We start from the raw sequence: 144,179 nt of genomic DNA, 5'->3' as shown, positions 1-144,179 counted from the left end.
TGCAAAAAAAAAAAAAAAAAAAAAATGACCGTAGCGAAAGGGCGTGAACCTTCTTTAGGCGATTAATCGGGTCCAATATTTCAATAAGTATCTGCACACAAATATTTCAGTAAAAGAGGAAAATTTATTCAAACTTTCTGAATACCTATTTATGGGCGAAATTTGGTTCCCTTGGAACTTTTTAAGAGTTTGAAGGGCCACCATTTTGAACATTTTCATCTGATTATTCTGGTTAACGAACTCATCAAGATATTTCAACAATTAATGTTTGTGCCAAGTTTCGTCTCAATCCGCTGAAAATTAGGGTGGTTATGGCATTCAAAAATGGCGTTATATATATACAAATAGATAGATAAGTAGACACACAGAGGGAGAGAGAAAAAGTGTTTTTCTCCCTTCTCGCACCTGTGGTGCGTCAGAGCTAAACCGGGCCCCTTTGCAAAACGTATTGACGAGCCTAACCTAAACACAAGCCTCTTACTTGCTAACGTAGAAACGTGGTCGGGAGGTGTAAGGCATGTAGAAATTGTATTTTTAATAACCATGAGTATGGTCGACTTCCATGTTTTTCCTTTTACTTTTTGCAGCTACTTCGGAACGTTCAATTTTTACTAATTGCAAATGGCGTTTACATTCAAAATATGAGGAATTTTGGTGGCATTTGTTCGGATATTCTTCTCTTTCGAAATGAAGACAAGAACAAAAGCAATACGCAAAGACAAAATGTATTATTAGTACTAAACATTACCAATAATAATTGCTACGAAAAACTAAATACGACCTCTTTTACCATCTCTCATGAGTTGTATGTATTATAACAAAAATTTTTAAAAATGTCCTTGCCGAGGATTCGAACTTGCGTCCTTTGCATTTGTAAGCCAGCACCTTAACCACTACACCAAGATCATGGCATGGTGACCTTTTAGTTGTCGGCGTATTTGTTGTATTTGTGTTTTATGTTCCCACTTCGACAATTTTTACTCTTTTTTTTTGTAAGTTTAACAGCTGTTTCTGGCTTTCTCTTTCGGTGTCGTCCTTTATTTACACAATGCACTATTCGTATTCACAGCTTGTGCCCCTCTGCAATGTCTTATTCAGATTAAGCTTTTCTTTTTGCCCCTCAGTAAACATTTGTTTGATTTAATTCTCATACTCTCCACGGATGGAGCGCAGGAATGCCAGACTCGAAAAATAGATGTACATTTACTTTCCTGACAGATCATACCAATGCATGCAGAACTCTCTTGCCCTCTGTTTGTTCTATTTTCAACACATGCGTTAGTCTTAGTTTCTTAATAACACATTAATTTCCAAAAGACCACTCACATAGAAGGTTCTTTAATAGGAATCATATTACGTATATTCATATTCCCCACATACGGACATTTTCTCTCATTCACTTTTGCAAACGTAAGAAAAAACATCACTCAAATTTCAAAAACACACACTCTTTCTAATGAACTCAACGAGTCTGATTTCGTACAGGTTTGCGCCAACGCAACGGAATAAAGGGGCATTAGTTTGCGATAATAGGCGGGGCGCCTTTAGAATTTCTTGTTCCAGTTTTCGCGTTGCGTTTGAGTCCGCAAAATTAAGCAAAGTTGGAACGAAATGGAAGCCACGTTATCTTGCTCTTTATTTGTTTGATATATCGAATGAAATCGAAGGTCTCGAGAGAAAGTAGTAGGTAGAAACGAAAGTCGATAAGCGCTGAGGCCGGTCTCTTTCGCAGGTTATACGCTGGTGAAGAAAACGTCATTTCCAACACATTCTCTCGTGGTATTTTCTGAGTAGCTTGGCGGTAGTTCTACTGCACCTGAGACACTGCTTGGTAAGCCTCCTAGCAGTGGTGCAAACCACGATTTCTTTATCGAACATTTTTTTTTCAACTTAGAAAATATCATACATTATGTGCAAGGAAAATAAATTAATTATAAATTATAATTTCTGAAAGTAAATGGGTAGGCCGGGCCTCTTACCACCCTTCACCACTGATAATGACACAAACACAAAGGTACAGGGCGAACTGGCACCAGTGCCTCAAACACACATTTCAGAACTCTGGAAACAACTCTGTGTGGACCTACATCACTCCGAAATTGAGGGCACTTTCACTCTTTTTAATCAATTACATCACCCATGTTTTGTTGCACGCTCTGAGAAAAAAATGTAGGTGGCGTACTTAAAAAGATAGGTTACATGCTTAATTCCTGTAGTTTTTTGACTTAACGTACAGCAGACGTATCACTGAAAACGCATGTTCTATAATACCATCCGTATAAGTGTTCTATCTATACGTACTTTCCGTAAAAAACAATATAGGCGGTCAGTATCTCACATACAAATGGACGTATATAGCATATAGCTGACGAATATAACATAAACATATGCATGTAATATACGGAAAACTGTTAGATGTCAGGCATCCTACAACGGCATGATGTAACATCTAAGGGCAGTACGTATATAGCACACGGATAACGCACACTCTAAAAACGGGTAGGGTTAGGAGAACCACAAAAATATAGTTAAACATAGTGTGGCCGTTGGAACCATATTTCTTGTTACATAAACAGTATTAATATTACCTCCTATGTTACCAGAATCATGTGAGGAAATTATTCTGTGGTACATAAAACATTGCTACCATATTTTTGTTTTTTTATAGTTGCACGCATAATACACATAGTTGCACGCATAATACACATTGTTACGTGAACAATATATATGATTGTATGTGTCATTCCGTGTCGCGCATGCGCTGACCAACGCGAAACGCGAACAAAGACGCCATTTGCAATTTCAAGAACGAAGAGTCTTACCAATTATGTAAGTGGGTAACCAGGGCGAGTGAACACTTTTTGCAAATCAAAGAATTGCGGTGGAATGGTAAAAAAGAAAAACGCAATATGTTCTCTATGTGAAAGCCTGTTATCTCTCATAACATACACAGTTTAATTGCGGCAAATCAAGCAAAGGATACAGAGGAAAAACATAGTTTTGACGAAGGAAAAAAAAATGTTGTCTTGCCCCATATGGTGGGGTAAGAGTAAACAATGGTTGGGGCAACGATGTACTGTCGAATCAAAACATCGAAAGTAGGCATAAACACCAAAAATACATTGAATTATTGATATATATGTACTGATTACATGGAACTAAGGAAGTTATAAAATACCATACAGATCAGTGTCAAATGAAACGGCCAACAAATGTTACAGTACTATATATCATACATACTATAATTACAAAATAGGAGAAATCAGTTCAACATTCATCACAACGCACAAAAATGTTACTTGCGGTGCACACAGTGGTCACACACGTACACAGACTTCCTTTGATTAAAATTGGAACATTATTCGTTCGACCACTTGCATATGATACAGGGAATCCTCATTTCACCGTTTGGTGTATCTGAAAACAATTTACAACTGAATTGGGTAGGCGTACCCATGAGTGTGGATGACTTTGATGCGAATTTCTAGCTTCTTTTGTGTTCCCGTGCTACATGACATATGCTCAAGAAGTCGGGCTGCGAAATTATAAACGATAATGCAAACGTTTTGTTTGTAGTCTATAGCCGCCAACTTCTGTCTTACCTCTGCAAATGTTTTTTTACTCAATGTTACGTGTTGGCTCCTACATTTTCTTTACCCAACTTTAAAACAAGCGGCAAGTCTGAACGTTTGCTCTTGCCCCGTACACTCTTCCGCCGCTTCAGGTATCTTCCAATAATTGCCTGCCATCTCCCGCCAGAACACTTTTTTCTTTTGCGTACAACTGATAAGAAATACGAACTTATACAGCTTTTCCAGGAAATATTTCCGATCCTGCACCTTCAGCTGAAACTACGTTATAAACTGTGACACTTACCTACGAATCTTTTACTTCTTTCCTTTTGTAACAAACTTTCTACTCTGCTGCTCTTCACATTGCATGCACACGGCTCCTCTACTCTTCCGTTCCTACATGTGTCATGCCGAACTAATTTTCAACATTCGTTTGTTTACCGACGTTGCCACTTCTTCGTCAATAGCATTTTCACTCTTGTACCAGCGTTCACTCTTGCCCTGGTTACCCATATGTCCAAAGAAATAGCAAGCATTTATTAAGAACACTGACTCTTCATGAACTAATAGAGAAATGTGAAGGAAAGTTTATTTAGGGAAGTTCTGGCATGTAAATAACTATAACATAATGAGCCATGTTTCTTGTACAAATATGCAAGTTGCTGCTCAAAAGTTTACTTCATAACATTTCTTTCAAAATGATTACAAGAAATATAACACATTTTGTCTTCCGTTGTACATTTTTTTTAAAGATATATCTCATAAAGCTTTGCTTATAAGAAAAAGGTACGACCAACTTAGATTATCACTGTTACACTGAAATATTTCTTGTATGAATACAAGGATTTTTGCAAATTTATATATAATGATAACAGAAGTGTTGTCGTGGTATCTATTTTGTTTGCTCTTGTAGTATTATAGTGTGTTTAAAGAGACAATACCGTTCAAATCTTATGATAAACGCAGCACCAAATAGATTGTTACAATGGGAAGTGTATACGTTGCAGCAGCCATTTTAAGTATGGTTAAAGCAACATGTCTTATATTGTTTGGGCAGTCATAATAAATCTTGTGATTGTCTCGACAACCATTCTATATGGTATTTCCGACTATATAGCGGTTGTATAGTTGCAAGTATAATAATTGGCATAGTTATTAATATCATAAATATGTCTAGGACAACCATAATTTTTGTTGGCCCAGCAAGAGCTTTTTAACAATATAATATTGTACTCCGAGTCATAATTCTTACTGACGCTATATTAACAATATTGCATAGTTACATTCAACCATAATTATGGTTGAATATAACAATAGAGTTTCTAGAGTGTATGCTCCATACTGATTTCTGTAGTAAGCAAGAGGATACCGCATATTTGCACAATATACCGAAGCCGGAGAACGGATTTTTCTCAGTGTGTGTTTTTTGATACAGGAATAAGTGGGAGCAGGGTAAACTTTACACATGGTTTCTACTCCTTACCGCTACAAAGCTTTCCTTCATTATTTGTAAATTCATGGTACCCAAAATCTGACGTGTCTGATACTTCAATTCATTGCTTAAAATGTCATATAAATTTTATAGTTCTGCTCTAAGGGGACTCAGGGCTTAGGTTGGACATAACTTGATTGAAGAAAATCTTGTCCTCAGGGGTTCCAGTGGTTCCACTTTGACAGATAAGTATAATCCTGAGTCCCAACCTGTTGAGTTGCTTCATATGGACAATGTCCCAATAAGAAGTGTATGAGTCTATGATTTGGTTAAAAATGTTTTAGTTCAAAACTTTCTTTGATGTAAGGAATGAATTCATACGCCCTTCTTCCTCTATCTTTAGTTTCCCTTTTATTCTGGCTATTTTCTAACGGTAAGCGCCTACATATTGCCTTCTCGAATTCATCTCCCATTATTTCGGTTGTTAGGATTCGTTCGTTTTTCTTTTTCAAGTATTTAACTCCTTTTGGCTTAATTTGAAAACTGCCAGGAGTAATACCCACTATATAGTGACTGCTGGTGCAAATATTGTTTTATAAGCGCCGGCGAGTTTTAATAAAATTGTGATTTTGTTGCATCAATCACCTTCTGTAGTTGTTTTTCTTTATTATTATTCTTTAAACGCTGTGTGCGTACACTTGCTCCATAGCTTCATATTGAGTCAAATCTGGTTATTTTTCTTTTTTAAAAAAATCAACGCATTAGTTTAGCAACACAGGGAGGTAATGCAGTTGCCATTTTAAGGTCCTTGCCTTCTTCTAAAATGGACGAAATCTTTTACTTTGAATGAACCAGAATTTATGAGAACTCTGGATCCAAAAGTTTGTAAATTATTTATGTTTTGTCAACTCCTGATATTTATTACCCTCTTTACAAAGATATGGAAGATGGCTATTCGCTATTCTCAGTTATGAAGTTAAATTACTCTACACAAGTTAAATATCAATTTTTATTTATTAAGAATATTAACTCAACATAAATAGATTTAACTAAAAATTATAACATCAACTGGAAACATATTCATTTGTTTTTTCTTCTTTTCTGGGTTGAAGTTCTGTACTCTATGTTTTGTATATAGTAAGAGTTAAGACATTTGCTATATCTACATTTTTACTCATAGATGCTTCACTCTATAGATTTATGAAACATTGCCTACGTATCACCATCGCTAGTTTTAGAAAATGGAGAAACTATTTTTCATAGAGTACAAACGATACTTTTCTCACTACATTTTGACTTATCTCAGTCATCGCCTATTTATTTGACATGCTTCGAAGTACACCCGAGAACATCCATTATTCCTTTGCTTTAGGTTTGGAGTTATAAATACATCAGTGACATCTGTACGTTCCAAGAGGAAATTTCGCCCCTGTTCCGTATAAAAATTATAGCGAGAAGTTATTTTCCATCGTATCTACTTCATATATTGATATACGTTTAAAAGTTGGGAAAATACACTCTTAAAGTGAAAACAAACAAACAAAAAAAAAAAAAAAAAAAAAAAAAGAAAGAGAAAGAAAATTTTATGATTATACGACGATCATTTGTAAACACCCATTAAGCCACCAGGGAAGAATCATGTGCAGTGGCGTATTTAATAGGTGCCTTCCGGGCTTAAGCTCCCCCGAAATTGTATTTATTATATTAAAGTAAATCGTTGACCTCTAGTGCTTGGGGTCCCGGGTTCGATCCCAGCCCCCGCCAAGTGAACTTTGTGGTGGACAAACACCGTGTGCGTGGGTTTTCTCGGGGTTCTTCCGTTTCCTCCCACTTTCTTCATTCTACTATTTCATTCATTACTCATCATCACCGTCTCCTTTAGCCTAACCGGCATAACCGTGGGACGTAAAACTCAAAGATTTCATTTCATTTTTTAAAGTAAATCAAATATCTTGCAGAATTTTCACATTTACATGAACGAAGTTAGCTAAGCCCCCCGAAACAAAATCGTAAATACACCACTGAGCATGTGAGATAGCGAATCGCGATTAGAAAAATCTGTTTCGTTGAAGTTCGCACATCCGTCATACCAAGCAACAAACTCTGGTGTTTAATCTTTGTGGTGTAGTGAATGTGAAACCGTATCAACAGGCGCAATCAATGCTCCCACCAAGGGACACTCTTTGGTCTAATCCGATTCGTCGAATCGTTAAGGATTGTGGCGGGTTAATTGCTATAGAATAGAAACTGCAATGGATAGGGAAGAATAGTCCTCTGTGATCAACTGAGCGTATCAAGAATATATTCCATCTATACTCTAATATCTCAGTTAAAACCAGAAGTGGCATATTTTATTACCACTTCCGGTTTAAGTGATAATAGAGAAAATATCACACAACAGAAACCAGACTTCTTCACATTGCAAAGAGAGAAGAGGCTACTTGCTACGTTTGGAAATTTTTTCTTCCAAATTTTTCGAAAAGTGCAAATAAGATTTTACAATCATGTATATTATTTCCTACATATTAAGAGGGGGCAGGGATCCCTGACCAAGTAAGATTGTGGAGGAAAGCGTTGCTTTCATCGTTTTTCTCGAGAAACGGTCACTAAAATATTGTGAATTTCTTAGTTAAATAACACGTCTAGCTAATTGTGTGATTTGGATACGCTGGGGTTACTTCCATCTATCTTCTGCAAAATAATAATAATAATAATAATAATAATAATAATAATAATAATAATAATAATAATAATAATAATAATCTACAACAACAAGCTATCGTAAATTATTTTGAGGATAATTCAATTATGCCATATTCCCAGGTTATTAATGAAATATTCATCATTAAATATAATCAAAATTGACTGAGCCGTTCAAAAGATATCTCACCCCAAGGATGAACTATCACTTCTAGATTTTTTTCCCAGAGAAATGACTTATATCACTGTGTAGATTTACATTCGAAATATTGGTGAACTAAATCATTTGAAGAAAGTAGTTTTCTTTAATTTTCACCCTTTAGTGAACTATCTTTATTTTTAGGGGTAGAAAGAACTTTAAAAATAGGAGAATTACATAAAAGGTGGTGTCGCGGTGGCTCAGTGGTAGAGGGTTCACTTCCGGTGCATGGGGTCCCTGGTTCGATACCTGCTCGCGCCGTGTAGACTTTGTGGTCGACAAACACCGTGCTCGTGGGTTTTCTCGGGGTTCTCCCGTTTCCTCCTACTTTCCTCATTCCACCATTTCACTCATCTCTCATCATCACCGTCTCCTTTAGCCTAACCGGGATAAGCGTGGGACCTAAAACTTAAAGATTTCATTTCATTTCATAAATGGTTTAAGTTTAAATTTTGGTTGAGATACTTTTAAACGTATACACGTATATCCCGTTTACGATCTTGGGTTTTTGGGGTCAAGCAGTGCATCGTCACTATTATTCTAGGATCATGGTTCATACCTCACTCTCTTCAGAATAGAGCGGGCTATCAAATGGTACCACTTACATGTCAATACAATATACCAGGAGAGAGAAAAATTGAGGGGAATGGGGAAATTTGAGGGGAAGTGTCACACTTTCGGCCCCTCTGGAACGGGACTGTCTGAACGTAGGGGTCTAAGGAAAATATGATAAGTTGTAGTCGGCAGGCTGATTTGTGTACCAAATTTCAAGCTTCTATCTTGAATAGTAAGGGCGGGAAAATATTTATTAATAATCCCCACAATGCCCCGGATTACCCTAAAGACCCTGATCTCCGGTACAAAAAATCCTGAGACATCCATATTCTTCCTAGAATCATGATTTGTTCATCATTCTCTTCAGAATAGAACTGCCATACCAACGGTACGATTCACATGTCTCTAGCATGTATCTGAGGCGGAAAAATCTCATAGAAAGGGATTTTTTCGTTAAAATGTCCTTTTTTATATTTTTTTTCCTTTCTGTATCCTACTTGTGTTAATCCAGAGATCTGAAAAACATCTGAATAAGTACTACTCGGTAAAGTGAATGATTGTGCAAAATTTCAGTCTTCTAAGTGCAAAAGTAAGCCTGTCATAAAATAATGAAAATAGGCCTAACCAAATATTTTTAGGATCTCAGGTAAAGAATTTCCTGAGACATACATATTCATCCCAGAATAATGGTTCGCCTATCATTCTCTTAAGAATAGAACTGCTTTTCAAACGATACCACTCACATGTCTCTATCATATATCTGAGGCAGGAAAATTTTAAAAAAAGTATTTTCGTAAAAAATATCCCTTTTTAAATTTTCGTTCCTCTGGAACCTCTCTGTTTTAACGCAGAGATCTGATAAATACTAATTTGCGGCCTGAATGTTTGTGCAAAATTTCAATCTTCTAGGTGCAAACGTAAGCCGGCAAAAAAAAAAAAAAAAGAAAAGAAAAGAAAAGAAAATAGGGCTAACAAAATATATATGTTTTAAAGTTATGACATCACCACCTCCTCTGTCTCGACGCAAGAAGGCATGAAACCATACGTAACGTGTTCTGCAATGCCTCTACACTAAAAAAAAAAAAAAAAAAAAAAAAAAGCTCAAATACCAAAGATCGTAAAAGGGATATACGGTACATCAGGTCCGTAAAGCTGTAATTCGTCGAAATTTCGAATTTGCTTTTATTTTCACGATCACCATCTCTCCTTCCTTCGTTCTAAGGTAATAATTTCAGAAAACGATGGCACCAATATTAAAATTATAAATATTATTATTAGATACTTTTTTTGTTCCTCGCATTCTAGATGGCATCCGTGGAGTTGGAATTTCATACAGGACAATGTCACAATTTAAACATGTCTGGTCCCGTTACGAGGAAAGAAAATAAGACTTCAATTTTGCTTGCACTAAAACGTAAGTTTTCTTTAACACAGATACATTTCATTAAATTATTTTACCATAATATCCTTTACTCTTACTTAAATATGTTCTTGTTAATTTGGTTAGACGAATCAGCATAATGAATTTCCCTGCACATCTTACATTGAAGAGTATATATACTTTTTGGAAGTGCAGACTGGATCTTGTAGATCTAAATGTCTGCACCGCGAAATTAAATGTCAATTATGAGTTGGCTTTATTTCAAACGCGTGTTGAGCCTCACATCTTTCCCACATATTTAGTTTCATCCTAATGGAAAAGGTGTGTCTTATTTCGTGTCTCATTACGAAAATCATATCTCATCTCGTCTCGTAGACAAATTTAAGCACTGAGAGAGATAATGAATTTTGTATTAACTATTTGGAATTCCTTTCTATTTTGTATTTCTAGAAGCACCCGGTTTCACATGGAAGAGTAATGTTTATTCACATTACAGGTGTCCCAAAAGTAAGTATATATAACTTTTGAAATTGGACACATTTTAAAAACACTCAAATATTCAAGTCTACTAGTATATAGCATGTTTAAAACGTGCTTAAAATGTAAGCAAATTTTACTTTTTCGAGTACAGGGTGTTCAAAAATGTTTATTTTGCGTTTCAGAATTAGCTACTTATTTTGGTATATTATTATTAAAAAATATACATCTTTTTCTGTTTGCTTCTGCAACTCTATTATGCCAGTAACATATAAATTTTAAGTCAAAACTTTCTTGAAAACTTTCAATATTTGCTCCATCGAAATTTGAAATCTGTATTTAGCATTGCGAAACACATTATGAAACATTTCGGAAGTTACGTACTATTACATATGCTTCCTGAAAGAAGAAAAAACATACATATTTATGGTAATTTCAAGCCACACATTAATTTTGAGCACTGGCGTCTCTGGCATGTAAAATTGGGGAGGGGGGCATCAAAGAAAGTGATTTAAATGGTACTACCTAGCCCAACCTGCTTACTATCTTCGATTGCGTTTGTGACCTTTCTGCTTACCTTCACGGACCCCCTGAATTATATCAAGAACTCTGTTATAATCGTTTCACAGTCTGAATATTATATTCCAAATAAATATAATTATTATTATTAACTATTCTGTTGTTAGTAAATAAATTAAATTGTCCTAAATTGTACTAAATAAATTAAAGTAAATAAATTAATATCGAATATTTTGTACTTCAAAATATTGGGGGGATGCGTCCCCCTCGCCCCCCGCCAGAGACGCCCGTGAATTTGAGAGTATCTTTTCCAATCCAAGACTTCAGTTTTTCTTTTCTTTTCGCGGGAGAATCAAATGGAAACCACAGAGTTGCCATTAACATTTTTCTAGGCATTTGAAAGTTTGCAGATAGTATTTGGCGTCTTTCCTAACTGATAGTACGAAGCAGTGCTGTAGATGGAATTGGAGCTGACTAACAATTGATTCAAGATTCAACATAGCGGCACTACTACGAAATTGCACCAAGGTTGAGCAGCGTCAAGTTATTTGATTTGAATCCGGTTGATATCCATGGGAAAATTGGGACGCTTATCTGTCACAGCGGCAAGACTATGAGTGGTGCAAGAAATTTACAGAAAGTATAAGTTTGTTGACTGATGCTCTCTATTGGCGTTAGATTCATCGGTATCTGACAGAGATATCTATAACCGCAGGAGATCAACTAATCGAAGAAAACCGGACGGGGATGCCTTCTTTGTTTTGTAGAAGGTATTAATATATGTTAAAAAGAATAGAAAAAAGAGCGAAATAAAGCATATATACACTCGTGTCCAAAATGATTGTCGCATATCTATAACTGTCTTCTTGTAAGAATATAATTTGATAATGATTTTGGAGGGTACTTTTAATACTGATACTGTATGTATATAATCGGGAAATGTATATTTGTGGTAAATTTCATAGAAAAAAATAATAAATACGAAAATTAGAGTGAGTAAAACAAAATGTTGCTAAATGAACTAGAAAGTTTTATTTTCGATTTATTGTTCTTATTTACTGTTCTTTTGACATGAAATTTGCCACACACATGTCTTTGGCGATTATACACATACTACCATTGCAAGAAATTCCGGGCGAATTCGTGATCAAATTATATTCCTACGACAACATATTTATAGACATGCGAGAATAGTTTTGGATATGAGTGTACATAACCAGAAATGTGACACACAAAATTTTAGAAATTACAGCAACTAATAAATCTACATTATAGATCTTCGAAACTGTAATATCTTTGATATTAAATTATACAGAGTGTTTCAAAGCAACACCGTCAACGTTTGGGAGATGATTCCTGACACCAAGATAAGACAAAAGTATAGACCAACCTAAGTTCACAAGTGCTTATTTTCGGAATCATAGGCTGCCGAAAGTATGACAAAATGAACTTTAAAGGTCCATAGCTCTAATATTATGGGACTACCGTAGTCGAGTCAAGACTTTACTTAGAAACTAGTATATGCCCTATCTAAATATCCAAGTTTCAGAATCCTGTGGTACTTTCGCATAATTTTTATAGGGATAGTTCGTGAGTACTTCAATTTATGTGCCCGTAGCCAAACTCTCTCTGCAAAAGATGTTGCGTTAGTACCTTAGGATTCTGAAATATGTATTTTTGAATAGCGCAAATACTAGTTCCTAAGTGAAATCTTGACTCGACTACTGTATTATAGTATTAGAGTAGTATACTATAGTATTAGAGCTGAGCTGTGAACCTTTAAAGTTCACTTTTTCATGTTTTCGGCAGCCTATAAATCTGAAAGTGAGTATTTGTGCACCGAGGTTGGTCTATACGTTTTGTCTTATCTTGGTATCAGGAATCACCTTCCAAACGTTGTCGGTGTTGTTTTGAAACACTCTGTATAACTCAATATCAAATATATTACAGTTCCGAAGATCTATATGAACTTCCACTCCGAATCAAAGAGGAAAGTAATTTCAAAGTAAATAAAAGTTAATTTTACAGTAGTTAAAAGAATTAAAAAAGTATTGAAAAAGTATTGTTAAACTAAACGTATGAATTACAAATCTTATATGTTATGGTAATAAAACAAAAATTATAATAATAAATAAATAAAACACGAGAATCAGGCTCACACACAAGCATTTGCTTATGTGAGTCATTTTCTATTTTTTTTATTCTTTGCAAAAGAAATACCAAAATCGTCGCAATATAGAAATAAGTGCATTGAGTTGATCTGTCCGACAACGGAAGATAGACATGACTTCTAAAGGTCCGAAGCCCTGTCATCCTGTACGTTAAAATCTATTCATAAAGGGAATATTGGAAGTCCGGTTTCCTTTAGAGACGGAATAGCACATAAAATACTAGTAGGAAATTCAATTTTCAATTTCTGTAGCAGTTAACTTTTCTTTATTTTTTTATTTCATTAATATTTTTACATTGTTATTTTGTAATTTATTATTTTTAATTTGGTATTTATATGCTTCAATTTATTGTACACACCCAATATATTAAATTTTCTTCTTTCTTTAAATAAATAAAATAAAATAAATGAGCTTCGGTTCAGTACATAACGCATTACAAACTCCGTTACAGAAAACAAAATCCGTTAGGTGGTTCTCCGAGAGCTGAAGCAGGAACTGAAAGATCATCGGGTTGATATATGTTATGAGATGCTGTGCCGTTATGAAGAGGTTGGAAAGAATTTTCTAGTTCACATTGTCGCAGGGAATGAAATTTGGTTGGGTCATTTTTAACAGCAGACGAAACGTTCAAGCAAAGAATGATGATTTTTCCCCCGAAACCAAAGAAGTTTTGCAGTGGAAAGTCACGTTAACTTTATTCTGGGATAAGAAGGTCATATTCTCAAAAAAAAAAAAGTACCACAATGACTTGCGCCATCTTCACCGACATTTTCAAGTACGATTTGAAGAAAGTAATACTCACATAGCAACGCACTGAGTGCAGACGTTTTGCTTCAACAACGTTATCAATGTTTTGATAACGCGTGTCCTCATTCTGCACGTGAAACCATGAAAACTATCAACGGCCCATTCTATCACTCGTAGTTCTGGAGTTAATATTTCCTACAAATTTCCTTTAACAAATGCTATATACTTTTCACAGGGTATACACTATTTTGTGAATACCTAATAAGTGATGTGTTTCGGTTCAAACGCGAGGATCAACATAAAGCTTGGTAGACATATACAGGACTATGTACTGACCAATGTAGGGTGAATCATTCCTGTGAAAAACTCGTTTTCCTCCGACAGCGCCACCTATCCTTAGAAAAACATTAGCAATTAGTTTCCGCTTTGTAGGAGTTGAGTGAAGATAGTCAGGTACATCAGTGTGTGATAGTAAGCTTCAATTAGTTTTAGGTGTGTTAGTCAGTGTGAAAAAAATGGGCGGACTATTGGCATAAACCCCCTTTATGCAGTTGAACTGTTAAAAGGAAAACTAAGGTGCAGATTTAAGGATCAAACGTCAGTTGGAGCGGAAGATGAGTAATTTGCGATATTTTTGTGCAATGTAATTATCAGTGAGTACGAAAATGAATTAGAAATTATATACACATCGACATTCGACAGAGATGAAAAAAATGGCACGGCACAGTAATACATCTATGATAGCATATCAGAGCGAGAACAAGACAGCAGTCAAGAGCGGGAACAAGGCAGGAATCAAAGCAAATATGACACATCTCTAGCATGAAAACGGAAAAGAACAAATGTTTTATTGCAGTTTACAGACGAGGAAATCCAGAGTTTATACAAAAATTATCATGAAGGAGGATACAATTATTATAGGAAGCTTCGGCACGACACAAGAAAATTATTTTGTTACGTAACTGCAAACCTATTTTGAATTATGGGCACGCGACGTCTACGAACTCCGCTTTATTCAAAGGGAATCGGAAAATTAGACTGCAAACAGGGAAATGTGAAGTTATCAGATTATTTGGCGAAGCGCAAAAGCATGGATCATCAATGCATTACTGGCATTTACAGTGCAGGGCTCTCCAAGCGGCAGAAGAAGTTGGCTTATCAGAGTTCGAAGCATTGATGACTTTCATTGACAATCTTAAGAAACAAGCAAGAACTATTTGACGAACGATTTCAATCTTTTCAACAAAAAGAGACATTGCAGAAGATGCAAGTATTCGTGAAAGTAGTGGTAATCTATTACTTTGTTATTCGTGTTCTGTCCATAAGGATGTCACTTTGCTCGCAGAGGCTATTCCCAAGAAGCATATTGATTGGAAAATTATTACTCACAAGACCATCAAATATGTTCAAACACTGGATTTCATTTTTCAGCAATACAACATTTACGCCAGAAGAATCACAGACTATGTTCGCTTACGCTTTGATAAGCCCTGCTGAAGTTACATGATAAATGTTTCATAATGAACATTCATTCTGTAATCTTTAATCAACTGTCAGCTCCAGTTTATCAACTGATGCTTCCTTATTCCTGGCAAAAATCGGGTTATCAGGTTGAATCTCCAGTTGGTAAGTTCCTAAACGTGATTGGCGTAGCCTTAAACTTTGGACTTGATCTTTGTGGTCATTAAAGTGAAGAAGACATGCAGTGCACAGATTTGTCTTTATTGAGTTGTTCTTATTTCAAAGATACGTTGTGTTTCAATCATTTCATTGTAGACTCGCATGTACACTTTCGTTGATTCCCATTTGCTTTCTTACCAACATAAAGAATACATGTAGTTAGTCGTCTTGTGCAGTTACTATACTGGTCATCATGTGCACACATACTTCATGTTCTTTTCCTGCCTCAAAACTGAATTAATGTTATTTGTTTATAGATGGCGCTGTTTGCTCAAAACAAATTTTACACGGAAAGGACTCATCCTATAGTGATCGGTGCGTAACCCTGTATATATATGTCAAGTTTTATGTTGATCCTTGGAACGAAACATGTCCTTTGTAAGATCGCCATAGAAATATATGAATGACAAGAGAGAGAGTGTTTTCTGAAAGTGAACAATGTAATACGCATGCAATAATAATTCTATTAAAATATGTACTCTGGTAGAGAATAAGGACCATTTTCTAAAAGTTTTTATTTCTTCCGGTAGATGCCAACCACCGGCTGATATTTGCTGCCATGTAACGGTGAAATGTGTAGCTTCTGATATGAATCTACCTTTAATGCACCGTTACCCATTAAGATATTATCTAATTCGCTTAATTAACTAACTTGACCGAGATAATTGCTCTAGCTATCTACTGCAAAAATAATAATAAAAAATATGCCTCTGTTTAAGAGTTATCCTGCGGACTAACGTACGGACGGATAGACGCATTACTTGTTTGATTTATCTATGTATGCGTCAAAATTGCGAACGAAGTTCCTTATTTACGAGCTACGCCTCCACGTGCCAGGATTGCAAGATGTACTAGTTTTACGTGAGATTTCTTATATATACTGTTTCTCAAGTAAATCAAAAGAATATGCTGAACCCAAATCAAATTCAATGAAAGCAGTCTTGTACATACTTGAAATCGTTTCGTGCTGAACACGTATCGTCCTTGTTGTCACGAGCTGGCAAATTTAGTTGTACGAAGATATCGCGAACTGGCGAATGCATCCTTATCGCCAAAAGGGGATTTACATCGCCGTGACGGGTATATGACCGAGCAGTACTCCAAGGAAGAGATAGTTTCATCAGAATTTGTGATTAATTTTGAAGAGCTTTTATTTTGACTTGGGAATTAACGTAGGTAGTAGGGATGGGTATGAGTCGAGCTGAAACTCGACTCGACTCGAAACTTGACTCGAATTCGAGTCGAGTTTCGAGCCGAGTCAAAGGTAGTTTTCTCGATTCGAGTTCCGAGCCGAGTTACTGTTTTTGAGATCGAGTTTCGAGTCGAGTCGAGTTTGATACATGGCTCGCTCGTTTAGCTCGTTTTAGCTCGTTTTGAAATCATGGCCTGATTAAACGGGAAAGCGAAAGCCATGAGAAATGTAAGCCGTAATGTGGAAAACTTTCAGTGTTGACCACGAGAGGGGACACCGCTTGCATCTCATCTCGTCTCCATAACGAAACCACAATATATTAAAAAAAAAATAAAAGGACAGCCTCAAATGTCGTGACCACCAATATATGTATATACTGTAGTTTTTACCATCATGGATGAGATCTGCACGGTCGTATTTCTGAACCTAAGCAGGAGCCCAATCGGGGTAGTGATGTCAACGCCCTCTGCTCGGTTCAACTGAGCGAACATCTCGAGCCAGCTCGGTTGGGATGAGCTATCGGCTCGGCTCAATTGAGCCGATGGTCTGAACCGGCTCCGTCGGGATGAGCCACCGAATCGGTTCGGTTCGGCTCAGGTGAGCCATCGGTTTTTGCCGGCCCGGTTAGGTGAGGTGTTGACTCGGCTTACTTCTCGGTTCGGCTCGATAGTAGATGAGTTGTGAGCCGAACCAGTCGATACGTTGACAACCCTAAACCCGGGCCAAGCACCGCGGTGATTCAGATAACTGCTAACTACAGTCCAGAAAAATAACAGTGTTGCCGGGGTATTCTAAGATGGATATAGGCCTATACATGATGTGTCTCATGTAACCCCTATTTAATCAAATTGATGTCGGTATCAATTTATCTCCTAGTATACACCGTTATGCTATAGCCGTGTTGAAGCAGCTCTCATGTTATGAATACTCGTAATTAATTAATTAATACGTAACATTTACCATATTTTCCATAATTTATCATATATATCTCGAATTACCCCCTCCAACCATAATTATTAACATTAAATCTCCTTGTCTTTATATATGTGACTGTATATAGCTGTGTTGAAATAGCTCCCATTATGAATGATTAATAAAAGGGATAATTCAAAATTGATCACTTTTCTGAATATCTTATCATAGGCTATAGGAGAAATTACTAATTTTTCAGTATTAACATATTCTTTATCAGTCTGTTTTTCTGTTAGTATCAATCATTATAAAGAATTCTAGTAACAAAATAAATCATACTTAACTTTAAATTTTCATAATTCTCTTTCCTAATATTCCTATATTGTCTTTAGCTGTATAATTTTCCTATGGTATTTTTAAATTCCTCATATTTAGAATTTCTTGCGAGAAGAATAATCGTCATCTAGTTTCTATATTATTATTATTATTATTATTATTATTATTATTATTATTATTATTATTATTATTATTATTATTATTATTATTATTATTATTATTACCAATATTTGCAAAAAGCCTATTCCGGATAACAATGTTGTTATTAGTATAATCTGGGCAGCTCGTGGAAACATTGCCACATTTTCTGACTTTCGAGTAAGTATGAAAAGAAAGTTAATCATTTCTATGCGAAAAATGAAATGAAATCTTTAAGTTTTACGTCCCACGGTTATGCCGGTTAGGCTAAAGGAGACGGTGATGATGAGAGATGAGTGAAATGGTGGAATGAAGAAAGTAGGAGGAAACGGGAGAACCCCGAGAAAACCCACGAGCACGGTGTTTGTCCACCACAAAGTTCACTTGGCGGGGGCTGGGATCGAACCCGGGACCCCAAGCACCAGAGGTGAACGCTCTACCACTGAGCCACCGCGCCCCCCTCATTTCTATGCAATTCGATAAAATGACACATACCAAACAATTTTCCCTTGTGGTTTAATACCAATCCAGTCCACCTAATAACTTAATTTTACCAGAATTGACAATTATCATGAGGTTCGCTAAATCCTCTCATATCATGGTAAAAATTAAAAGAAATCTTTAAGTTTTACGTCCCACGATTATGCCGGTTAGGCTAAAGGAGACGGTGATGATGAGAGATGAGTGAAAGGGTGGAATGAAGAAAGTGGGAGAAAACGGGAAAACCCCGAGAAAACCCACGAGCACGGTGTTTGTCCACCACAAAGTCCACACTGTGAGAGCTGGTATCGAACCAGGGACCCCAAGCACCGTAGGTGAGCGCTCTACCACAGAGCTACCGCGCCCTCCACATATCATGGTAAATAAAGTGCTGACTTCGCTTCTTCATATTTTGAATGGACGGAAATTACAGTAACTGAACACGTGTAGTTTATTGCTCAACAGCCCTGCAAATTTGCAAGTAAACAAGTTACCACCAAACGGAATCTGTAATCAGAGGTCCCTCCCTACAGAGGTTCAAACTTTTCTTTACTGAATAGGTTTAAGCTCTTTCCTTTTTTATAGTAGTCAATAAAAATAGGAGAAGAATAATATTACTTTTCTGCGGCAGTGTTTCATTTATCTGAGCAAAGCTATGGTAGTCAAAATTTGCAGACACTCCTCAAATAACAGGGAGAATCCCACAGCTATTTACAAAGGCAATCGGAAAAGCAAGTTCATTTATCTGCTTTCACGAAATATTTACATGCGTGACACTTTGCGTGCTGAAGTTAATAATAATAATAATAATAATAATAATAATAATAATAATAATAATAATAATAATAATAATAATAATAATAATAATATAGTGAATATCTACAATATATTATCATTATTCATACTTAATCTTATTTCTGACAGCAGTGTTACATACATAATTTTGTCTTCTTCAATCACAAGCCACTGTTGTGCTTACCCGATTCAAATCTCTCCTCCATATCGTTCTGCCTATTTACTCAGCAAAGTACTACTAAACTATTATTCATTCTTAACAATTCTTTGATCCAATTAGGGATGGTCCAGTTCCATCTAAAGAAACTAGTGTAAAACAATTTTGTTCCCGAGCGTTATAGTAGTGTATGATTGAATTCCGGATATATGAAGGCCCATAAATATGCAAATTACATATGGGCCGTTAAAATTAGTGCAATATGCATTGGGCCGCGAAGAACTTTGCATTTGAATCCCGAGAGAACACTTCGCGAATGTAGCATAGATTGTGTCTTAACACATTGACTGCCATGTGTATGCTATTTCATACACATGGCGTCTTGCTTCTGCGCCGCGTGTATGCTATTCCATACACAAGGAATATCTTCATTCTAGGCCTTGTGTATAAAAATGTATACACAGTTCAAGCAAAACTATATGATCGTTAAACATTTATGGCATACAGCTAAGACGGGGCAGTAAGAATTTTAAGTTCTTTCATTTCGCAACAGAGAAAAAATGTTGAAAACTTTATTTACTATTACGAATTTTTGTATTTACTATTGACAATTGAAAGAGATAGTTTGGTCGCAAAATACAGTGTGTTTCATGTTCAATTTCACAAGTTTACACATTATGAACCTCATCAATCATACACCTAAACTATTAGAAAACTCTTCAATATATAATAATTTTGGTATATTTTTTTAGTCTTAGGTTTTTGTCTAAATAACCTATAAAGATTTATGATTTATTGGCTGAGTACTTTTGAAACTTCAATGATTTTTATTAAAACACTCTCGGCAAATAAAAGGATTCTTTGGGCACTTGTCACATACTGTCTTCACCCACTTAGCAAATTTTCTCCCTGTCGAGTTAGATTTTCCACGTCTTCCATATATTTTGTAGCAATGAACACAGCGTCCTTGCTTCTTTTTTCCATTATCCCCTACTTTGTCTACCAAATAATGAGTTGAAGTTTTTCTTCCTTGTTGCAAAGGTGAAGAAAAGCCTTGTGCTGGAGGTAGTTGTCCTGATAATAGACTTAGAATTATACGTTCCCGGAACTCGTTTATATGTACGTTATTGAGATGGATACACTCAGTATAGAGAATATAGGCATTCACGAGCGACGTTCCCCATATCAATTCTAGAATCACTTTCTTATACCCTTTTGTAGTCTTTCGTAGAGATTTGCCATACGCAGCTAACCTGATCACTTACATCAATAAAGGACTTGTCATTATTGTAATCAACAATTGCAGTAGGCTTTCTAATTTCTAATCCACGTTTTCCCTTCACAGTTACTTCTTCAGCAGAATGAGCTGTAGATAACACTAATACATCTCTATTGTCTTTCTACTTCAAAACCATCACACCTTCCTGGGTTTCCTTACCCACAATATCACCCTTTTTCAGTTTCTCTTGAACAACATCGGGTGGCAAATATTTACGGTTGGACCTAATTGTACCGATTAGGTGTGTATTATTGTCAATTGCAAGGTAAGCAAGAGGAACACTAGTGTAATAATTGTCGGTGTATAGTCGCCGTCCTTCACCAAAAAGATCTTTTACAAAATCGAAAACAATTGTTTCAGGAACTGACATGTTATTGGACGTATTTATATTTCCAACATACAGGAAAATGTTCCACGTATAGCCCTTGCTGGCACACACTTTGAAAAGTTTCACACCATATTTATTCTTCTTTGAAGGAATGTACTGCCTAAACGAAAGTCTTCCTAGCCATGGTATCATCGTTTCGTCAACACAAATTTTTCTCCTGGTGTATATATTTCCTGAAATCGTGAACTTTGTTTTTCACTGATGTCCCTAATTTTGTGTAACCTATCATTTGGAACAGCACGTGAATTGTCTGCGAACTGCTACAGTCGTACGAGTAATTCGAATCTGTTTCTACTCGTTACTCGTCGAGGAAGAGGAAAATCGTACAAAGCACTAGTGCTCCAGTAGTCGGACAATTTTGGTACTTGTACCAAGCCCACCCACCCTAACAGACCAAGGAATTTTTTAATTTCTTCACTGGTGGTAGTCTCCCAATTGTGAAGTCTAGAATTCAGTCTCACATCACTCAACAACATAACTTGTGTTGCATAAAGGTTTGTTTGATCGACCATTACTTGTATTATGTCATCATTTATGAAGAACTGAAAAAAATCTTGAGGTTCACCTAATGATAACGTTGCAGCCAAATCTGGATCTATTCCCGCTCTTCCATTGAATTGAATATTGGGTTGCTTACCCCTTGGAATATCCCAGAATAAGTTATTGAAATCACGGCGAGTGTTGTGAGAAGTATCCGCTTGCTGGACTGTAGCTTCTTCCTCATTATTATCACTGTCTTGATGATCACCACAAAGCGATTGACTCGAAGATGATGTGATTTCTAGTCTCTGGTTGTAGGAAGTTGAACAGTCCTCACAACCCTCGCTTGGAATATATTCAGGGTCCTGTTCAGAATCGTAATTTAGATCCTCACCACTCATATCACTCAATTCTTCATCGCAGTGAACGTAAAGTCTAATCTGATCCTCATCCATTTCTCACAGGGAATATAGAACAATAATATTCACGACTCACAACAAAATTGCAGCATACACATAGCATTCAGTTGTTTTTATCACTGTTGCAAAGCCATGTCATAAATAGTTTTCATTGTTGGAAAATAATAAATCTTTCTATAATAGCCTAATTGTCAGAGTTGGATTTTTTAAAACTTTTTTTGTGACAAAGCACAGGGATTGAGTGCAGACAACATTTATTTCACCACAATTTGAAATTAATTTGATACTTACAAACAAAACAGGCAAAATATGCTAAAAATAATACAAACTTTTGCGTGTATGAAATCGAATACACATGGCGTACAACGTAAAATTTCAACCCTGCGCCGCGTGTATAAGAATGCATACACATACAAAAAACGTCAACAATGAGCTTACCGTTCATTGTTTTGAAATGTTATGTATATATAATTACTTTACATTTGGTCTGAAAGAAGAAAATCGTATTGGCCCAGAAGAGGTATATTTTCAGTAACACAGTGGCAGTCAATTTAAAGTTACTCATATACAGACCATGACAATAGTCTATGAGACAAAGTTTGTGTCTGTCTCGTAAAGTGGTGGTCTCTTAGGAAGTGTATATGTACCTGCAAACGTATGGCTTCATGCCCACCATCAGACATGTTTTGCAGAATTAAGTGAATGATATATATATATATATATATATATATATATATATATATATATATATATATATATATATATTACTAAGCTACCAGATACAATCTCAGAGGCCATTTTATACTCAACAAATCAACAATAATAACATTGGGAAATGAAGTGGAAGGATGGCGGCCAGGGTCTGTATTTTAAGGTACCATCTCAACATTGACCTGGTGTAACTAAGGAAAACCCTGGAAAACCTCAGTCAGGATACTGAACTCTGGATTCGATCATGGGACCTTCCGATTGCGAAGCAAAAACGCTGTAATAATAATAATAAATCTTTGAGTTTTCGTCCCGTTATGTCGGCTAGGCTAAAGGAGATGGGGATGATGAGAAACGAATGAAATGGTGGAATGAAGAAAGTGGGAGGAAATGGGCGAGCCCCGAGGAAACCCATGCACACGGTGTTCGTCCACCACAAGGTTCACTTGGCGGTAGCAGAAATGGAACCCGGGACCCCATGCACCAGACGTGAACGCTCTACCAATGAGCTAAGGCGGCCCTTATAATAATAATAATAATAATAATAATAATAATAATAATAATAATAATAATAATAATAATAATAATAATAATAATAATAATAATAATAAGTTGTAGTAGTAGCAGTAGTGTCATTGATAATAATTGTATTGTGTGTGTATGATACTTGAAGAGTGTACTTGAACTGCACACACGATTCGGCTCGATTTGGCTCCTTTTGGCTCGACTCGAGTCGAAAATCGAAACAAATTCGAGTCGAGTTGGAGGAAATTTTTCGAGCCGAGTTCTCGAGTCGTGTTCAAAGATGTCTGTTTCGAGTCGAGTCGAGTTTCAAAGAAAACTCGCTCGAACTCGCTCGTGCCCATTCCTAGTAGGTAGAGGGAGTAAAGACACAGATTTGAAGCATCAGTGCACTGTCGTCTCTGGAACGATTCGTATTCTCAGTTTTTCGATTTATTGTTTCATATATTAAATTAAACAATGCAACATGTGTCACTGACAGGGTTATTTTGTTTGAAACAAAATGTTTAAAACAAATGATTAAAGCTTGTTTTAAACAATTGATTTTGTTAGAACAAATTATGTATACGTTGTACGTGCATTTTAAAGCCTTGTTTTAAACTAATGTTTTATTTTATTTTATTTTATTTTTTGTGAAAAAATCTGCCAGAGAAAGAAAATGGTCAAAAAGCGCTCCCATTCAGAAGACTATTTTCTTCCCATATCAATGTTTTGATTTTTCATGGCTACAGCAAGCTAATGTGGTGATCTGCAATTTATTTTGTCTCTTTTCCCCTTATTTTTAACGAACATTGTATTGTTTAAATGCGTCTCAGTTAACTTGCGAGAAAGTGTAATAGTCTAAGGTTGGACTACTTGTAGAACTTATATAAAAAAAGTAATTAAAATAATTATCATGTAAACATTCTTTTGTTTTGTATTCAGAAAGCAAACGAAAGCTTACTTGCTTAATCGCTGTTCTGAAATTAAAATAGCACAGACATTCGTTGATACAGTACATGTTGGTTCTCAGTTTCCGTACAACTTGGAATCGTTTAACATAAGTTTTACAGGAAGAAAAAAAGTACATAATTTGGAGGAAATCTGTTTAAGTAACTCAAACTCCATCACATTAGAAAATGACCATACCAGATCGTTGCGAAACGTTTAAGAAAGAAATGGTTGGTTTAGTTCAAAGAATGATGAATCATTATGAAAAATGCAATACTGTGAAAAAAACTGGAAACTCAAACAAATGGTTATAGTGTTGATTCGAAAATTGCTTCTGATAATTCTAAAGTCAGTGAATTGGTTGAGATGGAACTGGAAACTTCAGGTAAGAATGAATTTTGTACCATCAACTTTTTCCTTATATTATGAAAATTTTATTTCGTCCCTCTTCCCTACCTCAGTCCTAAATTTTCTTAAAAAATTACACCTTGGCATAGCTTGTATGAAGGGACCACGCGAGAATGAGCAAGAAATGGCAGTCTCCCGCGTAACTAACCATACTTATTGTAACATCAAGGCCGAATATCAGTGTCTGGGTCAATTTGATCTCAATTTGTTCGTCTGTTTGGATGATGCATCATGCTATAGGGCGAATTATCGGTCTTTTAACATTAAAATTTGAGGATAGAGGCACGAAACGTCGGAATTTGCTGTATAGATTTTGACTGTGATCCGACGTAAAATTTCAAAGTTATTGGTTCGTATCCCACTTTAAAAAAAAGCTCTGTCTCATATAGCCTTGCTACTGATCCAAGACTGTAATCAATCATACTAAACAAACTAATTATATGCGTTTCGAACAAACTTGGATCGCAAGATAAATTTGGTTCCAATTCAGTTTTTATAAAACATTTTTAGAGCACTCCAAGTCCATTCTCAGAAAGGTTCAGTTTTGCTCAGCAAACGTAGTGTCTTCGTAGCCACGAGTCCAAAATAATTGAAACAAAAACAACGTGAAAGGATGTGCACTAGAGTTTCGTAGGACAACCGCTATACAAAGGCGTTGATGGAATCGGGTAGAAGGGCTAATTTCCCCCTGTATTGTCTTAAATTTAAGATATTAACATTATATAGTATACGATGCAGAGTAGAAATGATTAACAAGTGAAGATCCGAATGTCATAGTCAATGATGCATAATGACGTTACTAAATGCATGGTGTGTCAAAAAGAATACACTGACAGAAAACGTTATATATTCGCAACCACGAATCCGAAATGAAAGAAAGAACTACGTGACAAGGTACAATCTAGAGCTTTATATGATTGCCCCTAGAGGGGCGTCTGTTTAGAATTCATACGCTTCTACCTTGAATTTCACATTTTGAGGGCAGTAGTGCAGATTTAGAAAACTATTGATTAGTAAAGTTCAACAGAAAAAATGAAAGTCCTTACAACGAATAAATACGGATTTTGATCAGTTATAATCCATCAGCATTGGCCGTAAAGGGCTATAGGCCTATATTGCTCTCTTATATATTTTTTGGCCCAAGGAGTTTCGGGCCTCTTTAAAATTCTGGAAATTGGGGCTAAGCATCTTTTCAGTTTTAATCATTTGTATGTTCTCCATATTTATTCGGTGTAAGGACCTCGAGCTTGTTCTTTTGGACTTCGCTTATCAAAAGATTTCTAAAACTACCTTACTGCCTCCAAAATCTGAAATTCAGGGTGGGAATGGGAGCGGTTGCCCTCCAGTCCCACTGACGTCACTGTCTAGCGGTTGTCCTATGAAAATATCAGATGCATTTTCGCATTGTTTTAATTAAATTTGTTTTTAACTCTTTACTGCGAAAATATTACGTTTTGAAATAGAATCCGTTTACTGAGCAAAACTGAACTTTATTAAAAATGAATTTGGATCTATTGTGCTCTCAATGATGCCCCAAATATTACCTTTCTCCAATAAAGTATTGATTTAAAAAACAACCAATTACATGGGCTTGCAGAAAATATTTTAAAGTTAGCACAACGTGAAGTGTGCTTCAAACATTACTTTTCGAAAATTTATTATTTTAAAATAATTTTATTAGCATCGTGGTCTGAAATAGTAATCAAATTTTGCAATAAAAGTCTCACCCGCCTCCACGAAACGCAAGCTTAGTCCCTATAGGCATAACTAGAAAACTTTCAGAAGCGTAAGTTTCGGAAGGAACTCTGAAATGACTTGCTTTTGGGGCTAAAATAACCGCAAAATCTTATTTCTGGTAAAATGCTAACCTTAAACCATGTAACACGTCTCCCTTTGCATTTGAAATTTCGAATAACAAGCGAAGATGCTTGATAGCACCATCTGATGCGTCAGACCACTTTCAAGTTTCATCATCCTGCATCAACCCGTTCCCAAACACAAGAATGGTGAGGACTTTTGTTTTACGATGTATATTGATAGATTGTGTGAAATCTCTATAGTAGGTAGACTTTAAAATCTACGTAAAAAGCTCATTATAACTAAGAAGGTACTTACGAGAGTCACTGGCAAGAGGATATAATAAAAGGGAGTCGTGATATGAAATAAGTTGAGAATTATTAATTAATCTACACTGAAATATTCTGTACCCAACAGAGTATAGCCTTAACGGGAGTAAAATAAATGAAAACATCGCTTGCAAGAGCAAATAAAGTCTTAATAAATTTGTCATTGCACTATTTTAAAACATGTTCAAAATCATGTTTTAAACTGTTCAAAATGTTTAAAACGTGCTTTTTTTCGTGCGTGTTTTAAAACATGTTTAAAATAATTTGAACAGCTTTTTCATGTTTCAAACATGTTTTGTTCTTTTTTTTCAACCCTGATCACTGACAGCGTGTATCGTCTTATTTTTTTAAAATCGTCTCTGTAACCTATTGTCAAAATATTCATCTCCAGACATGATGCAGAGAGAAGAGAAAGAGATACGACATCTGTAATATATTTATATGTGTTTCAATAAGTAACTGTAGGAATTAGTTAAAGAACACGTAAGAAAGCGAAAAGTAGATCTAGAAGTCTGAACTTTTAGAAACGTCCTAGAAGGGTGATAATATTGTTAAAAATTGCAAAAGGTATCACGTGATTTTTCTTTCTTTTCTTATATTCTAGTATACTTTTTCTTCACATCGGAACATCTCTATCAAGAATTACGAGATAAAGTGAAGAGAGAAACATTATCATTTCAAGAATTAAATTGGAAAAAAATACTTTGACAGCCTAGATCCGAACTCTCAACTTTTGAATCCATGAGCCAGTTCTCTACCGATTGAGCTAACAACTTATGTTGTTGTTGGCTCATTTCTACTACTACAGGTAGATGAATGGTGTGTATTAACGAAGTTGGCTGAGATAATTGTTTTATTTAGCTATTGTAATAATAATAATAATAATAATAATAATAATAATAATAATAATAATAATAATAATAATAATAATAATAATACGAAGAACATAAATTTAAAAAATCACATTCGTTGAAAGTTTGTCGTGCTGAGTAAGTCTAATATGAAATTCTAATAAATATATATACTAAATGTAAGAGTGGTTTATCCATGCATACTGCTCAAACTCCGAAACTCACCACCGTAGTCCCATAAGAGTTGTATGGTATGAAGAAAGTTTCGGTTTGAACCTATGCGTGTCCTAAGGGGGAGGAGAGGATTCAAAGAGAGAAAACTGCTTTAGAAATTATAGAAAAGTAGAATATCTCACAAGGTGAGGTGATATAGAGTTTAGCGTCCCTTTCAGCTGCGAGTCTATATAAGACATGGTTCTACAACTTAACGTATAATCCGAACTACACGACTACCGCCGGGAATCGAAACCCGTATCACCTCTAGCTGTATCATGGGGAACACGCTGACATGTAAAAATAATCGAAAATGAACGAATTTAATGTCAAATGTATAGCTTTTGAGGTTACTGACATGAATTGTGATATCGTTCGCATCAAAGTTTAACCCTATTGGCATGGAGGTTTAAAGGGAGGGGTGAAAATTAAAAATTCCTAATTGAAGAGTATCTATTCAATAGTTTTTGGGGTCGCTGAAATGAATAATGCCACCTCCGATACCATTAAAGTCCAAGGCTTTATTCTTCGTTAGCGGCAACTTTATTTATTTACTTAACTCAGGAGACCTTAAAGTTAATGAATTGAAACTCGATGCATACATATGTTTCTAATTTAAAATTAGTAGATACGTATTGTAGCTTCCACATGTATGGAGTGGAACGGACCATTTATACAATGATTTCTTTCACAATCGAACAAAATACTGTCCCATCATATTGCGAAAACACATTTCTAGCAGTGTAATTGCTAGTAGTGTTCCTCATTTTTGTTTAGGCCCCTACTCTTTTATAACTGTATCTTACATTTCTGTGACGAAAGCAACACCTAAGCGAGCATTCAGTAAACTAAATGACATTTAAATCTATATTCATAGCACAATGGTGCAGAAGAAGTTGAGCTCTTTGGTAATCTTTAGCATGGAAAGCAAAGAAAGCCACCACATTGATATTGAGAAGGTAGTTAACGAATTCCTCTCCGAAAAAGATCACCTGCACAGTTGTTTTACAGATGGTGATTTATAACTATATTTAAATTTGTTGAAATTCCTCCATAGTTGTATAAGCGACACACTGAAGCCATCCCTAATAAGGGGGAAGTGACGTAAAAGTAGTCAAATAAGAACAACGTAGTTTTCGTGGTCACAAAATGAATAGTGAAGCCGTCGATGCTGCTCAAGTTCAAGTTGAGCCTTGGTTGGCATGGAGGTCAGAGTGGGAGGGTGACAGGAAAAAAAAAATAAAAAAATGAAAAATCGAAAACATCCTATATTTGTGTCGAATATATAGTTTTCGGGATCACTGACATAAATAGTAATATTTCAGATGTAATATATAACCAAGGTCGGCCACATTGGCATGGGGTTAAGACGAGAGAACAGGTGAAGATTTCCGAACAATTTCTTTGACGTAAGTTTCAATACACTGAGAATGAAAAGTGGTAAGGCACAAGTACTGGTGACACATCCGGATCTATCAGAGACGATTTCCGAAGAACTTTCATTGCTCCAGGGAAGCATTACTCCCCGATCACTCTCTAAAATCGTCACTGTTTTGCAAGAGCGTATTTAGGAATTTATTTCAGTAATCGAAAAATTTTTAAGGGTAAATTGCTCATATGGTAATTTATACGTCTAAAGTCGTTGGAAATTCCTCCAGGAGTCCATGTTGTATCGTACGTTCAACTGTACGTTTTTTGTGAGTCAAACTTTTTATATATATAGGGTGTCTCACCTAAATTTGAGACCTCAAATATATACAAAACAACAAAAAAAAATGACAAATCTGGTTAGGCAACAATATACTCATGCCAGAAACCTATAAAATTATGTAAACAACAAGTGTCTCCAGGGGTCCCATCATAGGGCTCCAGGGGCCAAATCGAAAATTTCAAACGGAAACCCAATATTTTTATTGTACGATCAAAACTAAGCAACTTTTACTTGAAACACTTTTTCGTTATTCTAATAGATGGCGCTGTAATCGCAGAAAATGAATATCATCATAAGTACGTCTCCTAACTTTGCGACCTGTAAGAAATCTAGTTACGTAAGAATGTACACATGTCAAGGGCCTATAAAATTCTGTAAACAGAGAGTGCACACAAGCGTCCCATCATAGGGCCCCAGGGACCAACTCGAAAATTTCAAATAGAAACCCCCTACTTTTATTGCAGATTGTGATTCTATGATCAAAACTAAACAATTTTTACTTGAAGCACGTTTTCGTTATTCTAATAGGTGGCGCTGTAATCGTAAAAAAATGAATATCATCATGCGTACGTCCCTTAACTTTGCAACCTGAAATATTTCCGAAATAAGAAAAAAATGTAACAAATCTAGTTACGTAAGAATGTACATATGTCAGGGGTCTACAAAATTGTGTAAACTATAAGTGCCTCGAGGGGTTCCATCGTAGAGCCTTAGGGGCCAACTCGAAAATTTCAAATGGAACCCCCTATTTTAATTGCCGATTCTGATTTCCCGATCAAAACTAAACAGCTTTTACTTGAAGCATTTTTTCGTTATTCTAATAGATGGCGCTGTAGTCGTAAAAAATGAATATCATCGTAAGGACAACCCCTAACTTTCCGACCTCAAATATTTCCGAAATAACAAAAAAATGTAACAAATCTAGTTACTTAAGAATGTCAGGGGCTTATAAAATTCTGTGAACAACAAGTACCCCCACGAGTCCCATCATAGAGTCCCGGGAGCCATCTTGAAAATTTTAAATGGAAACCTCCTATTTTTAATGCAGATTCTGATTCTGTGATCGAAAATAAAGAACTTTTAGTTGAAGCACATTTGCGTTATTCTACTAGATGGAGCTGGAGCAAAAATAATTGACAATCATCGTACGCTTGTACGTCACTCAAGGCTAGTGGTAATCTAAATACATCGAGAAATACACTTGCAATTTAAGTACGTGTCCAATCATTTTAAAAGATCTATTCAACTAACATGAAATGAAGTTATATTCACCTTCCCAAAATTCCAAATAGAAATCCTCTTCATTAATGCAGATTCAGATACTGCGACCGAAAATACGCAACTTTTCTTTTAATCTTTTTTTCGTTGTCCTCTTAGATAATACGTAAATCGCAAAAATAATATCGATGTACCTGAGGTTGATAAATGAAAAGCTGGTTCAAGAACTATACATGCTGTGTGATGTTGTTGCTAAGACTTGCAAACAATGTTAAAACACAAGTTTGTGATAATAATATTCTTCAATAACTGATATTTTTTTCTGTGATCTTGTGGACACTATGAAAGTTGATTTACTTTAGCCCTCCGTTGGGTCATGAAGATTCAAAAAATAATCGGGCATAGTGTCAAAAGAGAATTAAGTTATTCATTTTTGCCATGTTTATGTAGATATGTATAATGCGATTTGATTTGAATATAGACCATGTGATTTTATCTGAGAGATACAATTGAAAGTGAACACCTAAGGTTGATGGGTGGATCTATTAAAGTTTAAAAGGACATAATCATTTTCTTGTTATGGTTATGTAGATGTGCATAGTTACGATTTGATTTGAAACTGCATATAATTTCATTTGAGAAGTGGAAGTAAATACGCACATCTAAAGTTGATTGGTAGTTCTAAGAGAGCAAATGGGCTCTTATAAATTTAGTGAATCAAATAACATTTGACCAGAAGACCCATGTCACCCCAATGTCCTGTCCTGTAATACTTATGGTTGGTTGTAAATTACGGTCCAGCAACGTAGAAGCCATTAGATATTGGTAGCAGTAAGCATTATTACAGAGAACCTCTCAACACTCAATCTGTATTTCTACTGTATTTCAATTGCTCTCAAAGTAAATTTCTAACGCTCTTGATGATATGAGGATGGGCAATAACCGAAGGTCATGTACTGAAGTAAGGGCAACATTTAAAGAAAAAATTCGCGTTCCACACAATCCCATTTCGAGAACTACTCTCGAGTGTATCGTAAGATGCGTCGAGAAAACTGTAACTATAAAGGATTGTAACATTCCTGGTCGGCCGAAATCGGCGACGAACAGCTTGATGTTGCAGTCATTTGTTGAAAATACTCAACTTAGCATTCATAAAACTTCGGAACAATACGACATTAGTCCATGTCTGCGAGAAGAATGTTAAAGAAAATGAAATTCTACCCTACAAAATTCATGTGATACACCAACTGAATAAAGATACCTTTGATCGCCGTGTAGAATTTTGTGAAGATATGATGAAACAAACCAATGATGATCCTACGTTTTTTTTACCAGCATTGTGTTCTGTGATGAAGGCACGTTCCACCTAACCGGTTACATTAACAGACGTAATAGCAGGTTTTGATTTGCCAACAATCTCATTGGTCTTTTCAAACACACTCTACATCCTGAAAAGTTGAATATCTGGACGGCAATGCTAAATATACAATAATTGGGCTCTTTGTTTATTAATAACAATTTGAATTCTGAACTGGGTGAGGAGATGCTTCGGAATAACATAGTTCGAGCAATGAAAGATACTGCAGAAGACAATTTTGCCCACAGATCGTTTCAGCAAGATGTACAGGACCGCACAACGGTCTAAATATGCGTCAATTTCTTAACACGGAATTTCCTAAATAACGGATTAGCAAAAGGGGTGAGATTTGGTGGCCCGCTCATTCTCTGTTCCCCTGGTTTATCACCACTATATTACTTTTTCTGGGTTTATCTAAAACTCCGAGTAGTTTTTCTATATCAAGCAATACCAACCGAGTAGTTTTTGGATAATTTTCGTCAAAGGGTTGTTGATGAAGTTGCACTTATTAAACTGAATGTCACCAGGAATGCAGTATTTGTGTTTTACCATCGAATTGTTCACTGCCAGACCAAGAAAGGTGTGCAGTTTACGCGTTTGTTGTGAAACATCAGTTACACTTTGTTCCTCTGCCAATTTTAGACAACCAAGTCGAGAGAGGCATGATAATCAAGTTCTTCGAAAAAAGAAAAAACTGGAAAACACTACGTGGCTGGTAAAGCTGATGTGCAGTTACGCATTCCGTAACGAGGGTAACAGTAAGTTTAGATATCAGGAAACGAAGACAGGATAACGTTTTCTTTATTCTCTACTTTCATGTGAAACGGAATTTTCAACGAAGTTAGGGTTATGTTAAATCCAAGTGTATCAGTCACCCCTCCCTAACAATTTAACTGAATTTTAAGAAAGTATTTAAGAAGCAGATGGATTTCCTGCCTCTGTAATGTAAAAAAGTGTGTGCCAAGAATAATACTATCAAACTGATGTATGTTGAAATACAAACTGCACTCATCTTGAGCATCTTTGACAATGAACATAAGAAGCATGTGTTTATAAACAAAAATAATTTTGAGTTTTCTCTAATTTAACATAAGCTGCATGTCATTGTGAGTAAACAAAGTTGAGTCACTAACCTTTGAAATCGTGAAGATCATTTAAATAGCCCTGCATATCAATTAAGGTTCTTTGTGCTTTATCCAGGATTTGTAATTTTTTTCTCCTGTGAAATCTCCTTTGTCATTTGTGTTTTACATGCTAGTATGAAATAATGATTTTATTTAATCTGTCCATGTCATGTGATATTTAATAAAGATATTGGTCTACTTGATCTTTACAATTTCAGGGAAGATGTTTCTTGTTGCAAAACATAAAATCTTTATTTTCCATATCGTAATAATCTACCATGGTCGCATTGAAATGTAAATGAAAGCAATTTTGTTTTATGCTAAGCCTTTTTAAAATATTGGTCACATATTTCATGCTTTTTAACTACATGTGTATTTCTCGAGCTGTTTAGTTTATTATCAATCCCAGGTATCGTAGGATGATATTTCTTTTTTGTGATTACAGCGCCATCTAAGCGGGTAACGAAAAGTACTTCAAGGGAAATTTGGGTATTTTCGATGCCAAATTTGAATCTGGAACAAAATTAGGGAGTTTCGATTTAAAAATTTTAAGTTGTCCCCTGAGGCCTGACGAATAGAATAGAATGGAATAGAATAGAATAGAATATTTTATTGTCATTGAGCTTTACAAGCAATAGACAACGTCCGAATGAGATATGCATATAGATACAGATATAAATATATATATATATATATATATATATATATATATATATATATATATATATATATATATATATATATATAATCATTGCATACAGACAATCAGTTATTGGTTAATTGTATAACGAACAACCCAATAATATTTGAAATAAAGTGCCACTGCAAATTAGGACACAATGTCTTGACATTCACTAAACTCTTGAATCGAGTAAAATAGATTCGTTACTGACCAATCATATAATTTTTTCTTATAGACCTTAAATGGCAGCTGTTGTATGGAGGATGTTAGTTTATTAAACAACTTTGGTCCTATAACTAAATAACTATTTTTGATCTTCGATAATCTAGTTAAGAGTATATCAATTTTCTTACACAATCTAGTATTATATGTATGTACTCATCCCTGAGTGTCATATTTGCGAGGTTTTGCTTAGTGTAAAGTAGCACTTGATAAATATAGTATACATTAACTACTGTCATTATCTTGAGACTGATAAATAGTAGTTTACAGTGTTCTTTATCATGTGTTCCAACAACAATCCTGATAGCTTTCTTTTGCAAAACTAGAACTTCATGTGCTTGGCTACTGTTACCCCAAAGCAAAATCCCATATCCAATTATGCTGTGAAAAAAATGCAAAATATGAATTACTAAGATACTCATAGGGAACTGTATCAATTTTCTTAACAGAAAGAGCACTCGGGAGAGTTTTGTACATACATATTTGACATGTTGCTCCCAGGTTAGTTGGCTGTCTATACGTATACCGAGAAATTTAACCTCAGATACATCATAGTTTCCTCTATCATTGCAGTGATTGCGATTAAAGGTTACTTGTTTTGTTTTATCTTGATTTAGCACAAAACCGTTTCTCTTAAACCAGGTCGCTGCCTCTGTTAATGCAGCTTGAGCTTCTATATACACTTCTTCAAAGCTTGTATTTATGTTAAGTAGGGTAGTGTCATCCGCGTATAGAATTGATTTCGTATTAGTACTTAGAGGCAAATCATTTATCATTATTAAAAATAGTACCGGACCCAGAACAGAACCCTGCTGACCCCATATTTCACTTCTAAGATGTTTGAATGCATGTTGTTAACGCCGAATATCTGTTTACGTTCATTTAAATAGGATTTTACAAAGTTTAAACCGCTACTATGGAATCCGTAATACGCTAACTTATCACATAGAATTTTATGATCTACAAAATCAAATGCTTTACTTAAATCGCAGAATGTTGCTAGAGCAAAACCCTTATTTTCAAAAACTTCATATATTTTTTTCGTTAGTGATTCTACTGCATCAATTGTCGATTTCCCAGATCTGAATCCAAATTGAGCTTCTAGAATTATGTTTTGCTGAGTCATATATTTATATAGCTGATCTTTAACAATAGTTTCCATAATTTTAGAAAAATCCGGAATAAGAGATATTGGACGGTAATTAGACGAACACGATCGATCTCCCGTTTTGTATATAGGAATAACTTTTGCTATTTTAAGCGCTTTAGGAAAAATGCCTTGAGAGAAACATTTATTGAAGCATATTGCAAGGGGTTGCACAACGTGATTAATGATAGGTTTTATAAGGTTGTTCGATATGTCAAATATATCCTTACTGTCAGAAGTTTTCATTTTTTTTGTTTTATAAGGTTGTTCGATATGTCAAATATATCCTTACTGTCAGAAGTTTTCATTTTTTTTACTACTTTTACGACATCATTAGGGCTAACATGGTTAATAACAAAAGAGCTATTAAATGGACTATGTTGACTTAAATACTGATACATATTTACATTAGTATCTGCATTTTTTTTTTCTTGATTTCCTCTACGGAAGTAACAAAATACGTGTTAAGAGTATCAGGCGACAGTGTAACATTATTGTTGTTATTATTATTACTATTGCTTACCTTGTTGAATATCTTCCATGCAGTTTTGCATTTATTTGATGATAATTCAATGCAATTTTCATTGTATGTTGCTTTCGCTACCTTTATTGCAGATTTATATTTACTCCTTTGAGACTTATAAATATCACTGTATTCACTAGTCATTTTATTCTTATATATATTATAATACTGCATTACTTTAGCTTTCATAGCAGAGAGTTCTGGGGTATACCACGTTCTTTTACCTAACTTTGTTTTCTTTGATGAATTATATCGGACCACCCTTTTAGGCACACACATTTCAAAAATATTTAGAAACTTAGTTAAAAAAAAGATCGAATGTATCGCTGGCATTTAAATTATCATACTTAATGTTTACTTCCCAGTTTATACAAGATAATAGTTGAATGAAACTTTGCAAATTAGTTTCTGTGATGGGCCTAGTTGCTATAAGTTCGGTGGTGGGAAAACTAAAATTGCAGGATCCTACTTTTGTTGTACTTAGATTGACTAGCAGGGCATCATGATCTGAGAAAGGAAATTGAGATACATTACTGGTTAAATATTCCGTTTTTACATTGGTAAATGCATTATATAAGCACGCTGTGCCTCTAGTAGGTTTACAGTTAACCACTTGAAGATTATGTTGACTGAGTAGATTAAGTAACTCACGGACAGTTCGTTTGTCAGTAGTCACATCAAAATGTGCATTTATATCGCCCCTATTACTATCTCATAATTATGCCAGTTGCTGAGAAATGTCAATAACTTCTCCAATTTTTCTAAAAATATATTTGGATTACTATCAGGAGTTCTATAAACAGAAACAATTATTAACTTGTACTGATCCAGAAAAATTGCAGTTGATTCAAATTCACGTTCAGTATTAAGAAAAGTTATATCTAATTGACGATATTCTATTTGGCTATTAACATAGATAGCGACCCCAACATGTATGTATATACTCCTACTGTAACTATTTGCCATAGAGAAACCATCTATATTGTTGTATTGGAGTTGAATGCCTGTACTCCAATGTTCACTCACACAGAAAATATGTAAGTCATTTTCGTAGGCAAAATCTGAAATAAGGTGTAATTTGTCCTTCAACCCTTGTACATTAAGAAAGCATAGTTTAAGAGCCTTGCTGGTTACTGAGTGTGTATTGTCAGCTTTATTAGATAGTTTGGCTAAGTTAACAGCATTGACTGAAATCGATTCTACTCCCTGACTCATATTACCTTGTACATTTGATCGTTTATTAACAGTTACATTTCTACTTATATCATTAATTTTAAGCGACTTTGTTAGGTTTGAAGTTTTCACCCGGCTCCACGGAATTTTAAATTTATTCATGGAGTCGGGTGATTTGGGTTTTCCTGAGACCAAGGCATCACTATTGCCTTTTTACTTTCTAATGTAGTGGCTATGCTCTTATGAATTATTTCACAGATCTTTATACTTAATACATCCTTCCCTGCTTGATTCAGATGCATACCATGTTGAGTATACATTTCCCTGTCTAGCTTACTGACATCCACCATATCAACATTCGTGAATTGATTACATACTGCTTTTAGTTTTAAGTTAGTGGCTTGTACAGCTTTATTAACACATGACTCTTTACTAAGGTCGTACCGGTAAGGAATGTTTACTACTATTAACTTACATTTATTCAAAACAGCTAGTTTATTTCTAATCCTACTCACAGCCTCACAACCTTCATTCCTAGCCACATCATTTGTTCCACTTAATATTACTACAAAATTACCTTCTTTATTTACATTGTTCGGATTGATGCCAGATAACACATCAACACTTTTCGCTCCAGGCTTGATGTTCCCTTGTACTGCCAACTTGTGTTTAGATTTATCGTTCACTTTCATAGATAGTCCTCGACCATGACTATAACCATATTTGTACACTTGTAACTCTGTCAGGAGCTTTCTTCTTGTACCAATCTTATTGTTTGAAGCTTTGCGCACTTGAGATTGCATTATAGTGTGTCCCTTATTTATGGGCATTCTTACACTTGTCTTCTTTTGTGAGTTTCCTTCCTGATTTACATTTGACCTCATATCTACTTCACTTTCGACATTTTCTAGCACACTATATCTGTTTTCGCATACAACTGAACTACTTGAAACCACATCAGAGTATTTTCTAGGTCTACTGTAACTTACTTTCTGTCAATGGTTGGAGTTCCTTGAGACCCATGAGGGCACTTGTTGTTTACAGAATTTCATAGGCCCCTGACATGTGTACATTCTTACGTAACTAGATTTGTTACATTTTTTGTTATTTCGGAAATATCTGAGGTTGCAAAGTTAGAGGACTTACGTACAATGATATTCATTGTTTACGATTACAGCGCCATCTATTAGAATAACGAAAATGTGCTTCAAATAAAAGTTGCTTAGTTTTGATCATAGAATCAGAATCTGCAATAAAAATATTGGGTTTCCATGTGAAATTTTCGAGTTGGCCCCCCTGGGGCTCTATGATGGGACCCCTGGAGGCACTGGTTGTTTACAGAATTTTATAGGCCTCTGGCATGAGTACATTCTTGCCTAACCAGATTGGTTACATTTTTTCTTATTTCGGAAATATTTGAGGTCGCAAAGATAGATGAGACACTCTGTCGATAGATAGATAGATAGATAGATAGATAGATAGATAGATAGATAGATAGATAGATAGATAGATAGATAGATAGATAGATAGATAGATAGAAGGATATTAGTTTAATCATAAGTTGATGATGGACTTCTCTTAAGATCAAATATATTAAAAGATTGAATAATATTAATATTTATCAGTCTGGTTGCATTTTACAGACAACAAACATAAAGCACCATATTTTCAGTTACACAAAGTGTTTCTTATTCAATTAACACACATGCTGGAATTTGATAAGTCTATCATATACTGCAATAAATAAATGCATGTTTGAATATGATTTGAGCTTTTTTTTACGTGTAATGTGTAGAAAAATATCCTAGAGTGCACTATCAGTGAGCAAAAAATCATGAAGTAGAAGTGTTAAATAGGAACTGTCCCAAGAGTGTTCAAAATGTACCTAAAAATTTCTTACAATGAATACTATACGGGAAGATAAAATACTTTTAAATAGTGTTGGGACAGCTTATACATTACAATTTACACATTTGCAAGTCGTTTTTGTCGGTTTACTGACTTGAGACACATGAGAAATTCAGGTACTGTCCGGAGAAAAAAAAAACTGCAACATGAGCATGTAGGTTTATTGTGAAACGACGAAGTCTTTTGCTTCAAAATAAGTGTGCAGGGAAGAATGCCGAGGTTTCTCTTGGCGTGATTCGTGTCACTTAGACGTTATGTTGAAGTGGTGCTGTTAGGCGTAGTTTCACAGTAAACTTACATGCTCATGCTGCAGGTTCTTGCTGTAGACTGCACATTTTGAACAATCTTTTGACATTTCCTATTAGCCACTTTCACATCTAGACTTGTTTTTTATTGTTTGAAAACCATGACATTTTTTGGTCTGTTAAAAATGACCAAAAGCCGTTTCTAAAAATGTCCAAACAAGGATTCATGTATTCTGTTGCAAAGGGTCCTCCATTCCACTCCTTTTCATTTTTAACTGTTGCAACGCTGAAAGGTGCTCAAAATACCTCCAGTGCTCAGAAATGTTAACCCTTTGAGCATTAACTATTACACCCAAGCATAAAATTTTGTATGAAGCAGACTCTTTTTTTATTTCAACCTGAATAATTAAAACGAAAGTTTATTCACCTTAAAAACTGTCTTGGAATCGTGAGTCAATTGAACCTTTTAATTTCAAGTTTGTATAATTTTCAAGTGATCGTAGTAAAAAAAAAAAAAAAAATTAGTGTTGGGGACATTGCAAAGAGAAGAATGCACTTTTAACCTTCTTTCATCAATTCAGGAGCAACCTTAGAGAAGGGTAAACCAAAAAACAGAATCATCCGATGATAAAGAAGATGAAGACGAGATACACGATGAAGTAAAGAAGAAACGTGTTCGATATTTATCTGAGTTTCCAAGATTATTTAAAATTTAAGATTTATTAAATGCAAATCGAATGATATTAATGACTTATTTCACGAAAGAAACGAAATTGAAGATTTCTGTTTACCCTGTAAAAACAATTAATTCAAAACAAACTAAGATCATGAACTGTTTTAAGTGATATTATTTAACTAAGGTTGTTACTCATATGAGTAATTTTTTGTGTTCATTTAGTGTATGTGGTACTGTACTTAACTGTGTTTTCTACGGTATGTGTTACTTAATTTATGTGCTAGTCGATAGTTTTTTTCAGTATTGTAAGCACGCAAAATTATGATGTTTGAGAACTAAAATCTACTGCGTACTAATTATTTTTGTATTCAACGCAGTAATTTTTGTGATTTGATTTTATGTATTAATAAATAAATAAATATTTTTGACACGATCGTCGTGTCCCCTGGTACTTCAAATCTTAAAAAAAGACTCCGGGTTGCATGGAGCAGTGATATACCACTTATCTCTGGTTCATGGAGTCCCTAGCTCGATCCCCGACTAAGTAAGCTTGTGGTGGACAACATCGTGTCCGTTTGTTTTGTCGCGGTACTCCTGTTTCCTCCCATATTCTCATTCCACCAATTATTCCACCATCATTCACTTGTTTTATCATCATCTCCTTTAACCTTTCCGGTATAATCTTGAGACGTTAAACTGAAAAAAAATCATTTCACTTTTTAAAAGACTGCAATATTATTTCAGCATTTTCCGGAAATCTTCGATTTTTTGTTCGTATAATTGTTTCTTTACAAATTAATGTAATATTGAGTTAACTTTTTGGCGTACTCCTCTCGTTCCACATAATCTTTCCTTTAAAATAAAACAATTAAAGGCATTAACCCTTCATCGATCAAATCTACATCGGTCGCGTCATCAGTAGACGGGCGAGAGCTGTGCTCACCTGTAGATAACCATATATTTTTGTTTGACAATTTAATTTCTTCTTTATTTCGATTTACCATACTGTGTTTGTGTTTTGTATTATTACATTTTATAGTAATCATGAAAAAATATTCTATTTTTCAACTTATTTGTTCAGGATTCGTGCCTACAACGTCTCTCTCTCTCTCTCTCCTGTATTTAGCTCGCATTGTATGTAGACGATCATTTGTATGCTTCGTTATTTCTTTAATCACAGCACCATAGGAAAAAAGGTTTCCATCATCCAGAACAGGGACTTCGTTTTTTGCAGTAGCTTTCGTGGTGGATGCTTTGCTTTTCGTGGGTGGATGACTATGTCTCTGCGCCCCATACGCTATTGTTTTCATGGCAGCTGAGTATTCCAAATAGTGGTCTGGTTTGTTCCTAAATACTGTTCACGACGAACTACGAGTTCTTCATTTGCATTACCTTCATCTCCAGATAGTTCACTTCCACTGTCATGATCACTGTTCATCATCTGAATCAGCCGATTCTTCTGATAAACCGACATCAATGTCATCATCAGTTTCTTCTAGAAACCATTGGTTAATTTGTATATCTGTGGGATAAATTCTACTGGTTACGTAAGGCTTCAATATACATAATTCAAACTGTAAATACTATACAATATAGAAGTTGAAACTAACTGTGCTGCATTTGACGTAAAGTATCTAATGAAATTTCACTGACACCATCGGTCGAGGTATGAGCGCAGCGCACACTCGTGTGACAGTTCAATACAAAACACAATATTATTCACACTAATTCTTGGTGCCAAACAACATACCTATTAAATTCCGTTCATAACATTACAACTAACAGGTAGATGGCATCACACGTCAGTAGAACATTAAAATTACCAATGACAGCTCCAGAAAATTAAAAGTGAGGGCTGCGCTCACCCCTCGATCGATGGAGGGTTAATTTCCTATTATTTCTCAATAGCAATGATTTATAAACACACTAAGTTAGTTTGGTTACCCACACGTGGGATCTTCTTGTAAAATAGAATATTATGTGATTAATGTTGCTTCCCTTTCGCCCGTTGTACAGTTTCTTCTTGTGGCTTTCGCCCTTTCTGATTTCTACCCGTGGCTATTCCCCAAAAGTTATAACTCAGAGTATGAGGGTTAAAAAATCATTGGCTTTGGTTGAATTGGGAACAAAAACAGAAGTATATCAGTTAAATCTCATTTGAATTTATTTTCCTTCAATCTGAAACTTAAACGAAGCGATAACCGATAGTCGAATAAAAAAAAAAACAATTGTTTAATATATATTAAATATAGAGCTATGTATTTCAGGTATTATGTTTGAAATGAGAAAAACATAACAATTCCTATCGCTCCTGTTGGTATAGGTATTTCCCGATAGTTGTATGTCATAGTTACCTGATTTGGTAAATATTGTTTTATGATGAGCATAATTAGAAAAAATGAAATGAAATTTTTGATATTTATGTCCTACGGTTATGCCGGCTTGGCTTAAGGAGACGGTGAAGAAGAGAAAATGGTGTAATGAAATTGTGGAATGAAGAAAGTGGGAGGAAACGGGAAAACCCCGCGGAAACCCTCGTACACGGTGTTTGTCAGCATAATTAGAGTTTTTTTTTTCAAGTATCTAAATATTATTGATGATATGTTGGTCAGTATTTTAAAAGAAATATACACAAATAATAATAATAATAGTAATATTTGTATGACATCCATATGTGATTTGTTATATGGATGGAAATATAATTTATTTCCTTTCTGTGTTTCTTTCCTGGGTGCATTTCTTATATGAAGTATTTTACAAAATTTCTGCAGTACTTAACTAGAGCGTTAATGATTGTTGTACTACCTTACGCGTGATAAATGTGTTTACTGGTTATGCTGCACAAATAATTTATAATTGTACAGTTGTGTACGTTACGAGTCAAATTGGACACAAAAAGTCCCTAAATTTGCTCTGAGAATTGATTAATGGGAAACTGTTAACAAAACCAAATTGAAATCATTAAGAGTGTGTTCTTGGGAAACCTTTCGACCATTCAGAGATAGAATGTGATTACAATTTTCTGATTTGACCAATCTAAGTGTAAGACAAACAGATTTAGCTATGCTCTCTACCATGTGTTCTAGTAACGTTTGAGTACGATAAGACCACTAGTAATTCTTCCACAGAAAGGTTATTGCTACCTTGTGCAAGGGACAATGCAATACAACATATTCCCAATTTACTTATTTCTATGTTATTGTTATAGCATAGCTTGAAACTTTAACTATGGGTCAATGCGAATAGTAATGATTAATATTTTGTATTAGAAGGTGTGTATATATATTTCATTTTTCAGTGATTAAATTTGTGCCCTTTAGCAAGACCAGATTTTAAGGAGAAAATCTACTTTGATATTCAGGTTGATAGCAAGTCCACGAAATTCATCAGCAGGTTATAGCCACGAAGAGCAATAGCCACGGATGTCTGAGTAAATAAGAATATTCTTTAGAAATTATAAGTATTAGGATAAGGTGGCATTAGTAATCAAAAATATAGGTCTAGTGGGAAGATTGAGTCGACTTAAATGTGTAAATAAGAATTTAACAACAGCACGAGTTGCGCTTATTCTGGAATACAACCTCACTGTTTACGAGAAATATGGATGAAAAAAAACAAAAAAAAAACAGATCTTTGAGTTTTGAGCTCTAATGTTAAAGTCAGATGTATTGGCGATTGCGTAGGCATGTGGAATAAGTGAACGCCGCGACAACGCAAATGATGACTCACAAGTGTCAGATAGAAGCAGAATTTAGGGGCATTTGTAAAGGATACCTGAGTAGTGGACTGGCTAGCATATTCGACTCCAATGTCCCTATTTTGAATCCCGGTACTTCCGCTCATCAGAAAAGAATATGCTAGCCTGTCTCCTATTGGAGCATCCATTATTTCTCCTTTTGTAGATAAAAGAATATTACACCTTTGTCTCACATCTTTGTCAAAATATTTCAGTACTTTGATAACTCACCAGATATATCCGCGATAAAATTTCAAAAGTAGACGTTTTAAATCAGACGAATTAAATAATGAATGCAATTTACAAGCTGTGTGTAGGTCACCATGAGGATTTGTATGTACTACTGACATAAGCATATAGAACATTTGTTAATAGTACGGATATGTGTGTGGAAGATGAGTGTCGCAACTAGTTGAAATCAAATGCTCGATACAATCTGTTACTAAACAGTAAGGTTACTTGCGAGACGAGAAAAATATCTTCTCTTCTCGTCTGGTAAATTTTGTAGTAATCTCGTCTCGTTTCGATTCTCAAGAAATTATTTCTCGTCTTGTCTCGTTCTGTAAATCCATGTATAAAATTTATGTCCTGATTTTCTTTGTCGTTTCATTAGTGCCCAAACACCATATATAAAATAATGCAGTATGCAAAACAGTAAGAAAATACTGGAATGAGAACTATATAAGGGCATAATATCAGAAATTACAGAAAATACAACCATGTCTTAAACAACTAATAGTAGACACAGCAATAACAAACCAGGCTTATGATAAAAATGGAAATAATCTATATATCGTCACATGAGAACCAGAGGAACGTAACTCCAAAAATATTCTTCATATTTGGACTCAATTTTGAAAGCCGCACTTTGTGTAAATGGAACGTAACGCCATCTGTTCTCCTTGTCGATCATCTGTTGTAATGTAGCTCAATTACCATCTTATCAAAAATACATCTTTCTAAGAAAATAATGTTTTTGTTCTCTAGCCTCTAAACCTATGAAGATCGAGTTACGTTCCTCTAGTTCTCATGTTACGATATATAGATTACCACATAGCATAAGACTCATACCGCACTCATTGATCTTGCAGTGATTGAAAATTTATGGGGTAACTAAAAGCTATTGATACACTTCGTACAAAACATCAAGAGCACGTGGAATATAACACCATATTTGAAAGATAACTAGACAGAAGATATACAACAGATGTAAGATGAAGTTTGGAATAGAGAAATGAAAACGAATGCATCAATTGAGGAAAACAAATAACTAAAGAATATAAGTTACTTACGGAATAGAGAATAGAAACAATAAAGCCGAATGAAATATACAAGTATTTAGGATTCAGGCAATCCAGTACAGTAGAACAAAAAAGATAAAAGACAAAACTACCAGCAGACACTGAAAGATGTATGCAAAGCTAACCGCAGCAATAAGAACCTAAGTGAAGCTATTATTACATTTTCGATTATTATTATTATTATTATTATTATTATTATTATTATTATTATTATTATTATTATTATTATTATGTAATCTGCCTTTCGGCAAGTCTTGGGGATAATGATTATTTATTTATTTATTTTTATTTTTTTTTAGATTTGGGCCTGAAAAGGTTTTGTTCCACGTTTATCGATCTTCAACTTCCTCTTTTAACTCCCAATATTTTCTTCTATTTCTCAAATCATCGATCACCTTTATTCTTCTTCTTCCTATTCCTCTCTTCCTTTCCATCTTTTCTTCTATGACGGTGTGAATTTCTTCGTAAGGTGTGTCCAGTCCAATTAACCTTGCTACGAAGGATGCTGGCTGAAAGCTTCCTCTTCTCTCCTATTCTTTTTCAAACATCTTCATTTGTTACTCTGTATGTCCATTTCATCTTCTCCATTTTCCTCCAATACCGCATTTCGAAGCTCTCGAAATATTTTTCTCTAACTTCCGTAATGTCAAGGTCTGTGAACCATACCTGATCTAATATACTCATTTGGAGTAATGACTTGAACAAAGAGCAAACTAGTTGATCTCGAAAGGAAAAAAAAAAAACAATATCTATAAGGAACATAATATTATATCTAAGAGCAGCTAAAGAAACAATGTCATTACCAAGAAACGAAGCAGGATGATAACTAATGATATACACTACAGACAAATTCAAATATTAAGAAATTATTTCTATTGAAAACTACGTGTAGCAGCAGTAGCAGTGGACCACAAATGTACAGCATTTCACTTAAGTCAGACGTAGGAATCGAGAATAATACCAACGTTACAAACGCAGGACATAAGAAAATAATGGAGAGAAAAAGCACTATGTGCGATTTCCAGAACAAGTGAATCAGGCAGATGTACAGTGGGTCAAATAAGTTTCCGTACACCAGAGATTAGTAATTTCAAAATGTTATAATATCTTGAAATAAATAAATAACAAAACGCAATTACGTTAGCTGAATTTGTTCGTGTCTACTTGTAAGGTGTACACATTACAGTAATGGTATTGAATATACTGATAGTATAACTGACAATTTAAGTTGCTGAAAATTGAGGTCAAAAAAGTTTCCGTACAAAACACAAATATACAGTAGAAGGAAGCAAAACACATACTAAATAGCATTTGCAGTGGTTACAGATGACAGAAGCGTGCACTACTAGTGATAAGGTAGTACTGCAGTTAATTTTAGGCAAGAGAGATCTACAGAGTCAGTAAAACGACTTGTCAAAATGGAAGTGCCCATTCAAATATGTGAACTAATAGTAAAATTTAGACAAGAAGGTAAATCTCTTAAAAACATGACAGGGACAGTAAAAATATAACATTCTATAGTACAATACATTCTAAATAGGAATATTGCAACAAATAGTTGCAAAGTTCAACCCCTAAGTGGGCGCCCAACAAAGCTGAAGGATAATCATAACCGTGTTATTTTAAAAACTACCCGAAATGAACCCAAAACAAGTGTTAAACTAACTATGGTGTACAAATGGTTCCTGAAAGTGTTCGCACTATCATCAGAAAAGCGGACTACAACTGTCAGGTAGCAAGTAATAAAACCATTGGTTAGTAAAGCAAATGCCAAGAAATGTGTAGAGTTCCCAAAGGCTCATGCGGACAAGCCAATTAGCTTCTGGAACTTTGTGTTATCTAGTGATAAGAGCAAATTCAACATTCATGGATCCGACGTAAGAGTTATTGTGTGGAGAAACCCAAATACGTACATGGAACTGAAGCATCTGTGTCCTACTGTCAAGCATGAAGGTGGTGGTGTGCTCTTCTCGGGGTGTATGAGTACAGTTGGAGTAGGAAATTTGGATTTTATCGAAGGTACAATGGACCAACATGTTTACCTAAACATTCTAAAACAGAAGCTCCACAAGCGTGCAAAGAAACTGAATATGGAAGCCTCTTTTATATTCCAGCAAGATAACAACCCTAAACATACTGCATGAAAAGTGAAAGAGTGGTTGTTGTATCATGTGCCGAAACAACTACATATTTCTCCATAATACCCTGACTGTAATTCTATTGAGCACCTGAGGGATGAATTAGGGATCTGCATTAGGGAACACAATATTAGAAACAAGGACTAGTTGAAAAATGCATTACGTGAAGAATGGAGGAACATCTCCCCTGTAACTACATCAAATATGGTCACTGCAATGCAGAAACGAATGCGAGAAGTACTTAAGGCCAAAGAGGGCCAAACTGATCACTAACTGCGGTCGAAATGGAAAGTGGTGCCCTTATTTATGTGCATTTCTTTAAGTGTTCTTTTGACTTGTAATATGGTCAGTATTTCATGTATATTTGATTTTCTTCTAAATTATAGATTTCAAATGTTTTATTTCTTATGCATATGCTTATTATTGAGTTTCTTATAGAAAACTCATAGAAATTGTTCTTTTACTTCTGTACTTTGTAAGATATATTACAATACATAACCGGAAAACATCTGTACGGAAACGTTTTTGACCAACTGTAGATAGAGAAACGACATTTCAGTGGATGAAAATGGATTTTTATGTAGAAACAGAAGGCTTGATGAAAGGAATACAACATTAAGAGATCAATGCAAAACACCAAAAAAGTACCTTCTGATAAACATCGCAATACAAGATGACACACTCTTACAAATGTCCATGCTCAGTAATGAGAAAAATTCATGTTCGAAACAAAATAAGTAATTTTTACTCATATTTGAGGAACAATGTCTCATTATTTTCAAACGTGTTTTCATATGTAAGCTCAAGGCAAATTTTCAGGTTCCCATTTATAAGATTTACTCATTTCTTAGAAATGAGAATGATATAGTGCGTCATTTGCAATATCATAGATTAAGAGGTAACTTTAACAACCTTACCGAAATAATATTACTATGTTTTACTAGGGAGTAATATTACTAGGTCTTAAATACTATACAGGAAACGAGATAAAAGATTTCAGTTGTTGCAAACTGCAAATGGATATGAGTACCCAATACGGTGATGTGGCTGTATCCTGGCTCCTTTATGTAATAAAGTTCAATACTCAATTCACATAATAGCAAGTGCAGCAATAACAAGTGAAGGCAGGTTAGAGCTCTTAGTGCACGTTGTTTTCTATATTGCAAATACAATGAGGACACATATTCATGTTTTACACCCTTTGCTTTCGTTATAAGGTACAAAATTGCTTATGTACTGAAACAAAGAACGCATAAGTCATCTGTGTAGTTAGAAACACCGTGTAAAAAGTTATTTATTATTATGGAATTTTAATTTAAATGTACTTTGTACTGATCACCTAGCATAGACAGGCGCCTCCTCTCTTCATCACCAGTAACCGTTTTAATAAAATAACGTACGTTTGCAGGTTGTTTGTGCATAGTGCTGTACGCATTTGTTCTTAATTTAATCTAGGAGTCGGGGTAACTCATTGGTATAGCGTTCAACTCTGGTGCGTGAGACCCTTAGTTCGATCCCAGCCCGCGGCAAAAGGGCTTTGCGGTGGGTAAGCGCAATGTGCGTAGGTTTTCTTGGAGTTCTCCCTTTTCTTCCTATTTTCTTCATGCCACTCTCTAATTTATTCTGATCATCGTTTCCTTTATCCTAACCGACACAACTTTGAGACGTAAACTCAAATATTCCATTTCATTCTTTTTTTTTTAATTTAACGTCCCAAGATTGTGCTCCAAGGCAAATGGAGACAGCGATAGAGATGGATAATAATGATGTAATGAAAATGTACGTGCTTTTCTTGGCAGTTTTTGCATGAATGCCGGTTTGTGCCCTTGTTTTCTATGTGAATTGTGTTCTTAGCAATGGAATTTCAGCATATTTGAGATGGACATACATTCTGCCGTAATGAAGAAGGTGGAAGGTAGATAGTGTGTCCTGGGTCTCCGAACCCTCCTCGAATTAGCTACTTGTATGTAAATTTTTATCTAATTTTAGGGGTAATTTTACAAATTTTAATACAATTTTTCGTCGTACTGAACTTGGACCCCTCCAAAATATATTCCTGCGTACATCCCTTGTGGAAGGAAATTGAAGAATCATGGAAAAGCCCACGCACACAGTGTTTTCTTATCTAGACAACTTGCTTATGGCAGATAAGTAGCCATATTGGACCGTAATGACTCAGTGGTAGAACTCGTCTCCAATACATGGGGTCCCTGTTATGATTTCAGCTCCGCCAAGTGGGTTGTGTGAGTAAACACCATATATGTGTTTTCTCTGTATTCTCTCACTTTCTTCATTACACTATTTTCTCTCATTAACATCATAACGTCTCCTTAGGTTATCCAGATTTAGTAAACGAAAAACCGGGATACTAATCTCAGGCTATATACTTGTATAAGGTTAGGTTTCCTACTCATTTGGTCAGAATCAATTAATTACCTGTCTTTAACAGGTTACCAATCACAATCTTCCAGTTCATGCTACACACAGTTAACACAAATGAAGCCCCACAAGGGATGTATAAAAAAATCTGAAAAGACAACATAAGAAGAGCTGCCTGGCTTTCCTTATTCCAAACTCCAATTTGTTCTGTTTAATATGTCATAAATATTGTGTAAATTTAGACACAGCCTCCCATTTATGAAAGAAATACGAATTTAGCAAAAAGCTAAATTCAAAACGACAAACAAAAAGTAAATATCTTTAAAGATTTACACAGGCACTGCAAAAGTTTGGCAGAAAAAAAGTCCAGCTTCAAAATTAAACAAGAGACATACTGTTATATGTTTAACTGCTACTGCTTATGCTAACTGAGTTGTTACAAGATTTTAACCTCCCCTCATAGGCGCCAACTTTGGGGGGCAAGGCACTTTTGCCCCCCCAATATTTAAAGGTGGGGTCCTCGCCCCCCAATATAATCTAGTTGAGGAAGAATTACCAAAGAGGAGCAAGAATTTCTGTCGTAAATTACGTCGTGCCTTTAATTCAATATTAGGAACAGCCTTCTTATTCGATAAAAAGCACCGTTTTCAAATCGGCGTTTAACCTTTTTAGGATTTCCACTTTTTGAGGTAAATTTTAGACTTTCACTCAAACAGCTACTGCTTCCTTACTATTTATCGTAGGATCGTGGTTCATACCTCGTTTTTCTCAAGGTAGATCACACTCTCCAACGGCACCACTCTCTTGTCCGTATTATACACCAGAAATAAGAAAATTGAAAGAAAAACATTAATTTTTCGAAAAAAATCGAAATTTTTTTGCCCCTCTGGCCCGGGCCTGGGTTCACGTAGGGATCTGAATCTTTAAAAATATCTTGTTATATACATAATACGTGCTCAAAATTCCGTTCTTGTATCTTGAAAACTGAGGTCGGGAGAAATTTTTGAAAGTCTGAAGGTGACCCATCTTTTCATATATGTATATAAATAGAGGAAGTTCGGGTATTATGGAATAGTCGGATAATATGGAATACCTCATTAGCTCGCCTGTGATGTGTTGCTTACAAGCGGAGAGGAAAGAAACTACTACCTCATGTCCCATGATGCTCTACAGTCAGTCTCCATGTGATTGTGACAATCGTTGTGTTGATAGACGTGAAAATCTGATTTCTTATTCAGGAACATTTTTACAGGTAAGTGGTTTACAACCTGTATTTTTCTATTGAAATGTAATAGAACAACAATTCTTTATTTACTATGACGTTGGATATACAAAGTGGTGGTTGGATAAGCGCCATTATCCTATACGCCTTCGAATGCGTTTAACAGCTCTTTCGTTTCCAAGCTGGCGTGGAGGGCAATATGGAATACCCGCAAGAAAAGCATGGTATTCCGTACGGTATTCCGATTACAAAAATATCTATCGGTATTGGGCAATTAAACATACATTTATGATGACAACAATGCTAAGTGTATTTTTATTACAGCAAATTGTCTGATGATACAAGGGGTGAGCTTGGGTCCAACGTTCATGTTTAATGTGAGCACACAATGACTGTGCCGATCCTGAAGCAGAGTATATATTTATGACTTTTGCAAGTAATCACAACCAGTTATTTCTTGACATTCAGAATTTTCATATATTGTCACTATATTCATTGTACGTTCAACAGAAAACATTTTTCTTTTCTATATAGCATTTTTATTCCATATTACCCGACTAATTCATATTACCCTCCAAAGTGTTTTCTTTCCAAATTACAAATTTTACCTACCCCTATAACGAAACTTCTTTATCAAGATATACATAAATAAAGCCAAATATGTAAGGCGTATACTTGTTTTCCTTTTTGTTTCAATGTGCAATTATTAACTGAGTTACAAGTGAAACAAAAATGGTATTCCATAATACCCGAACTTCCTCTATATATACCTAGGTATAAAATATTTGAAAAGAATGTACTTGCGTCATTCCTATTTAGCCTAGAGTCATGGTTCAAACGCCATTTTCTTCAGTATAATAAGCCCTTTTCCAACGGTATCACTCACATGTCCGTATTATACACCTAAACCAGATAATTAGGGGAAAACTCGGAAGCATTTTTGCAAATCCAACCAAAACATTTTGACCCTCTGGCCTAGGCCTGGGTTGATGTAGGGATCTGATTTTTTTCTAAAAGTACATTGTTATGTACATAATACGTGTGCAAAATTCCAAACTTGTATCTTAAATACAAAGGGCAGAAAAATTGTTGAAAGTCTTGAATTTAGGCTCTCTCTTTATACACACACATACGTATATACTTATTATAAAAATTTACTGCGTCATTACTATTTAGGCTAGAGTCATGGTTTAAACGTTATTTTCTTTAGTATAACAAACCCTTTCCAACAGTGCCACACACATGTACGTGAATCGGAAAAATCGGGAAAACTAATTTTTTTCTCAAAAAATCAGACCCTCGGAACATTTGCGGCCCTCGTGCCCGGACTCGGCTTCACGTAGAGATCTCAGAAAAAAATTGAGAAATATACAAAGGTACATACAATTCCCATCTGAAAACGTGAAAACTACAGGCGTGAAAAATTTTTGAAATTTACCTTAAGAAAAAGTAAAAAGTCACGCCCTTCCGCACCCACTTGGCGCAGCCAAGTTGACCATCTGGTTCCAAAACGCATCTGGGGTGTTCTTTGGTCCATCCTTGACTTGACTAATAAAAAAAACGACTTAAGTACCTGTTATAGAACCTAAATAAGAGGTACGCCATTTTAACAAAAGTTACCAAAAATCCTAAAAGAGTTAATAGAACACTGAAGGGCCATTCCACGCGAAAGTGAGCCTGAACCCAAATTTTCGAAAACTGTCAAAACCAATGCATTTTTACATATATATGAAGTAAATAGAACGAAATTTACTTTTTCACAAATAAAAACTTATTTATACTTAGAATTCAATTAAAATTTTAAATTAAATTGTGAATTTGTAACATGACAGCTGCGAGGAAATTTTTTATTCTTGTTATCGGCAAGATTTTACGGAAATTTGTGCATGTTTGGCTGAAGTAACTTCGAGCTATTCAAGATGCTTCTTTTTGCTACAAGCTGCAGTTGAAAAGGTGTTTACAGGATAAAAATTGTTTATAATATCATTAAAGATATAAACGTAAACTTGCGTGTCCTGCCCGTGACAGAAAACTACCAAAAGTTATTGTACTGAATTATTAAATTTGAGAATGTGGTTCGTACTTAGTAGAAGTAACAATTTGCATGCGTACTTCACATTTACCAAATTTTGGACTAATGCTAATAATATATTTCGATTTATTTCAATTTGAAAACTTGTCCTGCCCGTGACAGTGGGCATGCCATTGGTGGGAAAGTTTGTGTACATTGGTTATTCACGATAGAAATTGATTCCATGTGTACTAAAATAAAGTTTTCTAAGCATGAACATTATTTACTTAAATAGAGGATTATCTATTACTGTCAGTATGATGTTTTAACTTAAAATAAGTGCAATATAAATATTATCATTAGCGTCACCTTTCTGTTCGTTTCAAGGGAGCAGTAGTTGGGATTGGAGTACGTACAAAACGGCCAGTATGGAACTTTGTGAAACAAAAGAAAGTAATTTTAGAATGTGCTGCTGATTTCGTAGCAGTTCTAAGCTCTTCGTTTCAAAATATATCTGTTTTACTACTATCATCAGCAGAAATTGAAAAAAAAAAAAAAAAAGACGCTTTGAATAAAAGACGGGAAAATGCTCTTGTCAATTGAATGTCCCCAATCAAAACAGTTTTTCCTGCAATTTGACAGCGAAAATTTGGTAGTTCGTCGAACATTTAAATCAGAGCTTCATCCCGTGTAAAATCTTTAACTCCTAACAGACTTTTATTCAGATTCTGAAAATGATGATTCCGAAAGACATGAAGCTATCCTGAGCGACGACTTAGGTTTGCATGTTAACAAGGGTTGTGTTAGGCCAGCTGTTGAAGATATAACACAAGGAACATTTTTGTTGATGGAATTTTTCTCTAGTGGACAGAAAAAGAAAGCATAGACATGCAACCAAAGATGTTATAAAATATTAGATATATTTTATAAGATCTTTGCATGCAACTATCTCACATAGCCCAGTGGAAGAGGACGAAGAAGTCAAGGAAATTCGTATGAAGACCGTAAGCGATTCCGGTAAAATTTTCAAGACTGTTGAAGTGTCTTACATGCATTTCAATCAAACCTATGATACCAGCAGTGCCGTGGCGTTGGGGGGAAGGGACGAGCGGGGCGACGGCCCTGGGCGTCAAAGTATTGGGGCGCAAAATTCAGGAGGAAAAAATAAAAGATATATAAAAAAATGGAAGGAAAAAGTATTAAATAGTGCTCAAAATCAACGAAAAGCAATGTTTATTTTTGAAAATTTTCTTAGGCATGGCGCCAACCATCGTGACGCTTTGCGGCTGGTCTGTCGACCTCACTCATATTTACGGGGGCGCCGTCGTATACTCTCGCCCCGGGCGCTGATTTTCCACGACACGGGCACTGGATACAGCACCTATTTTATATACTGTTAGATAGTGTGTTGTACGAAGTTCCCTACAAGGTGCGTGTAAATGGGCAAATAAAACCATTTCCTAAAGTGTAGGTGGTGAGAAATAAGTGTACTACATATTTTTATATTATGTGATAAAAGCGAGTCCCAAGTAAAGTAAATAGAACTATTTGTGTACAATGATATAACAGAACAGCAGAAATTGACCTATTTTCGATTTTATTTCAGTTTTCAAATCATTCTTATTGAGATTTTGTGTGTTGATTCACACGATGTCCTGCCCGTGACAACCATGTGTCCCGCCCGTAACACAGTAAAGTTGAGTTTTTTCATTAATATAAATATTTGGCAAATTTCTCTTAAGTAAAGTTTGGTAAAAATTTCATTATTTATACTTTTCCGTTTAAATAAAAACATTTTGAGCTAAGAATTCACAGAGTTTTGTAACATTCACTTGGTGTGTCGAAAGCCACTTCTCTTTTTTGTCCCCACCCGTGACAGACGTTTAGGAATTAATATTTTCTACTCTAAACAGAAAAAAATACTGAAAACATCGGCTACATATACTCCTAAGTCTGTACTGCTCATGTATCATACAATTAGCAGGATTTGTGTTGTATTTTTAGAAATATACAACATTAAAGCATCAAAAATGTAGTGTAAATGTCCTGCCCGTGACGATGGAATGGCCCTGAAGCTTCAACCAACACTATGGTAACACTGATATGAGAAGTGAAGATCAATGTTGTGCAGTGAAGTTCCCAGAGTTTGAACGTGAATTTGTTTTAATGCTTTTAGACAAATTTGACTTCGGTCATGAATTTAGCAGTGGAGCAGATGCAGCAGACCGAGATCTGGAGGGAAGGGGGCCTTTATCCAGCAGTTGATAGAAAACGGCTGAATATGATTATATATTTATTCATTGTTTTGCCCCCCCCCCCAATATTTTCTTCAAGTCGGCGCCTATGCCTCCCCCCCCAAAAAAACTGAAAATTTGGCTTCTCTATACATCAACAAAGGAAACTTTACTCTACACCCTCTGGGCTGGACAAAACGCTTAATTGTTAAATTGTTTGTCAGAAGACTGCAAACAGGACGAAATAGACAGTTTAAATGCGGTTAACACGCAGCGACTGAGATGAATACCAACATTGTTGTTTAAATTTCAACAATGAAGGAGTTCTGTGTTGCCGATTGAAGTAGGGTGACTGGGCCGGTAGTGGACACCCTTAAGGAAATTTTTATTTTGGTATTTTTTTTGCCACTTGTGTTTTAATGTAAGAGTGGTGGTTTCTATTCAGCTAAAGGAAAATCTTGTTCTCTTTCAGTGCAACCATAGTTTTCATTCATTAAGGGAAGCAGTAAGTAAATGTGGTAATTCTTCATTGGTAAGATCACTTTTGCTAGTAGTGGCCACTTTTTTCTAGTTGTGGTCATTCTTATATTCAGTAGTGGTCACTTATTTTAGGTGACACTTATTATAGGTTACTGTGTTTATTTGTATTACATTTTCTTGGTAAAATTTAGTTTACATTGAAATGATCAATACTTTAGTGTTATCAAAGTAATATTGTAACTAAATAATATTATTTAGCTACAATATTCAATGAAAATAAAGAATTGCATAAACACATAAAAGGAAACTACAATATGATTACATTTAAGTAAAATGTTACATTTATAAAAGAAAAAAAAAACACGTAAACCTATAGCGAAGCTATGCTTATGTACCTTTACATTTATACATAAAGTTTCAATGTCAGAAAATCATATTTTAAGGGTCTTCCATACAACGAAATTAAGGTGCCACTAATTTTACAGTTTTCAGTAACATCTCTTGAAAGAAACAAAAGAATTCGAGAAGTGGAAACGCGGTGCGGTATAGAATATTATTTTGTATGTATATTATTCGTATGTGTTTTGTATATTATTCGATTTTCTCCAAAACCTGTTAATTTTTTCACTGAAACCGGTTTTGGTTTTCTTCGGTTTTCTAAAAAAAACTGTTCGGTCTTTCACCGAAGCCGGTCTTGGTTTTCTTCAAAACCGGTTCGGTTTTTTCACCGAAATCAATTCTGGATTTATCCAAAAAATCGGTTCAGTTTCTCACCGAAAACTGTTTCGGTTTTTTTTTTCAAAAATCGATTCAATTTTTCACCGAAATCTGTTTCGGTTTTCTCCAAAATCTGTTTCGTTTTTTCACCGAAATCGGTCTTGGCTTTCTCCAAAACCGGTTTCTTTTTTCACCTAAACAGACTTCGTTTTTCACCGAAACTGGTTTCGGTGAAAACTTTTGGAAAACATATAAAACTTTCTATTTCTGTGAAAACGGAAGCGGTTTCCGGAGAACAACGAAATACTATTCTGTCAGGAATATAATCAATTTTGGAGAAAACCGGAACCAGTTTCGAAGGAAACCGAAACCGGGTCCGCCGATAAACCGTTTTTCTTTTTGAAAATTTTCAAAAACCAAAAGCCTGCTTTTGTGCCCACCACTAATTTTTATTCTGGTCATTTCTGTGCTAACTACTGAAATTGTGCTTTCACTTATGGTCACCTAGTGTGACCGTTACTAAAAAAGTAGTCATTTTTATATTTCAGTAGTGGTCACCCCTAAAACTCACGTCTGCAACAATTCAAGCTTAAAAAGTAAATATATTTTTGAAATAACTGATCGTTATTGAATTCTTACATATTAAAAAGATTCACAATACTTACAAAATAAACTAGAAATAGAGGAATAAATCGAGCGGTTCCTTACCTTCAAAATTTGGAAATTGGAATAATTCTCCATATACACATAAGAACCTCATCTAGACCCATACTCAAAGTAAAAAAGCTATCCATTAGGGGTGCAGTATAGAGAAAGAGTAATAGGAATTACAGTAAAAATGAAAAACTAAAGCTTATTGGCTAATACACGTCTGTACTGCAAATTTATTGTCCTAGGTAACCACTACTGAAAGGGTGATCACTACCGGCCCAGTCACCCTACCTAGGTGTGTAATAATTAGTACTTAAAGCCTGCCATCGGGGAAATTTTTTTTTCATTGAAAGTGATATTCAACTCCCACAACGTATGCCCCCTCTTGAATATTTTTAAAATCCTTTTTCCCTCTGAAAGCTAAACAACCCATAGGACGAAACAATGGATGTGATTTTCAAACTTCTTGTTGTTTCTTTAGTAAAATTAATTAGCTAGACAAATCTTCCGAAAGCCTTCCGTTTTTAGGCAAGACGTACTATTTCTTTCAGGCTGATATTTTTTTTCAATGTGAAGAACGAAAACCGGGACAAATAGAGTCCCGAAAACATTTTTCGGGACAGTTAATTCTTTCATTGAAAACCGGGACGTCTGGCAACCCTATGTCTCCCTAAGCTTCGTAGCATAAACGTGGGACGTTACACTCCAGCAGAAATTATTGTCGTTAGGCTGAAGGAGACGGATAATTGTTTTATCTGAATTATCAAGAAATTGATACAATGTTGGAGGAAACGAGAGAATCTTCGGTAAACCCACGTCGATAAAAAGGAAAAGTCTTGAGAAAGTGGACAGTGATAATAAGGAAAATATTCAACTGTCTGTTGCAGTAGGAATAAGTAACGCAATTAAAATACAAGTCTTCGTGGTCTTCATGGAATTTTCTTGCGTTGAAATGAAGTTTTAAATGTGTTATATTTTAAACAATATAACTGTAGATGCAGTGGTCGAAGTGACACGGTATCCATTGATATGCCATACCACCTCTTGGTTTTCAGTGATGAAGTCATACCGCCTATGGTTTTTGAGTGATCAAGACATACCGCCACAGAAGACTAGATGCTAAATACCTTCAATAAATCCATTTTTATACACAGTAATTGGGGAATACTTTGCACCTAAAAAGTGTTTACCTTTTATGTAGAAACAATTTCTAAGTTGACAACACCGACATCTTTTATATTTTTCCTACTTTTTATTTTCCTCCCTTAGTTTACATAATTCCTCTCATTTGAGTGATTATTTCTCAAAATGATTTGCGAAAATCGAAATCTCACTTTTAAGAATGTATTGCTTGGTGCACAGGTAAGAAACGGACGTTCTCAAATCCGAGTATTTTTTCTTAGATTTACGAAACCACTTTTAAGAGTGCACAAATGCAGAAGATGTCAAATATATCAAGAAACAATACAACATATCACCAGTGGATGCTCAATGATAACGCAGTTGGGGAAAGGTAGGATAAAGTGGAAAAATATCATGCATCAAGAAATAACAATGAAGCACAAACCAGAAGAGGTACCATATTATAAATACGAACCGGAATCTGTATTAGGAACAGACAAACAGAAACTTTACTGGGGCAGAACAATACTAACCAATAAAAAGTACATTGTAACTGGCCAAACGTTACAGTAGTAAGCAAAGAGAAGGAAAAAGTACATTTAATAAACATCTCAATACCAAAGACAACAAGATAACAAAGCTACAGAACGCGCATGGAGGAAAAGAAAAAGGAAACAAGTACTAACAACTGGAATAAAATATAAAAAGAACACTGGAAGGGCAAAAATGTTAAAATAATACCAGTAGAAACGTCGGATAACGTGCTGGTTCATAAGACTTTGAACAATGCACCTGAAACAATTTGAATTGAAGCGAAAACCATAAAGAAAATACAGAAAAACGTAATATTAGATACAATAAGAAACTTCCTGCAAACACAAGAGTAAAGGTAAACAGACACGAAAAACTGTATGCTTGGATGATTGGTATATTACTATATCTTCTGTTTAGATAAGGAGTAAAGAAAATTATTATTATTAATAATAATAATAATAATAATAATAATAATAATAATAATAATAATAGTAGTAGTAGTAGTAGTAGTAGTAGTAAGTTTATCCTCCCTTAGGGTACTCCAGATTAATATAATAACAAATCAAAGAAAATAACCAATAATATTGAATATTAGACTTGTTTTTAAATAGCGTCGTTAACACACTTTAAGTGGTTTTACCCCACACGTTTGCTCTCTGTAAGAACGAAACCATATATTTGCATATCCATTTCATGTTTGTTATGAGATCCACAGCACGCTAGGGTAGTACTTATATTACAATGTTATTCATTTTGAACCATTAAAATTGTTTTCAAATAATTTCTAGAAACAAATAAAGATTATTGATTAGTCCTTCACAATGTAATTGTTTCCGACTCAAAGTGACGATGGAAAATAATAACCGTGGTCACCTCTTCAAATCACAGAAGTTTCCGAGAACTTCTTAGTAGAACCACTTTAAAAGACATGAAAAACAATAACAAAATATCAACGTAACGTTTCAATACAAGAGTAGTAGAAAACAAAATAACGGTGGTATCAACTAGGATTATTTTGTTGTGTTAAAGCCAATATTAGTCTAGTGTTAGAGCATTTTATTCTTTTCACCTGATAAAATTCAATACTTTTGCAGGTCAATCAATATATTTATTAATTTTAATATCCAGAATTTAGAAGGAAACTGCCGGACGAACCAATGTAGTGTTAAGAGTAAGGCATTATGTTGACACTTAGTCATGTCTGGAAGTGTTAGGCGTTTCCTGTTGACAGTTGCGACATATTTCTCTTGGTACTTGGCCAAGTATCCGCCGTGAATGGTGAAGTGCAGCCCACACTCTTGTTAGTTATGAAGTAGCGATTCACTGTGATTTGAGCCCTGAATGGTAAGTATATTTGCATTCAATTTTCAGTACACGTGTTAGCAACATTTATACATTTCGTACTTGCATTCAATGAATTTTGCATAAGGTGTCCTTAATCAGAAGGTATTGATGAAGCTTCTTAACTGATAACAACGTTTTGCAGGATCCATATATCATACAAGCATAATTCATGAAGTAACAGAGCAGTAAGTCTTAAAAATTGGTTAATCTAAACAATGATAGACCTAAGACTTAACGATATGTAATCATATAAAATGGTGCAAATGCATCACAATGTTCCCTTGTTATATCCGAAAATATGTAACAAATTATATAATGGCTATTTTAGAATGAGAGTTCAAAATCCAACCTATTTCTTTTCTATTTATCCCTTATAACATGAAATAACTGTCATGTTTATGTCATGCAAGTCGTCATTTTTAATGTATCTAACCCTGCCCGGAAAGGTAAATATGTCAGATGCATAAGGATTTGCGTTGATTTACGAATGCATCAGGTGGATTCATATTGCATCTTTTATGACTGAAATTTAACTGTAGAATAGTATTTTAAAATATGAAAGAGGAAAAGTTTCAATAATGTTTCACAATAAAGCAGGCGGCTGCCCATACTGTTCCTCTTTTTAATGTATTTTTTTTTATTTTGTAGTTTTCTAGCAGAAAGGCAAAATGTGGTAGTACTTATATAAATCAAATCCTTACTCTTGTCCCCCTTTTGTATTTAGAAGTAAGAAAAATAACAATTGTTCAATTTTATTAACTAAGGCTGAACGTGTCGAGTCAGAAAGAAGCGACCATTGCTAACACACCCAAATTTAACTTCTATACAATAGTTAGGTGTATACAAAAAATGCAATTTCTAAATCAGAAGGATTCTAAGGTTACGGTTACTTTATTCACAAGAAATTAGCGAAAAAATGTATAAATTACCATTATGTCGTGCAAGTTAATGGATATATCAGATTTTGTTTATTTTTCGATAGTTTTTGTTGCTTTAAAACCTAGAAACCTCACGTCTAACGGTTATGCCGTGTAGGTTAAAGGGAACGAATTACTCATGACGAAAAATATTTATGATATCATTGATGGAATGTGAATGTGAAAAGTAACTATAAAGCGCTAAGAAAACTCACTGACATTACACTTACATACTCTGGAATCCAACCTAGGTCGACTAGTGTTAAAATCATATTGCTTCCTAAAAGGAGCAGAGTAAAGCAAATTATTAATATTTAGTTACTATTTTCATCGGAGGTTTGGATTTAATTTGCATCAAGTTTTGGCAGGGCCGGATTAAGTGAGGGGCTTAGAGGGGCTATAGTCGTGGGCCTCCAGGTGGATAGGGGCCTCCAATCTGATCAAAATCTCAACTGACTATCTAAAATGAACTATGAAGATACAATCAACAACATGAAATAAAATATGACCAAAATTCTAAACATAATCCCGTAACTTTTCTTCTGTACTTTGACAGAAATGTATTAACTGAAGTCAGCAGGAAGTCACATATTTTTTTCTAGCGGAGGGTTAAGAGAGATGGGTAATTTATAAGAGTGAATAATTATTAAAATTAGTGGCTAAAATATAATTGGGGAGGAAAATAGAGAAACTTGAGAAAACGCACGAACCGCAAAAACTACAAAACTCGCGTTGAACTAGATACACCTCGCATACGGGGTGGGCACTGTATTCTTGAACAATGATATTATGCACCTATTATATGGATTGAAACATATTTTTATTGAAAAGTTCCGTAGGGGGTACGGTGGTTAAGTGCTAAAGTAGTCAATGAGATCTCTGATTCTATCTCAGCTCTTACAAAGTAGGTTTTGTGGTGGACAAATGAAAAGCACTCTGTCCGTAGATGTTCTCGAAGATCCACCCTATCCTCACAGTTCTTTGATTCTTTCCTTTTTTTTTCATTGATATCATTGTCAAGTCTCGTATTATAATTAAGTTAGAGTTGAGTGTGGGATTGTTACATTTGTATTCGTAAATTGAATCCTTCAGGTAATCGGAATATTTAGTCGTTAAGAATAATTTGAACATATTTAGGAGCTAACACAGGTTTCTAAATGCTAGAGAGACGAGTAGTTTTGTATAAATTGTCTGTTCTACTACTTTCTTTTTTGCTGAAAACAAAACTAAAGAGTTTGTACAGTGTGCATCGAGTACCCGAGTGATTTTTTTTTGCTAATTCTTACTTCAGTTGTGCAACTGGTTTAATTCGATCATGTCAAATCATTAATTTTAATTTTTAAAACATAAATTATGTTTATGAAATATTCAAAACAAAAGCATTTAAAGCGCTCTCGCATACTTCAGTACTTACTGTATAAATAAAATAACGTATACGCGTAGAAAGGAGTCGATATGAGCCAACAAATTTTGTGCGCAGATATATATTCACCAGATGCAATCACCCACGAAACCACTTTTGTGTTTTTGTGCTCGAGGAGGGATTGTGCAGGTCAGAAGGTACCCACGTTTCAGGTTGCTTCTGAGTGTCTTCGATGTATGCAACCTACGATAGATATTTATATGCGGGCGTACATAAAGAGATAGTATAAATACCCGAGCAGTGGAATGATTTTTAGGTTAATTCCTTTGTGGATATTGTTCTTCCTCTGTCTTTATCCAGGATCTAAATTTCTCATTCAACGGCGCATGTTTACAGCTCATATCTTATAAATAGTTGGCACATCAGAGCCCTCCCCGTGCTTTTCTTTACGGTCAGGTGTTAATATAAACTCATTAAAAAGCAAAAAAAAAAGTCTACAAACAATTACGTTATACTCTTTAGTACGATTTACTTTATTAATTTATTTTTCTTTTCCTTGTTAATACTATTTAGTCTTAAAGAAAGCGTGTTTTTAAAACGTTTTTATTTATTTTGGACAAATAAACTACAACATTTTAACCAATATCATATTATTTTTCCTCCTGCCGTTCAATACGTTTCTCCAAGCCTTGACGCTAGAAATCTTCCTCTCTTGACTCAAAGAATCTGTAAACGAACTCTTGAATTCCATGTCACTGTTGAAGGTTATGTGTTGTGTGTGTGTTGTGACATAAAGCGTAAAGCGTTCGAAAGCGATTGAAAATTACGAAAATCTGACGATGTCTATCAGCAGAAAATAAAGAAGGGATAATAGTTTACATTCAAGTTTTCGAATGTGGCTCTTTTCATATTGTTCATATGAGGCCTGGCTTTGTGGTGTTGCAGAAATATGCCATTTTTGATTATTCGGTCTCAGTTTTTAATTTATTTTAGCTCTACATTGAGTGTTTGTTTGTGCTCAAGTAGTTCGTAATGAATTGCGCATCTCTAGTCTCGCTATACACTCAACCTGGTATTTCGAGGATTAAAGTCCGGATTTGCCTTAACGTATCATTCACTATCACTTGCTATATTCTAAGTAACCGAGAATTGTAATTTAGTAAAGAATAATAAACAGAAATGGCCTAAAAACATACTCAAATATGAATACGGAAGGCCGGTTCTGATAGTATTTCAATAGGATTTATTTCCACTCTCCCTTTGTCTTGGTTAATATGTGTATCATTATAGCACCTCATCACTCTATGGAAAACGTTGAGCAAACAAAATTTATCATTGACCGTGTAAGAACAAAGTACATTTAAAAGTATTAGTTTGCAGTAGAGTGGATTTGCACTGGAGTCCTTGGAATTCCTAGACCATAGCCTATAACACATCGATTATTCTTCCATTCCCAGCGAAGTCCCCTAACTTGATAATTGCGTTCATGAAATCAAGGCGTGAGAAAAAGAAAGAACGAAGAAATGTTTGACTGAGAAAAAAATAGAAATAAGTATAGACATGTTTCACTTTCTGAATGTAGCTAAGTCTCGGTTAGGACAACTTTTGGAAACTAATAACTGAGCAGTAGTCAGTTAAATCATACTTTGCTCTTGTAACCCATTTATCTGATGCTAGTGAAAGAGAAAATTGACAAAAAGAATCCGTATCTTACTCTGTTACTTTAGCCAAGAAAAACGAGAGGTTAAATTTATAGATTGTTTTAATTCTCGGCCAGAAGTTATTTTGCAATCCATTGGGTTAAATTTAAAAAAAAAGTAACTTTTGCTAAGTACTGCTATGATAAAATTTTCCGTACAGATTGTGTTACATTGAATCAATATATCCATTTTCATATTAAGAACGTTTTTGTAGTCATATATTGTATACAGAAAGGAGCCGTTAGCAAAGTACACTGCTGTTCAGAAAAACATGAGAACACTTTCAGAGATTAAGTCCAAAAATGAAGCCTAGATCCATCTCCATTATTGTATATATTTAGAGTAATTGCATTTTCCTTCCCTCCTTATAGAGGTATCAGCTGCTAAAAGTACTTGCGCAGACAGTAGCTGAGCTTAGTAATTCACTGAGTCTTAGTACAGAAATTAGAAAAATTGAAGATCGAGGGTTGGAAACTTGGTCTCTGATTTTTTTTTATTTATTCTTTTAACCATGAAAATATGATGAAATAATTAAAATGCAATATTCCTTACACATGTAAATTGCAAATATAAGATTTTCATGTTAACATATTTCTTAATTGCTACATTGCACTTTTTGTCTTTATCATTTTACTTTTAGTTCCAAAACACATACTTGTAAGACTTCTTGACTTAAAATCTGTGGAATAATCACTAAGAAGATTGTGAAATTAAAATAAACACAAAGAATCATGTAATTAGAAATGTATACGCCAAACTAATTTTATGAGGTACGGACCTATGGTGTTTCTTAAGTCTTAATTTGATGCCATAACTTAGAGGGAGAGTGGGATGAGAAGAGATATATAAACAATGATCGAAAACGATTGATATTAATTTCGAGTCCATAATTTGTAGTGTTTCTGAGATGAACAGTGACACTTCTGATGTAGTTCACATCCAAAATCAGCCTTACAATTTTGGCGAAGAGTGAGAAGGGTTACATACATAAAATATAAATACAAATGTAAGCGACTACGTTTGCAACTTAATTTTGAAACACCCAACCGGTCGCGATCAAATTTTTGAACATAGATGAGGTTCGGACATGGTATAGTTCGTATCATTTCATTTTGATGCTGCAGCTGGAAGGGAAAGGGTGCGGTATATATGAATGATCAAAAATGATCGATATTAGCATTGAATACTTAGTTGTCTTATTCGCTGAGATAAACAGTGACATTTCGGATGAAGTTTAAATCCAAATTCAACCAACGTTAGTACTCCTAATGGAGGGTGTTGACATTTAAAAATAATAGAAAGTGATTGACATTAGTTTCGAATTCATAGTTTTTGGGGTCACTAATTTGATTGGTGACAGTTTTGGTGCCCTTTGTGTCCAAAATGGAACGTATTCTTCCTGTACAAAGAACAAATATTATGCTAGGATTAGATATAGTACACTTAGTGCAATGAAGGTAACTTCATTTTCATTACTATCGAGAATTTATATATATATATATGTATATATATATATATATATATATATATATATATATATATATATATATACATTACTTAACCATTTCCCCTCGAATGCGGCGAGAGCCCCGACATTCGAAATTTTCCTTTCCGCTCGTATGTCGGGCCTACCCCGCACTAATTTTGACGCTTTAATTACTAGCATGTCGACAGAGCCCCGCTTGTATGATTTAGTCGACAACTTCTGCCATCTTTTGGGCGTTTATTCAACTCCTTACTCGGCCGTTTCTTAGTCGACAACTGCTGCCAGTTTTATGCGTAAATCGGTGAAATGGTAGAGAAAGTTATTTTTCTGGCTATTAGAGGTAGCAATTGTGAATAGTTTCTTATTATTCAACACGCAGAGACAAATGAATCAAAATCCAAGAGTTGCCCATATTGACTACAGAAAAAAGTTGATCACTCAGCTGGTAGGCAATGTCCGAAATACACAACGCAAGCGAGGGAGGCCGTCGTCTACAGATACGGAAGAAAGACTGAATGGTGCACCACATTTTATATATTCCAATCCAAAGAGCAAGTCCAAAGACTGTGCAGTGTGCAGTGATAGAAAAGTAAAAGGTGGGAGGAGAGGGACTGTGTATTTTCGTAATACGTGCTCCAGAAAACCTGGATTGCATCCAGGTAAATGTTTCGAAAAATATCACACACAGCGCAAATATAGGTAACAGATATGTAAAAGGGCAGTTTATGCTTAATTTCTTATGTATTTTTAAATAAAACAAAGGTATTTTCTGTAATGTGGTTGTTTATTTGTATTGAAATGGTAGTAAGCAGAAATCACTAAAATTATCTCAAAATAAATCCGAGCAGTACAGCTTGCTGTGTCAAAACAAATTCGAGGGGAAAGGGCTAATGAAAACAAAGAGTTGTGTTTCCAGCTTTGTGAAGTATTTCCATATTCCTTTCGTAAATAATCGTCTGATATGAAATTACAAAATATTTAGTAATGTGCTAATAAACATGGGAAGAAATTTACACAAGTAAAAATAAGCAGATTTCTACTGTGTCGTAGAGTGTGAATCAATAGTATGGGACAACACTAAGAATATAAAGTGATCATTCGACATTGAGTCAGTAATATACATCTGTTATATTTTCAAAAAAAATGGCTGCCGAAAAAAAATATCCCAGATCTATTTCATTCAGATTCTCAAATTTCACTCATCCTCTCTTGCAGAGATATAGAGGGGACTGGAGAACTCAATAAAATGAAGTGAGGCATAAATATTATTAAACCATTCGTATAGAATCGAAACATACTCCTCACCAAATTTGTCCTTTTGCTACAGTAAACGCAATTATCATCATTAATAAAATAAAATATATACATCGTAAGGTTAGAGACGTAGATATGGAGGGAGATAGAAAAATCATATGGGAAGAGAAAATAAATAGAGAAATTTCGAGAAGAATAAATGAAGAAGGAAGAATATTGAAGTCGATACAAAAAGGAAAGGATATTGGTTACGACTCTGTCCAAGGATGAATTGCTTTATAAGTGATAATTTTGAATGATTAATCTCTGGAATGAAAAGGATGAGAAGAAAAGGTGGCAACTCCTGGACGATATTCTATTTATGTGTTTTATTGATATTTTTAAAGGAAATATACATACGAATATAGTAAAGAATTATCCCAATTTACAAATTTTGGTTGAATGGATTTAAGAAACGTACTGGAAATAGTAAACTTTATTATTATTATTATTATTATTATTATTATTATTATTATTATTATTATTATTATTATTATTATTATTATTATTATTATTAAAAGAAGAAGAAGTATTCCACTATGAACAATTCCACAACTGCTAGGAAACAATAATGTTTATTTTTGACCAGTCATACTTTTGGCCGTTACTAAGGAAGTGTTTTAAGTATTCATCAATTGTGTGTTAAACACGTTACATTCTCAGACAGTGCAAATCAAGGTTAATACATCTGAGTCATTTTTTAGTATTTCTGTTTCTATAGCGCGTGAAATCAAGAACGTCGTCTCAACCCTATGGCTAACAGAAATTTAATATTTTCATGTCATTATACATCGAAAGTATCAATATTGCAAATGATAACATTTTCTTTACTTAACTAAGCGGGGATCGACCTCAGGACCCTCTCCTCTGTTATTCGTTTTGAAACGTTTTCGTTTCTTACGATCTCTGTCTATTTTATCTTCACCATCTTCCTCCAACATCACATCCCGAAGCTCTCTAAATAATTCTTCTCTAACTTCTGCAATGTCCAAGTGTCAACCATAAAGTGCTATTCTCTAGACGTAACACGCGAGCAATTTCCTCTTAAGTCCAATATTAATGCTGCTAGTTAAGAGTGACCTTTCATCGTTGAATACTTCTTTGGTTATGACAATTCTTGTCCTGGTCTCTTTGATGTAGTACGCGTCTTTCGTCAGAATACTTCCCAGATTTTTGAAATGATCGATTTCTTAAGTTTTCTTTGTTTCACTGTGACCCGTAATGGCGCATTTCCACGGGACATTCTCTTAACTTTCGATTTTTCGATGTTGATTCCCATTCCATATAATTTTCCGTTGTCAACTATATTGTCAACCATCTCCTGTAGTCTTTCTTCGGTTCCAGATATAATTACCATATCATTTGCATACCTGATGTTGTTAATATTCTGATCTCCAATCTGGAAATCTGCAATTCCCATTAATGCTTCATTCATTTAACATTCAGTGTAAATATTGAATAACCCTTTGGGGATCTTATGGTACATTTTGTACCATACGCGTTTTTCATGGTACATTGCGTTATTTCTCTTCTATTTGAGCTTTTTCGTCCGTTTTTTTTTGTTTTTTTGTTTTTCAAGACCAGAGACATTGTAGAAGACATTACGTATGGTTTTAGACCGTCCTGCGTCCAGACATGGGAGGTGATGACGTCATAATCTTAAAATGTATTTTTTCCTTTTTTAAGCCTACGTTCATTATTTTTTGGCGGGCTTATTTTTGAACGTAGAAGATTGAAATTTTGCACAAACATTCAGTCCACCGAGTAGTATTTACCAGAAGTTTTTTTTCCGATTTCTGCGTAAAAACAGGGGGGACCAGAGGGGCAAAGGGTTAAAAAGGGATATTTTTACCCCAAAAATCCCGTTTTTAGTCATTTTCCCGCCTCACATACACGATAGGACCACGTGAGTCATACCGTCTGAAAGGCCATTCCATTCTGAAGAGAACGACGGTCGAATTATTATTCTAGGGTAATTAGGGCCGTCTCAGTGAATTTTTATCCAAATATACTTCTGTATAGGGTAAAAGTGGGGCATGGTAGGGAAATTTTTCTAGCGGGCCTATTTTTTCACGTAGAAGATTAAAATTTTGCACAAACATTCAGTCCACCGAATAGTATTTACCAGAAGTTTTTTTCCGATTTCTGCTTAAAAACAGGGGGGGTCCAGAGGGGCAAAAGTTGAAAAAAGGGAAATTTTGCCCCAAAAAATCCCTTTTCCCATTAATTTCCCGCCTTAGATACACGATGGAGACATGTGAATGGTACCGCCTGAAAGACAGTTCTATTCTGAAGAGAATGATGGCGGATTATAGTCCTAGGGTAATTAGGGCTGTCTCAGGAATTTTTTTCCCTGAGATCATAGTGTTTTATGGTGATTTGGGGCATTGTGGGAATTTTTGATAAAAATTCTCCCGCCCTTACTATTCAAGATAGAAACTTGAAATTTGGCACACACATTCAGTATACACAGTACTATTTACCAGAGTTTTTAGATGGCTACGATCACACAGGGGGGTCCAGGGGGGGCAAAGTTCGAGAAAAAAAATTCCCTCCGAAATTTTCACTTTGACAATTTTTTCCCGCTTCTGGTATATGGTATGAGTATGCAAGTGGTACCATTTGAAAGCCAGCTCTATTCTGAAGAGAATGAGGTATGAACCATGATCCTTGGATAAATAGTGACGATACAGTAGCTGCTTGACTGAAAGTCTCAAAAATAGCCCAAAAAGCCAAGATCTCCAAAGGGATAATTGGGGCGGCATATTACATACTTGTCTTAACAGCTCTTCCTATATCCACACTATCGATTTCTCCTTCATTCAAGCGCAACTTGACTCGTTGACCTATATGAAAGTCGCAAATGAGTCATCGGTCTCTCAAGTTGACACCACTTTCTTTACATATTTGCAGACGTTTGTTAGCAGAAGTTGAAGAAGTCCAATTAAGCCTTTTAAAGGCTTTTTTTTTTTTTTTTTTTTTGCTATTCTATGCAGCAGCACAAACACAACTCTTCCTTTACACCAAGAATTCGTTCTGAGATAGTTCTCATCAAACCAATGGCATCTCACATGCCTTTCCCTTTCCGGAATCCAAATTGATCTTCCTCCACCATCTTTTCTATCTTGCTTTCCAACCGTCTGTTCAGTATGCGCGCAATTATTTTTCCAGTGTGTGAAATAGAGCTAATTGTTCTGTGCTCGCTGCTCCAACTTTTTGCTTACTTTTTCTTGGGCAATGCGATCATCGTAACATCAAGAAAACCCTTTGGCCATTCTCCACTCAGGTAGATCTTGTTAATAAGTGAAGTCAGTACTTGCGTTCCATTGTCTCCTAATCCCTTGAGTAAATCTGCTGGTATGTCGTCGTCTCCAGTGACCTTGCCCTTCGCATGTATTTAATGGCTTGTACTACTTCACTTTTCAACATACTGGATCCTTTTTCTTCATCATCAGCCCCTTCGTCTACTTCGGTCGCAATGTCTTTGGGGCGGTTGGGTCATAAAAATCTTTTATGGGGCCACGGTGGCTCAGTGGTAGAGCGTTCACCTCTGGTGCTAGGGGTCTCGGGTTCAAACCCTGCTCCCGCCAAGTGAACTTTGTGGTGGACAAACACCGTGTGCGTGGGTTTTCTCGGGGTTCTCCCGTTTCCTCCCACTTTCTTCATTCCACCATTTCATTCATTACTCATTATCACCGTCTCCTTTAGCCTAACCGGCATAACCGTGGGACGTAAAACTCAAAATTTCATTTCATTTCAAAATCTTTTATGTATTCCTCTCACACTCTAAGGATTTCTTGATGGTCAGTGACTACATGATTTTGTTGATCTTCAATTCCAAACGTTTGCATATATTTGCTAGCTTTGCCTCCTAATTCTTGTGCCTTCTGATACATCAGATCATTACTGCCGTGCAATTGAAATTCCATTATTTCTTCACATATCTGTTCGATGTGCTTTTCTTTGACCTTGTCTGTCAATCTTCTCAATTCATTATTCAGCCTTATACATTATTTGATGTCTGTGGTCTTTGCTCTTCTGCATTCCTCCATCTTCTTAAGAATCGCTTCAGTTATCCATGGTTTTCTTGATAATTTTGCCAGTGCTATTTGTAGGGTGGGTGAAGTAGAATTTAACTTTTCCCCGACTATTTTCCATATTATCTGCCATATCGCCAATTACGTAAGATTTTTCTTCAATCTCTTCTTTCACATCACTGTCCATACTTCTTAGTTGATCTCAGTTCATTTTCGATTCCCCCCATATTCCAAGACTGTCTTTAACCAGGTTTGAACTTCCCCCACTAGGAGGTTGTGATCCGAATCTATATCTGCTTCCGGAAGTTTCTTCACGTTTCGTGCACTATTCCTGAAACGCTGGTTTACAAGAATGTAATCGATTTGATAGCGTTTCTTATTTCCTGGGTTTTTCCATGTGTACACCTTGATCTTTTCCTTTCTTAAACCACGTGTTCGTCACCACCATATCATGTTGCTTAGAGAAGTCGATAAGCATTTGGCCCCGTTCGTTTGTTCTATCTAGCCCAAATGATCCCACTACCTTATTCACGGTTCCTTCTCCTACTACGCTGTTAAAGTATCCGTTTGCTATGGCGTTGACCTTACATTTTCCCTCCTGGTACAATATGTCGTCAATCCCATCATACATTAATTGTACCTCATTGTGATCAAGGTCGGTTATTGGCTTATATACTTGTATTATCACACTGGTTTTGCACTTACGAGGGAAGGGTGTGATGCCACTCAGGTATAATTCCGCCAAATTTGGTGTAGCAGTAGGTAATGAGAATAAAAAGGAACATGTAAAAGCTTTCGCTTCGCAGACGTCCGGAATCAGAAGGACTGGAGCCTATACTTATGGAGATATATGGCCTGTCAACCAGATATTGATAGTACGGATGTTTTGCTCAATGTAGCGACCAATGCAAAATAAGTTAAATAAAGTGGACTGAAAACAGAAAAGATCAGCTGAACAGAAAATGCTCCAATGTCCACTCTTAGTCGCACCAGGCTAATGTCTGGATACTAAATCTATCAACTGCGCTTGTCATAACACGTCTTATCTCTTGTCAATTGGGAATGAATCACTAGGTAAGGTAGCCTAATGAAATTAAATTAAGAAAATTAATAAAATGTAAAGAAAATATATACACATAAATAAATCAATGTCGAGGATAAAGCTCGAATCTGCGACTTGAATTACTGACCTGGTCAATGGGACGTTTAGGCTTACCCAACCATCAAGGTGCTAATTGATTTGTGGTAAGCATACATAAACAGGTTTGGAACAACAAACTTGTGCTCAGTTCATGATGTCAGACTTTCAGCCCATGCTGTGGAACTATTCCATTATAAACAAAACAGTTCAGAGAACAGTATCGGTGTTTGAGTGGATAGATGTGTGGAAGGCCTGAACATGCGACACCTGGCTACATCAACTGCAGTAGGAGATAGAGATGGGAAGATAGAGCTTTAGAACGTCGATAACCGTGAGTCAATCGTATATAGTACACGTGTTTGGAATACTGAGGATCTGTGTCCAAATGGTCAGTTTTAAGTGTAAGTGTGAGCGAAAATACGGTAGCTAAGACAGGCACAATTTTCCGAACAATTAGAATAAATTACTAGAGCCATGAGCTTTGGCATGTATATTGACTAATATTAAGAAAATGATTTGTTAAAATAACAATAATTTCCAAGCTAGAAACTAACATGGCGGCCTAAAAGAGCGATTTTATATTTCAAAAGTATGTCCAGCTGTAAACTTTGGAGCTGCACGGTTAAAAGATCCGTTGACATTTTATATGGTGCGTTCACTGGCAACAAAGAACGCCAATTTTTCACCGTAATTTTCCGAAAATTCCGTAATATTTGAGAAAATTCTTCAATTTTGCACATTTTTACGTCGACTATAGTGAAACAGTACGGAGAATTACTGGCGGTTTTGGTTGCCAGTAAATGCACCGTAAAACGACTAATATATATCTAACAGTATATGGAAACGAAACTCAGCATGAAGGTGTCACATGTAGAGTAAGGTATGAGAAAAATATATGGAAAAATATATGTTCAAAACGTAACCATTTTGAATTAAATGTGGCAGACCGCTATATTTATATGAAAAGTATGCCTGCCAAACTAATGCTTCCACACGTTTTTTTTTTTTTTTTTTTTTTTGTGTGTGTGTGTATTTGCATTACCTGCTTCTACACCAAATTTGGTGTAATTATCTTTGAGTGGCGACAAACCTTTCCCTGGTTAGTTTTACAAACATCAAGCGGGCACTGCACCATTCCACATTGATACTTCTTGCATCATTGCTATCGCAACACCACTCTTGGCCATAACGCGACTCGAATAGAATATTGTGAAACTTCCCGATACTGTCTCACCTTTTCCTGCCCACCTCACTTCACTTAAGCTCATTATGTTCACTTTACATTTGTCTATTTCCACTTTTAAATTGTCAAGTTTACTCACACGATCTATGTTCATCTGCTGAAATGAAAGTTATTATTTTTATTTTCTCACCTGATTATTCTTTCCGGCGTAGTCCCCACTCGAAGATCCGAACGGGAGACTACTCTACCTCGGAAGTGTTTTACCTTAGGAGAAACATCATATTTGTTTATTCTCCTTTTTCGTCCCTCCTAGAATAAAGATAATGTGGAAGTATTCCCATTTCCTTTCCACATCCCCATGCTGTTCACTACCTTGTGTTCACCCGCCTTTTAGAACAGTTTCCCCTCCTAAAGGCTAGAAGCTGCCCTGACATCCGAAAAGGCCGTTGACACCTGGTAGAGTCTGATTCGTTATACCCAGAGTCAGCTGGTCTCCACCTACGTTTAAGACGTTGACCGCTCTCTTCCGCGAGGAGGTGTATTTTTGCATTTTCCCTTCGTTGGGGATGAAACCCCAAGGCTTTTATCAAAACTTCTTCAGCACATTTATGATATATAGGGTGTCTAAAAAAACTCCGACAACGTTTGGGAGGTAATTCTTGACACCAAGATGAGAAAAAATTGAAATCATTAAGTTTTACATCAGACGATTATGCCGGTTAGGCTAAAGGAGACGGTGATGATGAGAGATGATTGAAATGGTGGGATAAGGAAAGTCGGAGGAAATGGGATAACCCCGAGAAAGCCCACGAGTACGGTGTTTGTCCACCACAAAGTCCACACGGCGGGAGCTGAGATCGAACCAGGGACCCTAAGCACCGTAGGTGAATGCTCTACCACTGAGCCACCGTGCCCCGACACCAAGATAAGACAAACATTATAGACTAAGTTGAGTGCACAAATGCTTCCTTTCGGAGTTACAGGCTGCCGAAATCATGAAAAATTGAACTTTAAATTTCCATAGCTCCAAAGCTATGGGACATACCGAAGTCGGATCAGGACTTCATTTAGGATCCAATATGTGCGCTGTCCAAAAATCTATGTCTTAGAACCGTAAGGTACTCATACCACAGCTTTTATAAAGGGAGTTTTTCTACGGGCATATAATTGAAGTACTCACAAACTCCCTTTATAAAAATTGTTGCGGAAGTACCACAGGAATCTGAAACATGGATATTTCGATAGGGCAAATGTTAGTTCCTAACTGAAGTCTTGACACGACTATGTTAGGTCCCATAGTTTTGAAAGTATGGATTTTCGAAGTTGATTTTTTCATGATCTCGGCAGGCTATATCTCCGAAAGGAAGGATTTGTGCACCGAGATTGGTCTTTACTTTCTGTGTTATCTTGGTGTCAGGAATCAGCTCCCAAACGTTGTCGGTGTTGTTTTGAAACACCCTATATATATATATTAATATCCATTCAAAATAAGAAGTCTTATAAATATTTGTTTTGGAACTAAAAGTAAACAAAAAAGCAAACGCAATATAACAGTAAACAATTATTTTAACAACTAATCATTATATCTCAAAATTTACACGTGTAACTAATTTGTCATTCTTAATTATTTAATCGTATTTTCATGTTCAAAAAGAGAAATAAAAAAAGGACTGAGACTGACAAGTAAACCTTACGTTTGGGTGAATCGAGTTGCTGACTGAGACACATATGAGAAAGTAGTACTAAATGTAATCAGTATTTCAGTGAAGTTGTAGATGCGAAGCTCCAGGGGTTTAGGAGATACAGCTACCAGAACATCACATGGAAGTACACAATAGTCTTCATACTGTTGGAGGTAATAGCTGTGTAAGACCTTTTGTAATGACAAAAGGTGAATAACAAATATATGGGTACATATTAGGACTAGGGAGAAGTCATATAGTAAGGGTATACCTGACGGCGGCCATCTTGAAATCCGCCATTTTGAATTACTGTTAAGTTTTTAAAATAGGAATAGGGTCATGTGATACATGATTTAAGGCGCAAATTTAATCAGAAGAGCAATGGTGACGTTAATTTTGATTTACGCGCAATTGGTAAAAAGTTACAGGGAAATTAAATATTGTGCAGCATATGTATTAGTCCTTTACCCCACCTTGTAAATTTTGTGTTAATGACAATAATTATACAAAAAGCAGGTGGATAAATATTAGGTCTATGGTAAGAGTTGCCTTGATGGCGTCCATGTTCAAATCCGCCATTTTGAAACAGACAAAAGTTTTAAACAAAACGCATAACAGTGACACCTTATTAATAGCAAATTTTACCATAAATTCAACGGTATAACCATTTTTGCTTTATCATTAACCAGCATTTGTTATCGCATAAACAAGTTGCTAATTTAAGGAAAAATGGCCAAAGTGGAATTGAGTCATAATTGAACTTGGATCTTTCTTCCAGAAAAGTCCTCAATTAGTACAATCAATATGTAGTTCAGAAAAGAGTGCATGACTTGTACAAATGCTCTGCTCACAGTGAGCACACCTGACAAGGCAATCGATTTGAAAATGGCCACCATCAAGGCAACTCTTACCATAGACCTAATATTTATCCACCTGCTTTTTATATAATTATTATCATTAACACAAAATTTACAAGGTGAGGTAAAGGACTAATACATATGCTGCAACAATATTTAATTTCCCTGTAACTTTTTACCAATTGCGCGTAAATCAAAATTAACGTCACCATTGTTCTTCTGATTAAATTTGCGCCTTAAATCATGTATCACATGACCCTATTCCTATTTTTAAAACTTAACCGTAATTCAAAATGGCGGATTTCAAGATGGCCGCCGTCAGGTATACCCTTACTATATGACTTCTCCCTAGTCCTAATATGTACCCATATATTTGTTATTCACCTTTTGTCGTTACAAGAGGTCTTACAGAGCTTTTACCTCCAACAGTATGAAGACTATTGTGTACTTCCATGTGATGTTCTGGTAGCTGTATCTCCTAAACCCCTGGAGCTTCGCAGCTACAACTTCACTGAAATACTGATTACATTTAGTACTACTTTCTCATATGTGTCTCAGTCAGCAACTCGATTCACCCAAACGTAAGGTTTACTTGTGAGGTTCGAGCTCTCGATCTTCATGTGTTTTAAGTTCTTTAGGAAGACTCACTGCTTGAAAACTCTCGGTTTCAGTTGGCACAAGTACTTATTGCAGCTAATATCTATATAACGAGAAAGGCAAAATGAAATTTCCTCTGTGCACATCTGCAGGAATTGTGATGGATCTAGGCTCAATTTTCGAACTTAATCTCTGAGAGGATTTCTATATTTTTATGAACAGAAGTGTACCCTGCTAACGGCTCCCTTACGTATGTAATGTATGACAAAAACACTTTCCTAATATCATAATTGTTATATTGATTCAATGTAACACAATCTATGTAGAAATTGTTTATCACAGTACTATTTCGCAAAAGTTACTTTGCTAATTAAACTTGGCCAAATACCTTTCAAGTGAATATTTATACAAACTAAAAGCTTAACGAAAGTTGTTGAAAACGTTATTTTTTGCCAATTTTCTCGAGAGGTCAAAAAAATAGGTTACAAGAGCAAAGTATGATTTAGCCGACTATTGTTCGATTATTACTTTCGAGAAGCTTGTCCTGAGTTACTTTAACTGTCATTCGGAAAGCGAAACACTCCTATTTTTATTTCTGTTTGTTTGTTTGTTTCTTCATTCGAACATTTTTCTCGTTCTTTCTTTCTCTCCGGCTTTCATTTCATGAAGGCAACTATCAAGTTAGGAGACTTCACTGGAAGTGGAAGAATAGTCGATGTGTAATAGGCTATGCTCTAGGGATCCCAAGGTCTCCAGTTCAAATTCACTCTACTGCAAACCAATACCTTTAAATTTAATTTGTTCTTTCATGGTTAATAATAAATAATCTTAACTCAAAGTTCTCTATCTGGAGATGAGATATAATAATGATGCAAATATTAACCATGAGAAAGGGAGAGTGGACATAATTTCTTATTGAGATACTATCAGAACAAACCATCCATATTTATATTTGAATGTGTCTTAAATCATTTCCGTTTATTCTTCTTTACTAAATTACAATTCTTGGTTACTTAGAATATATAAAATGATGGTAAATTATATATTACGGCGTTCTAGACTAGAGAACTCGTATTCCTTTGATCTCATAAATGCTTCTAATTGAGGTATGTTTGTATTATTAATTGTATGCTAAATTACTCAAACTTATGTTATGTGGTCACAACATACTCAAAGATATAATTTTTAGTAATTGTCATATTTGTAACGTATGATTTCTTTTCTATTGACACAATGATTTTCACAAATTAAAATATCACACACTGCATATCTCGTTTTTATTTTCTTATATGTTATTTTGTTCTTTCGATTTAATTTTTCGAACATTCTGGAAACCAATAATATAACAAAGGAAATATTCTTGTTAGCTTTAATGTAAGTTTCAATAGAGATATTAAAACTGAAAGCTAACAAAGGTGAAGGTAATGTTGAAACGAATAAAATAAAACATTCAAAAATTTTATAAAATATTGTATGCTGAGAAACAAAATCAAAGTTTGAACATTGATGTTTTCTTGGTGTGTCTAAGGTTAAACAAAATCCCTTTGTATCTTTATCATGATACCAATCGCTTGTAGATATTGACGGAGTGTCCTTCCCGATTATTTATTCGTGCCAGAGACATGGATTTAATTCTACATTTTTGAAGTCTGCTACACGGACACCTTTTGAACAAACTAGGGCACTTGTAGAACGCCTTACCTGATTCTCAACCCAGAAAATAGCATTGCAAAGTTGATTCTTTAACATTGCAGAATGTGAAAATTGGAAATGTAAATGCACTTGTGATCGGGTGTATGCGTTATAGTTTATGACTTTCACATCATGCTGTTTCAAGTAAATTGGAAAAGAAGGTTGATCATTCCCGGGCAATACAATGCACATGGCATACCAAAATTACCTGGTTCAATATCTACCCAATAGGCCTACGAACTCAATTACATCGGAAGTGATGCTTATCATTATGTTTGCCCGAGTCGCTCATATATAGACTATAGAATAGCCCCTCTTATCCCCACTACAGAATAGCCCCTCATTCTTCTCACTTGGATATTTGGTATATGGAAATATTTGAAGCTTCTTCTTCCCTTAGGATACAAATATCAAAAGAAATGTAATTAGAAAATCCGTAAGATACTTCCTTTCTGGTTTACATTTTAAACTCTCCTATTCTCTCTTATGGTAAATGATATGATAAAAATCAATGATATGATAAAAAAATAAATAAATTGGCATTTACTCTGTTCCAGAATTCATTTAGAACGAGTAAGTTATTTTACATGATGCGTCATCTTATTATTAATTAAGAGTTTATGTAACTAATCTCAAATTGTTAACTTAAACGATCCTTGCATAAAACATGAGAAAAATGTGAAACCTTAATATGATAGAAATTGTCTCTGCTTCGTCTTTAATAGCTTTTTTTTTTTTTTTTTTTTTTCAAATGTCGATATAGTAGTTTCACACTCGCTCACCCTATGGCCTAGGGTAACCCGCAGATTCAATGCCGCTATTACAAAAGCTTTTCACTGCTTTCTAACTTTAGTCTGGTTTGTAATTTGTATTCGTACTTCTGCGACTTCTGTCTTAATATTGTCGTCCTATCTGTGTGTAGGTCTTTCTAATAGTCTTTTTCCAATTGGTCTTCCAGTTAAAACTTTGAAAGCGTTCCTACTTTCTTCCATCCTTGCTACATGACCTGCCCACCTGAGTCACCTAGATTTGATTGCCCTAAGGATGTTTGGGTAAACCGTATAAACTATGTAGTTCCTCGTTATGAAGTTTCCACAACACGCCATTCCCGTTTCTCTTGGCTCCGAATATTCGTCTCAGGATCTTGTTCTCAAATACATTCAGTCCATGTTCTTATCTCAGAGTAAGCGACCATGTTTCGCAACCAAGTAGAAAAACAGGCATGATTATCATTTTATATATTTTAAGCTTCAAATTCCTCGACAGATTTCGGGACAAGAGATTTTGAACTGAATAATAACACGAATTCTCTGCTTTTAGTCGACATTTAATTTCTTCCTGAATATTGTTTTTGTCTGTTAATATTGATCCTGGATATTTGAAAGTATCAACTTGTAACGTTCCCATTTAGATAGGAGCTCGTTACTCGGTACGGGCCTCCCACCTGTGAAAACCCGCCACATTTGAGAAACAACTTATATATTTTCAAATTAAAAATAGTTGCCAGAAATCCTAAGGACAACAATATGTTCAGCTTAATTATAAATACCATATAACCTTCCTAAAATTAGGCCAATCGCAAAACCATAAATAGGTCAAGGATTTTAATATTAGTTTCGTTAAGTAATAAGTCAATGACTTAGGAAACTCTTCTTTATAACAAAATCAATCGACATTACAAATTTCCTTACAAGTAATTAAACTCGCTGCTACTACTTGGACACATTAAATCAAATGCAAGTGAAATTAATATTATTCCTAATAAATCTCAACTTAATCGTGTTCCACGACAACCTAAAAAGATTTGGATAATTGTACCGAATTTTCAAATATATATACATATATCGAATACAGGAAGTTATAAGTATGGTTAACACACAATGGTCTATATCCCATTTAATCAAACAGTTAAGTTTCCATTAGAACATATATGGATTCGATTTAAATTTAAAAAAATATATTAAACAACTCACCAGAATATTAAGTAAATAACAGTCCACACTTTAGAATGTCAAATTGAATTCTCTTGTAATATACATACAACTCTAATGGAACAATTTACCCATTTTCGAAAAACAGAGCTTACTATTACAAGGTTTTACCGAGTACATTTCCAGCACACATCTGATAAGAATAACTCAAGTGCTGGGTGAAGTAACAACAATCGCCACTAAAGGCGCTATATTCAAAATTTGACAAACGAAACTAGTTTATCGAAGACTTGAAACAGAATGAATTTATATAATATCTTACAACTTTTTTTGGTAACTAACAGAGTGACATGTGACAAACTTTAATCAAAGTATTATTTGATGTTTTAACATATTCATAATTTGCCTTGTTACGATCACGACGAACTTCTATGCAATTAGCTTGATCTTTATTTACTTCTAAACCCATGTCCATGTAAGCGTTTAATAAGACCTCAGTACTTCTTTCTATTGTTTTAATATCATCACCTATTAAATTTACATCTTCAGCATACGCCACAACCGTGTGAATACCATAAGCTGGTGATAGGCCCTGATTGCTATTTTTGGTTTTCCTCATAGCATACTCCAAGACGAAGTTGAGTAATAATGGCGACAACGCATCTTCTTGTTTCAGGCCATTCTCGATATGAAAGCTCGTTGACAAATATCGCCCTACCCTTACTTTACTTTGGAATTCATTTAAACATATCTTAATTAATCTAACTAGCTTTTTCAGTATTGTAAATTCTGTAAGAATGTTCTGCAATGTCTATTTCCTAACATTCTTGTAAGCATTTCTAAAATCACGGGTATTGTATTCTCATTTCTTTTCCAGTATTTGTCGAATGATAAAAATTTGGTCGATAGTTGATCGATTTCGTCTAAATCCACACTGATAATCTCCAATAATTTCATCTGAGTGTGGGGCCAATGTTACTAATGGAACGTTTGAGAGAATTTTAGGATGTTGATAGAAGTGAAGCGCTTCGATAACACTGCTCTACAATGATTTTGCTGTTTGGAAACTATTAAGGTTTTCTTAATGTTTTTGACCTGAGAAATCCAAAAATGTAGTTAAGTTTATCCTATCATGTACAGTTTTCTTAAAATAGAGGGGAGGAGAGAAGAAAATAGCCGTATAAATGTATATTTCAGGAAGAGTACTCATTATAATTACAAATACAAAAAGATATTTTCGATGCCATATCCTTCTGATTATCTTTGAACTTGTAATAAAATACGTGCACTTACTTATTCTGCCAGCATTAAAAAAATATATATGTACTGTATCTGGTAGCACTGAATGATATCACAACGCGTTACACGTTGGGAACGCAATAACAGCGCTGTGTAAGCTATGATTGCGAGAACTATAATGTAGAGGAATTAAGGCTTTTCATTGATTCCAAGAACAGAAGTTTGAACGGTCTGCTTCTTCACAACATCGACCAACAACCCTCTCTATACCCATTATTCATTCTGTGTATTTAAAAAAGACTTACGAAAATATGGAAATGCTTTTAAAAGAATAAAATACGAGGATCATCAGTGGTTATTGTGCGGTGATCTGAAGGTGATATGTATGCTTCTTGGACAGCAGTAAGGGTACACCAAATACCCATGCCACATTTTGCGAATGGAACAGCAGAGGGCGTGATAAACACTAGGCTCAAATTGATTGGCCTTTTAGGGAAAGCCCCAAGGAAGGAAAAATGTGAAAAACATCTGCCTCGTAGACCCTTCAAAAGTCATATTACCACCTTGCATATTAAACTGCGCCTAATGAAACAGTTTGTCAAAGGTCTGAATAAAATGGGCAGTGCTTCCAGTGTCTACTGACAAAATTCCCAGAGCTTTCAAGTGCTAACTTAAAAGAAGGAATATTCGTTGGTCCTCAGATCAGTCAGACTTTGAACATTGTATGACAAGCGTTGAAAAGGAAGCATGAAGTGCATTCACGGACGTGTGTCATAATTTTCTCGGGAGACGAAAATTACAAGTATATTGTGTCTAATATGCTTCACAAGTTTAAAATATTAGAGTGCATAATGACTCTTAAGATTTATTTTCCGTATTCACATTTAGACAGCTTTCTTTCTAACTTCGGTGATTAAAGTGAAGAACATTATGACAGATCGCACCAGAACATCAAAGCAATTTAATTCCAGTATCAGTGAGTTTGGAGAACAACAATGTTGGCGGATTATTGTTGGACGTTGGTACTTGAAGATTCACGAACTACTCACAAAAGGAAATCTAGTGTTAGGAGCTTCCATGTGAAAAGGCAGAGACAAAAATTAGATCAGTTGTTTATCAATGACCTTCAGCGATGTAAATACGCTAGTTGTCGCCTGGGGCAAGAACGCGCCTTAGCACCCCCTGACTAACTAAACCAAAACGCTCCCTTAAATATTTGCCCAATTTGGGCCCTCCCAATCCGGGCCCGGGCCACAAGCCTCGTTTGCCTCCCTAATTACGTTACTGATTCCCTTAATTTATTAGAATATCGATGTTCAGATTAGTTCTGACGCAAAATAATATTCCTTTGTTAGAAATATATGGTCATACTCTTACTCTATATTAGCAGCGTTGCTGTGTAAATAGCACAATTTTCGCAATCATGTTTTCCGATTTGTGAAAAAAAAACGGACGTGATGGGAGAAAACTAATTTCATTTTCGTAATTAGCAACCTCAAATTATATAAAATCAAGTGTCAAATCAAAAACAGCTTTTAAAAGTTTCATTTTGTCTAGCAGTGTAATTATTACAATGATATATTAAGTTACTTTTATTTAATTGTTTGTACACCGAATTTTACATCTCCAGCCTATGTCAATCGTCACAAACATCTTTCTTTTTTTTTAAATTTGGTTGACCTGGAATGCTACTCTTTGATACTTTGATGCGATGTCTATGCTACTCTAAGACCTGTTTCGCGGTGGCTCAGTGGTAGAGCGTTCACCTCTGGTTCTTGGGGTCCCTGGTTCGATCCCAGCTCGCGCCGTGTGGATTTTCTGGTGGACAAACACCGTACTCGTGGGTTTTCTCGGGGTTCTCCCCCACTTTCTTCATTTCACTCATTTCTAATTATCACCGTCTCCTTTAGCCTAACCGGCATAACCGTGGGACGTTAAACTTAAAGATTTCATTTTCATTTTTCTAAAACCTTTTTGACAATTTTTAGACAACAAAGGCATAGGTTATCTGTATCATACTTGACATACTTGATGATGTCGATCCAAAATCCAGAAGTGCAATGGATGAGTGCTGCTGCTTTTGTTGTACAAAATGTTAGTTTATCAGAATAACGTTGTTTAATATAATACTTAAATTTTAACTTGAATATTTAGCGACGAGAAACTAGCCTAATGAGTCTTCTAACAACCTTTTCAAGACTGACTTTACGACTAATTTTTCTTTGCTTTTCACTGATTGCGTTGAAATAAACTGAAGCATCTATAAAACAAAAGGTTCTTACACTTCAGTTTGTGTCTCTCAGAATATGGGCAGAAATCACTACACGTGCGTATGAGATTTATCTTAACTAATCTTAGTCAACCAATATATTTTTAAAGATTGAGCATCATGTCAACATTCAGAATTTTAATAGAAGTGCTTACATTCATAGAAAGGTATTTAGACAGCTTGCAACATTAACAACATTCACAGACTGAGTTTTATGAAACAAATACTAAAAAAAAAAAAAAAAAAAAAAAAAAAAAAAAAAAAAAAAAAAAACTTCGATAATCTTCCGAAATTAAAATTGATATACACTCTTTCTAATAATGATATTAACATATTAAAGACATTTTGATACAACAAAGAAAGGGAAATTCCATTATTATAGAAATTGTCATTTTTTCACTTAGAAGCAGACTTTCGAAAACGCTGAAACTTGTATCTATTATTTTTATTTGAATGTCTATATAATGAATTTTAAACTAAATCCAAACATTCAGTAATTTGTGACTGGGTAAGAGAAATTTGATTATTATTAAAATTTTCCCATTTTTCACGTTAGAAGCGGTGTCTTTCAAAACTCTGAAGCACGTGTATTTAAAATTTGCTATTTTTCAGTGTCCTGACTTTAAAAGGTTCTCACTTTCGACACTTTCTGATTAAACAAAGAGAAATTTAAGTGTTTCAGAAACGTATCCTTCTTCCCTTTAAGAACAAAATTTTCTAAAATGTTTAGGCGCGTATCCCTTTACTTTTAACAAAGAATTTATATTTGGATTTTAATTTCTCTCTAACTTGAGGAATTCGTGGGACACATTATTTTTTTTAATGTAAAGATCAACTCTCTTTCACCATCGTTAATATAAGTATTCCAATATATATATATATATATATATATATATATATATATATATATATATATATATATATATATACAGGTATATATATATATACTTTGTACTTTCGTGTCAAAAAGAGTCTTCCCTCCAAATTTCACCTTTCTACCCGTAGTATTATCCCCTGGGTGACGATGAATCAGTCACATCTACTCTTGGAACGATAGTAACAAATCACTTGCTTGTATTTTGCAGTTACAACATATATATATTTTTTAAAGATTTTTTTACGAAGCTAAGTGTATGTGATTGACCAGCATTATATTCAACGATTTTGATAATTTTTATAATCACCTGCAAGTGAGCCACTATCTCTTTTACCTTAATAACAGAAAGAGAACAAAACAGAGAACTGAGAGATCACATAATAATCTAAGGTACTGAGTTTGTTAGGCTACACAACAAGTACAAATCTAATTCCTGATAGTTCACCATAAATTTGTAATATATCTAAACGTTTATTTAAATATGTGCCAAGAGTAGATATAAAGTAAATAATATTATATAAATTGAACATTCAGTTTTTTGTTACTTCTTCGCACAATGAAACAAGAATATTGAACCCTAGCAATACATTTACCACTAAAAGTACTGGGCAAATCCTTACAAACCTAATATCTGCTATGTGTTTCAGTATAAAATGTGTGTCATGAATTACAACTTAAACGATTTCATAAATACTATATTACATTTTCACAATACCAAGTTTTGGGCAGATAAATGATAAATACTAATTTTAATTTACTACTCACTTGTTATTTTTCTACTTTATTATTAATTGTAATAGTAAATAGCGAGGAGTTCCTTTTGATATTATCCCTTTGTCCGAAGAACATGTTTCACCTTTCGATCTGATTGCTCAATTACATTGGCAGCCAAACTTACTCCATTCATAATTCAATCTCCTTGTTCTCACTCGTTAATATAGACCACATCTACAATTCTTAATAATAATAATAATAATAATAATAATAATAATAATAATAATAATAATAATAATAATAATAATAATAATAAAATAATAATAATAATAATAATAATAATAATAATAATAATAATAATAATAATAATAATAATAATAATAAAGAATATTAAATATATTACAACCAATTTGTATTTATTAGTTTTTAATTAAACTACAGGGTAACTACAGGAAAGGCAAAATGTCAAACACCTTTCACCCCTTAAGTAAGTAAAAGCTAAATTGTAAAGGTAATTACAGGTGTTGCAGTATTCATAATTTCTCAGTTTGCTTGTGTGAGTAGCTTTTGTCCCCCTTCATCGCTCCTCACAAGCCCCAGTGTGCACTCCACCAGCTTGGGGACCACTGCTCTGTTGCAATCATATAACATAAATCTAGGGATGGGAATATATTTGCATAGTTTGCAAATCTATCATCGTTTCACAACTAAAAAGGAAACACATTTGCTTAAAGAGTCGCATATATATCCTAACGCGAGCAACAAGTTACGTTTAACTCTTTTAAATTCTAGCCCTTTTAGGTAAATTATAGCAGCTAGAGCATTGTTCTTGTTTACGCTAGGATCATGGCTTGTACCTCGTTCTCTTCAGAATAAAGCAGCCTTTTAAACGGTACCAATCACACGTCAGTATCCTGTTTCTGAGGCGGGAAAGTTTGAGGGAAGTCGCTTTGTTTTTTCTGATTTTCTGGAAAATTTTGAGCCCTTCTGGACCCCCCAGTGTTAACGCACAGATATCAAAATCAACTGCAAAAACACTAAGGGCCTCTTAAATGTGTGTATAAAATCTGAAGCTTATATCTTGAACAGTAAGGGAGAGAAAATATTTACCAATGAGCCTCACAATGCCCCAGGTTACTCCGAAATACCCGATTGTAATATAAAACTTTCCAGAGACATCCCTGTTTATCCTATCATCATGGTTTGTCCATCATTCTTTCCAGAATAGAGCACTCTTTGAAATGGTACTTTTAATATGCCTCCATCGTGTATCAAAGTGGGAGAGTTGTGGAAAAGGGATTTTTTTAAAGTTTAAAAACATCCCTTTTTATTTAATATTTTGCACCTCTGGATCCCCCTGTTTTAATACAGAAATCTAAAGAAAATTAAATGCAGGAACGGGTGCACTGAATGTGTAAGCAAAATGTCAATATTCTGGGTGCAAAAGTAAGCCAGCTAAAAATATAAAAAAACAAACAGATAATAATCGTTTTTTGAGTTATGACGTCATCACACTCTATGTCTCTACGCAGAAAAGCGTTAAACCACACGTACCTTATTCTACAGCGCATCTAGACTTCAAGAAACAAACAAACAAACAAACAAAAAAGAAAACAACAAAAACATTAAAAATCTATATTTGTACTTTTTTAAATCGTATAATGAATACGCCACTTTACTCCCTACACATACTAGAACTTAAAAGGGTTTATGCATTTTTGGAACCTGGGCTTTACAGAATTCCTACGTAAATACATAAATGGGGCTCATAAGGCTTTTAGAATGCAAAAAGTTATTTCACGCCGGGATCATTAAAAGTATTCTTTATTATTTTTCAGATTCCTCCTTGTAGCCAAGTAGCTAATACATGTATTTTCAGTATGTGGTCCTGAGTTCGATCCTCGTTGTGTTGGACACAAGCCCAATGTTCGTTTCGATCCCGTCTTACTTTGGGACGTGACATCATAGTCGCGAGATAGGGACACGGTGGCGGTTACTTCTGGTGCGTGAGGTCCCTAATTCAGTTCTCAGCGAAATAAGATTGTGATGGGAGCTCCCTCGTGGCTAAGCGGTTAGCGTACGCGTCTTTGGCGTGGGAGACCCGGGTTCGATTCCCTGCGGGAGCTCATGTGGTTCGGATTCCACGTTAATCAGTAGGTCCACGTCTCGTATAGCCTCGCTGTTGAAAGAGACGGTAAACTAAAATCAACTCAACTCAACAAGTTTGTGATGGATAACATCTTGTCCGTGGGTTTTCTCAGGTATTCTCGTTTTCTCCCTCATTCTTGTTCCACCACTTTTTCCGTCGTCATTCACGTGCCTTAATCATCAATTTTCCTTATTTTAAAGGGCTTAACAGTGGGAAGTTAAACTGAAATATTTAATTTCATTTTCATTTTTTCATAGTCGAAAACGGACGTGAAACTACACAAAATCAATCTTTGAACTATGACATTCACCAATCTATATCTCTGTCTTCCATGTGTACCCAGGCTGTAAAAGAGTTAATTGTATGAAGTTTGAATTGAAACTTACATTCATTTGTTTTTGGTATAATTTTGTGTCATTTCCAGACCGTTCCACTAATATATTGTTTCTGAAAATATTTTTTGTTGCACACAGTATAATTATTTGAAAAGTTCTTTGACCCCATTTGTGGAAGTGTACTGAACGAACAAAACTGTAGCTGCTTCATAATTTAAAATCACTGTTTATCACAACATGTTCTATGATGTTTACCTTTATTATAAGAATTGTATTTTCCCCAAAAGTGAAACTTCATGATCGTTAAAAAAAAGAAAAAAAAAAAAAAAACAAAAAAAAGTATTTACTAATAAAATCATTTTTCTGGGGACGTAGAAGAACAATTTTATTTTAATCTTTGATCTTTAAAATTTGTATGCGAAGTGTAGATAATACAGACGCTCATAAATTGAATTGAGTAAGTGCTTTTCAAGAAAAATAATAAAATGCTTAATGTGATATATTGCTATCCCTACCGCTACAGGTTCCGGAAGGCTATGGCATACCAGACAATTTACGTTAAACATGGTGTTGCGTGGACGGCACATTCACATTTAGCATACTTATTTTTCGGTTTGTAGTCGGTGTCAGCAATCGACAATTTTATTTGATCAGAATCCACAATTGATTATTATCAGCATTTTAGGTGCATTAATTCCCTGACTCGATCCTTGAAATATGCATATCTTTCTCAACTAAACATTGCCAATGTAAATAAAGATAACATTACTTGAAGAAACCAAAACATGCCATTTTCAATTACAAAAGTGCAGTATGAGAAAATTTTAATCAATATTTAAATTTGTTTCTAAATTTCACAGCTAAAATCGCCTTTCTTTATCAACATTACGGGTACTTCTTAAACTTGTCTTATTTCTTGTGGTGTAATAACCAGCATATTGTTTCTGTTATAATTTAGGTAATGCTTATCCTGTTTGTATTCTGTTCTGCAGAATTATGTTTTAATAAATGGTAAGAGGTACGTCACACGCGTCTCTTCAGGAAAATCACAGGTGAAAGTTTAAATGATATCGCTACAATATAAGGGAAGAAAGCTTTAGAAAACTTAAGAGATCTGTAGACAAAAATTAGTAATTTGGTAAACTCTCTTCCTTTATATTGTAGTGATAAAATTTGAACTTTTATATGTGTCACATCCCCCAAGAGCCACCACTGAGGTAGGATAAAACAGAATGCATGCAGTAGATCACGTGGTTCAAAGGAAACGCATGCAGTAACGTTGAATGGAATGCGTCAATGAACGTGGCAGTGTATCGTTTAGTCATGTCTAGAGGTATATGGTTGCATAGCTCCAATAGATGGCGTTGAGGAATGTGGCACTATATCATTTAATCATGCCAGGAAGTATGTGTTTGCAAAATATATCTATACAATAGTGTTTCTTTCTGTTTATAGGAGTGACATATACCATCGTTCTTCAAAGTGAAAGGCTTTCTTAAACGTAAGTATTGATTATTTTGTCACATTTTTAAATTTATAGCTTCTATGGAACAATTTCACGGAGTATTTTGTAGTTATTTTAAAATAGTTTGCTCCTGTATGTGTAATATTACTGCATTACGTACAGTTCTCATTTATTTAGACCCTATCTTCTTCTTTCATTAGATTATCCTAGTTTTGTTTATGCAATTGTCTCTTTTTTATTGATTCTACCACTTTCCTGAATATTTCGCGTGCTTCAACACTGTTTTCGTTTGTGTAACTTTAAAATAAAACAGTTTATAGTAACCTACAAGTCTCTAGTAGGGGTGTTCGATAAGGCTGAGGACCTATCGAACTTCGGGAGTGAAAATTTATCGAGTTGTCATCGGTTACTCGAAACCATTCGAGTATTTGATATTATCGAAGTTTCGAGTATTATCGAAATTTCGAGTATTATCAAAGTTTCGGGTATTATCGAAATTTCGAGTATTATCGAAGTTTCGGGTATTATCGAAAGTTCGAGTACTATCGAAGTTTCGGGTATTATCGACATTTCGAGTATTATCGAAGTTTCGGGTATTATCGACATTTCGAGTATTATCGAAGTTTCGGGTATTATCAAAAGTAGTGATGAACAGTTCGGTTTCTTCACCTCTCCAACGCTTTATTCTTGCAGCCAAACTAGTCAAACAACTTTTTTCATCTGATAAGTTATTGCAAAGTTGTATTTGTCCAAATCATATGAAAAATTATTTTTCTGTCTGCCCCGTTATTGGTGCAATCGGCAAAGTGACTATTAGTAGACTAATGGTGTCTTGGATTCAAATTCCATTCGGGTGATGCATGTTTTCTCTTTCTATCTTCTGACAGACTGCTTAAATCTTGTACAGATCTGTGGGGAAATAACTTTTCCTTCAGTAGACATTGCTAAGGGGAGAAGTTTTAAAATGAACACTCTGCATATATGTAATACATATTATATACAACTATGATAACCTCGAATACATCGTTTCTTTCGAACACTCCGATAATACCGAACTTTTCTAAATATTCAAGCGACGCGACAAATGCGATCATATTGATATATTTCTGTATTTGCTGCTTTCAAACAATTCGAAACTCTCGAACAGTTCGGGCGTCTCGAAGTTTTCTAATGTTTCTTACATTTCGAGTGCCTCGAACACTTCGAGAGTCCCGAACATTTCGAGAGTCCCAAACATTTCGAGAGTCCCAAACATTTCTGGAGTCTCAAACATTTCGGGAGTCTCGAACATTCCGGGAGTCTAATTCATTTCGAGAGTCTCAAACATTTCGGGAGTCTCGAAAGTTCGATAATTCGATAAAATTAAAATTCTTTATCGATGAACCGGTTTTGAAACATTATCGAATTGTTATCGATTACTCCATTATCGGAACAGCCCTAGTCTCTAGTATGCTTTCTTTTAAAATCAGAAAAAAATAACAATCTGAATTTCAGGGATGATCTAGGGGGGGGGGGCGATCGCGGCGATTGCTACTCTCAGAAAAATAAAACCTATCATAATAATTTTTACATTATAAATTTAAAATAAAACATATTGAATTCGAAGGACCGCCCCTGCAAACATTCAGGCTGGATCCGCCCCTACTGAATTTTCAGTTTCATTATTTTCTCTAATAATATATACTTCAAGTCTCGTTTAGCCTAGCCGGCATAACCGTGGGAAGTTAAACTGAAATATTTCAGTGTACACCGTCTTTTACATGTGATTTGTTTCGGTTTAAATTATTACCGTCACTGTCTTGGTTTTACATTGATTTTAAATTTTAGTTTTATGAACGCCAATATATAAATTTGTGTACGTGTCTCTGTGTGTTTCCATTAAATAGTTTGAAACTACAATATGTTTTTAAATTACGGAAATTTAATACTAATATAAAATCGCTCAGTTTGACGTTCCACGATTGTGAGTTTTAGGCTAAGGAAGATGGTGACAAAAGGAAGTGAATGATCATGGAATAATTGGTGGAATGAGAGTGTGGGAGTAAACGAAGGTACCCCGAAAAAACACACGAACATAATGTTGTCCATAACAAACTTATTTAGGCTGGGATAGTACCAGGGTCCCCATAGACAAGAGGTAAGCCTTCTACTAAGGTATCGCGTCCCCCAATTTATTATTGAAACCAAAAGTAGCATATCAAAAACTTCTACTCGTAATTGAGGAAGTCGAATCGTTATTTAATCTATTCTTGCGAAGTACGATTTATATTAAAAATAAATACATTTCTTGCTATCTCGGACCGTTTTCTCTCTCTATGGAGATTAATATTAAAACCGGAAGTGGTATCTGGTGCCTCCTGGTTGTAATACAAGGACAAGGTCAAAAATGAATCATATCTATGTTGTACTGAATCCATATCAAATACTTCGTTCTCGCGGTCTGCTAATATTTTCTCAGTATAGCGATTAGTGTTGAAGCCGGAAAGCGTACATTGACCTCTTGTTCCAAAAGGTAGGGATGCGCTCGAGTCGAGATACACCTTGTAAAATTCGAGACGAGTCGAGACTAACATATTTCTCGACTCGAAAATTCGAGTCGAGACACGAGTCGAGTCGAGACGGCTCGTAAAAATCTCAACTCGAGTCGAATGTCTCGAAAATCTTTCTATAATTTTTAATATTATTTTGAAGAAAGTATTTACTCAGAAACAGAATTGAAACCAATTCAAGTGAGCATCCATGCATAGACGTAACTTACGGGGAGCAACTTCCCCCCCACATTTCTGAGGTTTATTAGGATAGTCATTCAGTGTTATCTATGAACTGAGCTGAAGCGAGTACAACAGCGTTTTGCTTAAGTTTATGATTTTGTTTCACAGTAATAAGGTCTTTAGACGCTAACCAGGCCAAGAGAAAGGAGGGTCAAGGAAGTGAAAAAAAAGACAGCGACGCTGGTCTAACAAAACGTACCAGGTAAAACTTCAGTCAGGATGGCCGGTCGGAACAGGGTTCGATGCTCCACTTTTAAAATACTGCTCGTTAGGCATACACACTACCCAGGGCTTAAAGTGGCTTCAGTGAATAGCCACCTCGCCAGAATGCTTATCCACAGTGATTTGCGAGAACACAGTCAACAATTAAAGTAAATAATCCCTGATCCATGTTCCTGATGTGGTTTGGTAAATCATTAATAGTCGTTTCATAGGCTGAACCAACATATTAATTAAAAATTAATGCACTATGTTTGTAAAGTGACAAATGTTGCACACGAACTAAATTCTGACAGCAGGCTGATTTGTCGGAACGCAGCGCCGGCGCGTTGCGGCTCACTTTAAGCCCTGACATTGCCTCTCTACTACTAGCTTGGTAATTGTCACTCACTTTCGATGCATTTGATCTGAATTGGTTCACACCTCACTTTATTGCTTTTTTTCGTTTTTAGACACTTTGACGCTTTACGACGGCAATAATAATTTATAAACTGTATCGTCAAATTCAGGATTTCTTTATTTTTCTGTTATATCAGAAGTGCTTGTAATTTGAATAAAGATAGGATTTATTCTGAACATGTTTTTCTTTGGGAAGGGGAAGGATCACAGAGGCAGTGTAAAATTGTGATTGAACTATATCTTTTAAAAAAAAATGCTAATGTTCAGAGATGTTCATATACCTTCTCCCTTACTGATTCTGGCTGTTTCTTACGCAATGGACAGTTATTAAAAATGTTCTTATCTATGCTGATATTATTATAAAATGTTCGACTGTAAACTGACTTTGTCTGAAAAAAGTTCTAGAATTACAACGCGAATGGAACTCTGATTTTAACCATATTTGGTAATGTCTTGCAATAAATGTTTTGCTACATTCATCTTAATAAAGGTCAGTGAACTTGGAGTGTGCTGGAGATAAGGGTTGCGGTGTACATTGATGGTCAAAGGAAGTACAGGTCGGTCTGTTGTCTGGGATACTGGGTGTTTTATAAGGATATGCAGGGACATACAGAACTCGGCTCTTTGTCGGAAATCTTGTGGTCCTAAATACAAAAGATATTTTATTGCTTTCCCTGTAAGTCACAAAAATAGCAACATCTGGTATTGTTGTAAAATGGAAACGGAGAATTGTAAGGTTAAAACAACGAGTTATTTTTACTAATAGCCACCCTGGCACCCAAACCAAAAATAATACACTTGATTTATTCTGACGTTTGTGTTTGCAGTGAGCAAGGTCGCCGATCCAGGGGGGCCGGTGGGACGCGGGCCTCCCAAAGCTCATTTGGGGGCCCCTATGTATTTTTCTGAATATGTATATTTTATATGTATTTTCTATTATTATATGTATTTTTAATAAAGATACAAACCCACATCTGAATGTCCCCCTCCCCAAATGTTACAGAGAAATCGGCGCCCTTTGCAGTGAGCAGTTCGTTTTATATATATACACATATATATATATATATGTATAGCCTTCACGTGTATCGGTGTATAGTGGTTACATTTTTTTATATTTTATCTGTGGTACCTGAACATTTCTCAAGTTTCACAGGAAGTTGTGACTAATATGCAGTGCTCAAAAAAAAAAAAAAAAAAACTTTCTTGGAAATTTTAGTAAGAAGCCGAAACTTAGCAATATTGACAGTGCCAGCGGAGATAATGAAATAGTGAATAAACAATCCACTTCTTGCGTTTCAGAAGATAAAAATTCAAGTGCTAGTGTGAAAACAGTGTCAGAAGATATGAATTCAAATGCCGGTACTACTGTTGAAGCAGTGTCACAAGATTAAATTTCAGAAGATCGTGATCCAGTCAAAGGTTGTGAAAAGGCAAAGACATTTCTTGCAGTAGGTCTAGGTCCCTTTCAACCGCAATTGAAAACATACCCTCAATAAAAATATCCGCCGGTTCCGATCTGAGTGGTATAGGCAACTTAGTTGGTTAGAATATAGCATTTCTCGAGATAGTGCTTTTTGCTTTTATTGTCGCGCATTCTCCGAAAATATTTCGAAATCTGAAGACACCTTTACTAAGGAGGGTTTCCGTAACTGGAAGAATGTCGTAGATAAATTCGGTACTCATGAGACAAGTAACGCTCATAAGACTTGTATTTCTAAGCCTGCGGAATTCCGAAACGCACTATTGCACGGATCAGTTGCGCATAAATTAGATGAACCAAATAGTTAACGGCAATAGAATATATTTGAAGCACTTCTAGATAGTATTTGTATTGTGCTCGCCGATGTGTTCCTCTTAGAGGCCATAGGGAAAATAACGAAAGTGAAAATAAAGGTAATTTACTAGAACTCTTATTGCTAAGATCCAAAGACAATGACGTGATTTTTCTGTATTATGTTAACAAAGAGAAAACCTTTAGATACGTTAGTCCCGAATACCAAAATCAATTTCTAGGTTTAATGTGTGAGTATGTGCTGGGAAAAATAATTGATTGTGTGAAGACTGCAGGTATATATAGTGTCATCATGGATGAAACTCAAGATTTGAACTACATGAGCAAGTATCAATTGTTTTGCGATACTGTGATGAAACATTAAATGTTCACGAAAGTTTTATCGGGTTTTACAACACAAAAAACACGCGGTGAAAGTTTATCCAAACTGTTAACAAATGTGTTAATATCACTGGGTCTGAAAGTAGATAACATCCGAGGACAATGTTACGATGGTGCAGCCGCTATGCGTGGTCAGCACTCTGGTGTTGCAAAGAGGATCAGGGACGTGAACGATTTATCCATTTATATTCATTGTTACGCTCACACTTTGAACTTATGCTTTGTTGATGTGTGCGGAGAAGCGTCTGCGATTCGAAATATATTTGGTGTTCTGAGTAGTTTGCATTCCTTCGTAGAAGCATCGTCAAAAAGGCACGCTATTTTTGAAAATATTCAACGTTAAGGAGAAAACTTAAAACATTTGATAACATTAAAATCTTTGAGCGACACTAGATGGAACTGTAGATTAGAAGCTATTCGTGCAGTTTTAGAAAATTTTGGACCAGTAGTTGAAACTTTAGAGGAAATAGCAGATCACGATCAAATTTACGGCCCAGACGCGCATTTCCTGTTAAAAAATGTTCATGACTTTTTATTTCTGTTTCGTCTTAAACTGATGAGACGTGTTTTTGAATACACGAATTAACTGTCCATGCACTTACAGAATACACGTGACAATTTTTCTACTGTGAAAAATTTGTCACAAGCCACTATCTGCAGCCTTCAGTCCTTACGGAGTGAGAAAAGTTTCAATATGCCGTGGACAGAAAAAGAAGAAATTGCAGAAACCATGGGGTGCAGTGCACCGAACGTTCCACGAAGAACACGAGTCCTACGAGCATTGGATGGTGATAATACGTACTTCTTCCGAGTGTAAGACAGCAGCTGAATATTACAGACGCGAAGTGTTATTCCGTTATTGACATCCTTGTGGCAGATATTAGCAATAAAAATTCAAAGAAAATGATATGCAGGTTCTTCATTCCCTCCGAGATCACAAGCTATCAGCAGGAAGTATCACAATTGTCAGCAACACCTACAAAATCCCCAAAGTTGAGCTGATATCAGAGTTAACAGTTTTCTCCAATTTGTGTGCAGAGAGATAAGACAAAATGATTTTTCATCGCGTCTATATATTTTTTTTTAATTTAACCTTTACGAATTCTTCCCAAACTTGAACCAAGTTTATAAGACTTTTCTAACCGTGCCTTTCGGTTCCACTACCAGTTCCTTTTCGCGCCTGAGACGGCTAAAAACATACGTTCGTAGCACTATTGTTCAAGAAAAATTTCGTAGTTTAGCTGTGTTGTGCTTAGAAAGGTCTTACGACATTAACGTTTCTCAGATTATCGACACATTTGATTCAGAAGCAACATTTCGAGGAAGGCGACTGCAGCTCCATTAACAGTTCAAGTCCAGCTTCCATATCATTACATTTAGCAGTAAGCGAAATATTAACTTAAAAATCAAAATTATAAATGTAATATTTACTGGCTAATATTTGTATTTCCTAATATTGTGATTTCCTTGTATTATTGATAAGCAGTACTTTCAGAGGGTGAGCCGGGCCTACCCCTCCATACACACACACTCAAGTGCAAAATACCCTTCAGGCAAATTTTCAGAGAAAATCAGGATATCAAGAAACATATGTTTAACTATACTTTCCCTCTTTACTTTTCAAATACCCTCTTTAGAGATTTCTTCTGAAAGAAACACTATTAATGAGCTGGGGTAAACGAATATGTGGATATTGTGCTGACAGATTGTTCCAGGTAATTCCTTAACAACATTTAAGGCTCAGGTCAATATTACGGTTTGAGCAAAGATCAGGGGAACATTGGCTAAGTGGGGCTTAAAATGGGCCGGAACGCACAAGTTGTGCGTTCCAGTAAGTCAGTGTGGTGTCCGAATTCAGTTCCTGTGCTGTACTTGTCTCGCTCCAAATGTGTATCTTTTCAGTTTATTATTGTCATATTTTAAGCAGATTAATATCCTATTAAAGCACGATATAGAACTAATCTAGAACTTTTCGTTCTGCGTCATTGTTTTCCTCGAAATAATTTTAGGGAAAGGCGTTCCGGCTATTGACTAAAAAAAAATTTAGCACAAAGGCAAAGGTTTAATTTTAGGTCTCATCCGCAACAACTGACGTAAAGTTAGGCTGGATATCTGCCGGAGTAGTATTTATATCATTCCCACACTCCAACTACACAATGATGATCCAAAATCAGAGAGGGTTTCTCGAAACTACGGTGCTAAATATTTGGTTAAAACATTAGAAGCAAATGTATGGTTGGTTTCAAAAACTGACAAGACTACCTACCCAAGTGGAAATTTGTTAATATATTTTTGTCGAAACAAAGAAAAGTTCACACGTGCATAAGTGAGCAATGTATATTATATACTTCTAATTACAGCTTGTGAATCTTACAGTCAATAAACAAAACTTGTTGTCCTCTAATAATGAAAGAAAACAAGAATCGCAGTTCACGCTCATGCCACGTAGCTGCCACCGCAAATTCAAACTTTATAATCGATTTTTATACCAAAGGCAATAATTTGAAATGTGTTGCTGCTTCCAATCTAAAGTGGAATTAAAATCTACGCCTGGTTGAATTCGCAACTTTCTGTGATCAGTTGTTAATGTATAATACTCTTTCTTAAACTTCCATAGGGAGAGAGCATACACAACTCAAAAAAGTATGGAGAGATGTATGCTTGCAAAAACCCGGAGAGATAGAAAAAATTTACATGGATCAGGAAAATGACAAGAGTGACCGATATCATCGCGAAAATAAAAGGACTCAAGTGTCAGGGAGCTGGTCATATTGCAAGAAAAACTAAAGATAGGTGGACAAAAGCAATCCTTGACTGGATCCTAAGGGAACGAAAACGAACTAGAAGACGTAATACAATACGGTGTGATGAAATTAGGAAGCAGTGTTGAGTAACATGGAAACGAACTGCCGAATATAGATACATGTGAAAAAGAATTGGAGAGACCTTCATCCAGCAGTGGGTCGACAAAGGTTGAGAATTATATATATATATATATATATATATATATATATATATGTGTGTGTGTGTGTGTGTGTGTGTGTGTGTGTGTGTATGTGCACGAATGTTTTGCCCCCCGACCATACGAAGTGCGATGGGCCAAGGTTATGCTTATGCATCCATGTATCTAGTGGAGCTCGAGTAAAGCACCATGACGGCCGAGGCGTATCACACACTACTTGCAGACTACGTACACTCCTTCATGACGACCATGTTTCCCAACGGTAGTGGCATTTTTCGACAAGATAATGCGCCATGTCACAAGGCCAGGAGTGTGATGGAGTGGTTCGAGGAACACAGGAGCGACTTTCAAGTAATGTGTTGGCCCCCCAACTTGCCGGATTTTAACCCAATCGAACATATTGGGATATGATTGAACGTGACGTCAGAGCGCATCGCCTCCCTCCCCGGAATTTACGGGAATTATGTGATCTGTGTGTGCACATGTGGTGCCAACTCTCTCCAGCGACTTACAAAGGATCATTGCGTCTATGCCAAGAGCATTCGCCGTTGTTATCCGTGCCAAAGGTGGACATACTGACAATTAGGTAGGTAGTCGTAATGTCCTGGCTCATTTGTGCGTATATTTTAACTCGTATATTTTGTCTCGACTCGAATTTCGAGACGTCTCGACTCGAATTCGAGTCGAGTCGAGACACGAGTCGAGACAACATTTTCTCGAGACGAGTCGAGACAGGCTTGACTCGACTCGACTCGTGCGCATCCCTACCAAAAGGTGAGTGTAGGTAGATTGAAACGATGTGTATATATATATATATATATATATATATATATATATATATATATATATATATATATATATATATATATATGTGTGTGTGTGTGTGTGTATATATATGTATATAACAGAAACATTCAGTAAATTCTTCAAAGGAGTATTAAAACCCTTTCAGAAAGGTTTGATGTAAGAGCTTCCACCGAAAATTGGTTGTAGGAAGGAAAGTAGGCTAGTTTTGTCAGTATTAAATTTTATCAGTTGATACATTCGGTAATGAAATGTTGTTGTTACTTGTTCTACCTGAAATATATGCAAAGAAAAATATATGATCTTATCTAAAATTCTGCATGTAGAAACAAAGTAATTAGTTATGTTGATTAATAGACAAAACTGAGAAACAGAAGCTGGTTCAACAAACCACTACCTGGTCTCCTCGCTAGTTTAGCCAGTTTTTTAATGACAATTTTATAACTTTTGTTCCTCAAACTTGTGTTGAGTTCTTGAAGATTTAAAGCTCTTCACACATTTTAGATTATATCAAGAAATTAATTTAAGATGTATATTTCAAGGTAAAGTCTATCTATTCAAGGAACTTGCGTTTCAGCATATTAAGGTTAACATTTTTGCTAACTTTCAATATTTTGCAATTAATTCCAGTTTATTTTATTGGCAGGTATTTTTACAATAAGTTCTAAAAATTGTATAATTTTAAGAAGTGTCGCTAACTTTTAACAGTTTTTATCGTATCTCCAGAATGGTATGAAATATGAAATTGCTATAAACTCCTTCGTTATCTTCATATATGTTGGAAACAATCTTTGGAACTGAATGAGGTATTTATCCAAGCATTTCTTTCTTTCTTTCTTTCTTTTTTTCTTTCCATTTTTTACAAATAAAAGCCTTTGAAAGAAGTCAAATTTTCAATATCTTAGAACTTCGTACGCATTCCAAATTCTTCATACCATGACATAGTATTAAACAGTATAGACTTCGGATGTGTATTCCCCTGTCTCTCTCAATTGTGTTCTTATTGCTTTATAGACAACCAAAATATTAAATGTTTATATTGAAAAATACTTAATTTGCAACACTCATTAATAAATGTAACATTGCAAGTTTCAGTTTAACATGCAAATTTCAAATATGCAATAAATTGACCGAGTACTTTTTAAAAAAACTAAAACTTTATGTTCGTCTGGCATCTGTTATCCTTGTAGTACCACAGAGCATTTCGACATTTCAAATAATGTCCGATTACCAATATTGACATAGTGCAAAATTTCATCGTTGTTGGCCCATTATTTTAAAAATTGCTAGTGTGTACCACCATTTATAAATGGTGCAAGTGCGTATCTAGTTAAATAGTAATGGAGTTAAGTATATATATATATATATATATATATATATATATATATATATATATATATATATATATATATATATATATATATATATATATATATATATACAGGGTGGTCGTGCATGAATGTCGGAAAATTCGTGAGATGAATCTACAGGTAAAAACAAGCAAAAAAATGTCATATGAACATTGGGTGAATGCGGCTTCCTTTGGACGCTAGAGGCGTCTGAAATGTCACCTTCCGAGGCGGCAATTTACAATATCTCAAGAACGGAGAGAAATACGAATATCGGGTCAAAACATATCAAAGGAAACCCCATCCGAAGAATCCAATTATGCATAAGTGGTGGCGAAACAGTGGCGGCGCTAGAGGGGGGCACAAAGAAAGTGAATGAAATGCGGAGAAAGGTGAACAATTTACACTGAAAAATTGTAGGAGGGGATGTTACTTGGAATATGCAACAACAAATGTTAATGAACAAAGGCAACAACGGCTAGTCTGTAGGGACTTTATGAGAGGCGGATTGTAGGAATACAGTATCTTTGTAATGGTGTGAAAATAGGAATGTCGGGTCAAAAGATATCAAAGGAAATGCCATCCGAAGAATCCAATTATGTATAAGTGATGGCGAAACAGTGGCGGCGCCAGGGGAAGCATAAAGAAAGTGAATGAAATGCGGAGAAAGGTGAACAATTTACACTGACAAACTGTAGGAGCCGATGCTATATGGAACATGCAGCAACAAATGTTAATGAACAAAGGCAACAATGGCTATGCTGTAAGGACACTATGAGAGGTGGAATGTTAAAATACAGTATCATTTTAACGGAGAGAAATAGAAATGTCGGGTGAAAAGATATCAAAGGAAATCCCATCGGAAGAATCAAATTATGCACACGTACTGCGGAACAGTGGCGGCGCGTGGGAGCTGCAAAGAAACTGTTAAACACTCTTAGTGATGAAATGTGCAGATCGTAAAAAACACGTATGGAAGATGAGACCCAGTGTACTGTAAAAACAAGAGGTATTGTACTTACCATGGTCAACATAATGCCATTCTATAGCAGCTGTTCAATATGTCCTCCTTGTTCTTCGAGACAGACAGTTACACGATGGCGTAAGGATTGTCTGACTGGTGCCAATATCGCTGGCGTTTGCCGTAATGTGGCAAATGCAGCACGTACACACTGGCGAAGATCTTCATCATGCAGGGACCGTGTATACACGAGACTCTTCACGTAATCCCACAGGAAAAAATCTAGGGGATTCAGGTCGGGTGAACGTGGGGGCCATGCTTATCTTCCACCACGACCTATCCACCTTCGTGGAAATGTTTTGTTCAGATATCCTCGAATGGTGTGACATAAGTGGGCAGGGGCGCCATCGTGCATAAACTACATACACTGTCGTGTCCTCAGTGGCACATCTTCAAGCAGAATAGGTAGGTTCTGAGTCAGAAACTGGAGATACGATATTGCGTTCAATCGCTGTGGTAAGAAATGTTGTCCCACAACGTTGTCGCCAATAATGCCATGCAATTGGAAACGCTGTTGATGCTTCGTCTCTACAATTGCATGCGGGTTGTTGAGTGCCCATCGATGGTCATTGTGGAAATTTGTGATGCCATCCCGTGTGAATAATGCCTCATCCGAGAACAATACCTGTGTTAGAAAGGCTGGTGATACACGGCAGCGGCGGTATAACCAACGACAGAAACGTCGTCGGGTTTCATAGTCACCATCGTATAACGCATGCGTTCGTTGTACGTGGTATGGTCTGAGATTATTACTGTGCAAGATGCTTAGCACGACTTGATGCGAAACGTGTTCCTGCATTGCTATTCGTCGGGTACTAATACTCGGGTTCCGGGTCACATGTCGGAGTACCCTCTCTTCCAGGGGGGGTGTTCGAACGCGTCGTCGTCTCGGAATGTCTGTGTTGGGAAGAAATGACCCAGTGTCCCGCAATCGCTGATGAATACGAATAAACATCCCCGGTGCTGGAATTTGTCGATCTTGGTAGCGTTCCGCATATAACCTACGTGCTTCTTCTGCATTACCTTCCGCTAAGCCGTACATCAAATGCATATCTGCCATTTCGGCGTTAGTGTATACTACCCTATTCATTGTGGTGCATTACACATAGCGCTTGTCAACATCAACACTGTTTCACACTTCACACTTCATGGCATTATGTTGACCATGGTAAGTACAATACTTCTTGTTTTTACAGTACACTGGGTCTCATCTTCCATACGTGTTTTTTACGATCTGCACATTTCATCACTAAGAGTGTTTAACAGTTTCTTTGCAGCTCCCATGCGCCGCCACTGTTCCGCAGTACGTGTGCATAATTGGATTCTTCAGATGGGATTTCCTTTGATATCTTTTCACACGACATTTCTATTTCTCTCCGTTAAAATGATACTGTATTTTAACATTCCACCTCTCATAGTGTCCTTACAGCATAGCCATTGTTGCCTTTGTTCATTAACATTTGTTGCTGCATGTTCCATATAACATCCGCTCCTACAGTTTGTCAGTGTAAATTGTTCACCTTTCTCCGCATTTCATTCACTTTCTTTGTGCCCCCCTCTAGCGCCGCCACTGTTTCGCCACCACTTATGCATAATTGGATTCTTCGGATGGGGTTTCCTTTGATATGTTTTGACCCGATATTCGTATTTCTCTCCGTTCTTGAGATATTGTAAATTGCCGCCTCGGAAGGTGACATTTCAGACGCCTCTAGCGTCCAAAGGAAGCCGCATTCACCCAATGTTCATATGACATTTTTTGCTTGTTTTTACCTGTAGATTCATCTCACGAATTTTCCGACATTCATGCACGACCACCCTGTATACATGTTTATTCTGTTTGATGTGATAAAAAGTTTTGTTACGTAGAAAATGGTCCTCAGAACTCATCCGAGAATATGTGTTATTCGTTTATTTAAATTTAGCATCCCATTCAACAGCGAGGCTAAATGAGACAGGAATCTAAAATTTAACATTAGATTCGTACCATATGAACTCCTGTCGAAGATTGAACTCCGTTTTTAGAGAAAAGTACCTGAGCAAAGTTAGTTCTTGCCTGTTGAAGTTGGAACAAATGTTTTATACTTTCAGCCTGGTGACCCGATATGACCGTAAGAAGCCTGGAACACCGTCATACACACGGAACATTGTCTTCGTCATTTGTATGACACTGTTAATATAGGTTCGTCCTTTCCTGCTGCTGTAGTGACTAGCTCATGCGCCTTTGGTGGATGTAGTCACAGTCTCGATTCCCGTTAGAGATCACTGAAATTTTACTTTAGTTTAAATTTTACTTTAATTTTAATTTTACATTTAAATTTTACTTTAATCATTCCTTCCCTTTTGCCTAAAGAACTTAATGTGTGTTTGTGTGTGTGTGTAAATAATCGGGTAATAAGAATTTGTATTTTCATTCATAAAACTGAATACATGCTGCTCACTTTCTGCAATGCCTGGAACACAACGTTCACGTGTCCTGAAGGAATGTTGAATATACACTTGATTTTTAAAATAATTATATTTTAATATACGTACCTTCTCCAGAATTTTATTTAAGATGGTTTTAATGGATGCACAATAATCTTCCGATATTTTAAAAGGAAATAGAGTATGTTCGTCATTAATAAATGTGTCAATTGTAATTTGTTCACCGGACCGACATTACAGAAACTCCACGGTGTATTATGTTGTCTTAAACCCTTGAAACATTCTCCGTCCGTTACGTATATGGCTCGTGCAAGTTTCATTCAAAATGAGAATGTAGTAATACTAACCTTGGAATCAAAAAGTGTATTACTTGCGTTGGAGAGCAACGTCACTTAAAATACTTGTTTTAATGACAAGTTCATTATTCAGACTGTTTAGCAGATACTCGATTACATGAATCCACACTTTCTAAGTAACCCACTCATTTCACTAACACTCATCCTGCTTAGTTTCAAGAATTTTTTCACTTAAATAGGTCTTAATTGAAATTGAAAATATTTTTGGTATTTATTCAACAAATAACATTATTTAAATTCAACACCAATCCTATCTTTTAATGTATAAGTTACAAGATTTGATTTCATACACTTAAAAACAAGTATATGTCTTGACCGATTTCAATAAAACATTTAACAAAGTTACGTTTATATTTGCTAAGAAGAACATAATCTTCTGCTTCAACTCTTCACTTTAATTTATTTTAACTTACATTCTTCCCGTACAACGTACTTCACATTTGATTGACATTTGAAGAGGTAATTTTCGCATGTAACATTTCAATTGCTATTCGTAAACTATGATTATAATTGTGTACGATTTTATTTAAAATATCAATATACTGATGCGTATTTACAGCAGTGAAATAACGATATACAGGGTGATAATGAAGTATGCCGACAAACTGTAAGAGGTGATTCCTCATATCAAAATAAGAGGAAAGGTTCATGTGGACCTAGAACGAAAAGTGCACACTTTCGGAGCTAGGGCTGTCCAAAATCGCGAAAAAGCCAAATTTTAATAGGCCTTATTTCGAATTCCAGAAACTGTGGATGGCGGTTCTTATCAGCGTAAAGAAAGTCACGCATACACAATCCAAAAGTGAATATTTCATCAATTGTCAATAAGTATAGAGAATATTCTCTACAGGGTGTAATTCTCAGATATGTTTTCAATAGAGTTTTCAGATACCCTGGTTTCAAGGAGGGTCCAAAAAAGGCAACAGGTAAACCTTGACAAGAATGGACATCCAATGCATTGGAGAGAAGGCGGAAATGTTAACCGGCAGCTCCATGTTTCTTTGTGTTCGGAATGACGTGTAACGATATATATTTCGTCACATTACATTTCACGATTTCTTCAGTTACAAGCGTGAAACAAAACATCACACCATGCGTTTTCCCGAGTACGAGAAACCGTGCTGCTGACGATCCTTAACACTTCCGACATCGCACCAAAGAGTTTCTTGTTCACTGCTATCAAGGATTATCGTTTGCCTACTTTGGACCAATCATAAAATCAGAGCATATCTCAAAATTCGGTTGATGGCATGTCTGGGAATTTCACTCTGCAGGGAATAATCTGTATTCCCATTGAACATTAATGAAATATGCATTTCTGGATTGTGTATATGTGACTTTCTTTATGCTGATAAGGCCCACCATCCACAGTCTCTTAAATTCGAAATAGGGCCTCTTGAAATTTTGCTTTTTCGCGATTTTGGAGAGCCCTAGTTCTAAAACTATGCACTTTTCGCAATAGGTCCATATGAATTTTTTCTCTTATTTGATGTGACGGATCACATCTTAAAGTTTGTCGGTATAGTCTATTAACACCCTGTATTTTACTTTTAATGGTAAGATTCACTCTTTCTGCTAATGTACATTTCACTTCCGAATGAACATTATAGTAATTAATTCCAAAATATTTAAATAATTTGAATGTCAATTATGAAATTCTGTTCCTAAATAGTTTGAACACAAATCAGTGATGAAAATTCATTTAAAATTGAAGCGGTTGCATTAGCCATTTCAGGCCTCTTTTTTGTTTTTCGAGAATGCGATACAAGTACCGCGATAAAATGTCAATTGTACATAAAACATATCGATATCCGTCATTATACTTTGCAAAATTTTACATGTCTGCCAATTCGCATTGTAATGTTTCATTTGAACTCCAAACACAACATTGTTTTCGCTGAAATGTTAGTGAATGTAACTGTAGTGTATTGGTAAATGTAGTGTATCGGTAAAAGTAGTGTATATGTATATCTTGATCTTCACTATTCTTTAATTTTCTTCCATAAGAATTTTTTTGTACGTTATAATGTGCTAACAGTGGATAAGGATGCAGGGTCCGAACAATTGTAATAGACGTTTGATAGTCATTCTACTTACATTTGATATTCTTTCCAAAACCAAAATATATATTAGGTGCAGTTGCTGATAACACTGCAATCGAAGAGTGCTGTCTACTAGTACTATATTTTAGAACAGCGTTTCCCAACCTTTTCCAACTTGCGGTACACTGCGGGTGGTACTTGGACTCTCGCAGTACACTTATAGATATTATTATTTATAAATATAAAACACAGTGGCATTTTTCTCTGATTTTTGATCTCCTTCTAACAGAGAAGATAGCTCTTTCAGTGGGTTTTCCCCGTGGTAAATCATTATGCTTATTCTTCATTCTAATTCAAAAACAGAAAACAATTGCAATGAAATGCTGGACTCAGGTTTTTAAAAATACGCTTTCTTTTTAACAACAGTATTCAACCTTTTACTAAGAAGGAAGATTACTAAATAACGAACGAACACATTTCTTTTACTTTAAAAACACAAATGTAGGTAATTTGTCGAAAGGATTGAATGATATTTTAAATTTTCAAGTTACGAATTAGTCTTCAACAATAAAGAAGCAATAATTGTCATAACAATGATAGAAAATACTTCGTTCAACATTAGAAATGTACAGAACAGTAACCCGGTATGAAACCTAAAATTGTAGATTCATAATATAGTGAAATACAAGTAATATAGTAATATGATTATAGTAATGTGAAATACAAATATACACATTTCCCTACGTTTTGCAATTTGATTGCTATAAAATTAATATTTTTTTTCGATTCCTCGCGGCACATCAGCGGCCCATTCTCGGCACACCGGTTGGGAAATGCTGCTTTAGAATGTTGCTACCAGTCACTTTCGCGACCCGAATGTGAGCGCTGCTGGCCCTGGTGATCGTGAAATAGTAAATTTCCAACGAAAATTAATATTACCCAGTGATGTTTAAAAGTCTGCATTCTTTTTGTTTGTGTTGGATAACTCTCTGTAGGAACAACATAAATCACTAAATTGATAATTTTCGGATCTGGGACGATATTTTCATCAATAGCCACTTATCTGTTTAGCCCACGATATTTTTTAATGAATTGATGAGTTATGTAAGTAATAAATATGTTTTATTTCGAGGCATTTTTGGTAGTGGTTGTAATATATCTGACACAAGTGTTTAAATACCCTTATATGTAGAGCTACTTACATTATCTGGGTCATCAATTGAAAAGGGAATAAGGTTTTCATTAGTATGACCCGATTTATTATGTAAATATTGATATAATATACGTTAATATAATGTCTATTTTAGTACGTTGTAGAATATCACTCATATCCTTATCCACTCTTGATTGATGTGCTTCATGTTCTTTAGATTACATTATATTCTACGAACTACATTTTCCGGAACGAATAGCATTTTACGTAATTCCGGCGTGTTGTCTTCCAAAAAGATTGTTGAAGCAAGAGCACTAATTAGTGGGTCGAGAATTAACGAAAGTAAATCCCCACATTTATGAAATAGCAATTCCATTTTCTTTTTAATTGAGAGATTTGAGGACGAAGCACGTAAGATCTTCTTATTCATACAAAGTATTTGTTTCTGAATCATTGAGATAGGAATTTGACTACATATTCAGGAGGTTCTAGGTTCGATTGCCGCTGCCAAACATCCTTACTGGGGTTTTCCAAGGTTTCCCTCAGTTCTAGGAGGCAAATTCCGCGTTGGTACCTACTAAAGCAGACCCTGACCGATACCTTCCCATATTCTTTCCATTCTTGTTGTTGTTGTTCTTAGATATACAGTATAAAATGGCCTCTGAGCTGTGCCTGAAGATTGTTAAATAAATAAATATTACCTTTTAGAATACTTCTGCTACTTGTGATATAACTGAATTATATCACCCGGTGCGTTTTGAATAATAATTTTCCGATATCTTACATTTCGCAAGGGTACAGAGTGTGTTATAACTATGTTTTACCTTCAACATTTTGATGCCAAGTAAACAGAAATATGTGTACCCTTGTTTTACCACTAATGTACACATGCATCATTTCTCTGGAAATATATTCGTTCTCAGTTGAAGAGCATCATGTGTTTGTTGTGTGAGATCAAACAGTATATAACTGTAAGGTGCACGTGCGACACCTTCAAACACTTGGACTACATGCGTAATTTGTCGTGACACATGTTTTTCTGCCAAATATTCAATTTGGAATTTACCCTGTTGATTTTTAAATACAACTATGTAATGTACATTTAAACCGAGTCGAGCACGCCGAATTTATGGAAATAAAATTTGTACAATAAATATTCCGGTAATGTCTTATGGTGGGATAACTTTCTTAAAATAATTGGCTACATGATCATTTGTTTCCAACATTAAATCTTCTAGTATAAATAATGAGTTCTCACTTACATCAAATATATTCATTTTGGGGATTTCTTCCATAAACCGCATTTTTGTCTCACTTCTGTCCTTTTGACAGAATCAGTTTCTTGAATAATTTCAGAATGGAAGGACAATTTGAGTACAGTTTGCAGTAATTTAGAAACAATATATTTTTCTGTATGCTCCAGCCTTGAATCTCGGTGAAACTGGGTACATTCCACCGTTATTTCCAAAATAAATTTTACCAAACGGAAATAACTTTTGTTACTGATTCTATACATATTATACTGTCTATTGAAATACATTACACTGTCTTTTTCAACGGTTGTTCACATTTCGTACACCAGAATCCTGCCCATGATGTTAGAAATGCTGCGAGAATAACGTTTGAGAATGGAAGTGGGATATCTCAACGAGTCTTTATATTGAGTGAATAATTGATTTTATCCAAGTGGTATTACATATAGATTTTCGTACTTAGAATATGTTAACAATTAAAATAAAATCCTGTACTATCTACTATTACACGTTCGGATATGTCTATCATCTGCTTTCATCTTCCACACAATGAGTTGGGAAAGAGCTTCGCTGTCTTAGGCTGCCCTGGATTATATTCGATGTTGAAATAATTTAGTTTATCCCTTCACCTAAAACCATTCTTGTCTGTACTTTTCTGATCATTTGTAAAACTTTCGGCTGAAAAGCCTGAAAATTCTTGCTTTGTTTCTAATAATAATAATAATAATAATAATAATAATAATAATAATAATAATAATAATAATAATAATAATAACACTAAATAACAAATTTAAACTTTTTGTTTGTTACATGAGAAAAATCACCTGATCTTAAAGGAACTTTTTGCGCTGAATTCGAATATGCACTCGGTTTCTCTCCATCACGTACAGTTTTCCCGTAACAGAGGGATTTTCGGGAAATTCCCTCAAAAATTTCCCTTTTTCAGATATTTTATTCCCCTAGCTCCTGTCCCCTTACATATAGTAACATAGAAATTATACCTAAGTATACCTTGATTTATATTTAATAAATAATAAGAGTTTCGTAAAAATCGCTTTGTTCTTTCTAGAGAAATAAATATATTTGTATGTATACTGTGTGCACTGTTTATTGCACCTGATAGTAATGCTTTCAGATCTGCTGAGTTGGGGTAAAAACGATTTGCTTTATTACTACAAACACAGACATAAAAATGAATATTTACAATACTCAACAACACACTTGTATTGCTCTCTGTAAATTAGAAGCGTGTATAAAAATAGAATGTACTTCCAACGTATATTTTTTTAAAACGTACAGTATATGTATATCTTAATACATATATATATACAATTCTCCAAGTTTTTTCGTTTTGTTCATGAAATGGTTATCAATATTTGTTATCAAATGTAACAGAATGCAAAAGAAAGAAAGAATGGAATACAGACTCATTGTTGACAACAATGAACTAATGCAGTCTGAATTTTCCACTACGGTATCGTTTCCCCCCTCCCCCCGCGCATTTCTTTCTTTCTTGTGTTCTTGACACCTGGTGAGGGAGTTTTGTACATTTTTATATTGACGTGTGGTTTAACACTACTTCACTTTCAAAGTTGTCTTTGCTGCTAAGAGTGCTTTCATGTTTGATCTTAACGGCATTACACCCAACTAAGACCAGAAGTTTAGTTTGTGATCAGTACAATGGCGTCAAGAGGACGGCGTTCGTGTGTTAACTCACCAAATAGTTTTTGTTATGTGTGTGGCCAGTTTGTAGTTAAAGGACAGTGTAGATCCATTACGCCATCGGTGAAACTAGCATATTATATATATTTCGGATGTCGTGTGAGAGATCAGGACAAAACTTGGGCACCCAACATAATTTGTGCGTCGTGCTACGTCACTTTACTTGCATGGGCCAGAGGGAAACGGAGGTTCATGAAATTTGCTGTACCAATGGTGTGGAGAGAACTCACCAACCATCTGGATGATTGTTATTTTTGTCTCACAGTAGTTAAGGGACATTCTAAAAAAAGCAAATACACAATAAGTTATCCCAACGTTAAATCCGCAATTAGACCTATTCCTCACGGGGATGAACTTCCACTTCCCGAGCCCCCTACCAACTGGGAAGAGATATGGCCAAAAGACTCTGATGATGATCATGACCTTGATGAACCATCGACATCAACATGTACATCCAAGGATCCAACGTTCATCCCTGACTGTGTTCACTAGCCACATTTCATCCGGCAATGTGAACTTAATGACGTAGTCCGTGATTTGCACCTGACAAAACAAGAGGCGGAACTTCTGGGATCAAGGCTCCAGCAGTGGAACTTATTGGATGCAGAAACGAACATATCAGTGTACAGGAAAAGGCATGTTCAATTTTCAAGCTATTTCTCAATGCAAGATAATGTGTGCGTATGTACGGATATAAATGGGTTGATGGCGGAGCTAGGAATTCCTTACGTTCCAGAAGAATGGAGGTTATTTATCGACGCGTCAAAGGTCAGCCTTAAAGCTGTCCTTTTATATAATGAAAATAAAAAACCTTCTATACCACTTGCGCACTCAGTGAAGATTAAGGAATCCTATGACACCATGTCAACTTTGCTAAATCTTATAAATTACAAGGACCATTGTTGGCAAATATGTTGTGATCTCAAGGTAGTTGGTATTTTATTAGGACTGCAGTGCGGTTACACGAAGTACCAATGTTTTTTATGTTTATGGGATAGCCGAGCTGATGACAAACATTATGAAGTGAAGGAATGGGAACCTAGAGTGAATTACGTACCTGGAGAATGCAACGTCAAATACGCTCCTTTGGTAGATCCTAATAAGATATTACTACCGCCACTTCATATCAAGTTAGGACTTATGAAAAACTTTGTCAAAGCCATGGACACATCTGATGAAGGTTTCAAGTATTTGCGACATAAGTTCCCTAACCTGAGTGATGCTAAGATTTCAGCGGGAGTGTTTATTGGTCCCCAAATTAGGAAATTAATGCTTGATGATAGCTTTGACAGCAAGTTAAACAGTGCTGAGCTAGCTGCCTGGACAGCATTTAAGTGTGTTGTGCGCAACTTTCTGGGCAATAACAAAGCTGAGAGTTACACAGAAATCGTACAGGACATGATACAGAAATACAAAGAGTTAGGTTGTAGGATGTCTTTAAAAATCCACTTTTTGCACTCCCACCTCAGCTTCTTTCCTGCTAACCTAGGTGCTCTCAGCGACGAACAGGGGAAAGATTCCACCAAGATATAATGGCAATGGAGAAAAGGTACCAGGGACGATGGGATCCTTCAATGATGGGGGACTATTGTTGGGGTCTTGTTAGAGAATGCAACATTTCTTACAAAAGAAGGAAGTAGTGTACGTTTTTGTAACCCAATGGAAGTTTCATATATTGTGATAGTCTTGATTGTATTTTCATGACCTTTTGGTACATTTGTATTATTGTTTATTGTAAATTGTCACACTTGTAAATTATATTGTATTATATTTTATATATGTGTTTGTGGTAATAAAGCAAAACGTTTTACCTCAACTTAAGAGATCTGAAAGCATTACTATAAAGTGCAATAAACAGTACACACAGTATACATACAAATATATTTATTTCTCTAGAAAGAATAAAGCGATTATTACGAAACTTGGAGGGTTTGTTAAATATGAATCAAAGTATACTTAGATATATTTTTTATGTTAGTATATGCAAGGGGACAAGATCTTGGGGTGTAAAATAAACGAAAACGGAAATTTTTGAGGGATTTTCCCGAAAATCCCTCTGTTACGGGAAAATCGTACGTGATGGAGAAAAACCGAGTGCATATTCGAATTCAGCGCAAAAAGTTCCTTTAGGAACAGGTATTTCCTTTTATGTAACAAAACCTTTGTTAACTAGTGTAATAATAAATTAAATTAAATAAACTTAAAGAAACACATTCCACATATGAGCCAAATAAGCCTTTGGAAACACCCTTTTCCAGCATCAGTAATTCAAATTCTCAAATATCAAGTAAGTTCATATCTTTTTTCTAATGTTTTATGCAGTACACTAGTACAGAACATACTGATAATTAAACGGTCAAGATTTACATGTGTATGTTCGTCTTCATTCTCTTCACCTATGTACGATTTGCATAATCAAAAGATCAACTTACCGATGGCAACGTAAGAGATGATTGAAAAATATAGATCTGATGGTGGAAGATCAGCACAATTTACAATGTCTTGAATTTTTCTTACTAAACTAGTGCAATTTTCACAAAAATTAACGCTTGTAGTCATTTGATAGTCAAAATGGTCAGACGTTTTTTCTAAAGGATTTCAGCATCCTCAGTTCATTTTTACCGGTTGTCAAGTTTGATCTAACCTCTACTTCGGACTATGGCACCATTTTCCAAACTGGCTGCCATGACTATTAAAAAATTAAACTCCATGAAAATTAATCATCTTTACTTCATACTATATGTTTTTGAGGCTGCAAAATTCAAATCTGATGTCTATTTTCGCAAAGGATTGACCGTGTTTTATGCTCAGCCATATGCCAATATGGCTGCCACGATCATTTGAAGTTTAAAATTAACGAAACTTAATCATCTTTATATGAAACTATGTGTTTCTGAGACTGAAAAATTCAAATTTGATGTCTATTTTTGCGCACTAGTAATTGGTTTGGTTATTTAGCCATATATTCAATGCTTACAATAATGCAAACTTGTTTTGTTGTTCAACCACTTAACATTATAGTCCAGTTCGGTATTTCAGATTTGAGCTTCTTTGCGTGCTCTTTCCAAATTGTAGTCCAAGCTAGCAAATATTCTTAAAGGGTTAGGGCATGCTACATTCATTTTTAGTAGTTGCTCGGTTTTAATTTAATGTATTTTCAGATATAAGCACTCTGAAGTGCTGAAGGCAGCAGATTATGTGTTTGCTTGGACTTCTCCACTAGTATAATGATACATAGAATGAAAGTCTGGTGAATGAGGTGGCCAGAACATTAATTTCACTTCACCAGAATGGTTTTGAAACAATTGAGGATAATGTGATTGGAACGACCTGTGCTGTTGTCTTGGAATCGGACATATGTAGGATACAATGGAGGGGTATTATCTGTCACATAAGAAATACATGTTTTCCGCGGGATAGTATCTTTGCCCCTTCCTATGAGAATGAAATTGGTTCACATTTCTTGCTATCACTTCGCGATTTAAATAAATGTTTTAAGGTTTTAAAAAGCCCAATCTCTAACCAAATCGATAACTGAATAATAATCTCTCTCTCTGCAGTTCACACAAGACACTATAGAAATATCGTAAAAGTTAATAAAGAGAGAAAAAAACATTCTTTCATAGCCTGAATCTTACGGTTATTACCATATATTTTGTAGAGTAGATGACTTGTGTACCTTATTCCGTAGCTTATTGGATCCGTGCAGATTTCCCGTTTTTACGACACGTGTTCGAATCTTCGTCTTAGTACTTTGTTATTTTCATTTTTTCATTGATCAGGCAGGAGTCCAGTAAAAAGGAAAAATATGGTTACAGTTTAACCCATAAGTACTCGCGCCCTTTTTCGTGACATCTGTACTCGCGCGGGCGCGAGTAGACCGACAAATTGATATTATTTTTTTTACAATAAAAATATATTGTTAATATAATTAAGACATTCTAGCATAACTCCATACATGCGTTTAAAAGTATTTGTTGGAATTAGATATTTTCTACTCGTTTTGAGACATTTTGTTATGTTATTTTTCGTCAGGACTTCTGGCTAGCAACACACGATTTACCTGTTTGGGGGTCTGTGTACACCCCGCTCGAGTATTTAAGGATTAAGGTGTGATTCGTTATTCTGCAAGTATACTTTATATATTTATTGTCAAGCAATCGAGATAAAGTAGAATTTTACAAAAGTAAAACTGTTCTAGATATTTTAATATTAATACAAGCTATCAATATGTTTACAGTTTAAAACTAAATTGAATTATCTTCAATTTTAGTCCATAATTAGCTATACTCAACGACATATATGTCAGTTATTTTGTGTGTGTTCAGCACATATGCTTCCATCATCTTTAATCCTGGAACTAAATATAACTAATCCTATTTTTCGTTTAGATATAAAATACTACTCACCTTTAGTTCTTAACGAAACAGCATAGTGTAAAATGTCACTATGGCATCACGTTTCGTGATATTCGTGATATAAAGAAATGAAAGAAAATAATTGGTGTATACTTAGAAATGTCGAAGATAATATTATAAATACTATGAAAAAGTCTTTAACAGAATTTAACAATGATTTATAATAAAATAAGCTGCAAGTAAATGCAGCGTATTTGAAGTTAACAAAACTATTTGCCCTTATATGCTGAAATACAAGTTTCTTGAATAGATAGGAAAACTTCACCTTGAAACATGCACTATGGGTTTGATTCTAGATAGAATCTCAAATATGTTAAGAACTTTAAAGCTTAAAGAACACAAATTTAACGTTCCACGGTTATGATATTGTCGTTACTAACTAGCGATAAATACAGGGAGCAGCCCGCTGATCCAGCTCTGGTTTTCCGTTGTTTTTTTATATAAATTAACGCGGCTAACGCCAGACTTTTTTTGTAAAAAAAATATTTTTTCCTTTGCATATATTTCAGGGAGAACATCTAACGTCAACATTTCATTAGCAAATGTAACAATTGATCAAATTGAATAATGCCAAAAATAGCCTACTTTACTTGGTAGAACCTATTTTTAGTGGAAGTTCTTACATCATTGTTTTTTGGTTGTTTGAATACTTCGAAGGTTTTACAGAATGCTCGTTATTATCCATATACACCCTCCATTCCAAAAGAAACCGAACGTTTTAAAAAAACAAACAAGCAATGTACATTTTGGAACAAATCATTTTTATTAATCAATGTATTCCCCTTCTGCATCGATACACATATTTGCACGCTCCAACAAGTTGTCAAACGACTCCATGTCCTTTATTGGAATGGTCTTTAGGACGGCGGTCGTCGCCTTCTCAATGGCATCAATCGATGCGTGCCACTTTCCTTTCATAGCCAAATGCGGTTTCGGGAACAGATAGAAATCGCACGGAGCGAGATCTGGTGAATAGGGCGGATGATGCAACCGAATAATGTGATTTTTGACCAAAAATTCAGTTACAGGTCGCGAACGATGTGATGGTGCATTATCGTCCAAAAGAGTCCAACTGCCGATTTCGCGATATTCGGGCCGAATACGACGATTTCTTGCCAGCAAACGCTTCATGACGCCCAAGTAAAACTCTCCAGTGACTGTCTGGCCGGGCTGAACAAATTCTTTGTGGATAATTCCTTTTGAATCGTAAAAACAAATCAGCATCACCTTAACTTTTGACTTCACCAAGCGACTTTTTTTGGGTGTTCCTTCATCCGGCGCTCTCCATTCAGCACTTTACCGCTTTGTTTCGGGCTCATATTCAAAACACCACGTCTCGTCACCAGTTACAATCGATTTCAAGAAGTTTCGATCCTACCGAGCACTTTTAACGATGTCTTTGCAATGCGCAATTCGATCAACTTTTTGGTCTTCGGTGAGTTTGTGTGGTACAAACCGCGAATTAACCTTCTTAAGGCCCAAAACTTCGGTCAAAATGCGGTATGCGGTTGTTTGAGGAATGTCTAATTCCATTTCAATAACTTTCACCGACGATTTTTTGTTATGTTTGATGAATTCACGCACTTTTTCGATGTTTTCTTCCGATAATCCGGTTCTGGGACGGCCTGATCTTTCGTCATCATCCAGCGTCTCTCTACCCGATTTGAATCGCCTGAACCACTCGTAAACTTGAGTACGGGATAGACACTCATCACCATATGCATTTTGTAGCATTTGGTGCGTTTCACTAAAAGTTTTACTCAGTTTAACACAAAACTCAATTGCAGCTCGTTGTTTGAAACTCATTTTCCGACCGATGTACACAACACACTGACAGTTGAAACGCAATAACTTTGTTGCCGTGCATCCAAATGTCATGACATTTATACCAGTTGTCAGTGAGGGACTACGCCATCTACCGGTAAATTATTACAACAGATGGCACTAGTGGTACTATTTGTTTTCAAAAGTTCGGTTTCTTTTGGAATGGAGGATGTATGTATGTTCTGTTTGATTCGAAGAAAATGGTCTGCAGAGCTCCTTCTAGAATGTATGTTATTAGTTGTAGTAGTTGATTTTACTTTAGCATCCCATTCAGCAGCGATGCTATATGAGACATGGACTTGCAGGTTAACGTGAGATAGGAAACACATGAGTTCCCGCCGAGATTTGAACTCCGGTTTTAGAACAAAATGTCAGACTACTGGCAGTTCTCAACCGTTAGGGTTGGAATAATCCATATTATTATACTGGTATTGGGAAGCAGTGATGAAACTGGTTAAGAATTTCGTGGCCCGAAAGCAGTCAGACTTGTGTCCTGGTATGACCGGAACAGTCCTGGAGACGACGAAACGTCGTCATAAACGCGGAGAATTTGTATGATACTGTTAGTAAAACTAATATGCTTTCTGTTGGTCTAGTGGCTAGCGTGTTTGTTATTGGTTCTTGTAGTCTCGTGTTCGATTCCCGTTGGGAACCGGTCAAAACCCCCACAGCCAAAACCCCCACACTCAAGAAATGTCAAAACGCCCACACAAACGGTCATAACCCCCACACAAATGGACAAATCTCCCAAACGCACGAACGGTCAAAACCCCCACACTCAAGAAATGTCAAAACGCTCACACGATCGGTCATAACCCCCACACAAATGGACAAATCTCCCAAATACACGAACGGTCATAACCCCCACAGCCAAAACCCCCACACTGGTAATGAAATCTTTGAGTCCCCACACTTGTAGTCGGTCATAACCTCCAACGGTCATAACGCCCACACAAATGGACAAAACAGCCACACATAGCAACGGTCACAATCCCCACATAAATGGACAAAACCCCCACACAAATGGACAAAACTCCCACATGCAGAAATAGTCACAACTGCCACACAAATGGACAAAACCCCCACACAATCGGACAAATCACCCACACTCTGAAATGATCCTGGTTGCATGTATTGCCCTTGTACTTTTTAATAACATTTTTTATTCCAATTAAACTGATGTTGCAACTATTCTTCTTGGGCGTCATAAAGAGCCGCAACAAAGACGTGGAATGACGATCATTTCAGAGTGTGGGGGATTTGTCCGATTGTGTGGATTTTTTGTCAATTTGTGTGGCAGTTGTGACAATTTCTGCATGTGGGAGTTTTGACCATTTGTGTGGGAGTTTTGTCCATTTATGTGGGGATTATGACCGTTGCTATGTGGGGATTATGACCTTTGCTATGTGTGGCTGTTTTGTCCATTTGTGTGGGGGTTATGACCGATTGTGTGGGCGTTTTGACATTTCTTGAGTGTGGGGGTTTTGGCTGTGGGGGTTTTGACCGTTCGTGCGTTTGGGAGATTTGTCCATTTGTGTGGGGGTTATGACTGTTTGTGTGGGTGTTTTGACATTTCTTGAGTGTGGGGGTTTTGACCTAGACCCTTCCCGTTAAGGTTAATTAAACTTTTACTTTAACTGGAATTTATTTTCATTAATCATCCGTCTCTTTTAGCTTAAAGGATTTAAACGTTGAGGAAACTATATGGGAAAAATGTTAATGACAAAACATGGGAAAGTCAGGTGCTAGTGTTTCGTACTCTATTGACAAAATAATAAAAAGACAGGATGGAAATATCTTGGGAACTTAAACCAAACAATGTTTTAGCATCATGATAAATTTTCTACTAGCGTGACACATTAAATCCAATGTAATATAAATATTACACACAACATTCGCTACTTCACTGTTGATAACATGGAAAATGCTAGGTATTGTTAAACATTAAACATAATATCTCATTTTCTGTATAAATAAATAACTGAAATAAATACCAAAACAGTAACCACACTACTAATCTATATCTACATAGCATATAAATAAAAATACATTATCTATCGTAACAAAAATGACTGAACCGTTTGAAATGAATTTTATCAACATGGTTAACACCTCCAGCGAACAGGGTTGTTGTCACTCCAATTTTATTAAATTACGTATCCTAACAGAGGAGAAGGGGATAAAATGTAAGCCCAACTTAAAATATCTCACATTTCTGAGATAAACGTTATATGTAAAAAAAACGTATTAGTAAAGTGTGTGAGTGTCCGACCATGTTAAGAAATTTCGATATAAAGTGGAGGAAAGCAGCAATTTTGATAATGTTTGCTCAATATTTAAGAATGATGACATCGAGGTTGTTTTTTCTCATCACAGCAAAACGGATGAAGCACTTTAAACTATCTTTTTAATACATTGTATTTAGCATATGGTCCAGTCGCGTTTCTATAATTCATTAACACATATATCATAAGGGAAAACTATGGACATAAACACCTTAAACTTAAAATATGTGAACCCATCTTCCGTTGTCCTTAAAAATCCGCTATGGAGAGAAAAGGGTGCAAGTACAAATACGCGATCAATATGTAAAAGTGTCATCGTGATTGTCTGCCCAATCATCACGGGAAATCGAATGGACCGTTTCAAATGAATATTTGAATGCATTTAGTACTTGGAAGAAAACGGATAGCTGGCGTTCACTGGAAACTTGACAAAACTTAGACACAATTTAAAGGATGGTCAACTATGCGTAAATATAATATTTCAGGAGAAAGTGAACACGAAGAAAGAAGTAATAGCGGATTATCTTTGTAAAACAGAATGTGGTGTGCGGAAACGAAAAAAAAAGTAACTTTTTATAAGGTTTGAAGACATGAATAGCGGATCATACTGGAAAACTAAAGTAAATTTTCGACGGATATCTGGGTATTCAATACGCGTTCTAAAGCAATCGGAGCGTGCTGATTTCAAATATGAAAACCGTTTATCTCTATCACCCAATGTTTTTGGGATATAGGGGTATCATCATATGCAAGTCTTCAATATTGTATCAATGCAAATAACTCACAAACTTTAGTTTCACCAGAACACTAATTGCTACTTGCAACGCATAAAAGCTTGGCTTTACCTAAATATTCTAAGCACGTCACATAAAATCTAAATATATTTTAACATTTTTAAGGTATAATACACAAATACACAGATATAATATAGATATAAAATTCATACATTCTGAATGCCGTTTTTAGTTTATGGTTTGAGTAGTGTGCATATGTATGTTCTGCAGACAACTTTTTCCCTCCATCCCTAACTGCCAAAAGAATATGAATCCGCCACTGACAATAGTATTTTAACAAAAAAGAATAGCAGAAAGTAGATTGAGTAATTGCACTGCACATAGAGCTTTTATGACATTTAAAATCATAAAAAAGTTAGATCTAAAAACTTTATAACATAAATAAATTTTCAAAGTAAAAAGCAGCAAAATCTTTGCACAGGTGGACCTGAGAGGACTTACGCCTTTCTCTTATTTTTTTGTTTGGTTTTGCTTTTGGCTGCCTCTCAGGCTCCTTTTTCTCTGTTTCTCTTTCTGTTGCTTCTACTGCTGCTTCTGTTGTGCCTCCGTTTTGCTTTCCCGACTAGCGCTAGTCTCCATTCACATCAACTCCCTCTGATCTGTTTGGCTTGTAGAGGAAAGAGTGAAAATCCTTCTTCTGGCTTGGAGGCGATTCGAACCTGTGACGACCACGACGATAACTACTCACAGTTGGCCAGACCATGAGCGAGACCGCTCGGCTAACACGCACTCAAAGAAATCAAGTGAAAATCAGTCCTTATATATGTACAAATACTTCTACAAGCAACGCCATCTATTAGCAAAGTGATAAACTAAATGATATGTAACGCCATGTATTGAATAAGTGAGTAACTGCTTGGGTATGCTTGCCTAGCTGCCATATTTAGCTTCAGCATCAATGTACAAAAAGAAAAAATGTCAGTGTTGAAAACCCACTTATCAAATATTATAGTCTTTACCCCAAACAATTTTAAGGGATAGTTTTACCCCACCATAGTTACAATATGCTAACCCATCAAATAAAACAGTTGGCAAATTTCAGAAAAAAAAATATGAGTGCAACACTGCAAAAAATAAAAATTCAAATATTTGAAAAATAAAAAATACTAGCATAATCTACATTACATTCTAAGACTTTTTAAGGAATAACATTTTGCCGAAAACTCAAAAATAAACCCGTAAAAAACTCAAGAAATTTTGAAATTGTTATAACTTGCCAAATATTCACCGATTTTCAAAATTCAAACGACAATCAATAGAAAAATAAATTTACTATCTTTTGAATGCATTTTAGGTAGCAAATCTCTAAGGACATTATTACAAAAACTAAATAACTCCCATATTTATATATGAGTCTTTAAAATTCAAATGGCATTGCGTTCTGTATGTCTAAAGGTCTTAGTTTTATAGCTTTATAACCATAAAACTCTTAAAATCAATTAACTATAATTTAAAACATTCATAAAATTAAAAGTTTGGATACTCATAATGGAATCTTCTGTTAACCTCGTTTTCTATCGGAAACAATTATTTCTTAAACTCTGTCCACTGATCATAATTCAAGCTGAATAGACAACCGTTAATATCAAAAACTACTTCCGTTTCGGTTTGCACATTTTTCACAATTACATTGAAATTATTAGTAAGAATGAACTTCTGCTGAGGATCCATACTAACCACTCCATTTTTTACTTTAGATTTTTTTTAATCATGTTTGTTAATTCTTAGATTCAATTTAAAGAACAGCTGGTGCCTTTTATAGCCATTATCAAGATCTTTCCTTCCATCATACCTCATAAACAGTTTCTTATTTTTCATTTCGTTTAAAACTTGATCAGTATCCTCATTATATCTCTGTGGTAATAGAGTTTTGTATTTCTCATTTAAATGTGCTTATACTCTTTTACTAGTGTATTTTGTTTGTATCAATTTCCATGAGGTTATTTCGTATGAAGTTTCCTTCCTCCAGATCTTGCAATTTAACAAGTTTTAAACGTATTTTTATATTGTTTTTCTTGTTTAATTGTGAAGCCATTTCTCATTTATTGTACAAAAACTTTTAAAACATATTCATTTTTGTAGTGATCTTATCTCGTTATACATATAGTTAATTCTATCAACAATGTCTTTTGTATGCTCGTCTGTTAATTCCCCATTCATTACTTTAATAACATTAAGCTTATCTTTAAACATAGCAATTTGAGTAACCATACTTTTATAATACTCTTTCTTCGAAGCTATATTAAATCGTGTTGATAAACCAGTGATAACTGCAGAAGCAGATGCAAATGCTGTTGTAATAATTGAATAGACTGTAACAGATATAAATATATTTATAAACCCTGTAGAAGCAGAAAGTAGTGTCGAAAATGCAATAAGAGTAACATAAATACATTTTAATTCTTAAATTTTCTCTTATTTTTTGCTAGTAAGTTTTGGAGTGTTAATATAGTATCCTCAATTAACGCAATTAGATTCTCTCGTGGGATGTTATCTAGAATGTTCATTTTATTAAATAAGTTTTTATGATATTACCATAAAACACTTACAAACTAAACAAATAATTGATTTATATCTTCTCGATTATTTTTTTCTTTTTGAACATCATATTCAAGGTTTTTCTTGCCAATCATTACAACACAACAAATCATTTTATCTGGTATATCGCTTTCAAAATTAACAGTTAATTTCAAATTGGTTTTATCATTTACAGTTACTGATTTATGCTTGCTTGTGTTAATTACGAACATTGGCCTATTTTCTAAAAACTCTTTAGGATAATAAAACATCTCAGTATTTCCAATTGTAACTCTCTTGTATATCGTAAACATTTCGAAAGCTTTGAGATATTTATGCTTTTGAAAATCTAAGTTCAAAGATTCTAAAGGAAAAGACTCATTTCTAGAATTACGAAAATGGATATTCTGTACTGTACAATGATCAAAATAGCTTGAATCTCTTTCTTGATTATCATTCCTATCAGTTTGGAAAAATGCAATCACAAAATTAGGCATATCAAATTCACTTGAGTTGAATTGTGGGGTTAGATCAAATTCCAAATACTTGCCTGTAACTGATTTTTGTAAACATTGATATGTGTTGAAGGAAATAGGAATCTTACCCTTTTTTAACATATTATATCTTAGCAAGGTAGCATACTTAGGTTCATAATTAACAATAGGCATTCTCAACTCCATATTTGTAATCTTAACTTTACCTGGTTGTGGTTGATCATTCTCATACGTTCCATCCTGCTTTTTAGTTTTCCAAATAGCAAATGCATTATCATCAGAACCACTTCTTTTAAATGTATATTTCAATCCTTCTTTCCACATAATATCTTTATAATCAGAACAAAATCCTGGTAAAAGTTTAAGTAAAAATACTAATTCTTCGTCTGTTCTTCTCCATGTAATTCCTTCCCATCCACATTCGTCATAATGATTTGCTTCTGGTTTTGAAATTGTACATGTGTTTACAGCTGTGGAAGTTAAACCAGGATAATCTATAATGTCCAATATCTGTCCATGCTTACTAACTTGTATTTGAGAAAACAGATGTGGGAAGAAGTTATTAACAAGTCTAATATTTTGACCAGCAGTATATTCACCATTAGCATATCTACCTCTAAATTCGAAAGTTACATAAATATCAGCATAATAAGGATGAACGAAGCCCTCCCCAACATCTATATCAAACTCAATAGATCTGTTTGGCTTATTTAAATTTTCGATTGTCTTTTGATTAGGTTTAAAGGATTGTAATTCATATGACTCTATTTTATCCATATTCATTATAAAGGAAAAAATATTATTGTTTTATCAGTTCAACCCATAAGACAAACTTAAATATAACTTCTCCAAATATCCTTATTTCTATTCACCTGACTAATGATTTCTGAAAAAACTATATCCATCTGTAAACATTCTTAGTGCTACAATATATAAATGCCCACAGGTTACCTCGTTCAAATATTGTATACGATTGCTACTGTACTCTAGATTATAACCAATATATTTTACAAGTGTCTTTGGCGGATTACCTCCAAATGAATCAAACATATCCTTTCTATTTCCTTTTTTCCAATAACAAATCCAATGAGTTCCTATATTTTAGAGGTATCTAAGTTAACAATACCACACTCATTCTTCTTTGGTTGTTTAAGCAATTCATCGCTCATAAATACACCTCTAAAGTTTCTTATCTTAAGCCGTTTAACAAGCTGAATTAAATCCATGTTACTTAAAGGTTTAATTTCTTTTTTTCTTTTTTTTGGGCTTTTCGTTTTTTTGTACGTTTACCACCTTGTTCCTCTTCCATTGCTAAGTTATGTCTCTTTTGTTCTTCTAATTCCTGTTTATTCTTTTACACATCTTCTACCGTTTTTACTACAGTTGCAACTCCAGCAGCAGCAGAACCAAGGGCACCTATTAAAGCTAAAATTTTTGGAATAGTAAATATAAAACCTCCATAGTGAACTTTATTATCATTTACCTTTATTTCTTTGTTTATTTTCTTAATTTGAGGTATAGAAAGAGTTAAATGCATTTTTGTACCTTCTTTAACCTTTTTGGCTTTATCATTTACCTGTTTCTTAGTTAAAATATGATCGATATTTAATTGTTTAAATTCCTCGTTAGGAATTGTAAATATAAAACTACTTAACTTCATACTTATATTTATTAAAAAACTTTATGGGAAAACCATAAAAAATAAGCACAAATACTTATAAACCTAAACCAAACCTTACTTTTGCATTCATAGCTAAAGCAGTTCCAAGAGTAGGTAGTTTCTCACTTATTAGATTAGCATCTTTAGCAAAAAATCTTTCCCATGCTTTCTTTTCTAATTCTTTTTCTGCAATATGTCTAGAAGCTGTATCTTTCTTATCTCTGTAGTAAATATCATGTTCACTACAAGCTTCATCTAGCGGGTTAATACCTTTATCACCTCTTTCTAACCTTTCTTGTAGCTTATTAAAAGGCCCACAAAATGCATAGCCTGGTATATGTAACACTGGTATTCCCTTCATGTTTAAAATCTTATTCAATAGTCCTTCTCCATATTTCTCACTATTCCAAAATTTTGGTGTTAACGTATTCAATATCTTTATCAAATAACTCATACCCCTTGGATCATTAGGAATATATTGTGAGAGTTTAGAATTAATCATATCCATTATGCCTACTTTCTCATTGAAAAAGTTATCATTTCCAGCTTTTTCTTCTCCATCTATAACTATTAACCTATCTATTAACTTTCTCACATCATCCATCCATATATATTCTTTAGGTAATTCGTTGTATATTTTTACTCCTTCTCCAGAGTGTGGTGTTTTCTTTCTTGGTGTTGTTGGTTTTAGTGTTGGTTTTATATATTCATTCCAAATAGGTTTGATAATTTCTTTGTATTTTTCACTTCTACTAGATCGTTGTTTTATTGTATTTGGATCATTGTTGTGAAATACTACATTAGAATCAATAACTATTTGCGTATATTTTTCTAGATCATCTTCATTATAGTTTTTTGGATTGTGTTTTGTTAGCAATTAACATAAACCTTCTGTTCCTGTCTAATGTCGATTATTAATAACTAAATCATCACCAAGAATTTTAACTTCCGTATCCCCAATCATATGTACGATTTTCCATCTTCATCATATGGTTGAACTCCAAACCTTTTATCATCTCTAGTTGCATAATATCTTAAAGCAATCTTACCAAACTGGGTAGTTGCTAAAGATTCTATTCCTTCTACTTTATACTTAATTTGTTTTTTCATATGTTTGATTTCTTCTGTTATAGGCGTATCACTTTCACTTATTCAACTCTCGTACATAGGAGGAGTTACTAATAAGAATTAATCTACTTTCGCGCTTTTATTTACAACTGGAACTAACTCTTGAATTATTTTTTTTATTTTCTTCTGCTATTTTTTATATATTTTGTCCTAAGCCTTCAATTGCATCTATAACAGGCTGTTCTTGTTCTTTATATTTCTCATATTTACCTCGATTAGCCTGTTTAATTTCCTTAAATCTTTTAACAAGTTATTCTTTTAACTTTATATATTTCTTAGCTTCAGCAGCATTTAACTGACTCATTTATTATATAAAGAAAAAATAAAAAAAACGTAACCTAACGGAATAGAACAAACGCGTTTAGGTACGTTCAATCACGTTTCGCTCCAGTCTATACTTTTAAAAATTCTTTAATTTTATTTCTGTATTTACCATTATTCGTTTTCCTAGTCATATGTATTGTTAAGAAACCATGCTCTTTTTCCCAACACTTGTTGCATAAAGATTGTAATTTTTCAAACAACATATCTGATCCAACAAATTCATGATATATGTGCTTTAATTTTGTGTTATCCTGTATAAAGATACAAAGAAAGTTTAAGTTTTCTCTTAATAGCTGTTTTGAAACTTTAGAATAAGTTTGTCCGAGATAGAAGCAGTTCAAACCTTTATGACGACCTCGAGTAAAATATTCTCTAACGTAGTTTTGTTGTTTTAAAATGAAATCATCAAATTCTACCACAGAATTGTTCTCACAGTCATCTAACGGTATAATCTCTACGTTGTTTCCATTTACTATTGCAATTGTGTTATAATACTACATACTATCTATCGAAAAAGTTGTATTAGCTGTTTGTATTTAGGTTGATGTTGTCTTTTAGAATAGATATACACATTTGTATACTTAAGCATATCTGGTGCTAGTAAAAAGTTATCAATCATTAGTGTTTTTACCACAACCACTAGGCCCAACTATTAGACATATTTTATCATCAGGTAATAACACACCGTTCCCCTTTTTCTTTCTGGCTTTTTCTGTTAATCTTACTTTAATATCCCAATTATCCATTTTATTATTTATTATATAATAAATGAAAGTATTTAATTTAAAAGGTTATTCATCTGTATTAAACATGTCTTTGCATTATCCATTTGAAAACAACTTAGAAATAGCTCTTGCAGGATTTTACACAAAATACTTAACTCCAAACATTACAGAAAGAAATAATAAATTAACATTTTGTAGTAACTTTCCTAACTATACTAATCTTACAACACAACTCATAGTTCAACCTGGTCAATATAATTTAAAAGAATTAGAAGAACATATTAAATCAAATCTTCCATACTCCGCCGATTCTTATAAAAATATTAAATTTACTGATGATAGAAAGAACAATAGAGTTAAAATATTTAACGAGCATTGTGACATGATATTAGATACTATTAATACTGTATTAGGTTTTAGCGAAAAAAACTTGACCAAAAACATAGAACATGTTGGAGATAAGGTGCCAAAGTTTTACCCATTCGATACTATAAATATTCACTATGATTTAGCAGAAGGTATGATTTTAAAACATAATGATACAACACATAACGAAACAGATTTAATTGTAACATTTAGAACAAATGCGGAATTTAGAGAACCAATTATATACGAGCCTAGAGAAAATATATTTTTCCCAATACATCACAACAAATTTAATAATTTTAAAGTTTCATTTCGAGATGAGAATGGTGATTTGGTTAATTTTGGTGGAGCTCGTATAACTGTTCTTCTCGCTGCTAAATAGATAAAAATTTTGTATATAATAAATATGGATATATTTGGTAATGTTAAAAGTAGGAAGAATGATGTTATTAGCAAAGATCAGAAACCTTAGTGATCTAGATAAAGTTTTTACATCGAATAATATAACATAAGTTGATTTTAAAAGGAAAAAAAACTTGTTAATGTAGCTAACGCTATTGACCAACAAGATGTAGTAACTTTTCATCAGCTTGAACCAATAATTAGTCAATTAGAAAGTGATAGAAACAAATTTGAGGACGTATTAAAATCATTACAAACACATACGTAAAGATAGATGATACTAACGCTTTTCGGAAAGGACATATGGAGGAAATCCAAAAGACTAATAATAATGTAGTTATTTTGTTTAGCGCAAAGATTCCTATATCATAGTTCAATAAATACAAAGCAGAAATGTCATCACAGTTAGAGAATGTTGTTAGAAAGAATGATATAGATAAATTTGTTACAAAAAAATATTTCCAAAAATCAAACAAAGAAGCAAATATGTTCATTATGAAGAAAGAAACTATAAATCTATTATGTCGATTGAGACCTAAGAATGTTAAAAACCCAATCTTTAGAATATTTAATCTATCGAATGCTTTTAAGTTTCTCTATAATGGGAAAATAATGCATATGGAATTAAGTTTCGATAAATATTATCTACATATATTTTTGAACGACACTTTAGTTGAAACTTTTCCTTTAGAAGTTAAAAATTGTGATATAATTACGTTTCAAGAAGATAAAAATTCAGCTTTCAAAGAAGGACAATTACTATATGTTATTATGTACGTAGAAAGAGAACTTAAATGATTTTCTATATAATAAACAGGATGTATTGTGTTAAGTGTAAGAAATCAACAGATACGAAGAAAAATGCCATTAGAATAGAAAAAACAAAGAATGGAAAATATATTAATAAAGGAATATGTTCTGTATGTGGTGTTACTAAATCTCAATTCGTTAAAAAAGAAAGATTGACTAGAAGAAGGTGAAGGTATTAGAGAAGACATTATAGAAGAAATTCACAAACCTTCCAGAAAGAATTATCCTAGGTTAAGTGTTATTGTTAAAGGTATAGATGATTTATGGCAAGCAGATCTTGTAGGAATGGATAGCGGAGTATTAAAAGGTGTTTCCAAATTAAATAAAGGCTATAAGTATCTTCTAACGATTATAGATGTGTTTTCGAAATATGCGTTTGCTATTCCTGTTAAAGATAAGAGCGGTAAGAATGTTACAGAAGCATTTGGATCAATATTAAGAGCTAGAAAACCTAGTAACTTACAAACTGCTCAAGGCAAAGAGTTTTACAATAAAGAATTTAAGAAGTTGATGGAGGAAAATAAGATTAATCATTACTCAACCTATATTGGTAACAAATCTTCATTTGTTGAGAGATTCAATAGAACTCTTAAACAAAACATGTGGAAGAAATTTACAACGCAGGTAAATTATAAATGGATAGAAATATTATCAACACTAGTTAGTGAGTATAATAATCAGCTGGATAGAACAATTGGTTTAAAGCCTATAGAAGTTAACAAGAAGAATGAGCGAACAATATTGGAGAAAGTGTATAAGAAAGAATATAAGCGTGTTAAACCCAAATACAAATTAGGCGATCATGTTCGTGTAAGTAAATCGAAAGGGTTATTTGAGAAACGATATACACCTAATTTGTCAACAGAAGTATTTGCTATTAGCGAAGCTATCCCATCTAATCCACCTACGTACAGAATTAAAGATTTAGAAGAAGAAGATATGCATTTTGATTTTACGAACCAGAACTATTAAAAACGAAACTTAAAGATGAATACTAGGTGGAAAATGTTTTGAGAAGGAAAGGTAACAAAGTATACGTTAAATGGCTCGGATTTGATGATTCGCATAGTAGCTGGACAGATAAAAGTAATGTTGTAATGTAAATATAAATGTTGTCTTTTATGGTTATTATTCCATAAAAAGGCTAGTATATTATAATAACAAGCTAAGTGGACCGAATTCGGACTACTTTGAAAAACTCATCTTACACAGTAACGAAAAAACTTTATCCTTCTAATTCTAGGAACTTTATTAAAGCAACTTACGAAATAAAACTTGCAGATAGCGAGGAAGAAATAAGTTAAAAAATTATTTTCTAAACAATAAATATGGGTACTATGGATAGTTCTTTTAGTTTAAACGATATTTGTTACGAACAGATTAAAGACAATTATTGGTATTGTACTTTTGGTGATTTCAAATTGATTATAGATAAGAGTACAGGATATTTCAATGCTACTAAGTTGTGTCAAAATGAGGGAAAAGAATTTAAACATTGGACAAGTTTACATAAATCAAAAGATCTCCTACGATATTATAACAAGAAATTAGGTTGGCCAGATCTGCACCACCAAAACTCAATTTATATAGTTGAGTCAAAAGGAACAAATAAACAAGCTCTATTAGTATCAGGAACATATGTAAGAAAAGAATTAATATTGAGTACCTCGTTTTGGATTTCAAATGAGTCGTATGATAAGTGTTACAGTATAATCGAAGATTACTTCACACAAGACTTTAAACAGATTCAAGAAGACCAAAAAGAGTTGCAAACAAGAGTAGGGAAAATAGAACAAACAATGGATAGATTGAGAATTCAAAACGAGGGCTTAAAAGAAATTGCAGCACCATATACAGACGATAATTCAAAAGATAATTGCCTAATCATATACAAGAAGCACAAACTTAATGATCCTTTCCCTTATTATGCTATCAGATGCCAAAAGAGAAGCCTATATAAGCCTCTTAATGAGGCAGAAGAAAAATATCCGAATCATGTAATAATATACGAAAAGTTTAGAGATCCTAACAGTATTAAGCTTTTCAATCTAATGCAACAAGAACTAGATATTCGTGAAGGTAAGGGTAATGAGTTTTGGACATCACTATCTGAAGAAGAATTGACTAAAGAAATTAATGGTTTATATGATCGGTTAATATCTAATCCTATGTAAAAGCTTTAAATATAACTTTTATGATTATTATTCATAAAAGCTTAACACTAATCTACACTAACCTAATTCCAGTCTTCTTCTTCATAAAAAACGTGCTATCAATATCAGGACTTTCAGGATTTCTAGAATAAACCGGATTATCAAAATCAAGTTCTTCTGTAGAATATTGTTGTCGTTGTTGTTGTTATGTATAACCGCTCTACACAAAGGACAAGTGTTATTATTTCCTAACCAGGTAAGCACACACTGAACACTTAACACATGTTCGCATGTTGTTTTACACAATTGAGTTTTTGTTTCTTTGCATATTGGACATTCTTCTGAGTTTTGTATTAAGTGTAAACCTGATGAAAGTAATATTAGCTGGTTTCTAAGGGGATTGTTAACATGCTTATTTACTCTTAAGACTTGAACTATATTGATCTTGTCTTTGATCGCTATTAGAAAGTTTTCAGAGAACCTCCTATTCCAACAAGTGAATACTATCTTGCTTAAATCTAAGCCTTTTCTTTGAAACTCGAGAATAAATTTTTCGCTTTTATCATCTAAACTAACTTTTGGCCAATAAACTTTATTTTGGCACGTTCTCACACGTGTTTAATCTAGTTGTGGTGTAATAGCTTGCCAATCGATAAGAGAATTAAATTCGCTCAGGAAGGTTGTTAGTTCTTTTCCTTCAATGTAACACCTTTTAGAAACTATATTCCAACGGAGTTTATCTTTAAAGGTTCTTAGGAACGCAAGTTTAAGCAAATTTGAATGATGAGAGATTATATCCCAATGTAGGTATTCTCTGAATTGTGTGCAAAACTTAATAGCTTGTTTCTGTGTATACTTTCTCCAGTTATTTTTTTCATTGAACGCAAGCCATACAATCTCTTCTTTAAACTCATTAAGAAAATCTTCACTGATTTGTCGAGCATATTCGTACGTGTAGCAATCCCAATCAATATGCTGTTTTGTATGTTCTTTATGTTTTAATACGAATTCTGGTTTTAAATGAGGATAAGACCTTGATCTATACTTTGGTTCACACAATTTGTCCCAGGAAAGTTTATCACCATACTTGTTAACGATATTTTCGTGTTTAAGTAGGTCTTTTCTTTTTGATAATCTTACCCTGATCCTGTGTATCCTGAAGGATGGCGTTAAGCACATACTCAATCATGGATCTGATGTATACCATGGAGTTTGTTATACAACATTGTCCTGTTGGTCTTTCAATAACTTCCACTCCATTCATATTAAGCCGGGAGCATTCTTTCGCACTCTTCCTCACAATCTCAAACTTATTACACTCCGTTTCATACCCACCTTGACCTCGGACTGAGGGTTCCAGAGAGGTGCTGTCGAATATACTCTGAATAGTGATCTTTATTCAAAAGAGCTATTCGCTTGTTTTCTTAATTTATTTCTTTGAACTTTTGCCTCAAAATCTCCCCAGAATGATTTTATCATCAGTTTCAAAATTTTCAATTTTTAACAAATGTCCTTCAAATTATTTTCGTACAATAATGACTAACCAATTTTAATTGACTTCTATCCCTACTAAAGAATAAATTATGCATTATCCATATTATGTATGCCCCATCATACATATTTTCCTTACAAAAAAGAACAAATAATTCAATAATATCCGTGGCTGAACGTACAGTTTTCAGTACAACATGTTCATTGATATTCAAATATTGGTGGAATAGCGAAAGCAGATTACTTAAAATCTCCAACGTTCATTTGTACCATAGTGCTTGAAGTTCAACAACCTGTTTTCAAGTTTTTGGATGACGATTGGGAGTATTTAAGCCTCTTAATGTCTCTTGAAATATGTTTTCCTCAACAGTGTTCGCCACAATTCAAGACTATATCTATAAAAATGCCACAAAAATGCAATCAATAGGGCTATATCTAGAGTTACCAATAAAATAGTAAGCAGGTACGTAATCCTAGCATTAAATATTTCATTTTCAAAGAAGCAACTCAAAACCGAAGAAAAAGTTTAAAATCAGTAATGATATTATTATTAATAATAATAATAATAATAATAATAATAATAATAATAATAATAATAATAATTTAAATATATAACGTTATTTTTCTCTTGATCGGTGTTTATTGTACAATCTTCTTTTCTTACCCGTAACTTCTAGTCGCCACTCTTTCTTTTCCGTAGTTGAAGCACTTTCGCATTGCTTAACCACCAAGAGCAAAACAGAATTTCAACTAGTTTATTTTCGTGTTATTGTTTTTTTCTTTATTATGAAGTATAACAATAAAGTCTGTGTGTTTGTGTTAATCCAAGATTTCATTGAATCTAAAAGAAAAAGTCATTCACTGCATCTATTGTACAACGTTCACGTGGAATTTATGTTGCGGTAAAAACTCCAACTGATCTGAAATTCATACCGATATATGTTCAATGCGCTGATTTCGGAGCTGGAAACCTTGGGTTCGTTTCCCAGTGAGTAAGAGGCCTCATTGTCGTATCGACTCGATGGTGCTCTGAAGTTTTACACAACTTATAGTTACATATATCTAAAGTCTGTCAAACTGTATGGTTAATCCATGAACTTCCGATGTCTGAAACCTAGTATTCGATACCTGGTAGGGTCAAGTGCCCTATCTATCGTATCGTCTTGGTGAGGTATTAAATTTTACGCAATTCTTACTCAAACGCACCTAAGGCCCACCAATTACGTGGTTAGCCCACAAGCTATCGCCGTAAGAGACTTCTGAGCCGATTGCTGGTAAATCCCCGCGTTGCTACATTAAATTCATGTCTGCAATAGCTTCGATATTGTACTAAACATCAAGCAGTTCATACTCAAATACACCTAAAGTTCACCGGACTATATGGCTCCTGGAGCAAGAGACCCTGGTTCTATTCCCAAGAGGGTCAGGTGTCACCTGTAAAGTATAACGTCGGTACTGATCTAAGCTTTACACAAGGTATAGTTACATACAAATAAAATGCGCCGATGTTATATGTTTCCACGCGACAGACATCGGGTTCGATTTCCGGGATGTCCAAACGGTCCCATCCTGAATCACCTCGAAGGTGCTCTAATCTTTATGTAATGCATAGTTACATACACCTAAATTTCGCGAAACTATATGCTTAGTCATCATGCTTTCCGCGTGAAGATCTCGAGTTGGATAACCAGTAGGATCTGGTGGCCACTGTCCCGTATCATTTCGCTGTTCTTCTAAACTTTTACACGATTCATAGTTGTATACACTTAATGTTTGCCGAGCTATATAGCTCTCCGCATGGAATACTTCAAGTTCGATTTCCGGTACGGTTCAATGGCCCCTGTTCGGTATCGTATCGGTGCTGTGGTGTGTTGAACAACCAAAGTAATAATACGCCATGTTTAAAACAAATATTTCCCCATAAACAACTTGACAAGTATTACGTTCTATAAAATCAGAAAAAAAGTAAAGCAAAGCAATTTATTTTGTATTTACATCCATTTTTTAATCTTCTCTCCAAGTTTACTCCAAGGTTGAATATCTATTTATAGCTACGAAATTGCAATTCTTAACGAACAGAAAGATAATTGTCTCACAATGCACGGTTAGTGGTTTTTACATTGGGTTTTTTACCCAATCTACATAACATATAGAAATTTCTACTATGTTATGTCTCTCAATTACCTACATTATCTTTCTGTTTGAACGGAATCCGCCTTCAACCCAGGGGTGCTTTCAGCTGTCTACCCGAAACAAATGATCCTTATTTAAAAGCATTGCCTTTCCGCAATCAGTGAGTTATTTATTTTTATAAGGGGTTAAAGTCGAATTTTCTAGAAGTCTTTAGAATAAGCACGTGCTATTCGGTCAGTAATTTGAAGTTCAAAACTACTTTTTTTTTAAAAAAAAAAAAGATACGTCCCTGTAATAATTAATGGAATATCTATATAAGAAATAAGACCTCTTTCTCGGTTCCTTTGTACTAAATATTGCCTACGTAGATAGGTTGATTTTAATATCCAAATTTCTTTTCAGTATTCCATGTTATTATATATAGTCCACGAATTAATTTCAAACTTATTATCATTCATTTAACTGTCAAATTTACAATTCAAGTATTTTTAATATCACAGTTGTCATTTTTATTCATGATTTATACTATACAATAAATTCCGTCTACTCATTAATATATCGTTGTAGACAAACTCTGAATTAATTTCCTATAACTATTCATTTACCTGTCAATTTTTTATATTAATTCTATCACAACTGCCATTTTTATTAATTGTATTAGAAGATGGGTGAGGTCATGCCTATTCATTGATTTTCAACCAATCAGAGTGCGATGATGAGAAATGTATATAACTCTACTAAAGTCCCATATGGTCACATCAACAGCTTATAAAAATCGATGTTTTACCGATGATCATTAAGTTGATACCAAAAATGCCTTAAGTTATATTTGAAAAATGTGTTTGTAGAGTCGTCTAGTGAATAAACACCTGGCTCTGAAAGCGTTAAAGTAGCTTCTATCAGGAACATTGTTTCATTTCAGTTTTCATTGAAACGCATTTTCTTTAGAATTCTACTACGTGTCACTAATTTCATGATTTTTCCATTGCAGATCACCTATAATTGAAGGCGAAACTGCCATCTGCGTATGAGTAAGTATCTTCTGGTACGTCTGACCTAGTCCAATATAGGTGTCACAATGAACTACAACATCTCTTCGCCAGTTAATGGAAGCGAAACTGGTTTTAACGAAACTATCGTCTATTCCCAAAGTTATGTGCAGAGAAAGAACATAGTAATCATCGTTTTTCTCGCGATTCTGCTGGTGATACTACTGCCTGGCTTCTGCAATAGAATTGGAAGAAATTATGTGATTTCTGAGGTCTCTGAGAGATACGAAGGATATGAAATGGGTAAAATAAGAAGTGAAACAAAGAAGACACCAACTAATGAGTGTTGAAGGAAATCAGAATTTAAATTATAATTAAAAGTGAATGTTCATTGAAAGAAAATGACTAATAATTATTCTTTATTTTTATACCAACAATGTGGAACAGGTTCTTCATACAATATGTCTCAATCTTATAAATCTGCATGAATAGTGTAATTGAACACTTGAAATCAGTTCTCAAACCACATAGCTTTCGTTCCTCTCAATTTTATTTTATTTTTAATTTTAATTTCGTCAAGTGTCAGTTTGTAGCATTATGTAAGATATTTGTGTATATTATAAACATGTGAATGAACATTCAGAAAATAAACAAATACAGATACTAAATAGTTGAAACATTTATTAAATAAATAACATTTGTTTTAAATAATAAAAAGTTGATAAAATTTATATTTTTAAAATCCTATTTTCCAGTTCAGTCTCTTGATCCATTCGTAACACTTCACTGACTTTTACGTATTGATAATGATTTGTCTAGTTCCATTGTATTATATTTCATTACGCAATAATAAATCGTAATATTAGTACAAAACTTTCGAGTTTTTTTATCGTCAAATTCGATCAACCATCCTTTATTCTACGGTGTGTTACGTAAATTTACAGAACTGTCTTTAAAAAAGAAACTTGCACGTGAAACCTGTTATATTGTTTCCAGATTCCCAGCAGAAAGATAATTTTGAAAAGGCATATTTCGTTGTTCAGTAATTAATATGACTTTGAGTAGCGAATATATTAAACATAATCTAGGAAAAAATGCCGTGGGCGATTTTAAGAAGGTAATTTAACGTGTCTTATTTTTTTCATTAAAATATAAATTTTCCACAATAGTAGATCCTGCTTTATATCTCGCCGAGTCAGCTGCAACCATTTGAGAGGTCAAATGTCTATGACCTAACTAGCTTCCACGGGGTCTATGACCTAGGGGTACCTAGGACAAGCCCCTGTATATTCTGGAGGGTTACCTTGGCCCAACTCCAAAATTTTGATAGAAATATTTAGGACCACTCACATTAAATTTAGAAAATTGCTAAATCTCAATATTTTGTATGGTAGTATAGAACAAAGGTATCTACCTTTGTAGGTTTTGGAGTTCATCACGTTCCCTTTCATGGGTATAAAAATTGCCAAGAAAAATAAATTTCGGAAGTATATGACCTAATTTGTCCTCTTATTAGTTAATATGTTTATATAGGTGTGTGCAGGTTTTATAAGATATGGACTGAATTTGGAACTCCCTTTTCACATTTAAGAGGAGCACATCGGCCTACGCTTTAGGTTTTGGAAATTGCCAACTTGAAAAAAGAAAATTGTATAGTAGTATATTGCTCTACTAAATACCATCAATTTATACTCTTTGATAAGGGCTTTATTACCTTATATGATTATGTAAATGTGTAGAGGTGTTAATTTTCTTCCATAGGGCATGGGTACATTGATGCACACGGACCACCGCTTAAAATTTGGTAATTGTCAAATAACAATAATTGGTTAATGGTCTCTAAGACTCTAATGTATATCATTTTAAATTTGGTAGGTCTATTTCGTTCCCCTTCATGTGTATAAAATTTGCCGAAAATTAAAATTTCGTTAGTTTGGACCTATTTTATCCCTTTTACGAGGCTTCGTTACATTATATGGTTATATGGGCGAGTATGAGAGCTTACTCCGTTTTATAGGATATTAGTACCTCGGTGCTACCCTCTTAAAATTTGTTAGGGTACATAGCCAAACCACATTAATTTTGGAATTCTCAAAAAAAAAAAAAAAACTATAATTTGTAAGTGCTCTGTAGGTCTTGGAAACGCACCCCTGTCATTTTAGGTCGTTAATTTCGTCTTCTTCCACTTGAATAAAATTTTCAAATATTAGTGTGGCCAAGTGTTTGCCCCGAGTTTGGTTATTGACCATGTTTATCTCCTTCAATGAGGGTTTTCTTATATGGTTCTATGAATGTGTAAAGGGATACATTTCCTTCCATAAGGCATGGGTACGTCGGTGCTAAAATCTTATGTTTTAAGGATACATTGGTTTAACCCTTAAATTCGGAAAATGTTAAAAACGAAATTTGGTAGATATTTTCTAAGACCAAATATACATGCCTGTAATTTGCATTGGTCCTGATTATCCTTCCTATGGGTTAGAACAAATAACAATCTACAAACATAACTAATACGTCGTACCACAGGCATATTGATTTAAATTATCCTCTTTCATAAGGCTTTAACACGTTACATGATTATATGTTTATGTACAGAGATCTATTTTCTTTTCAACTCCTCTAATTAGTTGAACGTTCTCTATGATTTATTAAATTTAGGTGGTTTCTTTTGTCCCTTCTATGGATAAATAATCCCTAAAAATTCTAAACTTGGGGATCATTCATCTCATTTGTCTTCTTAGATTAGATTTTATTAAAACATATGGTTATATAGTTAAGTACATGCTCAAATCTTATTTTTATAGGACTTAGGTATGGACGACACCAAAAGGACATTCCCATCTGCAATTCTGCCTTTCCTGCAATAGTAGGCACCCCAAAAACCTGGGTCATTAGTTGGTTGAGAATTAGAAAGGAGTTGGACCAAACTCCAATTTTCTTACAAATATATCAGTGTGGCAAACTGCAAATAAGGGAATAAAATAAATTATTAAAAATAACGTTTTTCTTATCGGGATGGCAATGGATGACATAAAACGTTATAAAATTATCTTACTTAAGCAGTACAAACAAGAGGAAGCGTAACAAATATATATCAGATGAAACCAGTTTCTCTCATTTTTCTCTAAAAAAGAAATAATGATAATTATCTCGTAGAAAAGGAAAAAGTTGCATAATGCAAAGGATTAATATAAAAGTCTAACAGCACAGAAACAAACTTTCACATGAAACAGAAAGAAAGACAAACACAGAATAAGGGACACCAGTGGCGTAGCAGATTGCGGGCTTCCAATGCAAGATAAAGAGATGAGATTCTAGTTGTAAACCCAATTGTTATAATAATAATAATAATAATAATAATAATAATAATAATAATAATAATAATAATAATAATAATAATAATAATAATAATTTTTTATATTATTCTTATTAGAAACTCGTTTCCTTTTCAAAATCTCTGATTCTTTCTAACAGCATGTATGTATATAGTTGTCATTTATACACTTTATGTCAATGAGTTGTCGGAGAGGCCAAAAGGGATGAAAATCTCGAGAGAGAGGAACAAAAAACTTCCTTATAATAAGTTCTAGGTCAATGTTCGAAGCACTTAGTTGTGGCAGTTGCTTTCTTTTCTTTCTGGAGCAGAAACGTTTTGGCGACTAAGAAACTACTGTACATAATATTGCAAATTTACAAGTTGATTTATTTACATTGCAGTTTCTGGTAATAAAGAAATAGTCATTAGAAGACACTATTGTAGAAATTAAGTTTTATTTCTTCATCCATTGCAAACCTTAGGGGTCCCATATACCTCGCAAAACCCCGAATATCAATATGAAAACTTTAACATGTTGATATATCGATGTTCATATACTTGAGATATCAAATCTTGATATATGTCAATATCCATATCGACGATATCGATATATCGACATATCACACAGAAAGAATAAAAACGGGAATCGTATCACAGTGCTTTTTGGTTAATGAGAAAGGGAAATTCTCAATGCCATTACAATGAATTTAGTAAATTACGGAAGTAAAACAGGAAGTAGCAAGGGAATATAAATTATTTATTTTAGAAACGGAAATTATCATACTGAAAGACACAAAACAATTTTGGAACTATGTTAAGGATAAAACGCGACATATCTCTCCTGGACCATTGTTGTACAAGGGACGTAGCCTGGGCAAAAGTGATCAGAATTCAAATGTTTTGCACACCATTTTCAGTGTGTATATCGACTAGCGTCGTCAACAGATATAGTAATCGTCCATTTGGTGACAATATTGATAATAATACTATACTAGGCTCTTTCTTTATATCGGAGATAACCATAGAATAGATTGAAAGGGCAATCAAAAAATAAAATATGATTTATCAATGGGAAATGGCAACATTCCTCCATATATTGTTAAAGCAAGTATGGATAATTTTAAATACCCTCTAATTATAATATTTAATCTTGCAATAAAAAAGTGTTTTTCATGGCAAATGGAAGCTCTCAATAGTTTGCGCGATTCTTAAATCGGGAAACGAAAAAAAAATGTTGAAAACTTTCGTCCTGTTGCAATTTTACACGTGTTTGCCAAGATATTAGAGAGTGTCCTATATGTTCGATTACTAAATCACGTGCCCCCTCCAATATCGGTATATCAATATGGATTCTTACAAAGTAGATCGACAGTTGCAAATGTGGGCATTACTACATACTTCTTAACTTCTTCTTTGTACGGGAATGGTCAAGTGGTTGCTATATACACTAATTTCAATAACGTTTGTAACGCTGTACAACATGTTTTACTACATAAATTAGCTTCATTTAACTTTAGTCCTGTTATCAATTTCTTTCTCTTTTACTTATAAAACCGTAAACAGTCCGTTCTCTGTAAAGAATTTCTTGCTTTAAAAAATAGGCATTATTTCAGAAGTTCCACAGGGATCGAACGTAGGGTCTCTTCTCCCTTTACTTTTCATCAATAATTTTTCGTGTTGTCGGGCCGCGGTGGCTCAGTGGTAGAGCGTTCACCTCTGGAGCTTGGTTTCTCGTGTTCGATCCCAGCCCCCGCCAAGTGAGCTTTGTGGTGGACAAACACTGTGTGCGTGGGTTTTCTCGGGGTTCTCCCGTTTAATCCCACTTTCTTCATTCCACTATTTCATTCATTACACATCATCAACGTCTTCTTTAGCCTAACCAGCATAACCGTGGGACGTAAAACTCAAAGATTTCATTTCATTTTTTCTTTCGTGTTGTATTGCAAATTCAGAAAAAGGAAGTGTTTGCAGACAATCTTAAAATATATGCAAAAATGAAAACACGAAAAGATTGTTATTTTTTAAAAGACGTAAATAATGTAATGAATTGGTGTAAAGTAAACAAAATTCAGATGAATGTAGATGAATATGTGTCTGTGACGTTCTGTAGGAAAGAGTTTTCTTGAGAATATTCGTACACCATTCGTGGGGCAAATTTAAACAAATTAAGCTTAGTGAAAGATTTGGAAGCAAGGTTCAATCATAGGTTAACCGTCAATCAACAATTAGAAACAATAACTCATGAAGCCTACAGGAACCTAGGATTCATAATATTCAAGTTAATAAAGGTTTTGTGTCCGGACTAATTAGTAAGAAGATGAATTTTTCAGGAACGTGAGACTACAATATAAGGGGTATTTTCTTAAAAGTGCCCAATCCTCCCCCTCTTGCTTTTCTCTCTACCCCCTTAACACTTTCAGACTCTTGCATTTTTTGAGGAAAACGTTGACTTTCAGTTAGGTAGCTACTACTTCAGTACCGTTCGTCCGAGTATCATAGATTAAACGTCATTCTGTTCATAATAAAACATGCTTTCAAATGGTATTATGCGCATTTTTGCGTGATGTACAAGGGAAGAGAAATTCGAAGTAAAAAAAGAGAACTTTCCCTCCGAAAAATCAGTTTTTTGAAATTTAATTCCTTTTTGTAACAGCCTTGACTACAGGTACCTGAATATAATGTACTTTTTAAAATAGAATGGTCTATATGTAATGTGTGTTCCAAGTTTTATTGTAATATCTATAATAGTTACGGCGGAAAAAAATTCTCAATCCTTCTTGACAATATAGAATTTCCTGTATAAGTAAGGAAAAGTGGAACACATATATAAAATACGTTTCCTAACACAGTACTATACATCCAAGTATCAAGGTTAATACGTCATTCTTTTCAGAATGAAACAATACCTTAAAAAATCCACGCGCATGTGTTTGTAATGTACAAAACAACAATGTTTTGGAATAAATATGAAAACTTCTCTCCAATTTTTTTTCTGAAATTTGGGAAACCCTGAAGCGGTACCGGTTACAGGAGCCTAAATATAATCTACATTGAAAAATAGTACTGTATGTGCCGAGTTTCGTCATAATATCTATAATAATTAGGAGGAGAAAAAATATTTATTAACCTTTCGACAATTCTAATGAGATATTTTCAGAGAATCAAATCCAGTAACAGCACTCTTATCCTTCTAGTATACCACGAAACTATCACTAACGCAACGAAATATAACTCGTAGCTTTAAGATTTATGCATTTAGGGCCTACATATGTTTTTAATATGCACATAAGTTAATATTTTATTTATAACTGTTATATACAAATTTATGGTTACTATATTTTATTAAATTCGATTTCTACTCATATTATTTCTATTTAATATGCCCAATATTGATTCGAGGAATTGTTCCTAACTTAGATCAGGGCCATCATTTATAGACCGTCATGTTCTGGACTGTCAACAATCGGTAGCTGCTTAATAGTGAAAAATAATAGTACATTTTATACTGTGATAACATCACGGACTACCCACCCGAAACACATGGAATATAGAAGGTAAAACCATATATTCTACTTTCTGCAGTATTACTACACGTTATATACAATCGGTGTTCACTTGTTGACTGACAAAATTCAATTCAGTTCTCAGTTCGATCTAGTTAAAACAAAATGCTACAGTGTTCACACTCGTCATCATCAAAGTAGGTAACATCGTCATAGGCTGGAGAATTATCACGAGAACATCCATTAAAGTATCCACACATGGAGGAAAAATCTAACTCTACATTTCTACATGTAGTTGGCTCAAGATTATTCACAGTTACGAGAAACGACACGAAGATCATCAGGTGCAAAAGTCTTAAAGTTTGGTACGTGTATCAAAACTTTACTTTAACATGTACCATCTTCACGATAAAAGTCAGAAACGGCTGTGATATTTTTTTCCGTGTATGTTTACAATGTACACTGAGTGCTCACTGAATAGCGATCTCCACACAAGAAAGAGTGGCCAGCAGGCGAGATAATTATCTGACCAGCCCTACTATTAGTATTGCACAGAAAGGTCACACTCGAAGCTACATGTTAGCAGATAGCACATTGTTATAATGAGAAGTTAACATAATTTGTCCGAATTTTAATAGGGCAAGATTGTGGAAACCAGAGCAATGTGTACATCAATATCCAGACAGCAATACTTGCCGGATGCGCCCGTTCCTGTGTAATGAAGATATGTAAGGAGTTGGAAGAATATGGTGTAACGGTCTCCAATAGGTGTAACTACGGGAACTTACAGGAGTTTAAAACGTGGGGAGAGCGTCGCGTCAAACAATTCGTAACAGCCAAACGAATCGTCAGTTTCTGGGAATTACGTGACCAATACAATGGTGGACGCAAAACACTTACATCCCACACAACTATACTCGTACACTGACACGCATGCGGTTCCACATCAGATTGCATACTCGTCACCCACTCTTCAGGACTTGTTACCACAGACTTCGTCACGATCGGGCATAGGGACACGCTAATTTTACCATGGAGGTTGCAAAAGGTGTGTTGGTCTGATAAATCACTCTTTGTGCTACTCCTTTCGAACAGGCGCCAACAGCACGAAGCTATGGATCCCTCGTGCGTGGTGCGTAATGTCCGAGACGCTTTGTGGTTTGGGAATATTTCTGTTAGCATCAACTTGACCAGTTGGTGTGTGTAGACTAACCCGAGACATCCGCTATGTACCTGCGGGTGTTAGAAAATCACGTATACCCTATAATGCAACGCTTCTACCCACACGAAAACGGCATTTTCCAGGACAGCAATTCACAGTGCCACCAAGTCAGGACTGCACTTGCTTGGCTTAAATAGAACTGTAGCTTATTTATTGGTTTCCTATCTCACCGGATCTGCATCCTATAGAACATTTGTGTGATGTTGAGGAACGAGCTCTACGCACAATAACTCTTGCACGAACACTTGTCGGCACATTGTGGAATATCATCAGGAATATATGGTATCAGATCCCCGTGGAAACACATCAGCAACTACCAGAATCCATGCCACGCCGTGTACAAGCCGTCCTCTGAGCAAAAGTGGACCAACAAAGTATTAGGTAGGTGGTCGTAATTCAGTGAATACTTAGAGTAGTTACTACAGTTTAGAATAGCATTTCTGTAATTACAAGAAACATAATAAATAAGAAATCTTCCATCAATCACTACAACTGATTTCATTTTCTGCTTTAATTCACTGCAATACACCTATAATGCTTTTTCGAATAGTCATTATGGTAGTCATAAATCCACTTCATCCTGGATGCATCTGTAATATTACAAGCCATATAAGGTTGAGGGAAAACATATATTGTGAAGGTTAGGCAGTAAGAGATCTTACTTGTTGAAGTTCACTGAAGTCTTCAATGACCATTGAATAAACACCTGTATTTCTCTTTTTCATTGAATATAATTATTCTCGGATAGTTGTGTTATAAATAAAGCACTCAATTCAAATTCTCTTAACTGTTATCTGAGTTTCGGCACAGCTATCTTGAGCATTGAAACATTTTTCATTTTGTTCATCTAATTGTCTTCTACATTTTAATTCTAGTGCATTTTTGAGCTAAATATAGAAGTTTTCTTGTTATTTTCATTTTTACTCAATATTGGTTATGGGTCACGTCAGTTTTCTAGTCACAGATTCTTTACAAAATCGAATTCGGAAAAATGTTTTCTCTAATAGTTTTTTCATAATTTTATGCTTTTTTAAAAAATATATACTTATATTTGTGTAGGACAAATAGTACTTGAGTTATAAGCGACTTTATTCTGTGGTGTGCGAATCACGGCGCGGCCCAAGAGTTTACCTTCTTACAAACGGTAGATATTAACAGCTGATAATGATTTTATATATATATATATATATATATATATATATATATATATATATATATATATATATATATATATATAATCTTGTCTGCCTGCAAGTATATAATCCTGATGACTGATCAAGTCTCTCTATAATCTCACTAAAATATCCATTTTTTGTATCAATTGAGGGTTTTTTCGGAAAATAACCCTTGTCAAAACACTAAATTTCTCTGAAGAATACAAAGAGAGCTTTCTGCACTACACAGTGTGAGAAATTCTGCAAATCTGTTTCTTTATACGTTTCTCTGATACGTTTTAAAACATGAACAAAGATGCAGCCTTCCATTTGTCTTTTTATGAAAAAGTCTTCGATTTTTGTACTACAATGGTACTGAGCAGAAAAAAGCAGGAACCACATTTCAAAATTGCCTTCAAGAGAGAATCATGAACAATTTGCCATCCACGTTTTTTTTATATATATTACCTCCTTTCCCTTACTGTAACGGTGAGAAAAACAGCAAAAAATATGATATGCCTAACACATTTTATAAATGATAAATTTTTAAAGTGTTAAATCTTATTTACAGAATAAGCACTTGCTTATTATTAAGATTGTGTACAGTTGCTACAATACAATATATCTATAATACGAAACGTTATAGAAGGAAGTCATATATTTAAGAAATTTCTGCAAAAGAGAAGAAATTATTTGATTTCTAGAATTAGATATCGATAAATTTATATCAGTCTTATATCCTAAAAAGATAAAGAAATATGTGATATTTTTAATACATCATTCAGTCTTTTTCATCACTCTGTTCATTAACTAATATTGAATATTTATACCCGTCCGGACAAGCGGGTATACAAATTCAATATCAGTTAAAGAACAGAGTGGTGAAGAAGACTGAATGACGCATGAAGGACATCACACATTTCTTAATCTTTTCTCGAGATATAAAGGTAACCAAGCAAGCTCTGTCATTTTTTGTGGAGGTATGTGTTCAATTGGCCCTTACACCGTGAGTTTGGAGACGGTGACGAGACACTCCAAGACGAAATACTTGCTGGAAGACCAACACATGTACAAAATAAAGATCATCAGGCAGCAATTAGGACGATAGGTGGACAGACGTGTGAGGAACTGAAATTTCGGCGGCACCTCCATCAACTTGGGAAGCACTACAATTTGGGTCGATGGGTCCAACATGATTGGACTCCGGGCCAGAAGACAATGCAAACAGACGCCTGTTTGTTTGCTGTCTTGTCTGAAGAAGGATTCATTTGTGG

At 34.8% G+C, this 144,179-nt stretch overlaps 1 long non-coding RNA gene across 1 annotated transcript; it reads left to right on the top strand.

Moving 5' to 3' along the window:
• The first annotated feature begins 59,417 nt into the window (after positions 1-59,417).
• On the top strand, positions 59,418-134,576 carry LOC145674405 (uncharacterized). Its single transcript, XR_014128921.1, has 3 exons — positions 59,418-59,622; positions 88,540-88,585; positions 133,713-134,576. It is a non-coding gene; the product is annotated as an uncharacterized LOC145674405 (long non-coding RNA).
• Positions 134,577-144,179: the final 9,603 nt, after the last annotated feature.

This window comes from Thermobia domestica, chromosome 17 (assembly GCF_964235325.1).
Source record: "Thermobia domestica chromosome 17, izTheDome1.hap1.1, whole genome shotgun sequence".
Classification (NCBI taxonomy): Eukaryota; Metazoa; Arthropoda; class Insecta; order Zygentoma; family Lepismatidae; genus Thermobia; species Thermobia domestica.
The sequence above is the reverse complement of the archived record's forward strand: the minus strand, read 5'-3'. Positions and strand labels throughout refer to the sequence as shown.